Source organism: Malus domestica, chromosome 13 (genome assembly GCF_042453785.1).
Source record: "Malus domestica chromosome 13, GDT2T_hap1".
In the NCBI taxonomy this organism is placed as follows: Eukaryota; Viridiplantae; Streptophyta; class Magnoliopsida; order Rosales; family Rosaceae; genus Malus; species Malus domestica.
Window position 1 is genome coordinate 7,103,861 of NC_091673.1, and position 141,788 is coordinate 7,245,648.

General features: G+C 38.7%; 13 protein-coding genes, 1 long non-coding RNA gene and 2 other non-coding genes across 26 annotated transcripts; 10 read left to right on the top strand and 6 right to left on the bottom strand.

Moving 5' to 3' along the window:
* Positions 1-15,361: 15,361 nt before the first annotated feature.
* LOC103452391 (cytochrome P450 71B26-like) lies at positions 15,362-17,779 on the top strand. The gene is made up of 2 exons (XM_029091127.2): positions 15,362-16,347; positions 16,957-17,779. Exons 1-2 carry the CDS (start codon positions 15,421-15,423, stop codon positions 17,572-17,574), a joined length of 1,545 nt encoding a protein of 514 aa, XP_028946960.1. The 5' UTR covers positions 15,362-15,420; the 3' UTR covers positions 17,575-17,779.
* An 8,169-nt stretch (positions 17,780-25,948) lies between these two features.
* On the bottom strand, positions 25,949-29,686 carry LOC103452046 (uncharacterized protein At3g49055-like). Its single transcript, XM_008391521.4, has 5 exons — positions 27,751-29,686; positions 27,574-27,650; positions 27,293-27,404; positions 27,077-27,193; positions 25,949-26,406 (listed from the first exon to the last, which is right to left on the bottom strand). The coding sequence occupies exons 1-5, from the start codon at positions 29,149-29,151 to the stop codon at positions 26,050-26,052; spliced, it is 2,064 nt and encodes a 687-aa protein (XP_008389743.1). The 5' UTR covers positions 29,152-29,686; the 3' UTR covers positions 25,949-26,049.
* A 12,992-nt stretch (positions 29,687-42,678) lies between these two features.
* On the top strand, positions 42,679-46,233 carry LOC103452047 (E3 ubiquitin-protein ligase RGLG5-like). 2 transcript variants are annotated; one of them, XM_070810383.1, is made up of 12 exons: positions 42,679-42,810; positions 43,153-43,507; positions 43,672-43,756; positions 43,865-44,005; positions 44,087-44,200; positions 44,298-44,395; positions 44,520-44,599; positions 44,682-44,787; positions 44,892-45,019; positions 45,108-45,333; positions 45,570-45,626; positions 45,748-46,233. In XM_070810383.1, the coding sequence occupies exons 2-12, from the start codon at positions 43,250-43,252 to the stop codon at positions 45,826-45,828; spliced, it is 1,374 nt and encodes a 457-aa protein (XP_070666484.1). In that variant the 5' UTR covers positions 42,679-42,810; positions 43,153-43,249; the 3' UTR covers positions 45,829-46,233. The 2 variants fall into 2 exon arrangements, with proteins under 2 accessions (XP_070666484.1, XP_070666483.1); XM_070810382.1 differs by lacking the exon at positions 42,679-42,810 and adding an exon at positions 42,985-43,056.
* Positions 46,234-46,810: 577 nt separating this feature from the next.
* LOC103452048 (mRNA export factor GLE1) lies at positions 46,811-53,794 on the bottom strand. The gene is made up of 15 exons (XM_008391523.4): positions 53,526-53,794; positions 53,270-53,437; positions 52,999-53,163; positions 52,672-52,792; positions 52,242-52,390; positions 51,869-52,040; positions 51,235-51,451; positions 51,000-51,106; positions 50,521-50,591; positions 49,913-49,994; positions 49,553-49,627; positions 49,335-49,412; positions 47,537-47,668; positions 47,337-47,459; positions 46,811-47,251 (listed from the first exon to the last, which is right to left on the bottom strand). Coding segments are annotated over exons 1-15 (1,935 nt in total). The 5' UTR covers positions 53,528-53,794; the 3' UTR covers positions 46,811-46,978.
* A 4,479-nt stretch (positions 53,795-58,273) lies between these two features.
* LOC103452050 (glycosyl hydrolase 5 family protein-like) lies at positions 58,274-62,569 on the top strand. The gene is made up of 4 exons (XM_008391524.4): positions 58,274-58,806; positions 60,485-60,732; positions 61,022-61,542; positions 61,806-62,569. Exons 1-4 carry the CDS (start codon positions 58,402-58,404, stop codon positions 62,288-62,290), a joined length of 1,659 nt encoding a protein of 552 aa, XP_008389746.2. The 5' UTR covers positions 58,274-58,401; the 3' UTR covers positions 62,291-62,569.
* Positions 62,570-67,942: 5,373 nt separating this feature from the next.
* Positions 67,943-71,616, top strand: LOC114819126 (glycosyl hydrolase 5 family protein-like). Its single transcript, XM_008391525.4, has 4 exons — positions 67,943-68,394; positions 69,812-70,059; positions 70,235-70,755; positions 71,021-71,616. The coding sequence occupies exons 1-4, from the start codon at positions 68,002-68,004 to the stop codon at positions 71,494-71,496; spliced, it is 1,638 nt and encodes a 545-aa protein (XP_008389747.2). The 5' UTR covers positions 67,943-68,001; the 3' UTR covers positions 71,497-71,616.
* A 535-nt stretch (positions 71,617-72,151) lies between these two features.
* LOC103452393 (cytochrome P450 86B1) lies at positions 72,152-73,880 on the bottom strand. The gene has a single exon (XM_008391884.4). The coding sequence runs from the start codon at positions 73,835-73,837 to the stop codon at positions 72,272-72,274; it is 1,566 nt and encodes a 521-aa protein (XP_008390106.1). The 5' UTR covers positions 73,838-73,880; the 3' UTR covers positions 72,152-72,271.
* A 5,998-nt stretch (positions 73,881-79,878) lies between these two features.
* On the top strand, positions 79,879-81,120 carry LOC139190686 (uncharacterized). 9 transcript variants are annotated; one of them, XM_070811101.1, is made up of 5 exons: positions 79,879-79,943; positions 80,080-80,177; positions 80,262-80,359; positions 80,448-80,540; positions 80,624-81,120. In XM_070811101.1, the coding sequence occupies exons 1-5, from the start codon at positions 79,918-79,920 to the stop codon at positions 80,696-80,698; spliced, it is 390 nt and encodes a 129-aa protein (XP_070667202.1). In that variant the 5' UTR covers positions 79,879-79,917; the 3' UTR covers positions 80,699-81,120. The 9 variants fall into 9 exon arrangements, 4 of the variants coding, with proteins under 4 accessions (XP_070667202.1, XP_070667201.1, XP_070667204.1 ...); XM_070811100.1 differs by having other exon boundaries at positions 80,716-81,120; XR_011575029.1 differs by having other exon boundaries at positions 79,894-79,948; positions 80,443-80,540; positions 80,716-81,120.
* Positions 81,121-85,843: 4,723 nt separating this feature from the next.
* LOC114820708 (uncharacterized) lies at positions 85,844-88,215 on the top strand. 2 transcript variants are annotated; one of them, XR_003768161.2, is made up of 6 exons: positions 85,844-86,080; positions 86,616-86,727; positions 86,838-87,420; positions 87,611-87,718; positions 87,864-87,957; positions 88,071-88,215. It is a non-coding gene; the product is annotated as an uncharacterized lncRNA (long non-coding RNA). The 2 variants fall into 2 exon arrangements; XR_011574832.1 differs by having other exon boundaries at positions 86,700-86,727.
* A 3,813-nt stretch (positions 88,216-92,028) lies between these two features.
* LOC103452052 (protein SIEVE ELEMENT OCCLUSION B-like) lies at positions 92,029-96,211 on the top strand. Its single transcript, XM_008391526.4, has 7 exons — positions 92,029-92,920; positions 93,058-93,183; positions 93,454-93,905; positions 94,038-94,138; positions 94,229-94,368; positions 94,699-95,190; positions 95,332-96,211. The coding sequence occupies exons 1-7, from the start codon at positions 92,390-92,392 to the stop codon at positions 95,986-95,988; spliced, it is 2,499 nt and encodes an 832-aa protein (XP_008389748.1). The 5' UTR covers positions 92,029-92,389; the 3' UTR covers positions 95,989-96,211.
* Positions 96,212-99,245: 3,034 nt separating this feature from the next.
* On the top strand, positions 99,246-100,345 carry LOC139190767 (uncharacterized). Its single transcript, XM_070811238.1, has 2 exons — positions 99,246-99,608; positions 100,001-100,345. The coding sequence occupies exons 1-2, from the start codon at positions 99,246-99,248 to the stop codon at positions 100,343-100,345; spliced, it is 708 nt and encodes a 235-aa protein (XP_070667339.1).
* A 10,150-nt stretch (positions 100,346-110,495) lies between these two features.
* LOC103414321 (protein SIEVE ELEMENT OCCLUSION A-like) lies at positions 110,496-113,661 on the top strand. The gene is made up of 7 exons (XM_008352718.4): positions 110,496-110,844; positions 110,969-111,097; positions 111,224-111,675; positions 111,756-111,856; positions 111,956-112,095; positions 112,196-112,687; positions 112,817-113,661. The coding sequence occupies exons 1-7, from the start codon at positions 110,569-110,571 to the stop codon at positions 113,459-113,461; spliced, it is 2,235 nt and encodes a 744-aa protein (XP_008350940.3). The 5' UTR covers positions 110,496-110,568; the 3' UTR covers positions 113,462-113,661.
* Positions 113,662-117,495: 3,834 nt separating this feature from the next.
* On the bottom strand, positions 117,496-117,648 carry LOC114820816 (small nucleolar RNA snoR137). Its single transcript, XR_003768294.1, has one exon. It is a non-coding gene; the product is annotated as a small nucleolar RNA snoR137 (small nucleolar RNA).
* A 561-nt stretch (positions 117,649-118,209) lies between these two features.
* On the bottom strand, positions 118,210-118,281 carry TRNAT-UGU (transfer RNA threonine (anticodon UGU)). The gene has a single exon. It is a non-coding gene; the product is annotated as a tRNA-Thr (tRNA).
* A 7,893-nt stretch (positions 118,282-126,174) lies between these two features.
* Positions 126,175-127,840, bottom strand: LOC103452053 (protein JINGUBANG). Its single transcript, XM_008391528.4, has one exon. It carries the CDS (start codon positions 127,724-127,726, stop codon positions 126,413-126,415), a length of 1,314 nt encoding a protein of 437 aa, XP_008389750.2. The 5' UTR covers positions 127,727-127,840; the 3' UTR covers positions 126,175-126,412.
* Positions 127,841-137,756: 9,916 nt separating this feature from the next.
* On the top strand, positions 137,757-140,586 carry LOC103452396 (vignain-like). The gene is made up of 4 exons (XM_008391886.4): positions 137,757-138,201; positions 139,190-139,425; positions 139,517-139,660; positions 140,175-140,586. The coding sequence occupies exons 1-4, from the start codon at positions 137,757-137,759 to the stop codon at positions 140,430-140,432; spliced, it is 1,083 nt and encodes a 360-aa protein (XP_008390108.2). The 3' UTR covers positions 140,433-140,586.
* The last annotated feature ends 1,202 nt before the right edge of the window (positions 140,587-141,788 follow it).

Below are 141,788 nucleotides of genomic sequence, written 5' to 3' on the forward strand. Positions count from 1 at the left end.
ACTGCATTAGGGCTTTAAGCTGTTTTTCGCTATTTAACAAGTTTTGCACTAAATGGTCTGCTGTGAACTCAGAGCGAAATATGGGTATGGCGTCACAAACAACCCCCTCATCCACTGACATGAAGGAGGAAGAACCAATATTGGCTCAGGCTTGGCAATTGCGAAGATCACCCAATCTTGAATTTTTTGTACAAGACTCCAACAAAGGCCCTGAAGACTCCAACATTGCAAGCTCAAACCTAGAGTTAGAGTTAAGGGAGCCCCCATCACTAGGACTTCCAAATTCTGACATCTACAACAAACAGAAACAAACTCTGTCACCACATGAAAGATCGAAACATAAGGAAGTTCCTAGGGCGTGGAGAAAAACTCAATCATTTCATTATATTCTCAACCAAATACATGAACACTCAAACAATTCAACAAGAATGAAAGCATGTGATCTAGTGGAGAAGACTACCAACTTGAAGATGGTGCAAAGCAATGCCGGAATCCCTCTCAACTATAAGAGCACTCTATCTCCAAAAATCATTACAAAATGAGCAAATGAAAACAATGAAAAAAGTGGCAACTTCTGATTCTTATAGGGTTTAACATGGCCAAAGAAATTCAAAATTCAAAATTCAAACCATGAGAAAACCCCACATGGAAAGTCTTTAAACTTCCACACAAGCTAGGGAGTTTTCAAATTTCAAACTTGTAGCATCCCCAAAAAAAAAATCAGAAAAAAAGGGAGGAGGTGAACACATTAGCTTCATCAATTTATGGTACCAACAAGAGCTTCATCAATGGAGGGCAACCACGATTTTGAAAAGCTTCACACTCTTGATCAAGACAGTGTGAAGCAAAACCAATTTATGGTGCCAACAAGAAATTCATCAATGGAGGGCAACCACGATTCTCAAAAGTTTCACACTCTTGATCAAGACAGTGTGAAGCAAAACCAATTTATGGTGCCAACAAGACAGTGTGAAAAGCTTCATCAATTTATGGTACCAACAAGAGCTTCATCAATGGAGGGCAACCACGATTTTGAAAAGCTTCACACTCTTGATCAAGACAGTGTAAAGCAAAACCAATTTATGGTGCCTACAAGAAATTCATCAATGGAGGGCAACCACGATTCTCAAAAGTTTCACACTCTTGATCAAGACAGTGTGAAGCAAAACCAATTTATGATGCCAACAAGAGCTTCATCAAAGGAGTTCAACTACAAATTCTAAAAAGCTTCACACTATCTTGATCAAGATAGTGTGAAGCAAAATCAATTCATGGTACCCAACAAAAGCTTTAACTCCAAAATTTCACCTACAAAGCTTCAACTCCAAAGCTTCACCTACAAAAACTTCAACACAAAAACTTCACCCACAAAAGCTTCAACACAAAAGCTTCAACACAAAAGCTTCATCAACACAAAAGCTTCATCAATGGAGGACAACTACAAATTCTCAAAAGTTTCACACTATCTTGATCAAGATAGTGTGAAGAAAAATCAATTTATGGTACCCAACAAAAACTTCAACTCCAAAGCTTCACCTACAAAAGCTTCAACACAAAAGCTTCACACTATCTTGATCAAGATAGTGTGAAGCAAAATCAATTCATGGTGCCCACAAAAGCTTGACCCATAAAAGTTTCACCTACAAAACTCAACACAAAAGCTTCACCTACAAAACTTCAACACAAAAACTTCACCTACAAAAGCTTCACACTATCTTGATCAAGATAGTGTAAAGCAAAATCAATTCATGGTGTCCAACAAAGCTTCAACCTTAAAGCTTCACCTACAAAGTTTCAACACCAAAACTTCACCTACAAAACTTTAAAAATATATATATATTTATTTTTTCGGAAATTCGAAAATTCAAAAATTCGGAAATTCAAAAATTCGAAATTTCGAAAAGAAAAAAAAAATTGCCTAGGCCTCCTCTTCTTTAGGCCTAACAACTTTCATAACAAATATATATGAAGAAGGAGTTTTAGGTTACCACTTAGAAAGGAAATGTCTTATTCGTCAACTCCATCGACCAAAGACTTGGGGGACTCCTACCATATGCTACTGCACCTTGATACTCGGAAGTCTCACGATTACTCAGTGACTTGGATTTTTCAAGTCTCCAAACGAGAAGTTTTCCTCACTCGAGAAATTAAGGGAGCACTACCTCAACCTACATGCTTCACTCACAAAGCTTCAACATACAAGTTTCAACAAAAGGAAAAATTCAAAGAACTTAGTGAAGAAGGCCTTGGTGTATTTAATACAATACATTGAAATGAAGCAAAACTTGTTTATTGATATTTCTGATAAGTTACAAATATGTACATATACATTAATCAAAATAAAAAAATAAGAGGGAGCCTTTACAAAAGTTGCTCAGGAGAAGTCTCAGCAGTCGGTAGAGCCCCAGAAAGAGGAGGCACCATAGGGTGATTATTCGGAGCCTCAATACTAGGCAGAACCCCAGAAGGAGAAGGTTGATCATTTGGAGCTTCATTACGCGGTACAGCCCCAGAAGATGAAGGCAATAAATGCCTTTGGAACAAACCCCACAAACCTCTAATGATCAAGTAAAATCTGACCATTAGATTCCTGCAGCTAGTCGAGCTTCCTCTTCATATTTGTAGCATAGTCATGTGCGAGTCTGCGCAACTGTTTATTCTCATGCTTAAGCCCTCTGATCTCCTGTTTGAGACTTATCACTTCAGCCGTCAATGATTCAACTTGGCAGGTTCGAGCAAATAGGCGTACTTGGCGGGTTCGAGCAAATAGGCGTTAGGCCATATTAGACACAGAACCTACACACTGAACACTGAGAGCCAGAGAATCCTTAACAGCCAACTCATCAGACCGTTTGGAAAGTAGTATGTTATCTTTGGGAGTGAGAAGGTTCCTGGCCACCACCGCAGCGGTCATATCATTCTTCATCACAGAGTCCCTAACGGTAAGAGGACCAGTAGGGGATAAGAAAGATGGGCGCCATATGTTGTCTTGAGAAGGCATGGCTCCCTCTTCACCAAAGTTCAAGTCAAAACGATGGTCGGATGGGCCAGACATTCTCAGAAATGATGAAGGAGAAATGAGGTGCAATAAATCTCTGAAGTAAGGGGAAAATTCCTACAAGCAATAACTCTCTGAATGTACTCCTTGCACAAAATTGGTGCCCTTATAAAAGAAATGGCAACAGGGTCGTTGGTTCAAAAATCAAAGAGGCACCACTCTCCGAATTCTGAAGATGCACCACTTTTCACACGCAACATCAGCTTCTCGGGTACCACAGATAACTTTGCCAAAGATCTTTGACAAAGGTTAGACACATAAATTTTGAAGGTTCAGCTACCCTACTATTACCCACAAGGGTAAAGGAACAACACCACTGCTTGATAACTAGAAAGTCCCAATGTGTGTCAACCTCCGTGCTCTGTGGCAAGGCAGACTAGCAAAAATATCCAACCTTGACTCACATTCGAGAAAACACTCCCAACAAGATTGCTAGCTCAAAAATCGAAGAGACACCGCTCTCTGAATCTCGAGAGCCAGACTCCCAACAGGACTACGTGCTTAAAAATCGAAGAGGCACCGCCCTTCAAATCTCGAGAGCCAGACTCCCAACAGGATTACTTTCTAAAAATCGAAAAGACACTACCCTTCAAATCTCGAGAGCCAGACTCTCAACATGATTACTTTCTCAAAAATCGAAGAGACACTGCTCTCCGAATCTCAAGAGTCAGACTCCCAACAGGATTGCTTTCTCAAAAATCGAAGAGGCACCGTTTTCTGAATCTCGAGAGCCATATCCCCGACAAGATTGCTTGTTCGAAAACCGAAAAGGCACCGCTCTCCGAACTTCGAGAGCTAGATTTCCTTGGATAAAGCTCATTTGCAATCTTCACATGCAAAATTAGCTTTCCAGATACCACATACCATTTTTTTAAGGTGTTCTGACAAAGTTAAAACACGTGAAGCTTGCAGCTTCTACTACATTGCTATGACCAAGAAGGGTAAAGGAATAGCACTACTACTTGTTGTTAGGGAGACTCCTATATATGTTGACCTCCATCCTCCACAGCCAGGCAGACCTGCAAATAAAAAAAATACTCAACTTTTCTTCACATCCGAGAGGGCACTCTCAGCAGAGTCTCTCGAAATACTCAACTTATTTTCCTCCCGATAATACCTCTGCAAACAAGCCACACTAGAGCAAGAGTATCTCATATCATCAGGGTTAAAAGTAAGAGTATCCCATATCATGCTTTTTCCCTGTCTTTTCATTTGGCTTTGTTCTTATCTGCAAGACAAGGAGAAAGAGAACAATCAATCAGCACTTGGAATCAAGCTTCCAATCAGGAATTGACTGCCTGGAATCCCTTCCCTGATTACTTACCTGGCATTGCTCTCGAGTACTCATCTTCAACATCTTATGCTTTCAGAGAAGATACCACATATGCCTGAGGAACAGATAGGACAAGTGAGAATGATACAAGAAAGCATGTGGAGACAAGCGTAACAGAACACGTGCCGATACATCCACTACTTTGTCAACAGCAAAAGTATCCCATATCATTAAGGTCGAACGTACTCTAGATTTGATAGACTTGTTTTGACCCTCAAATTCTTGAGTCGGCCTTATACTCTGGAAGAAACCAAAAAACCCTCCAGCCCAGTTCAAGAATAAGCCTGTGGAAAGTTACTTCTTCAAAAGAAAAAGTATCTCATATCATCTCTTCTCCATTTGCTTCTCCTTATCCTTGTTGCTGTTTACGACACGAGGAGAAGGAGAACAATCAACCGGAAGCCGAAGTTGAACCTCCGATCCAGGTTGCTTGCTTGGAAGTCTGATTGTTTACCTTGTCTGTTACCTCATTCGTCAAATCTCCTAGCTCGGCGACTTGGGGGACTCTTACTATAGGGTTTGTATCGCACTTGACCAAGCCTGAAACTACAAGTAAAGCTTCAAGTGAAATTGATACATTACCTTGTGCATCTTCATCGGTTAAAGATACCACCCATGGATAGAGGAAAAGTACTTCCAGAGTAGATGTCACATCTACATATGAGACATATAAGGCAAGTAAAAACGATACCACACTTCGGTACTTAGAAGTTTCGTGATTACTCAATGGCTTGAATCTTAGAAGTCCCCAACCGAGGAGCTTCCTTCACTCGGGAATTTAGGGGAGCACTGTTTGTACCATACTTGACCAATCCTAAAACTACTGAGCATCGGTCAACGTTATACCGTCAAGGACCCAGAAGAGTTTCCCTCCAACCAGGAGGCCAATCACAGCACGACACATGTCGACATCAGAAGCCAATCACAACACGACACGTGTCAATGTCAGAATGAAACTAGAAACTATCTTTTATACATAGAGATCATTCTCTCACAATATTTCCTAATGTCATTTGTACTAAATCATTCACTAGTACTCACTAAAGTAGAGCTTGAACCTATGTACTTGTGTAAACCCTTCATAATTAATGAGAACTCCTCTACTCCGTGGATGTAGCCAATCTGGGTGAACCACGTACATCTTGCGTTTGCTTCCCTGTCCCTATCCATTTACATACTTATCCACACTAGTGACCGGAGCAATCTAGCGAAGGTCACAAACTTAACATTTTCTGTTGTACCAAAGTCCTCACTGATTTTGTGCATCAACAAAGAACAAATTTTTAAGTTAAATTTGGCAAATCAAAAGGAAGTGGTTGTTGATAATTAGATTATTACTTAATTACTGATTAACGTGTTTATTTCCTATTGATAACACATCAGTTAATTTACAAATTTAATTTAAAAATCGATCTCTTTAACATTATCCTTTTCATTCCTAAACTTTCTTCGCATGATCGTGCAACAGTCTACACATTTGGTCAATTCATTGGTTGCCATAATAAAGATAATTATAAGAAAATTGACTTGATTTGCAGTAGTAAAGTCCTCTCTCAATTTCATGTCTTTTCATATATTTTATCCGTGTATGTGATACAGACAAATTAGCACTTATCTACATGAATTATTGTGATAAAATCAATGTTCTAAAAGATGTTAGGCGCTAGTTGGACGGCGGGTTAGGGCCTAGCGCCTAGGCGGCTAGGCAGGCACCTAGGCGGATTTAAGTAAATCTATTATATTTCATGTAAATAAGTGTCTATTTATACTTAAAATATATATAATTTCATCATATACTACAAAATAGAATGACATATATATTATGAAATATTTGAACATAATTAAAACATGAGAAATAAGCCTATAATATGTGTGTTCATTTAAGTATTCAACAAGGCTCTTACAATTTATTGAAAAAAATAAAATTGAAAATGAAAGTTATCTATTTTCTATTTAAGTGAGTTGCAACATAAGTGGGTCTAGGCGGGTGCCTTAGCAGGTTTAGGCGCCCTTTTTTAATTTTCAAACGCCTAGGCATTAATTAGAGCGATGACCAGCCGCCTAGCTTCTAGGTGAGGATTTTTAGAACAATGGATAAAATTCATGCACAAGGAAGTCTAAGCATTGTTTTTTTTTTAATCTATAAAAAGGCGGACAATTGGTGGCAAGCCATGGTTATCCACTCCTTATGGGCTCAAAGAGGCCAGAAATTTCATCGTGCATGTGGCTAGTCAAGCAGACTCACCAGCTCGGAACATCGAACCCAGAACCTCCTACACTTTTTGTTTATTGGGGAGCAGCAGTCCGCACTCTTACCACTGGACCACTGGCTGTGATTAAGTTTAAGCATTGTATTAGAAATTATAATTTTTTCCTTAATAATATTTCATGTATTAAGAGCATCTAAGAATCATCATAAGTATTTGGTATTGGGCTCATTGTATGGGATAAATTCGGTTCGTGCATCATATTAATTTGTGCGAAGAGTTCAATGTATGTAATGGGTATCAAGCCTACAAAACACTTGCAAGCCTAGATTTCTCAAGGTGTTTTTGGTGAGAATTTCATTTGTTTTTAATCTGGGTATTCTTAGAATCAATAAACTTTTGAGTCATGTTTATTTGTAACAAGTTGGCATACAATCTACTTTTGTGTCATGTTTATTTGTGCCTATATCTCTTTTTATTTAATTATCTACTTGTACTTTTGTCTGCCACATATAATGGTGGATCAATTATGTTTTTCAGTTTTGAGGACGATATGAAGTCAGCACATTAATTTACTAATTTGCCCTTAGTTCCCAACCAAATGAACTTCATTGAGTTTTGTGAAACATTTTAATTTTCCTCTATCAACAATGTTACAAAAATAAAAAATTAAAAAATTAAAAAATTAAAAATTAAAGACATACTTAACAATCTTATTTGTAGCAATTTAGTTAAGTGGTACAATTGCCTACTCTCACTAATTTTAAAAGTCAATCATATCCAATCTTTTATTATATTTTTTTTCTTTCTTAAAATTGATGTGTTTCTTTTACATGTTAAGCTCAAACAAGCTGAAACCAAGTTGAATGCAATAATTATTAGAGTTTGTCAAGATGATTAAAGACACATCGAATGAAATTTACGTATGATATGAAATATTATATGACCCGATGTTGAACATATGAGTCTCACATTGTAGAATAAAAAACATACAATGCATATATGCTTACTACTTTCCATGTATATTGAAAATAGGTTTTATAGTATAATCTTAACTTCTTATAGTATCAAAGTAAATTGATCTACGTGTAAAGCCTAACAGCCAGACATGTTTACGCCATCCAATATGTCTTAAATTTCCAAAATATCAAAAGACAATCGACAAATAGTTACCAAGTGCTAGGTAGAGTAAAATTTCTTTAGAGTTAGTTTTTAGTCATATTCTTGGTATGGTTGACTATTATTTAGGGTCCGTTTGATGACAATTTTATTTTAATTTTCTTTTGTTTTTGCTAGAGAAGAGGGGAAAATGCACATGGTATACGAAGTGAAAATAATAAATAGCAAATGAAACCTATTTAAAATTGTTTTCAATTTTTCGTTTTAGTTTTAGATGTGTGTATCATTTTATGTTCATTCCTTCCATATCTTGCCACCATCGTTTTTCTTTTCTTATTTTACCGTCATTTCTTTCGTGTATTTTCTTTTTTAATTCTAACAACAATTAAAACGAAACGATTATCAAATGAGTCATAAAATATGAAATCACTTTTTAAAGTTCATATTCTAAGGTTTAGTTCTAATGTTTCAACTTTCGAGCAAAGTCGAAACCTAAGACATAAACCCTAAGCGATCAATGGACATCCATCAATTGACCAGTAAGGGAGAACAAAGATTATAACATCCCAGAGTCTGATATATAGATTAAATGGCATTAGAATGTTGTTTGCTCAGTAGCGAGGCGAGATGTGCTCATAAAAGAAAATGTTTGAGAAATATGTTTTTAGATTATATTTTGTAAATTACGTTATACAGCAGTTGATAGTTTGATTATTTCTATTAATGGTTTAAAAAAATTTAACCATCAACCATCACATTACTTAATGTACAAATATAATTCAAGTAAATGATTTCACTTGTATCACTCCGCTCATAAAGTTACACAAAAGTAAAAAGTTGGTGAGTATGAAAAACGGGAGAGAGGGATGACTTACTTATCTACAAATCATACTTGTTCTCCTGATAAGAAACAACATAGACAAACTAAAAAAGTGATGGCGATGGCATCTCTTCAAGTTGTTTTTGTATGGATTGGGAATAAGCACGCGTTGTTCCCTATTTGAGGCGCAAGCCGTAATATAGTGGGCCCTTTGCTCTTACTTCCAATACCCCCCTTGTACTTACTATACATATATGGTTACGATAGTCAAACCAGTTCCGTGTTTGACCACAAACTGCAAAGAATAAAGCCACTTAACTAACAATAGGGGTGGGCATGGTTTGGTCTGGTGCGGTTTTGAGTGAAACAGAAACCGAAATCGAAATTGTTTGCGGTTCGGTGCGGTGCGGTTTTAAAGTCAAAACCAAAATGAAACCAAACCGTTTGGTTCGGTTCGGTGCGGTTTCAAACGGTTTCGGTTTGGTTTTTAAGAAAAAATGTACAATTTGCAATTTAACATATTAATAAGCATTTCCCAATAGTAATAGGAAAAAAAAACATTTGTTATGTAAACAATTAGCATGTTGCATGTAGTTGTGATGTTAAAACATGTTTGTGCAACAAAAGGGTGTCCCTTACAATGTTTATCATAAAACAAGTTGAATAAATTTGAATTCATTAAACGTGAGTGAAACTTTGATACTAGAATATGTGATATCATGCTTCAAATGAGTGGACTTCATTAGATCATTGTTTGAATCTTGATAACAAGATCAATCCACCCTTGTACATGTATGTGTGTGTGATGGTATAAAATAACAAAGGTCCTTCAAGTTAATGAACAAAAGAAAGTGATGAATGATGATATTCTTGGTTGAGTCCTATACTAAGTGTATGGATTCTAACAAACAACCAATTAAAACATGAAATATAATATGGACATTTAATTAAATGTTTATTAATATTTGCGGCGCGGTTCGGTTTCGGTGCGGTTTTCAAAAGCCAAAACCGAAACCAAACCGTTTTCTATGTTGCGGTTTGGTTTCAAAATCGAAACCGTTTCAAAACCGCGAAACCAAACCATTCGGTGCGATTCGATTTGGTTCGTGTTTCGGTTTCAGTTTTTGGTTCTAAGTGCCCACCCCTAACTAACAACTGACCCAAATTTCATTTTACAACTGCTAAGAAGCAAAAGAAATAATGAAAATAACTTGAAAACTTTGAGTTTTAATCAAAATGATAAAAATATGTTGTAAGTGAATAGTATCATGAGTGATTTTTTAAAGTAAAAATATCAGTTTCGTTAAAAATAACAATACTAGGAATGTTTCGTTAAAACTTCCAAAGAAATAACCATGACAGGAAAAACATACTCACCGACTTCCATTTATGTCATACTTCCCACGCAATTGTAGCACATCAACTTCAATACGGTATTTCTTGATAGTCATGACAACTTTTATAGCTACCATTTCTTTTGCTTCCCTATCCCAGCATTCCAAAACCTGACCAGAAGTTCCTAGACGACGCAAAGAGCAGAAATATGAGAAGACAGATCAAGGGTACAGGAACCCATCTAGACATTGGTCTAAATCCAGTGAAACACCAATTTTTCTGTGGATCTTATCTGCAAGTACAGAAACAATAGTTTAAGCGAGAACTACAAATATTTTACAAACAAAAAATAACAACAAACAACTATGTCTATGTGTGTGTGTTAAATGAAAACAAATATTCTATACTACACAAGCTAAATTATTTTGGCACGCACACTGTTAGGAAAAAAAATGAATAAAAGGAAAAAATTCAACACTTTAGATATATATATTATCTAAAGGGAATTGTTATTGACACTTTAAAAATCTTATTTAACACTTCAAATTTTTTATAATTCGAAAGAAAAATACATTTGAGAAGTGTAGAATAAGATTTATGAATGCATGTTCATGGAGAATAATAAAATGAATTCTGTGAATTCTTTTTCTACAATCAATATAAAAGTCTGAATCCTTCTAATTTTGTGGATTACAACAACTACACTAATATTTGCATCATGCGTTTTAAGTGTTTTTTAAATTTAAAAATATTTTTTTCTAAAAACATTTTCCAAATAAATACTTATTCAACACCATTTTATTCTTATTATCAAAATTCTTATAATGATCAATTTGACTTAAAGAGCCCATATTTGAAAAATAATCATTTACTTTTATGGATGAAATTGTCCATTTGCATTCGAGTGATGTGATATGTTTTTATTAAATAATTAATGATATGTTAAGATTTAATTAGAATAGTGATATTTACACACTTATTTTTATCTTTTACACACCCATCATAATTTTTGGTTATTTGATCAAATGAACTGCAGAAGATAAATGAACAAAAATTAACAAGAAGATGTGAAAAACACTATCCTTTAACTAGTCTAAATCCACACACTGTATGTGAGAGCTGTTTTTTTTTTTTTTTTGCATGGGTTTGTGCAGTTAAGAAGAGAGACGTGAGGTAAAGATAGAGTGAAATTTATTTTAATGCCCATGTGAGGAAAGATAAAAAATAAAAATAAAACTCCTTTTTGTTTGAAATTTATTTTAATGCCCCTGTGTTTTTTTTTATAGTTTTGTTAAATTGTGAATAAAAGATCAAATTGTTTTTTTTATTTTTTTATGATAAAGAGAGTTTTGTTAATAAATACTAATTTATATGCCCACATATAAAGTGCGTGTAAATTTTTTTACTTTTGTTTTAAAATTGAAGGAGATAAGAAGAGATTGAGAGAGAGCGTGGGAGTGGGGAGAGTGGGAGAGAAGTTAGTTTTTTTTATTTTAATTTTTTATTAAATTAGATATGATAAAATCATATGTAGATGAGACTTAAAGTTAAACAAAAAATAGTAAAATTTTTATTTATGAAATTACTGTCTTTAACTTTTTTGTTATGATAGAAGACAAAAATGTATTTTCATTCTCTTTTGATTAACAAAAAAGATTTCATTAATATGTATTTTAAATAGGGGTGTGATATTCACACACCCTATTTTATTTCTCACATATCTTTTTAATTTTCGGTCGTCGGATCGGATGAATTAAAGAAGATCAACAGACAAAAATTATCAAGAGGTGTGTGAAAAGTAAAATAAGGTGTGTGGATAGCACACCCCTTTAAATAATATACATGACAACTAATAATCATACATACTCCATTTTATATTAGTTTAGATAAGAAAAAAAAAGAACTTTAACGAAAAGTTCCTGGTACGGTTCATTTTAACGAAATCAAACTTGATGATGATAAATTTTTCAGTACGTCCAGAATAGGAGGTGGTACGTTATATGTCATTATAAAATTAGAGAATTTTTTTTTTAGGTGTCCTACTGATTATATTTAATAATATGGGGCGTACTGTGCTCAGAGTACATTAAAAATGTTAAAAATGTTCTCCTTGATTACATTTGGTCTGCTTATTTAGCACGAAAAGGATAGAACTTTGTGGAATTTTCTGTGGTATGCTACACGTGTTTAGGACTACGACAAAAACCATTTTTGACGTGAGTCCACCGTTTCAACTTTCTTGCATAATTTTCTTCGACATTTTCTACTCCACTAGGCACTGGTCGGAGTTTTTGGCTTCAAGTTTCATCACTCTGACCATCTAGCGCGATCTAGATAAATAGAGAATTTGTAGTGTGCTAAGAACACGGTTCAACGTATTAAATATTGTAATATAAATAGTTGGATATTTAAATTTTTTTCTTCTAACTATTTGTATTATGAGAGTTAATAATATAGCGAGCTGCTTCTTGGCACACTTCCTAGATAACATTTTCGCAAGGTTTTAAAAGACGCTAAGTGCTAGTCGGGCCACGGACTGGGGCCTAGCGCCTAGGTGGCTAGACGGAGCTTAGGCAAGTGCCTAGGTGGACTATGTGCATTTAAGTAAATCTATTGTATTTCAGGTAAATAAGTGTCTGTTTATACTTAAAATATATATAATTTCATCATAAACTAGAAAATAGAATGACATATATATTATGAAGTAATGGAACATAATGAAAACATGAGGAGCAAACATATAATGTGTGTTTATTTAAGTGTTCATTAAGTCTCTTACAATTTATTGGAAACAATAAAAAAGAAAAGTTATCTATTTTTTATCTAAGTGAGTTGCAACCTAGACAGGTGTCTAGACGGGTCTGGGAGGGCTAGGCGGGTGCATAGGTAGTCTAGGAGGGCGCCTCAGCAGGTTTAGACATCATTTCTTAATTTTTAAACGCATATGCATTAATCAAGGTGGTGACCAGCCACCTAGCCGGCACTAGACGGGAATTTTTAGAATAGTAATTTTCGTAAAGAAAAGGTAAGCAAGGACGTCACGGTGGAACATGACCTGACATCATTTCAACAAAGAGTTTGATGGCTTCCTCATCACCCTTTCCGCTCTGCACATATCCATTGATAATTGCAGTCCATGACATAACATTATGGTTTGGCATCCGACCAAATACCTTCCTTGCATCATTCATCGATCCATCAGCTGCACACTTGGCATACATGTCCACCAAACAACACCCGACACAATGACCTAAAGCCAATCCAGACCGTATAACCCACGAATGCAATTGCTGGCCCAGTGAAAGTGATTCCAACTTTGTACACGCCGATATAACACCACTTAGTGCAAACTGGTCAGGCATGAACCCACTCAACAACATATCCACATACAAACCAATAGCCTCTCTGGGGAAACCCATCTGTGCAAACCTAGTAATCATCAAAGTCCACGTCACCGCATCCGTCTCAGGCATTTCCTCAAACACCTTATACGCTTCACCCAAATCTCCACCACCCTTCGCAAACATATCGATCAATGAACACCCAACACACACATCAGACCCAAGAAACCCACCCTTGATCACCGACCCAAAAATTATCTTCCCAATCCCAATATTCCGGGCATTCGAACACGCCCGAATCACAGATGCAAAGCAATACTCATTCGGGTAAAACCCATGTTCGAGCATGTCAAGAAACGTCGAGATCATGTTCTCGGCAAGAACGTTTCTTTATCGAGAACTGCTAAGGAAACTCTATCATATAAGTTAGTTGAAGCTTAGCAGACTTTCCGCAAGCAATAATGGAATAACCCGCCAGTGGGTTCATAATTTTATTGGCCGACCTAATTACTAACACTATAAAACTCCAAATCTCTCTTTTGTATTATCTGCATGTCACATCTTACATTAATTGGAACCGTTGGATTATAATGTAACTGCCATAATACTGCAGCTGGCACTGGCATGAAGTTTTTGGTTGAATGCTCATATATGATGGATGGGTTTCAACTTTCATTCCATGAAAGCAAAAGGAGTTCTGTTAGCTGCCTGATAAGTTGGCTGGAGATATTTGCGGGAATTTTGCTTCCTGGCCGCGCATGTATAATCCTTATCCATAGTAAACATATTAATAAGAGTAATATTATGAGTTCGTTAAAACAGAATTGATTCAGGGAATTGGAGACACAAAATAGAAAGTTGTTTGTGCCCATTAGCATGCATAATGCTTAACCATCAATTAATCGTTAACAGTACTATCATGAGCTTGTCAAAACAGAATTCTAGTAGACTACAGACATAAATAAATAGTTGTTTGCCCCAGCAGTATGCATAATGCTTATCTATTAACCGATTAAGATATTATTTTGAGTTTGTCAAAAAATGATTGAGTGGAATGGAGACATAAATAAAAAATTGTTTGCGCCAGCAGCACGCTTATCCATCAACCCCTCAATATATAGGAGTATTATCATGAGTTTGTCATAACAAGATTCAATAGAATACAAACATAAATAAAAGGTTGTTTGCACTAGTAACATGCATAATGCATATCTATTAACCGATCAATTTATAAGAGTACTATCATGAGTTTGTCAAAACAAGATTCACTAGACTACAAACATAAATAGAAAGTTGTTTGCACCAGCAGCATGCATAATGCTTATCCATTAACCGATCAATATGAATGCTATAATGAGTTTGTCAAAACAAGATCCAGTAGACTACATACATAAATAAAAAGTTGTTTGCGTCCATATAAAACAATATGGTTGAGAAAGAGGAAGAGAGATGTATCTTGCATCTGTTGTGTTCTATTTTTTTAATTTTTTTTTTGAGATTTCTCCACATGAATCTAATTAATTGAAGGATATGGATTGCTATCCATCCACCGATCGGTACTATCATAAGTTATCCAAAATAAATCTAGAGGGCTACAGACATAACTAAAAAGTTGTTAAGAAATGGCGCCTAGACCTACTAAGGCTCCTATCTAGACTGCCTAGGCACCCACCTAGCCCGTCAGACCCGCCTAAGTTGTTACTCACTTAAACAGAAAATAATAACTTTCATTTTGCATTTTATTTTTTCCAATAAATTGTAAGAGACTTGTTGAATACTTAAATGAACACACATTATATGTTTGTTCCCCATGTTTTCATTATGTTCCGATAGCTCATAATATATTTGTCATTCTATTTTGTAGGTTATGATGAAATTATATATTTTTTAAGTATAAACAGACACTTACTTACACGAAATATAATATATTTAATTAAACCCGTCTAGTTAGCTTAGGCGCCCGCCTAGGCCCTGCCTAGCCATCTAGGCGCTAGGCCCCAGCCCGTCGCCCAACTAGCGCCTAACATCCTTTAGAACCTTGCCTACGACAATCTACATGAGTGATAATTTTCATCGACGTTGAAATACTACTTTGTCGTTTGTTTCCAAAGTTAGCCATATATAGCTAGATATTTAGATCACCAGAGCTTATATATGGTGGACAAAAGCTCCAGAAAAATAATAACATATCATTGATAGAACCTCCAATGGCTATCATCACCTCCTTGTTCATATGCCTTCCATTTCTCCTTCTTCTCCCTCTATTTCTTCTACTCCAAAAGCGGAAAAATGTCTATAAGAACCCACAGCAAAAGACCTTTCCACCAAGCCCCCCCAAGCTCCCCCTCATAGGCAACTTGCACCAACTCGGCACCCCACGTCACAAATCTCTCCACCAACTCTCCATAAAGTACGGACCAGTCATGCTCCTCCACCTCGGCCGTGTCCCCACCCTAGTCATCTCTTCCGCCGAAGCGGCCAAAGACGCATTAAAAACCAACGACCTCCACTGCTGCAGCAGACCCTCCTCGGCCGGAACCCGCAGGCTCACGTACAACTATCTTGACATGGCCTTTTCTCCCTATGGCGATTACTGGAGAGAGATAAGAAAAATATGCGTGCTCGAGCTTTTCAGCGTGAAGAGGGTCCAGTCATATAAATCAATCAGGGAAGAAGAAGTAGATGAAATGGTCAATTCAATCTCTGCCTCTTCATCTTCTGGTGCTCCTGTTAATCTTACGGAAAAGTTGCTTGCTCTCACGGCTAGTATTATTTTTAGGATTGGTTACGGGACAAGTTTCCGAGGGAGTAAATTTGAGCATAAAAATATTGATGAGTTCATTCAGGATACTGAGGTCATGCTCGGAGGGGTGTCCGGGGCTGACTGCTTTCCGTCTTGGATGGGGTGGGTTATCGATATGGTTTCCGGTGCGCACAAGGAGTTCGATAGGATTTCCAAGGAGTTGGATGGTTTTTTCCAGCAGGTGATTGATGATCATCTGAAACCTGGGAGGAGAGTTGACGACGAACGAGCTCATGAAGATATAGTTGACGTTCTGCTTAAGATAGTGAAGGAGCAAAGTGAGTTTGGAGCCTCTCATCTTGGTCACAACAACATCAAGGCAGTCCTCTTGGTAATTATTCTCTTAAAAGAACCTCTTGTGGTTATTAATTTTGTGTTAATTTGTTATTTGTTTGAGAATTATTTTATATGCAGACAAAAGTTTGAACCCCTTTCCCCTTGGTGCCTTTCTATTTTTTGGAACCAACCATATTATCTATAAGGAAGCGAGGAAGTAGGCCGAGTCTCACAATAGACTAGTAATTATTTGATTCAAATTCGGCGTTGGCGATAATTGAATCTAAGACTTTTCATATACAAGTGAAAAAGAATATAACTAAACTTTAGTGTTAAGTGACTCCTTAATTAGTGCCCATTTAGAAAACAGTAAAAGTTATTCTTTTATAACCCCAAAAAATTATTTGTCCAGTTTTGTGAAAAAAGGAAAGGAAAAAATTTAGTTCATGTCCCATTTTGTCGCAAGAATAAAAGAACAAAAGTAAACATGGTATGTTTTCCAATAAAAAATAATAATATAAAAAAAAATAAAAAATAAAAAAGTAAACATGGTATGCACACAGAGAAAAGTAGTGCGAAATTCATCAATTATTTTTTTATGCATCATTTTTCTACTTTATTTTTCAATTATTTTTCTTACTATGATGTTGCAATTGTGAATCAGAATCTATTTTTAGGTGGAATAGACACAGGTACAATAACAATGGGGTGGGCGATGGCAGAGCTAGCTAAGAACCCTAAATTGATGAAGAAAGCACAAGAAGAAGTTAGAAAATGCATCGGAAACAAAGGAAAAATCACAGAAACTGATACAGATCAGCTTCAATACCTCAAGATGGTAATCAAAGAAACCCTAAGACTGCATCCTCCAGCTCCAATGCTCCTTCCAAGAGAAACTATCTCCCATTGCAAAATCCAAGGTTATAATATTGAACCAAAAACAACAATTTATATCAATGATTGGGCAATCGCACGCGACCCTGAGGTTTGGAGGGACCCCGAAAAATTTATTCCAGAACGGTTTGAGGGAAGCTCCGTCGATTACAAAGGACAACATTTTGAGTTTTTACCGTTTGGAACTGGTCGAAGAGTTTGCCCTGGAATATATATGGGAACGACAACAGTGGAGCTTGGACTAGCAAATCTTCTCTACTGGTTCGATTGGAAATTGCCTGATGGAATGAAGGAGGAAGATCTTGACATGGAAGAAGCCAGCGGCTCCCATTCCCTCACCGTTGCTAAGAGAACTCCTCTCAACCTTGTCCCCGTGAAATTTTCTTAAAATTAAGAAAAAAATTAACGGAGGATTGGGGAAGACACCTGTTTCTTGTTCTTATGGTGTAGTTAATTAATAATGTGGCACTTGTATTGTATGTTGTATATCCTTGTGTGAATGTGTACTATTACTCTGTTCTCGTCTTAAATTGAATAAAACACTACAAATCACAAGTTGACATATATTCTAAAGTGATTCGTTTGGTTTGTAATGTCCAAGTGTTCTTTACAAGTAGAGTATTAATTAGTTAAATCTTTTCTAACAAAACAGAAATGATTATGTTTTTAATTAAGATTTGTTATAAGTTGGAACACCACTTAAGTCTCTAACAAAACAGAGTGAGGTTTGGGTGGATTGTTCATATTCTTGTGTTTCTGGATGTTCTTGAATAATACAACTCAAGAGAAACTAAAACAGGATACGAGTAAAGGAAAACATGAACCAACATGGTAAAGAAAGCATGATACAGCAACAGATATATAATCTCCAACTAATTTTCCTTTTTTATTTGAACTTGAGTCGAACTCCGCCGATGTAAGTTTATCTTACATTGCCGGTCCCAAGCCCGGATAAAGGAGGAGGGGGAGGGCGTTAGGTAGTCGACAGCCGGCACTCCACAGTTACGTCGAATCCTTATGACAATGAATCCAGAACGAAATCGCGCTAAAGCTAGGACGTCACCTGTAAGTGGCGCGCTGTGTGGCCCGAGCACAGTGATAAGTGAGCAAGGGTCGCTGTATCTCCATCGGCACCCGGATGCAGTGTTAAATGAGCAAGGGGGCCATAGAAACTTCTTTTCGAACGACTCCACTCAAAGTTGTTTGGGAGCATATGCTCCTATCAACTTTACACAAGACACACAAAAGAAGTACTTTGATCCTATTAGACGGGGGATGGTGAAGAAGCTAGGACAAAAGGGTAGAGTTCAAGAGAGTAGAATGCGTTTAGGAACGTGGAATATAGGAACCTTAACGGGAAAATCTATGGAAGTAGTGGAAGTTATGGTGAGGAGAAGGATAAATATTATGTGCCTACAAGAAACTAAGTGGGTTGGTCTTAAGGCAAAGGATCTAGAAAACTCAGGGTTTAAGCTTTGGTATTCGGGCACAAATAGAACGAGAAACGGTGTTGGCATCATTGTGGACAAGACCTTGACACAAGATGTTGTAGATGTCAAGAGGGTAGGAGATAGAATCATGGCAATCAAGATTGTAATAGGACAAGAACTCATCAATGTGATTAGTGCGTACGCACCTCAAGTAGGGTTGGATACGAGTTCGAAAGAGAAATTTTGGGAAAACCTTGGAGACTTGGTGCAAGGAATTGCTCAGACGGAGAAGTTATTTATAGGAGGAGATTTAAATGGACACGTGGGCAGGGAGACAGGCAACTATGGAGGTTTTCATGGTGGCCATGGTTTTGGGGAGAGAAATGAGGATGGGGAAGCTATCTTGGATTTTGCAATGGCATATGATCTCTTCTTAGCCAACACCTTCTTTAAGAAGAGAGAATAACATGTGATCACCTACAAGAGTGGGTCGTCAAAAACACAAATAGATTTTCCTCTAATGAGGAAAGGGGATCGTATAACTTGTAAGGATTGCAAAGTTATACCGGGGGAGAGCTTGGCTAATCAACATCGCTTGTTGGTGATGGATGTACATATCAAAAGAGTGAGAAAAAAGAACAAGACTTGGAAGTGCCCAAAGACTAGATGGTGGAATCTAAAAGGAGAAAAACAAGTCATTTTCAAAGAGCAAGTAATCACCCAGTGTGTGTGGGATAGAGAGGGGGAAGCTAGCCAAATGTGGGATTCCATGGCTAGCTGTATCCTAAAAGTAGCAAAAGAGGTATTAGGAGAGTCCAAGGGCTTTGCTCCACACCAAAAGGAATCTTGGTGGTGGAATGAGGAGGTACAAACAAAGGTGAAGGCTAAGAAGGAATGTTGTAAAGCCTTATACAAGGATAGGACCGATGAAAATGGTGAAAGGTATAGAAGAGCGAAGCAAGAGGCGAAGAAAGCTGTGAGAGAAGCTAAGTTAGCGGCTTATGACGATATGTATAAGCGACTTGATACCAAAGAATGAGAGTTGGATATCTATAAACTAGCTAGAGCAAGGGAAAAGAAGACAAGGGACCTAAACCAAGTGAGGTGCATCAAGGATGAGGATGGAAAGGTTCTTGCTACAGAGAACGCGGTCAAAGACAGATGGAAAGGTTATTTTCATAATCTTTTCAATGAAGGACATGAAATGAGTACTCCTTTAGGGGAGTTGAGTAACTCAGAAGAGTATAGAAACTACTCCTTTTATCGTCGAATCAGGAAGGAAGAAGTGGTTGTAGCTTTGAAGAAGATGAAGCATAGAAAAGCAGTGGGCCCGGACGATATACCGATTGAAGTGTGGAAAGCCTTGGGAGAGACAGGTATAGCATGGCTCACTGACCTTTTCAATAGGATTTTGAAAACGAAGAAGATGCCAAACGAGTGGCGAAAGAGCACCTTGGTGCCTATTTACAAGAATAAGGGCGACGTACTAAATTGCATGAACTATAGGGGTATTAAGCTAATGAGTCATACAATGAAGCTCTGGGAGAGAGTCATTGAGCATAGATTAAGACAAGAGACACGGGTTTCGGACAACCAATTCAGGTTCATGCCAGGGCGCTCAACCATGGAGGCAATCTATCTCTTACGAAGATTAATGGAAAGATATAGAGATGGGAAAAAGGATTTACACATGGTCTTTATAGATTTGGAAAAAAACGTATGATAGGGTCCCAAGAGACATTCTTTGGAGGATTTTAGAGAAGAAAGGAGTACGAGTAGCATATATCCAAGCTATAAAGGATATGTATGAATGAGCAAAGACTGCCGTAAGAACTCATGAAGGACAAACCGAAAGCTTCCCCATAACTGTAGGATTACATCAAGGCTCATCCTTAAGTCCTTACCTTTTTGCGTTGGTAATGGATGAGTTAACAGGACATATTCAAGATGATATTCCTTGGTGTATGCTTTTCGCAGACGATATAGTGTTGATAGATGAAACTCAGGAATGGGTAAATGCGAAGCTTAACCTTTGGAGAGAAGTGTTGGAATCTAAAGGTCTTCGCCTAAGCCGATCAAAGATAGAATATATGGAGTGCAAGTTCAGTGCAAATAGAGGCCAAAATGAGTTAGGGGTGAGAATCGGAGATCAGGAAATACCAAAGAGCGACCGTTTTCGCTACCTAGGATCTATCTTGCAAAAGAACGGAGAATTAGATGGAGATCTCAACCATAGAATACAAGCTGGATGGATGAAGTGGAAGAGTGCATCCGGCGTGTTGTGTGATCGTCGTATGCCACTGAAACTTAAGGAAAAATTTTATAGGACGGCAATAAGGCCGGCGATGCTGTATGGCACAGAATGTTGGGCGGTGAAGCACCAACACGTACACAAAATGGGTGTAGCGGAGATGAGGATGCTTCGTTGGATGTGTGGGCACACGAGAAAGGATAAGATTAGGAATGAGGATATCCGAGGTAAAGTAGGAGTAGCCGAAATTGAAGGAAAACTGAGAGAAAATCGGTTACGGTGGTTTGGACATGTGCAAAGAAGGCCTACTGACGCTCCGGTTAGAAGATGCGACTACGGGACAGAGGTTCAGGGCCGAAGGGGTAGAGGAAGACCTAGAAAAACTTTGGAAGAGACTCTAAGAAAAGACTTAGAGTACTTGGATCTAACGGAGGACATGACACAGGATCGAGCACAATGGCGTTCTAAGATTCATATAGCCGACCCGACTCAGTGACTTGGATTTTTCAAGTCTCCAATCGAGAAGTTTTCCCTACTCGGGAAATTAAGGGAACAATACCTCAACCTACATGCTCCACTCACAAAGCTTCAACATACAAGCTTAACAAAAGAAAAATTCAAAGAACTTAGTGAAGAAGACTTTGGTGTATTTAACACAATACGTTGAAATGAAACAAAGCTTATTTATTGATATCTCTAAGAAGTTACAAATATGTACATATACACGAGTCAAAATAAAAAAACAAGAGGAAGCCTTCACAAAGGTTGCTTAGGAGAAGTCTCAGCAGTCGGCAGAGCCCCAGAAAGAGAAGGCACCGGAGGGGGATCATTCGGAGCCTCAGTACTGGACAGCACCCTAGAAGGAGGAGGCATCGGAGGTTGATCATTTGGAGCTTCATTACGCGGTACAGCCTCAGAAGACGAAGGCAATAAATGCCTTTGGAACAAACCCACAAACCTCTGATGATCATGTAAAATCTGACCATCAGATTCCTTCATCTGGTCAAGCTTCCTCTTCATGTTTGTAGCATAGTCATGAGCGAGCCGGTGCAACTGTTTATTCTCATGCTTGAGCCCTCTAATCTCCTGTTTGAGACTCATCACTTCAGCCGCCAATAATTCAACTTGGCGGGTTCGAGCAAATAGGCGTTGGGCCATATTAGACACAGAACCTGCACACTGAACACTGAGAGCCAGAGAATCCTTAACAGCCAACTCATCAGACCGTTTGGAAAGTAGTCTGTTATCTTTGGGAGTGAGAAGGTTCATGGCCACCACCGCAGCGGTCATATCATTCTTCATCACGGAATCCCCAACGGTAAGAGGACCAGTAGGGGATAAGAAGGATGGGCGCCATATGTTGTCTGGAGAAGGTGTGGCTGCCTCTTCAACAAGGTTCAAGTCAAAACGACGGTTGGAGGGGCCAGACATTTTCAAAGGTGTTGAAGAGAAAAGAGGTCGGACAAATCAAGATCTTAGAAATGCAAGAAGGGAGCTTCTACTGGTGGAGATTCAAGTGTGCTTTGGAACTTAATACCAGCCTCTATAAAAATCCGCACTCGATGGAGCTTCAGAAATCGAAGAGGCGCCTGCTCAGAAATTGAAAAGGGGTTTGCTTTCTCAAAAGCTGGGCTGCTCAGAGACCACGAGGGCCGATCTCAGGAATCGAAGAGGCGTTTGCTTTCTCAAAAGCTGGGCTGCTCAAAGACCACGAAGGTCGATCGCAGAAATCGAAGAGGCGCTTGCTTTCTCAAAAGCTGGGCTGCTCAGAGACCACGAGGGCCGATCTCAGAAATCGAAGAGGCACCTGCTTTTTCAGCCTTGTCAGAACCTGTCACATGCACACTCAACTTTGCGGAAATTACGGGCATTCTGTCGAAGATTTCTAGTGAAGTAGAAAGCACGTGAATGTTACTGTTCAATCATTCACTTTCCACACGCAACATCAGCTCACGGGTACCACAGATAACTTTGCCAAAAATCTCTGACAAAGTTTAGACACGTGAAGCTTGTAGCTCCCATTACATCGCTATAACCAAGAAGGGTAAAAGAATAGCAAAGAAACAGCACTAACAAAGTTTAGACACATAAATTTTGAAGGTCTAGCTACCATATTATTACCCACAAGGGTAAAGGAACAGGACCATTGCTGGATAATTGGAAAGTCCCTGTGGGTCAACCTCTGTGCTCCGTGGCAAGGTAGACTAGCAAATAGGCCTAACCTTTACTCACATTCGAGAAAACACTCCCAATAAGATTGTTTGCTTCAAGATCGAAAAGGCACCGTCCTCCGAATCTCGAGAGCCAGACTCCCAACATGATTACTTTCTCAAAAAGCGACGAGACACCGCTCTCCGAATCTCGAGAGCCAGACTCCTAGCAGGATTGCTTTCTCAAAAATCGAAGAGGCACCGTTCTCCGAATCTCGAGAGACAGATCCCCGACAGGATTGCTTGTTCGAAAACCGAAGAGCACCGCTTTCTCAACTTCGAGAGCCCCTTAGATAAAGCTTGTCTGTAATCCTCACACCGCTTTCTCAACTTCGAGAGCCAAATCTCCTTGGATAAAGCTTGTCTGTAATCTTCACACGTAACATCAGCTTTCCAGATACCACAGACCACTTTTTCAAAGTGCTCTGACAGAGTTAAAACACGTGAAGCTGGCAGCTCCCACTACCGTGCTATGACCAAGCAGGGTAAAAGAATAGTATTACTCCTTGTTAGGGAGACTCCTATATATGTCGACCTCCATCCTCAACGGACAGGCAGACCTGCAAAAATGCTCAACCCTTCCTCATATCTGAGAGGGCACTCCCAACGAAGCCTCTCGAAATACTCAGCTTTCTTTCCCCCCGAGAATACCTCTGCAAACAAGCTACACTAGAGCAAGAATATCTCATATCATCAGGGTTAAAAGCAAGAGTATCCCATATCATGCTTTTTCCCTGTCTTTTCCTTTGGCCTTGTTCTTACCTGCAAAACAAGGAGAAAGAGAGCAATCAGTCAGCACTTGGAATCAAGCTTCCAGTCCGGAACTGACTGCCTGGAACCCCATTGCTCTCGAGTACTCATCTTCAACATCTTATGCTTCCCGAGAAGATACCACATCTGCTTGAGGAACAAATAGGGCAAGTGAGAAGGATACAAGGAAGCATGTGGAGACAAGCGCAACAGAACATGTGCCGATACATCCACTACTTTGTCAACAGCAAAAGTATCCCATATCAGCAGGGTCGAACGTACTCTAGATTTGATGGACTTGTTTTGACCCTCAAATTCTTCAGTCGGCCTTATACTCTGGCGGAAACAAGAAAACCCTCCAGCCCAGTTCAAGAATAAGCCTGTGGAGAGTTACTTCTTCAAAAGCAAAAGTATCTCATATCCCCTTTTCTCCTTTTCTTCTCTTTATCCTTCATGTTACCTGCAAGATAAGGAAAAGGATAACAATCAGCCGGAACTCGAAATCAAACTTCTAATCTGGGACTGATTGCTTGGAGCTCTGATTGCTTACCTTGTCTGTCACCTCTTTCAGCAGATCCCCTAGCTCGGCGACTTGGGGGACTCCTACTACATGGTTTGTATCGCGCTTGACCAAGCCTGAAACTACAAGTAAACGTCAAGTGAAATTGATACATTACCTTGTGCATCTCCACCAGTTAAAGATACCACCCCTGGAGGGAGGAAGAGTACTTCCAAAGAAGATGTCACATCTACCTATGAGACAGATAAGGCAAGTGAAGACGATACCACACTTCGGTACTTAAAAGTTTCGTGATTACGAGATCATTCTTCCACAATATTTCCTAATGTCATTTGTACTAAATCATTCACTTGTACTCACTAAAGGAGAGCTTGAACCTATATCCTGTGTAAACCCTTCACAATTAATGAGAACTCCTTTACTCCGTGGACGTAGCCAATCTGGGTGAACCACGTACATCTTATGTTTGCTTCCTGTCTCTATCCATTTACATACTTATCCACACTAATGACCGGAGCAATCTAGCGAAGATCACAAACTTAATATTTAAGATGATATTCTTTGGTGTATGCTTTTCGCAAACGATATAGTGTTGATAGATGAAACGTAGGAAGGGGTAAACGCGAAGCTTAACCTTTGGAGAGAAGTGTTGGAATCTAAAGGTCCTCGCCTAAGCTGACCAAAGACAGAATATATGGAGTGCAAGTTCAGTGCAAACGGAGGCCAAAATGAGTTAGGGGTGAGGATCGGAGATCAGGAAATACCAAAGAGCGACCGTTTTCGCTACCTAGGATCTATCTTGCAAAAGAACGGAGAATTTGATGGAGATCTCACCCATAGAATACAAGCTGGATGGATGAAGTGGAAGAGTGCATCCGGCGTGTTGTGTGACCGTCGTAGGCCACTGAAGCTCAAGAGAAAATTTTATAAGACGGCAATAAGGTCGGCAATGCTGTATGGTATAGAATGTTGGGCGGTGAAGCATCAACACGTAGGTGTAGTGGAGATGAGGATGCTTCGTTGGATGTGTGGGCACACAAGAAAGGATAAGATTAGGAATGAGGATATCCGAGGTAAAGTAGGAGTAGCCGAAATTGAAGGAAAGAGGAGAGAAAATCGGTTACAGTGGTTTGGACATGTGCAAAGAAGGCCTACTGACGCTCCGGTTCGAAGATGTGACCACGGAACAGAGGTTCAGGGCCGAAGGGGTAGAGGAAGACCTAGGAAAACTTTGGAAGAGACCCTAAGAAAAGACTTAGAGTACTTGGATCTAACGGAGGACATGACACAAAACCGAGCGCAATGGCGTTCTAGGATTCATATAGCCGACCCCACTTAGTGGGAAAAGGCTTTGTTGTTGTTGTTGTTGTTGTATTTGAACTTGAGTCGCCTTGGTATGAATAATGTAAGTTAGCAGGGATACATAAAGAAAAGAAAAGAAAATTTTCAACTGAAAACTACATCACGGTGAGAAAATTATAGAAACCTCCCCCCAAAGAAGCATGAATACGAAAGGTTACCTTGCGTCTTAAGTAGCTACTTTGCGAAAACAAGCAATTACATGTCCACTGCAAATAAGAGGGCATTGAAGAGGTAGAGAGTTAAAAGAAGCCATTTTTTTACTGTTCTAATTTTGAAATATCACAATAAATACACAAAATAAAACTATAAAGAAAAGGGAAAAGAAAAAAAAAGGTGTGAATCATAGAAGAGGTTCAGAGAGCTCCATTTCATTTGAACTACTCTCTTGTTGTGTGTCGGTGCGACTGACACCTACAAAGTCCAGCCCAAGCCACTGCCACGGCCAGCATACATATCTAGGTCCACCCAGTCCCCTTCTCGTGTCTTCCCGATTTTCAATTTCTTCAAGCTGACGTGTAAGCTCCTCTAATCTATCCCGGAGCCTGGTTGCCCTCAAGTCAGCCAATTTCAATGATTTCTCAGCAGCATCTCTAGCTGCCATGGCAGCATCAGCTGTCTCTTCTTTGAACTTGAGTTTCTTCTCTGATTCCGCAATAGCCTGCTTTGCCTCTTCAAGTTCCTGCTTAAGCGTCGACAACTGCAGGTTCCAACCAGAGTCATTATGAACATGCTAGTTGAACAATGAAGATGGAATATGTAAATACGAAATGAACTTCGTTAACCTTTTTCTGCAAACTATCAAGCCCTGATTGTTACAATAAAACTTTGGGTCCATTTGGAGTGTGAGATTTCAAACTTACAAACTTTAGTTAAAACCCAATGCTTTGTAGCGATCTTGAATGGATATTACCGAAACATAAGTCTTTGTTTGTATGGGAAGAAAGAGAAGAATATATGGATTCCAAATGTTTTGTTATAATACGAAAAATTCCAGGCCACTTTAGGTGTTTGAATCAGTTAAATATTGAAATGATTGTAGTTTGAAGATTATGAATTGTAATGATATTGGTAACTAGATACTTTATCCTGTCACAAGTATCTGTTCCTTTACGATATGGTCCTATATTTCCCTTCACAATCAGGACGCAGCTAGACATGGTAACAATTTGGACCTATAACTCAGCAAAATGCCACCACACTCCCTTTACTCCTGAAAAGAACTGTGGGACAAATCTATCTGCTTTATACAATTATATCAGCTCAGGCCCTAAATATTTATTTCTTCCACTGAGATATATATCATTTGAATGCAAACAACTGGGTAACCAAGCGAAGAAAATGATATCATGCCAAACTTGCAAGATTACCTGTGCCACAAATTCTTGTTCTACACCTGTGCCTGCAGCAGCTTCTTGCTCTGCTGCCGCTTTCCATCTTGCAATTTCTTCTTCAGCAGCAGCAATGTCCATCATTAGCCCTTCAACCTACATGCAGAATGGTTTTACATGAGTCCTCCAATTGGATCATGAAAAGTAAGTGCTGCAATAGATCACTGAAATGTAAATAGAACACAAATAACATACGCTTTCATTTGCTACCCTCTCCTTCTCTTCAAGTTCCCCAATTCTATGCATTCTGTGGTCGAGCTCCTTAGCTTGAGCCTCCACATGCTGTTTGAGTAAACTCAACTCTGCCCTTAATACGGCAAACAGTAAATGTAACATCACAATACCATGTCAGGACAAAGTTAACAGTATAAAAGCAAAAGTATTTCATTAGTACAAACGAAACTTCAAGTTAAGGTGCATATGGCAAACATCAAAATTGATTTGAAGTTTAAATAATTTTGGGCACAAAAGTGTACCTTAATTCTTCCGCAGAATGCTGCAGGTCAATGATTTCAAGCTGAGCTGCCTTAACAATGTTCTCCAAAGCCCCAGCCTGTATATGATATGCCAATTATATCAGCAATGAAAATTGGGTTTGAAACCAAATCGAATTCAAAACAACTCATCACAGATTAACAGTAAGGGTTACTTACTAATTCGTATATTTCATCTTCCTCCGACTCAATATCCACATTTCCATTCCCAGCATGCTTACTAAACTTGAAATCTATTCCTGCCTCTCTTAAACCATTTTCTGCAACTTGAAACAATTCATTTGTCTTAGAAGATGGACTGGATGTGATCCGCTTTGACAATGCGCTCCTCAGTAACGATCCAATTTGTTCTTTCTCGTTAACTAACCGATTCACTGTTTCATCCAAACTCTTAATCTCACGATTCTTTTCCTCAGACAAATCCCTTGTCTTCTCAACAACAACCCTGGTTAATTCATAAATGGATTCCATCCCAGCCAGAGTTGCACGTATGTTCTCCTCCATGTCCGTTTCTTGAGGGACGAACAGGGACTCTGAAAACTCTGACTGATCCAAATTATTGGCATCAACGATTTTGATAATATTATATAGCCGGTCATGAATCTTCGAAACCAAATTCAACTGATCAAAAAGTAAACCCCTCTGTGCTTCTGTTTTCGAGTCCAAATCCGTCAACTTATCATCATACTCTCCAACTAACTGCTTCAACTGTGAAACCTCACTCTCAGCCTTACTCAACTTATCCTCCATCTCCCTCTCAATATCCGACACTTTCCCACTCTTTTCTGCAATGCTCTTCTCCAAATTCTCAACTGCAGATGTCTTCTTCGCTACTTCTTCTCTCAAACTGCCAATCGTGGCTTCCAGCTGAGAAATTTCAATTGCAATTTCATAATTTCTCTGATCCATCTGCTCTCTCGTTTCGTTCCTAGACTTCACCGTAGTATCAATCTGCCTCACAAGCTCTTCCACGATCTCATTCGCCCGCTTAATCACTCCATAGGCAACCACGGGCAATCCCGTGTACTTGCGCGACCTTGGCAATCCCCCGCCTCCAAAATTCTTGAAATTGCTAACTTTCCCCGATATCTTGTCCATTCCAGACATGAGCATATGAGTCGAATTCCCAATCTCAGCCCTCAAACCGTCCCTCTCCTTCACCGCCTCCTCCAACTGTTTCCCAATCTCCTCCCTCTGCTGCAACGCCTCCTCTCTGGCCCTATTCGACTCCGCCAGCTCCGCCGTGACCTTCTCGTTGGTTTTACAAGCTTCTTCCTTTTCACGCAACGCCTCGTCCCTCTGCCTCCCCCACTCGTCCCGCTTCTTTATAGCCTCGTGCGCCAGAGCCTTCAGCCGATTGAACTGAGCCTGCAAATCCGACTTCGAATTCTCCACCGCCTCCCGAGCTTGCCGCTCGCGATCCAGCTCGGCGATCAGCTCGCGAAACCGCTCGGGGGAAATTTCGTCCGACGACGGAGTCTTGATCACGATCGGCACGGGATCGTCGCCCTCCACGTCACTGAGCACCGCATCGTTGTCCTCGTCGCCGGTGCTTGCCATTTAATATATACGCCAATCGCCCAACTCTAGCTATCGCCGATTGTGCAAGGAAAGTATCATTCCGAGTACGATCAAATCGCCGAATGTCACAACAATTCGTAATTCATAAAAAGGAAAAATTTGAAATCCTAGGGATTTGGAAGCCGAATTGGAAAAGGAATTGGAGAGTTTGTGTGATTGGAAAGGTGGGAAATTTGGGCGGTAACTTTGTTGAAGAACGATTACGAAAGTGGGAATTTGCAATTAATTTAATTTAAAGAGATGGATTTGGGAAAGGGATTTCGTAGCTATAAACGAGATGGAGGAAGAGGAGGAGCAGGAGGAGGAGACAGAGAGGGAGAGTGCCAGCGACGGTGCGTAGCAGTGACGACAACGATTACAACCAACCAGTCTCCCTCTGTTTTTTTCCTAAATATTTTTTTAATCTGATGTCGTTTCGTCCGCCCTCCGCCGCAGGTGTACTGTGTATATATGTTGTAACCTTTCGCCTGATTTTTTTTAAATGCTATATTTTTAAACACTAGAGCAATGAATCACTTATAACGTCTCACTTGTTATGTTGTGTCAATTAAATATCACTAAATTGCAACGTTATTAAGTTAACATTGAAAAATAAAATCGTAAATCATTGGAATTTGAGATATGATCATAATTTTATCACGGTTACGGATAATTAGTATTCTCAACTATTATTTAATTTATGGCATGAAAGTTCTTTTTTTTTTCTTTTTTTTTTTTTGAACAAACAATGGTATCTATACTGAGAGGATGTGGGAGTGGGTTAAGACTTACAATGAGTTTGCCCCATAATTATGTGGTTCTACTTCGCCTTTGGCAAAAATCGAGCATCTCACTTACAAGTAAAGAGGAATACTACTAGACCTCTGACTATTGCTGAGTTCAAATCTTGTCTCTCTTATTTAATGTAGATTAATATAGAATGTCGATTTTATTAAAAAAAAGGCTAAATTGGATTAATGGTCCCCGTGGTGAGAGGGTAATCGAAAGATAGCCCATGTGGTGAAAAATTCGGATTTAAACCCTTATGGTGAATTCCATTAGAATTTAAGCCCAAAATTAACATATTCCTTATCTGTCTGTTAACCCATTCAACCTTCATAACCAAAAGAGAAAAAAACTCATTCATCCAGGGCTATGAATTCGTTGATCCATGCTTCGATTCCATTCAAAGATCTTTTGTCCATTAATCAATGAAATCCCTAAATATGCCCATTTGAGAAAAAAATGATTGGCTAAAAAGACAAAATCAGAGAATCGCACGTCGGCCGGCAACGGAAAGGTACAACCTTTCAACAAAAAAAAAACCCCATAAGTTCACCTGCGTCATTGCATGCTACTCTCTTTCTCTTTCTCTCTCTCTCTCTCTCTCTCCACAACTCACACCCTCTACATGCTCTTCTCTCTCTCTCTCTTCTCTCTCTCTCTCTCTCTCTCTCTCGCACTCTCTCTTTGCCATTTCTGCAAAGCAGAACAATTTTCGTCTCTCTTTTTACCAAATGGGTTCTGGTTTTCTACAAATGTATAGAGGAAAGAGAAGCTCGGAGAACAAATCACAGCACTACAGTAGCTCGTTTCACCCTACGGCAAGGTGGAATTGCAAAAACTCAAATCAAGCCACCCAGTTAATTATTTTTTGACAATATTTTTGCAAATTCATCAAAAATATCTGATTTTTTTCTTCTTCTGGGAACTTGGAAAATTGGGTGTGTTGCAGACGGACACGGCATCAGTGTTTCACGAAGCGATGGGATACATCAGATTTCTGCAGGAGCAGGTTCAGGTGCTGTGCTCGCCTTACCTTCAACAACTGGAGTCTCCTTCATTAGCTTTACCTGTAATCCGTGCTTCGATTCCATTCAAAGATTTTTTGTCCATTAATCAGTAATATGCCCATTCAAAGATCTTTTCTTCAATCTCCATAGACGCATCCAATAGAAGAAACCCATTTCCCTGTAAATGAATACCACTACGTATTTTGGATTTTCATCGCCAATTTTCTCCTCCTATTGTTTATAATTGTAATATTCATTTTCGTTTTGTTTTTTGCGAGCAGAGAATCACAATCCTTCTGTAAACTGACAACTGAATGATCTTCTTTGAATTCATTTTTTCTCAAATGGGCATATTTAGGGAATTCACTGATTAATGGACAAAAAATCTTTGAATGGAATCGAAGCATGGATCAACGAATTCATAGCCTTGGATGAATAAGTTTTTTTCTCTTTTAGTTATGAAGGTTGAATGGGTTAATAGATAGATGAGGAAGATGTTAATTTTGGGCTTAAATCCTAACAGAGTTCACCACGGAGGTTTAAATCCAAATTTTTTCACCACGAGGACCATTAATCCAATTTAGCCTTAAAAAAGTGTAAAATTCTATAGATTTTTTTTTTTTAACAAACGATATTATCTACATTAAGGGGGAGGGGGTGGGCTTAGCCTCACAATGAGCTAGCAATAATGTGGTTCAAATTTGCCTTTTACGAGAATTGAACCTAAAACCTCTAACTTATAAGTGAAGAAAAATATCATTAGACTATAGTACTGAGTAGCCTATACAATCTACTTAAATGCTTATGGATGAAGATAATCTACCCAAACGAGTGCATATTTGAATTTGTTGGTTAGGTTATGCTATAATGTACGGCTTAAGACGGACCAATTTGATCATGATGTTAACATTGAACTGGTTATTAAGGTGGGCATTGGGTGGTTTAGTTGGTTGAACTTCAATTTGTTGGCGAACCTAGTAGGTTGGTGTTGGCATTATTAAAACACATTTTCACAAAAATGGGCAAACCCAACCCACCCAAACCATTCTAAGGCGGATTGGGTTGGGCAATTTGCAAGGTCGAGATTATTTACTTTTTTAATTATTCCTAAATGAATATGAGCGACGAGTAATGCAAAATATATGTCATATTAGGCTTAAATCATGTGAGTTTGGCGTTGTAAAATCACTATTTGTTAATTAATATTTAAATTTCGTTAACAGATGTGTTTAATAACTAATAGGCTTTATGTATATGTCTATATAATATACATGTACGTTTAAGAATTATTAATATTCAAACATATCAGTTTTTGTCAGCTAATAATACTTCAACTCAACTCAACCCACCTATTAAACAAGTGGTCGATTTTTTACCTGAAAATAAACTTGGGTTTTTATCACAAATGATTCCTGAAATTGACCATCACCATCAAGATGGTCCCTGAAATTGAAAATCAATAAATGTGGTCCTTGAAAATAAGCGTCGCAAATAAATGTGGTCATTCTATTACAATTATGTTAAAAATTCTGTTAAGTGCTGATGTGACACATAATTGGGTCCCATAAGTCCTTTTTTCACTCACAAATGGTCATTGAAATTGACTCACGATATCAAAATTGGCTCTGAAATTGACCTGCGACATCAAAATGATCCCTGAAATTGAAAATTGATCAATGTAGTCATTCCGTCATAATTCTGTCAAAATTTTTGTCATGTGCTGATGTGACACATAAATGGGTCACACAAGTTTAATTAAATTTAAAAAATTACAAATAGGCTTAATACGTTAATAGTTAATACAAAAATTGTCAACCCAAAAACCCAGTCTTGCAATCACCTCCGATCCCAGTCCACATTTCTCTACCTCATTCGCTCTCTATTCTCTAAAAAAAAAAAAATTACCAATACACGCATCTTTACACACTTCGACACCCTTCACCGAATTGAACTTGGATCAAGATCACCTTTGGTGATGGCTTGGCCCATTGGCAACGACTTCTATGATATCACCGTTAACATTTAGGCGATCAACATCCTCACAACCTTAATCTTAGGGAGCTTGTTCGGCGATTCCCTAGTAGTTTGGTGATGCAAAGAACGACGATGTTTGTCTTAAGAAAATGAGGTTATAACCGAGGTGCGTCTATTGTTGGTTGAAAAATATTTCCACACCCCCTCTTAGGCTTTGGTTAAACCTTGTGCATTTGAGAATTTATGGAATGAATCTCTCTTCGGATTATGCCCTACTATAAGAAAAAAAAAATTCCATTGTGCAAAAAGGTATTTAGACAATTTTTTAATTAATTATTAAACTCACATCAGCACATAACAAATTTTTTTATATAATAGTGGCGGAAGGATCATATTGATATGCAATACCTGTTTTTGATGACTATATTGATTGATTTTTAATTTCAGGGACCATATTGATAGTGTGGGTTAATTTCAGGGATCACTTTGATGGTGTTGGTCAATTTCAGGAATCATTCGTGATAAAAATCCGTAAATCTTGTGGAGCCTTATGTGCCACATCAGCACTTAACAGAATTTTTAACATAATTGTGATAGAAGGATCACATTGATTTGCGACACCTATTTTCAAGGACTACATTGATTGATTTTTAATTTCAGAGACCATCTTGATGGTGAGAGTCAATTTCATAGACCAATTATGATAAAAACCCAATCAACTAGCAACGGGTTGTTCTTGAGACCCAAAATCAAACCAAATATAAATATTGGGCTTAAACAGGGCCTACATATTGGGCCAGCGTGAGTGAGAGTTTCAGTGTAAATGGGCTCAGCAATTACAAGGTCCATATTTCTTGGTCTCTTTTGATTAGGCCCAATATATTCTGTAGATAAACATAGTTAGACCAAGTACTTGTTTGATATTGAGGTGCTTTTATAAAAAATGGATGTAAAAAACATTGAGCTCAAAAATGTGTTTGGTAAACACTTAAAAACAACTTATTTTCACAGTTTTAGATGAAAAAAAGTTGAAAATGTGAAACAGCAAAAATGAGCTTATTTTCACAGCACAATAAAAACTGTTTTTTTTCAAAATTACATCAATATCAAACCAGCTCCAAGTCTTATAAAAAAGAGTTGAATTCGTACCCACGTTTTTTAAGCAGGACCAAGTTTTTCGGCCTTTTGTTTTATTTTATTAAATTTTGAAAGGGAATGGTTGTGACGTGTGAGAAATCTATCAATTTTCAAAACCCTAGTGACCGGAATCCCCAAGTTAATAGAGTTATAAAGGAGTTTGACCCCACGCTTCAACAAACTTCGGACCCCTACAGCCTAACCCTTCACTTGTTCAGATCCCAATTTCATGTTCCCACACTGTTAACTTTTATCTACAACAATAATAATAAATATTTGTACGTTTAGGGTTTAGACCTTCGGACCCCTACAGCCTAACCCTTCACTCGTACAGTATCATTAAATGACTGTCACAACAACAACAACAACAACAAAGCCTTTTCCCACTAAGTGGGGTCGGCTATATGAATCCTAGAACGCCATTGCGCTCGGTTTTGTGTCATGTCCTCCGTTAGATCCAAGTACTCTAAGTCTTTTCTTAGAGTCTCTTCCAAAGTTGTCCTAGGTCTTCCTCTACCCCTTCGGCCCTGAACCTCTGTCCCGTAGTCACATCTTCGAACCGGAGCGTCAGTCGGCCTTCTTTGCACATGTTCAAAATCACCGGAGCCGATTTTCTCTCATATTTCCTACAATTTCGGCTACTCCTACTTTACCTCGGATATCCTCATTCCCAATCTTATCCTTTCTCGTGTGCCCACACATCCCACGAAGCATCCTCATCTCCGCTACACCCATTTTGTGTACGTGTTGATGCTTCACCACCCAACATTCTGTGCCATACAACATCGCTAGCCTTATTGCCGTCCTATAAAATTTTCCCTTGAGCTTCAGTGGCCTACGACGGTCACACAACACGCCGAATGCACTCTTTCCATCCAGCTCGTATTCTATGGTTGAGATCTCCATCTAATTCTCCGTTCTCTTGCAAGATAGATCCTAGGTAGCGAAAACGATCGCTTTTTGTGATCTTCGCTAGATTGCTCCGGTCATTAGTGTGGATAAGTATATAAATGGATAGAGATAGGAAAGCAAACACAAGATGTACGTGGTTCACCCAGATTGGCTACGTCCACGGAATAGAAGAGTTCTCATTAATTGTGAAGGGTTTACACAAGTACATAGGTTCAAGCTCTCATTTAGTGAGTACAAGTGAATGATTTAGTACAAATGACATTAGAAAATATTGTGGGAGAATGATCTCGTAATCACGAAACTTCTAAGTATCGGAGTGTGGTGTCGTCTTGACTTGCCTTATCTGTCTCATAGGTAGATGTGGCATCTTCTCTGGAAGTACTCTTCCTCCATCCAGGGGTGGTATCTTTAACTGGTGGAGATGCACAAGGTAATGTATCAATTTCACTTGAGGCTTACTTGTAGTTTCAGGCTTGGTCAAGCGCGATACAAACCATGTAGTAGGAGTCCCCCAAGTCGCCGAGCTAGGGGGTCTGCTGAAAGAGGTGACAGACAAGGTAAGCAATCAGAGCTCCGACTGATTGTTCACCTTCTCCCCATCTTGCAGCAGCATGAAGGATAAAGAGAAGAAAAATGAGAAGAGATGATATGAGATACTTTTGCTTTTGAAGAAGTAACTTTCCACAGGCTTATTCTTGAACTGAGCTGGAGAGTTTTCTGGTTTCCTCCAGAGTATAAGGCCGACTGAAGAATTTGAGGGTCAAAACAAGTCCATCAAATCTAGAGTACGTTCCACCCTGCTGATATGGGATACTTTTGCTTTTGACAGAGTAATGAATGTATCGGCACGTGTGTTGTTACGCTTGTCTCCACATGCTTCCTTGTATCCTTCGCACTTGCCTTATCTGTTCCTCAAGCAGATGCGGAATCTTCCCTGGAAACATAAGATGTTGAAGATGAGTACTCGAGAGCAATGCCAGGTAAGTAATCAGGTAAGGGGTTCCAGGCAGTCAGTTCCTGGCTGGAAGCTTGATTCCAAGTGCTGACTGATTGCTCTCTTTCTCCTTGTCTTGCAGGTAAAAACAAGGCCAAAAGAAAAGACAGGGAAAAAGCATGATATGGGATACTCTTGCTTTTAACCCTGATGATATGAGATATTCTTGCTCTAGTATAGCTTGTTTGCAGAGGTATTATCGGGGGGAAAGAAAGCTGAATATTTCGAAAGGCTTCGTTGGGAGTGCCCTCTCAGATATGATGAAGGGTTGAGCATTTTTGCAGGTCTGCCTGTCCGTTGGGTATGGAGGTCGACATATATAGGAGTCTCCCTAACAACAAGTAGTAATGCTATTCCTTTACCCTGCTTGGTCATAGCACGGTAGTGGGAGCTGCCAGTTTCACATGTTTTAACTCTGTCAGAGCACTTTGAAAAAGTGGTCTGTGGTATCTGGCTCTCGAGATTCGGAGAACGATGCCTCTTCGATTTTTGAGAAAGCAATCATGCTGGAGGTATGACTCTCGAGATTCGGAAAGCAGTGTCTCTTCGATTTTTGAGGAAGTAATCATGTTGGGAGTCTGGCTCTCGAGATTCGGAGGGCGGTGCCTCTTCGATTTTGGAGCAAGCAATCTTGTTGGGAGTGTTGTCTCGAATGTGAGTAAAGGTTGGGCATGTTTGCTAGTCTACCTTGCCACGAAGCACAAAGGTTGACACACAAGGACTTTCCAATTATCCAGCAATGGTACTGTTCCTTTACCCTCTCTTCGATTTTGAGAAAGTAGTCATGTTGGGAGTCTGGCTCTCGAGATTCGGAGGACGGTGCCTCTTCGATTTTGGAGCAAGCAATCTTATTGGGAGTGTTTTCTCGAATGTGAGTAAAGGTTGGGCATGTTTGCTAGTCTACCTTGCCACGAAGCACAGAGGTTGACACACAGGGACTTTCCAATTATCCAGCAGTGGTACTGTTCCTTTACAGTTGTGGGTAATAATATGGTAGCTAGACCTTCAAAATTTATGTGTCTAAACTTTTGTTAGTGCTGTTTCTTTGCTATTCTTTTACCTTTCTTGGTCAGAGCGATGTAGTGGGAGCTGCAAGCTTCACGTGCTCAACTTTGGCAGAGAACTTTGGCAAAGTTATTTGTGGTACCCATGAGCTATTATTGCGTGTGGGAAGTGGGTGATTGAACAGTAAGATTCATGTGCTTTCTACTTCACCAGAAGTCTTCGACAGAATGCCCATAATTTCTGCAAAGCTGAGTGTGCGTGTGACAGGTGCTGACAAGGCTAGAAAAGTAGGTGCCTCTTCGATTTCTGAGATCGGCCCTCGTGGTCTCTGAGCAGCCCAGCTCTTGAGAAAGCGAGCGCCTCTTCGATTGATTCGGAGAACGATGCCTCATCGATTTTTGAGAAAGCAATCATGCTGGGGGTCTGGCTCTCGAGATTCGGGGAGCAGTGTCTCTTCGATTTTTGAGAAAGTAATCATGTTGGGAGTCTGGCTCTCGAGATTCGGAGGGCGGTGCCTCTTCGATTTTGGAGCAAGCAATCTTGTTGGGAGTGTTTTCTCGAATGTGAGTAAAGGTTGGGCATGTTTGCTAGTCTACCTTGCCACGAAGCACAGAGGTTGACACACAGGGACTTTCCAATTATCCAGCAATGGTACTGTTCCTTTACCCTCTCTTCGATTTTTAAGAAAGTAGTCATGTTGGGAGTCTGGCTCTCGAGATTCGGAGGACGGTGCCTCTTCGATTTTGGAGCAAGCAATCTTATTGGGAGTGTTTTCTCGAATGTGAGTAAAGGTTGGGCATGTTTGCTAGTCTACCTTGCCACGAAGCACAGAGGTTGACACACAGGGACTTTCTAATTATCCAGCAGTGGTACTGTTCCTTTACCCTTGTGGGTAATAATATGGTAGCTAGACCTTCAAAATTTATGGGTCGAAACTTTGTTAGTGCTGTTTCTTTGCTATTCTTTTACCCTTCTTGGTCAGAGCGATGTAGTGGGAGCTGCAAGCTTCACGTGCTCAACTTTGGCAAAGTTATCTGTGGTACCCATGAGCTATTGTTGCGTGTGGGAAGTGGGTGATTGAACAGTAAGATTCATGTGTTTTCTACTTCCCCAGAAGTCTTTGACAGAATGCCCATAATTTCCGCAAAACTGAGTGTGCGTGTGACAGGTGCTGACAAGGCTGGAAAAGTAGGTGCCTCTTCGATTTCTGAGATCGGCCCTCGTGGTCTCTGGGGAGCCCAGCTTTTGAGAAAGCGAGCGCCTCTTCGATTTTTGAGATCGGCCTTCGTGGTCTTTGAGCAGCCCAACTTTTGAGAAAGCAAACGCCTCTTCGATTTCTGAGATCAACCCTCGTGATCTCTAAGCAGCCCAGCTTTTGAGAAAGCAAACGCCTCTTCGATTTCTGAGCAGGCGCCTCTTCGATTTCTGAAGCTTCGTCGAGTGCAGATTTTTATAGGGGCTGGCATTAAGTTCCAAAGCACACTTGAATCTCCACCAGTAGAAGCTTCATTCTTGCACTTCTAAGATCTTGATTTGTCCGACCTCTTCTCTCTTCAACACCTTTGAAAATGTCTGGCCCCTCCGACCGTCGTTTTGACTTGAACCTTGTTGAAGAGGCAGCCCCGCCTTCTCCAGACAACATATGGCGCCCATCCTTCGTCTCCCCTACTGGTCCTCTTACCGTTGGGGATTCCGTGATGAAGAATGATATGACCGCTGCGGTGGTGGCCAGGAACCTTCTCACTCCCAAAGATAACAGACTACTTTCCAAACGGTCTGATGAGTTAGCTGTTAAGGATTCGCTGGCTCTCAGTGTTCAGTGTGCAGGTTCTGTGTCTAATATGGCCCAACGCCTATTTGCTCGAACCCGCCAAGTTGAATCATTGGCGGCTGAAGTGATGAGTCTCAAACAGGAGATTAGAGGGCTCAAGCATGAGAATAAACAGTTGCACCGGCTCGCACATGACTATGCTACAAACATGAAGAGGAAGCTTGACCAGATGAAGGAAACTGATGGTCAGGTTTTACTTGATCATCAGAGATTTGTGGGTTTGTTCCAAAGGCATTTATTGCCTTCGTCTTCTGGGGCTGTACCGCGTAATGAAGCTCCAAATGATCAACCTCTGATGCCTCCTCCTTCTAGGGTTCTGTCCAGTACTGAGGCTCCAAATGATCCCCCTCCGGTGCCTTCTCTTTCTGGGGCTCTACCGACTGCTGAGACTTCTCCTAAGCAACCTTTGTGAAGGCTCCCTCTTGTGTGCTTATTTTGACTCATGTATATGTACATATTTGTAGCTTATCGGGGATATCAATAAATAAGCTTTCCTTCATTTCAACGTATTGTGTTAAATACCCCAAAGCCTTCTTCGCTAAGTTCTTTGAATTTTCTTTTGTTAAAGTTTGTATGTTGAAGCTTTCTGAGTGGAGCATGTAGGTTGGGGTAGTGTTCCCTTAATTTCCCGAGTGAGGAAAACTTCTCGGTTGGAGACTTGGAAAATCCAAGTCACTGAGTGGGATCGGCTATATGAATCTTAGAACGCCATTGTGCTCGATCCTGTGTCATGTCCTTCGTTAGATCCAAGTACTCTAAGTCTTTTCTTAGAGTCTCTTCCAAAGTTTTCCTAGGTCTTCCTCTACCCCTTCGGCCCTGAACCTCTGTCCCATAGTCGCATCTTCTAATCGGAACGTCAGTAGGCCTTCTTTGCACATGTCCAAACCACCGTAACCGATTTTCTCTCATCTTTCCTTCAATTTCGGCTACTCCTACTTTACCCCGGATATCCTCATTCCTAATCTTATCCTTTCTCGTGTGCCCACACATCCAACGAAGCATCCTCATCTCCGCTACACCCATTTTGTGTACGTGTTGATGTTTCACCGCCCAACATTCTGTGCCATACAGCATCGCCGGCCTTATTGCTGTCCTATAAAATTTTCCCTTGAGCTTCAGTGGCATACGGCGGTCACACAACACGCCGGATGCACTCTTCCACTTCATCCATCCAGCTTGTATTCTATGGTTGAGATCTCCATCTAATTCTCCGTTCTTTTGCAAGATAGATCCTAGGTAACGAAAACGGTCGCTCTTTGGTATTTCTTGATCTCCGATCCTCACCCCTAACTCGTTTTGGCCTCCATTTGCACTGAACTTGCACTCCATATATTCTGTCTTTGATCGGCTTAGGCGAAGACCTTTAGATTCCAACACTTCTCTCCAAAGGTTAAGCTTTGCATTTACCCCTTCCTGAGTTTCATCTATCAACACTATATCGTCTGCGAAAAGCATACACCAAGGAATATCATCTTGAATATGTCGTGTTAACTCATCCATTACCAACGCAAAAAGGTAAGGACTTAAGGATGAGCCTTGATGTAATCCTACAGTTATGGGAAAGCTTTCGGTTTGTCCTTCATGAGTTCTTACGGCAGTCTTTGCTCCTTCATACATATCCTTTATAGCTTGGATATATGCTACTCGTACTCCTTTCTTCTCTAAAATCCTCCAAAGAATGTCTCTTGGGACCCTATCATACGCTTTTTCCAAATCTATAAAGACCATGTGTAAATCCTTTTTCCCATCTCTATATCTTTCCATCAATCTTCGTAAGAGATAGATTGCCTCCATGGTTGAGCGCCCTGGCATGAACCCGAATTGGTTGTCCGAAACCCGTGTCTCTTGCCTCAATCTATGCTCAATGACTCTCTCCCAGAGCTTCATTGTATGACTCATTAGCTTAATACCCCTATAGTTCATGCAATTTTGTACGTCGCCCTTATTCTTGTAGATAGGCACCAAAGTGCTCATTCGCCACTCATTTGGCATCTTCTTCGTTTTCAAAATCCTATTGAAAAGGTCAGTGAGCCATGTTATACCTGTCTCTCCCAAAAGTTTCCACACTTCGATTGGTATATCGTCTGGGCCTATTGCTTTTTTATGCTTCATCTTCTTCAAAGCTACAACCACTTCTTCCTTCCGGATTCGACGATAAAAAGAGTAGTTTCTACACTCTTCTGAGTTACTCAACTCCCCTAAAGAAGCACTCATTTCATGTCCTTCATTGAAAAGATTATGAAAATAACCTCTCCATCTGTCTTTAACCGCGTTCTCTGTAGCAAGAACCTTTCCATCCTCATCCTTGATGCACCTCACTTGGTTTAGGTCCCTTGTCTTCTTTTCCCTTGCTCTAGATAGTTTATAGATATCCAACTCTCCTTCTTTGGTATCTAGTCGTTTATACATATCGTCGTAAGCCGCTAACTTAGCTTCTCTGACAGCTTTCTTCGCCTCTTGCTTCGCTTTTCTATACCTTTCACCATTTTCATCAGTCCTCTCCTTGTATAAGGCTTTACAACATTCCTTCTTAGCCTTCACCTTTGTTTGTACCTCCTCATTCCACCACCAAGATTCCTTTTGGTGTGGGGCAAAGCCCTTGGACTCTCCTAATACCTCTTTTGCTACTTTTCGGATACAACTAGCCATGGAATCCCACATTTGGCTAGCTTCCCCCTCTCTATCCCACACACATTGGGTGATTACCTTCTCTTTGAAAATGGCTTGTTTTTCTTCTTTTAGATTCCACCATCTAGTCCTTGGGCACTTCCAAGTCTTGTTCACATCGTTATATAATATATTTAGTTTACGTAATATAATATAAATAAATAGTATAACTGTATATGTACATTTAGTAATAATAATATCACGTAAAAGTGTAATAACCGTAAAATTACGTGTTTGTTTCGTGTCCTCCTTCCTAAGAAAAAACGAAAAATTTAATGTAAATGCCCTTTCACACAAGAGAATAAGGCCGCCACATTGCGTGCTAGAATCAATCAGTCTTTTATTTTATTTATTGTGTCAATGTGGTAGAATCAAATTATCAATCATAACCTGAAGAAACACATTCTGATTCGTTATACAATTACACAAGGTTTAGAATTCATCATCCAAATTAGGTTTAGGTGAAACTGATTAGTTCCAGTAAATTTTCTAATACAATGGTATGACTGGAAACATATTTGATTTCCAAAAGCACTTGCATTTTTATTAAGTATTGGTTACAAAAATATTTTTATCAAAAGCATTTTCAGCTATTCTAGAAGCATTTCCAAACAATCTCTTTATTAGATTAATTACAGTATCCAACCACCATACACAGTAGCAAATTTGAATAAGTTAGAATATCACTTTGTCTAACCAAAGAAAAAAAGTTATGCATGATTGTTTTCTGCGAAGCGCCATTTGCATTGGATTGAAGGGTGGTTTAGGAGTGAGGTGCTTAAAAAAAAAACACCCATGAAAAAAAGCTGTGAGGGTTTTAGGTGTTTGGTAAACTGAAAAAAAAAAAGCTTATTTTGGAAGCTGCTGTGAGAATAAGCTGTAATCAAAGGAAAAAGCTGAAGCTGCTATTTGTAGCTTTGGAAAACTGACTTTTTTTCAAAGCACATGGAGCTACAGTGCTCCTTTAATGAAAATACCAACTATCAGACAGCTTTTTTTTTTCAAAAGCACTTTTACAAAAAAGTTTACCAAACACTCTGCTGATTTTTTTCACAGCCGCTTATTCTCACAACAGCTTTTTTTCAAAGCACAGCAATACCAAACCAGCCCTCATCGGGACTCTAATTATATATATAGATTTATATATATATATATATATATATATATATATATATATAGAGAGAGAGAGAGAGAGAGAGAGAGAGAGAGAGAGAGAGAGAGAGAGAGAGTTTATCTATCAGAAGTCAGAACCTTGGTTTTCATTTAAACTTCCATCAATTGCCTCGGAGTTTCTTGATGTGCTTGCTGCAGCTAACTTGACTCTAAGTTTTGGTGGAAAATTAAAAGTAAACGAGGATGCTTCTTTCAATTAATTTTTTGTTTGAATAAGTCCTCCCCTTCCGTTGCCTAAATGTTCTTGGTCTTTATTTATTTTTTATGACTATTTTCCACGGGGATTTTCGCGCTACATTCTCGTCCTTATTTATAGTTGATAATATTGTGGAGTTTTAAGTAATACTCAGTTTTCAGAAAAAAAACAAAAAACAAAAAAAAATAGAAGAGAGGAATAGCAGCTTTACATATGATTTTTGGTGAAATAGCAGCCTTTATTATTATTTTTTAATGAAACTATAATATTGATGTGAAGGTCCGCAAGGTGTTTTATTCATATAGCTATATATATGCAGGTTGACATTTGAACTGATTCAGCTTTGGAGCAAGAAAGAAGAACACAGCGTTTTGCTGCATTATTCAGAAGGGTTCGTCTGCAGATTCTACTTCCTGATGGGAGGAAAAAGCTCGAAAGATTCAAGTGTGAGACAGTGTTCGCACAGAGGATCAACTGCAACCTCTTCATGGAATCAGCATGGCTACTCTGAGCCATCACACCCTCCACACAACCCGTATTATACACCGCAGCATCGCTACACTCCTTCGCCATCTTTTAACCGTGTGTCTCAGCCAGTTACAGCTCCCCAGCATCGAAGGACTTTGCATAAAAGTTACTCAAGGATTGCTGATAATTATCGTTCTTTGGATGAGGTCAGAACTTTATATATATACATGTAGCATGTTTTTGTTCTGCCCTGCTTTAAGCACATGTTGTATATAAACTACGGTTTAGTATCCCTTCAGTTATGTTTTTTATTAAAACTTTGTAACCAGTTCTATTTGCTGTTAATTTCCCGAATATTAATTGACCACAGGTTACTACTGCTCTTGCACAAGCTGGCCTAGAGTCGTCTAATCTGATAGTTGGTATTGATTTCACAAAGAGCAATGAGTGGACAGGTTTAGTCTTATCTTAATTCTAAGAATTTCTTTGGTCACAGAATGTCATTTGAAGGAATAATGCAATATGCTTGAGCTTTGTTTCCACTTTTCCTTCGGGTTGAACAGGTTCGAGGTCATTTCACCGGAAAAGCTTGCATCACATTGGAAATGCTCAAAATCCTTATGAACAAGCGATCTCAATTATCGGGAAAACAATATCTGTCTTTGATGAAGATAACCTGATTCCGTGCTTTGGATTTGGAGATGGTAAACAAAGCTTTGTCTTCTGCATTATTTCTACTACTATTTGGATCATGTGAATCACAACTTTCATGTGTATTCTTGTAGCATCTACACATGACCAAGACGTCTTCAGTTTCTACGAGGACGACATACACTGTAATGGGTTCGAGGAAGTATTGACGCGATATAGAGAGATCGTTCCCCATCTTCGACTTGCAGGTGCAGCCTCTAGTCATTACACTAAGGTTGCCAAAATGTTACTATTGCTACATAATCAATATTTGGTTAATCTGTAATTTTTCGTCCCTTGTTGCAGGACCTACATCTTTTGCACCCATTATTGAGATGGCCATGACTATTGTCGAGGAAAGCGGAGGCCAGTACCATGTCTTACTGATCATTGCCGATGGGCAGGTAATTCGATTTTAACCTACTTTATTTCAACATGAATCACCCAAAAATTTGAGCAAGATGATCTGAAGCAACAATCTGCAGCATCTTTCTTTGTTCAAGTATTGAATTGGTTTTTCAATCCTAGGTGACAAGAAGTGTTGATACGCATCATGGTCATCTCAGCTCACAAGAACAAAAGACAGTTGATGCAATTGTAAAAGCAAGGTAAACTTTCACAGAAACACATTATTTTAGTGCGAATATTTTGTAGTTTGGTTTTTTCGGTTTCTGACCTGTTTGTTTGCAGCGAGTACCCATTGTCTATAGTCTTAGTGGGAATCGGAGATGGCCCTTGGGACATGATGAGGGAATTCGACGACAATATTCCTGCTCGAGCATTTGATAATTTTCAGGTGATTAGACACATTCTAACATCAATTAGTTCTCAAAAACATGGTTGACTCCTAGAAGTTTGCTTACTTGATTCTGAAGGAACCGTTGTTCTTTGTCTACGCAGTTTGTGAATTTTACCGAAATCATGTCAAGGAATGTGGATCTATCCAGGAAACGGACAGAGTTTGCTCTTGCAGCCTTGATGGAAATACCTTCTCAGTACAAAGCAACCCTAGAGCTTGGAATATTGGGGTAAAAACTTGCAGCTTAATATATAAACTTTTACCAGTTTTATGCGAGCATGTTAACAACATGAAAATGATTTGCCTTGAAAAACCAGAGCGCGCAACGGGAATTGTCCAAACAAGGTTCCCCTCCCTCCACCCCATGACGGTGCAGTCTCAGCAGGCAGCAACTCAAGACGGTTCAGCTCGAGCGATAGTTTTCAGCAGAGATCAGCTCCTTATGCTGGATATAACTCAGGAGCCAGCACACCTTCTCATCCAGGATATGCTGGATATAATGCAGGAGCCAGCGCACCATCTTATACGGATTATGATAGTCAGGTATTCAAATATTTACGTGAAATCAAGTTCGAGTTTGGTAATGTATATGTAGGAAACACTACTGCTCATAAGCCGTTCTATTGGGAGTTTTTTTGTTAAAGGCACGACAAAACTTTTGTTGAAAATTCAAGTGCTTTCTGAGCGCTTTCCGAAAAAGCACCTACTCTTTAACTTCTGCAATTTGTTTACTTTCTCCTCTATATGCATTCAACTTGATCTCATTTTTGTTTATACAGGTTTGCCCTATTTGTCTTACTAATCCAAAAGACATGGCCTTTGGATGTGGGCACCAGGTATACCATTTTCTTTGCGAAAGAGAAATCTTTTCATAACCTCTGATTTATGCAAGCAAGTTACAAGTAAAGAGCTTTTTTCTCCTTTGTCCTAAGATGTGCCTTCGTTTTTGTGTGGCAGACTTGTTGCGACTGCGGAGAAGACCTTCAATCGTGCCCGATTTGCCGGAGCGGAATCCAAACTAGAATAAGACTCTACTAGTCATGCGTGTTTTATGCACATCTTTAAAAAAATTTGCCATGAAAGCTGGATCAAATGGTTTACAATGCTGTATAGACTCGGGCCGCGGAAAGGTCATCCATCAAAGAGTTTTTGTAATGTGTATATTTGCTTAGAACTGGAAACTTATGTGACGTGCAGGAGCAGACGATCTTAGTTGGTGCGTGTTCTTGCACTTTGGAAGCCTCTGTCTCAAGTATGAACCGCCTGATTCGTCGTGCTTGATGACCTTGTTTATCAATTTATGTAAGGAATTTCAGGTTTTCTAGTGTGACAGTAGTTTTGAGATTCGAAAGAGAGTGAGTTTTTGATACTTGATGTTGAATCAGTGCAATTTTTTTCCTAATTAATGATTAAATGACAGTGGTGAGATACCATTCATGTTCAGAGACGGTTTTCTAGTATGTATTGGTGTATAGTACAACCGGGATGCTTTGATATTATTGTGCTTTGAAAAAAAACTGCTTCTGCTGTGTTGTAAGAATAAGTAGCTGTGAAATAAAGCAACATAGTGTTTGATAAACATTTTTGTAAAAGTGCTTTTGAAAAAAAAAATCAATATTATAGTGTTTGATAAACCTTTATGTAAAACAGATGTGAAAAATAGCTGGTTTTTCAAAGCTGGGTTTTGCAGCTTTGTGTTTTTGGCTTTTATTCATCCAAAACTGTGGAAAAAAACTGAAGCTGAATGTTTACCAGCTTTTTTGATAGCCACTTTTTTCAGAACTCGGTACCAAACCAGGACTTGGTCACACACCCAACCCCCGTGCATTCACGCAACTGGGTTGCTCTTTTAGTGCAGGCATGAAATGCTATGGTCAGCATCATCCTGGCATTTCCGGGATGTGGAGAAGGCTGGCTTGGCTTATTTGTTCTTGGCTCAGAACAAGATGGGGATGCCATCAGTACAGAATCAATTCGGAAACACCCTAATTCAAATCCCTGATCGGATTCCTGTTCAAAATTCGCAGAATGTTGCGGCAGATTATGCTTTCCTTCATCAAAATTCACGTATCCTTACAATGTTCGTAACTACCAAGAATACAAATTGCTTGACTAACAATAACGGCAAAACATTCTTCACCAGATCCTCCGGGAATCGCAGAAGACAGTATAGTACATACAAATACAATCAGTAGCGGTACCCGCCATACGAATACTGATTTGAATGTTGGTAATCAACTTCAGGAACATAGGCATCTGATTCCAAAGAGCCCAACAGGGTCCTTCCCTCAGGCTCACGATGGAATTCGTTGTCCTTTATGAACGCCTCGATTTCTGCAATGACCGAGTTCAGATTTGAATCTCGTCGTTCCTTTAGTGCCTTCAGGAAGTTGTCTGAGATGATATTCAGCATCTTCCTGAATTGGGATTTGTACTTTTTGAAGAGAGAGTACCCTGCCGTCTGTTAAAGCATTGAGCCATTTAGCATAAGGATATTTGTCCTATTTTTTCTCTAGGAAGAATATTTAACTTCTGTAACAACTTACATATAGGAATGCTTTAAGCGCAACAGCAGTGTATCTGTTGGCAGGGAGAGCATTTAAAAACCTCGCCATCCATGCCCAACCTTCTCTCAGGCCATGTGCATTTTCGACCCTAGAAATTTCCGTCTGCAAAAAAATACCGAGTAACTTAAAGATGCCAAGAAAACATTAAAAATCCAAGCAGCAAGATAGTAGAGTCAAACCTGAACCAGTGCCCCATACAGTTTCATATAGGACTCCAATCGTGCCAAATAATTGTCAACATTTTCAATCTTTCCTTCGTCTTCTTTGAATCCAATTGCTTTATAATAGGCCTCTTGTGATTGGAATGCTGACTGTAGTAAAAGAAATGTCAAGAGATGCATTTCCAGAAAAATTAATTTCCCACCTAGATAAAGAAAAACAGACATGACATCCTAAGGGTTGTAGGGTTGTAGGGTTGTAGGGTGTAGGGTGGGGGTGGGGTTTAGGGGTTAGGGATTTAGGCCTCGTTTGACAGCTCGGACTGTACTGACTATTTCTATCGGATATGATAAATAACCACCGGATAGTACTGACTAAATTAATCGGGTGTTTGGTGCAGTATCGGACTAATAATCGTATTATTTGTACTGTGTTTGGTACTGAACCGGATAAGAAAAGGGAAGAAAAAAAAATCAAATCTTTTTTTTTGTTTGATGAACTTTTCTCTCTCCCCTCCCCAGATTGCCGATCTTCTCCCCAGATTTCCGATCGTTTCCCCAGATTTCAGATCTCCTCCCCTCACTCCCTCCTCCTTTTTTGTTTGATGAACTTTTCTCTCTCCCCTCCCCAGATTGCCGATCTTGTCCCCAGATTTCAGATCTCCTCCCCTCACTCCCTCCTCCTCCATCACTCCCTCACTCACTCCCAAATGAAAAACAATTTTCATATTAGTTTAAAAAAAATCTATAAATAGAATGAAGAATAAAAAGGAAAAAAAATTGAAGAACGTGACCAGAAATCTTGAATTCGAGCACCATAATTGAAAATCCAGAAGCAAAAAGATGGAGAAGATGAAAACCCAGAAGCAAAAAATTAAAAACCCATAATTGAAAACCTGGGTTTCGTCTGCCTAGCAACCTTTTCTTCCTTCTTGGGTTCCTCCGTCGCCGGAGCCTCTGCTGGCATTTGGGAAGGAGGGAGAGACAGAGCAGCAATACCTTGGTGGAGTTCGCGTTGGGCAGGAGCAGAGAGGGTCGGAGAGAAGAGCATACGGGAGCGCGAACCCAACTAATTATACCAACCTATTGGAGAGGATAGCTAAGCGGGTGCGGATTGTATTAAAATGGTGGGCCCGGATTATTTAATCCGGTGCCTATTTAATCCAAACAGCTACCAAACACCGTACACCGTATTATTAGTACTATCCGGTGCCTTATACGATGTGCCAAACAGGGCCTTAGTGGTTTAGGGGTTTTGGAGTTTTGGGGGTTGGGGTTTGTGGTTTTGGGATTTTGGAGTTGGGGTTTTGGGGGTTGGGGGTTGGGTTTGGGTCAAATCCGGTTCGGCTTGACCCGGTTCTGCCCGACCCTGCTCAGTCAGCCCAGTTCAACCCAATCCAATTTGGTCGGACCGGTTTGGTCCGGCCGGTTTGGTTTGACCCAATTCGTTCGATCCAGTTTTATTTGACCCGGTTCAGTTGGACCCAGTTCACTTAACCGGAATCAGATAGTCCAGTTTCCAGGGCCCAATAGACTCCAAACCCCATCTCCCGCACGATTTGATCTCTCTCCCATTTCCTGAGAGGAGGCTGTGAGCCCGATTATTTTAAAAAGATTGAAAACTGCCGGATCTCCTCTTTAAATGGACAAAGAAAAGGGTGAAAATTTAATTTTGATTATACAGAAAATCATAGAAACTGGAGAGAAGGCAAACTTCTGCTATTCTGATCCAGATGGGGTAAGGATCATTCAGGAACCACCCCACACCCTTTTTCTCCCCTTCTTAAAAGAAAGGAATGAGACTTAAGATTTGAATCACCTGCGAGTAGTGTTTTGGAACTGTATAGATGCAAGCTCTGTGTAACTCGGCAAGGATAAGATCCATCACCTGCGGAACCTGATTCAAATGTACAAAAATATCATACTAAAGAAAAGAAAAGGACGATTCATTCTGGGACATGAAACTGATGCATACTACGAAAGGAAATGGAAGTATCTTTCATTAACCCCCCCCCCCGCCCTATTATCGTGCTGTACCTTTGAAGTAACAAGAACAATGACATAACCACATGCAAAAGCAGCATTACGCGGGGTTTCACAATTGGAGACAACCTGTAATTAATTTCCAAATAAGCAAACCATTGAACATAAACATTAGTGTCAGTTCCATAAGAGGAAATATATTGTTAAAAAAACATAAAGGATGCAGTCCACATGTAAAATGACTAAGAATAAAATATTTGTAGAATGATAGAGCTTCTCAAAATTGGCTCCACCTGGTCTCCAAGAAATACCCTAGAAAAAAGAAATTCTGAAGCTTTCCATCATATAGAGAATTCTGATATTCTAGATAGTAAACTCTACATTTTGTCACTGAACTCAAAAAGGTGACATTACCTTCTTTGCAAACGCTGCGATGCTGATAGATTGGGGGCAACGAGCATCATTAAAGATATTGAATAGTTCATCTGCTTTTTGTCTGAAAAAGGTACATCTTAGAATGTAAAAAATCTCATTGCATTATGAGCAGAATTTCAACAATAATCAATTAAAGTATCTCGACATATAAAAAATCTCAGTTTTACAACAACACTACTTCAGTTATAGTTATTTTTTGAAAGAAAAGAAGATAATTGGGAAAGTTACAATAGCATGTGAACTGGATGAAGCTATTGCTCCAGATAGTACATATGCAAGACTAGGGTTTAGCAGCTGATCCCGCATAGGCTCAGTTGTCACCATGGGAGAAGAGAAAACATATGAAGGAAGAATGGTTCATTTGCCTATAAATATCCCAACTTGTAGCAAACATCAAGCCAGAACAGATTTTAATGAGCCTTATGGAGAAATTTCACAAGCATAATGTACATTCCAAGTCCTCTACCAGTGAAAGTAGCTACCTCATGTGCAGCAATGCTCAATACAGTACAGCAGAATAAATATAAGATCAAAAAAATGTAAACAAGCCATGTTATATAATTGAAGGCATCCCTCATCCACCTTACCTGACACTATCTTTTGTTCCCGTAATTTGGCGTATCAACTTAGAAATTTGCCTCTCAATCTTCGCAAAATCCTAACAAAAAGAAAAGACATGACATGACAAACTAGTATAATGGACCCATAGGAACGTATAAAAAATAAAGTTCAAATAACATGGCTTTATCCAAACATTGGATGCAATACAATCATAAAGACAAAAAAGTAACACAGCAATAATCATTGTTGATAATAGGTAATATTACAAGAGTAACAATATAAACAAGAGAATGATATATTAAGGAACAAGGGAATAGAATAAATGGAAATATACATTAACATTGATCTCCACAAGTCAAGGTTCAAACAAAACATATTATAATTATATAAATTCTATTCGATGTCAGTAAGCGGTAGACAAATAGCAAATACAGAAGCAAAAATAATTGGTTCACGAAAAAAAAAATAGAATAAAGACTTCAAAGCTCAATGTGTGCCAGCAGACCTGGTTGGAACGTAATGTCAATGCCTGGTTTTCTTCTTCTAACTGTTTAAGCATTTGTAGTCTTTGCTGCTCTAACTTTAGAGCACTTTCTGCTGCCTTTATCTTACCTGCCATGACGTAGCCCAGTTAATGCATCATATGAAGGAAGATTCTTGAAAGAACCAATTGAAAGGGCAATAGACAAAACATGGGTGTCACAAAGTTTTTTCTTTCCAATCAATGTACATCATAATACCTGCTGCTGATAGTTTTCCACTGGACTGAGCAGTTAAAGGTCCCAAATTGGCATTTATTTGAGGCCTGTTAGTTTCTTCTTGTGCCGCTCCAGAATCAGCCTTCTTCGAGATTTCAGAAGCTTCTCTTTCTGCAGCTTCTTTAGCTGCTCTGCTCTGAGCTTCCAAAGCAGCTCTTTTAGCATCCTCGTCTCTTTTTGCTTGCTCCACTCTTTTTGCCTGTAGTGAGAACATTATCTTATTATGAACTTAGTATAAATATACCTACAGAGTGCTGCCTAGAGAAATTAGAGAATGAATAGAGGCAAAGAAAAAAAAATAACTTTGCAGATGAGTGGTATTAGCGAACCAAGATTGACTAAGATAGCTTAGCTCAGTTAATAGTTGTACATGCAAGATAATGTTCTTATACAAAAAGCATGGTGAGCCAGTTAGTGTGGAACTCTAGCTTTGAACCAATTTCCCTAAAGTTCACTGAAACGGTTCTTACATGAAATGAAAACCTAAAATAAGTGACATAATCTCAACGCATCAAAATAAAAATGGTTATGTAATGCAGTAACATAATGGGGCCATTGTTTACACAAATTAACCAGCAAAACCATAAGGATATAAAAAAGGCGAAATAAAAAAAACCTCAGCTTCAGCTTTAGCTCGTTCTTGTCTAAGTTTTTCTTCTTGGAGAGCCTTTTCCTTTCTTTTAGCTTCTTCATAAGCTGCATCATTTCTTATTTTTCTTTCTTCTATTTGAGATTTGATTTCAAGGTCCCGCTGGATAGCATTCAAGTGATTATCAAGTGCTTCTGCTCTACAGATGATCATAGTAAACTGTTAAAAATGATATATTGTGGCTAATACCAAAAAGAAATGAATAACACTTTTAATAACAATACAAACACACACACACATATATATCTCGACCAAGACTAGCAGAATAGATGGTCCATGAACAGAAATTTTGGAGTACCATATTAAGACGCGCTTAAAAAAATGAAATGTGCAAGCTTACATCTGGCGTTGATTTTGAGTATCAAGATTTCTTTCCATTTCCCATCGGTCTTCTCTGTACTTTTGAACCCGAACAAGTGCAGAAATAGACTTTTCCTTTTCTGTTTTCAGATCTGCCTCTAGTGCTGATATTTGGTTTCTAATAACTTCCTGTAAATTAATGAATTACAATTCTCAGCTGTAACACAAAACTTAAATCACATTATACCTTCTTCCATAAGTTTTATTAATCAAAACTGTTTGGAGACAAGGGGAAGTGGCGTTAGAAATGAGGGGCAACCATTTTAAAATCACAATGGACGCACAAATTTGTCAATTACACTCGAGAGCCACATATCTCAATCTATTGAGTAGACAATAATTTTCAAAAACTAGAATAAATCAAACATAAGTGAAACAACACAGACATCACCAGCTACATAGCTACAGACCTTCACTCTGAACTGATGTTCACGGGATAGCTCGAACAAACTACTTTCCCCCGGTTCAACCTTCTCCATCAGGTAAGGTTGGGCTTCAAGAGAAGACTCGTCCCTAGAGTCATCGCTATCACTGGAAGATAAAGCGAAACCACATATCAGCCTATCGTTTAATATGGGAGATGAGAATGTAATATCACTATACGACATTTGAGGCAAAAGCTTCAATAGAAATCCACAAAGACGGGAAAATAACAGGATATCTTCACAATAGAGAAGCGAAACAATGAAATATAGGCATTGTATGAAAGAATACAAATGGGTAATTTAATTGCGTACCTGAGATAGAGGTCATCGAAATTAAACCGTTTGGCACCAACAGAATTTCGATCGATAACCTCCTCATCTTCATCATCGTCAGTGCTGTCCATCTCATCCTCGAGGACGCGCATAACAAACGGGCTAGCAGAAGTTCTCCCATTACTCTTCGAGTTCGAGAAATCTCTAAACAAGGGCGCAGACCCCAAGAAAAAAATCTCAGACCAAGCGAAGAACACCGCCATTCGCGGCGGACGAATCACAGAAACACTCAAATTAAATGCGCACTCACCGCGGTTTTTCCTTCGTAAATGACCCCGAAACCTTGGAAGAGCTACTGATCTTTTGTTCCAATGCGTCTAGCTCCGACAGAAGAGATTCGAAGCTCCAATCAGGCTTAGGATCAACTGAAATTCCATCGACTGTCTGGGGACAACGAAGCTCCAGCTTCAAAGCTCCCCTAAATTCATATATACCCACAAAAATTCGTAAAAAAATAAAAATAAAAACATATATTCAAAAGATTAAAAGAAATGAACAGAACTTACATCGTCTAATACTCCAATTCAGAGCTTCGACGGCGAAAAACCCTAATCGGCGATATATGTGGAAATTTGAACTGAACCGCCTATTGGAGAAATCGGAACCGGTGGGTCCGAGATTTCGGGGAAGGGGTTAGAAACCGCGAATTGAACTTTCGGATTTGGGATTTACAGAGTCGGCCCCTTCGCCTTTGGGTTAGGAATCGGACCGTTGGCGAGAGAATGGACGAACGACCGATTTTTCACACTGCAGTTAATATTGACCCCTTGACTTACACGAAAATATCAATTGAGAAATTTTATTGAGTAAATTGTACAAATGGTCCCTAAATTTTAATCAAATTGGAGCAATGGTCCCTCAACTAAAAATCCATTACCATTGGTCCCTTAACTTATCAAAATGTGTAGCTATAGTCCTTTTCATCAATTTTGTCAAAATTTTGTCCAAATAAGCTATATTGGAATGACCATTTATATAATTAGGGTCCCTTAACTCATCAAAGTATATTATTATGGTTCTTTTCGTCAACTATGTCAAAAAATTTGTCAAAACGAGTTATATTGGAAGGACCATTGTTACAATTGAGTTAAAGTTAAAGGACCATTTCTCCACTTGAATTAAAGTTCAGGGACCAATGGTAATGGATTTTTAGTTGAGGGACCATAACTGCACGTTTTGATAAGTTGAGGGACCAAAGGTAATGGATTTTTAGTTGAGGGACCATTGCTCCAATTTGATTAAAGTTGAGGGACCATTTGTACAATTTACTCAATTTTATTTGAATCCATGTAATCTCTTTCTACACTTAATTTATTCTCTACACCCATATTATTTGCAATTAAATAATTAATATATCTTTAAACCTAAATTTATTACTTAAACTATCATTCCAAACCCAATTCAAATGTAAAATTATCTTTACATCCATTTATAAAATAAAATCTCAAATTAAATTGGATCTAACAGAAGAAGAAAAAACCCCTTATAGCTAACTAGCTTGAATTTGGGTACATACAAAAATGTTCCATATACTATTGGCTTATTGAATGTTAATAATTTGAAAAACTAATCAGTTTTTCACTTGAACTGTTCCAAAATTTTTATTGAAAGTTCCCTTCCCCACAATTAGAAGCTCCAGAGGCCGGATCAAATTGCTTCTCCTCGAGATCACAGAGCCATGATCCAAAAATGTTGCATCCATTTCTCTACAACATTCACTAAGAACTCTCTCTTCAACTTCTCCTTTGATCTCCCTGTACAATTTGTAGTGGCCTGGTTTTGGGACATCAAATCTGCATGGCTCTCGATCAGCTCGGCTTTCGACTTGCTCAATAGTTCAGATCCTTTATGGACCACCATTTGAAGGTTCTTTTCAGTGTTTTTGTCTATGTTTACTGTCAATATTGATAGTGTTTTGTAAAAATGGTGATAGGGTTTGATCATTAGGGGTGGGTTTATTGATAAATTTTAGTTTTAATGTTAATTTCATCTTGTACTTGATGGTAATTATGCAATACGGTAAAAAAAGATATTTTTCATTTATAATTTAAATTAGGTGTAGAAAGAGGTTATGTGGGTTCGAATAAAATTTCTCATGTCAATTTCTCCCGTATATTTTAATGCTTCTGCAATGCACCCCAGCTCTATGGGCCTATAACTGGGCCGTTGGTGTAATTACATTGGGTGTTATAGGGTCTGATCCGTACGATATTTGTGGGCTTGACTATTGTCTGTCTATGCAAACACCTAACATCCCACATCTTGTAGTAAATACAGATTGTTTATCTCATACATTAACAACTCAGTAACATTTTTGTATCCTTATCGCTCGTTACTTCTCGCATTCCAAGCAAGTGAGTATGGCTGAATAAACAATAATGCATTTGTACAACATTTCACTTATAGCATTGCATACCATTCAGTGGCGGATTCAGGATTCGAATCTTGGGTAGTCCTAGTTTTAAATGTTAAGTTTTTTAAATAGAAACAAAACGCAACCAAAAAAAAAAAATCATCAAACCCTTGATGAGTGATTTTGAGAGAATTTGTCGAGTTTTGTCTACACAACCTGTTGAAATATGCCTAGTAGGTATTATATCAAACATGTTGTAGATACAAAGAGACTTATACAAAACACTCAGATGATCTTCATAAGTCAAGAAATTCCAAGATAATACATTCGAGAATTTGATATCTTGAAAGGAAAGGAATATTTAAGCATTATGTGTGGAATGCCTTTCAAGTGTGTCAAAGACCAAAAAGGGTTTGTTGGTCTTGTTACATGTTCTTGGCGTTGCTTTTGCTTCGTTAATACTTGCTCGTACGTGAACACTTCCCATGACTTGCCGTGTTTCCAATTCCAACGTCAACGGAGCCCATAACGCATCAAACATTATCTCCTTATGGCAAATAACATATTTATAACATGAATAAATTTTATATTATTAACATATTAATCACAATTTTTCTTCAAATATAACATGAATAAATTTTATATATTAACTTATTAACCACAATTTTTCTTCAATTATACTTGGCATAATAAAATATATGAGGCCTTTTAGACCTATCCCAACTCTTGTAGTAAAACTCAACTTTTAGATTTTAAACTCACTCAAACTGACTCCAATCCTTGGGCCAAATATGAGTTTCAACTAAAAACTTATTTTTGGGACAAATTTCAGCCAAGATACCACACTGAATTAGTGAGCTGGCCCACCACCTGCGAATGGACGTGCCTATCTGAAAGCCAGATGGGGAACTTCAAGCGCCCCAACACCATTACTAGCACAAGACCCACTCACGTGGGCTTGTCGACCACAGTAATGAGCCCAACGACTCTTGGGTTCAATCGGATGACACATATTCAAATAGACATTTGGTCACATTCAAATTTATTTAATTTTTAGTTTTATATTTATAAATTCATTAAATTCAACGGCTGAGATCTAATATGATCAAATTTAATGGTAAAAAAAGATCCAATGGCCCAAAATTAAATCCAATGGCTAAAACAATTTAAAATTTTGTTTCATATTCTTTCATAATGTTCCATAAGTTTTATGGTCTCAGTTTAGTGATTTTTCAATATTAATTAAAATCTAAATATTTTTAAGTTAAAATGTTCATAAGATAAATTAAGATAGTCTACATAACTTTCTTTTTTTTTTTTTAAATAAATGACTTTTAAAAAATAGCCTAAATTTATTCTTTAATAATCTTGAGCTAAAAATTTAACCTAGAAGGGTTGGAGCAGAAAAATGTTTATGGGTTAAATTTTTTTAATCCAATGGTTGAAGATGGTTTAAGGGACGAAATCTCAGTATTATTATTTTTAAATAGGGATTAGTTGTGGTTGTAGGCACATATCACATCGAAATTTAACAATCCGAACCGTTTATATTTCAAGTTGGACCTCACATATTGTTCTTGCAAAATATTAGCTAAATTGGAAATATTTGAAACATTAAATTGAGTTTAAAGAAACTGACGAACGTTTTGATCTATAAGAAACAATGAAATTTTATCATGATAATTAAATAAGCAAATGGTTTAGATTGAATTTTTATAAAAAAATAATCTATGAATCGAAACTTATAAAATAGATAGTTCGGATCGTTGAAATTCGATGTGAAATGACCTCAACTAATCCATATTTTTGAATAAAATGAGATTCTTTCCCTTATAAGTCCTGATAATATATATATATACACACACACACAGATTGCTTAAAGGGAGGGATTCCTATTTTTTCAAAAAAATTGGAACACGCTCCCCACCGTTAGATTGGTTTTAATGAAATTGTGTGGTTGAGATTAAAACACAGATCACATAATTTCATTAAAATTAAATCTAACGGTAGGTATCGTATCCCCATTTTTTTAGACAAATGGGAAACCTCCACTTAGACCATCTCCAACCCTGGGCTAAAAGCCAAATTACCCCCCAAACACTCTCCAACTCATGCTAAAATTTTAGGCTAAATGCCAAATGCTATTTTTGGGCCAAATACCCCCCAGCTTTCCCCCCGGGCTAAATGCAAAATGTTTATCGGAATTTAATTTTTTTTAGATTAAAATGTTCATAAAATTAATTTACAATAATCTACATATTTATTTTTAAAAAATTGATTTAAGAAAAAAATTTAGGCTAATTTCATTCTTTAATAATTCCGGGCTAAAATTTTAGGGTAGAAGGGTTGGAGCAGAAAAGATTTTTCTGGGCTAAAAGCTAAATTTTCCGGGCTAAAAAATTTGGCTTTTAGCCCAAGGGTTGGAGATGGTCTTAGACCATCTCCAATCCTGGGCTAAAAGCCAAATTACCCCCCCAAACACTCTCAAACCCATGCTAAAATTTTAGGCTAAATGCCAAATGCTATTTCTGGGCCAAATACCCCCCAGCTTTCCCCCCGGGCTAAATGCGAAATGTTTATCGGAATTTAAATTTTTTTAGATCAAAATGTTCATAAAATTAATTTACAATAATCTACATATTTATTTAAAAAAAAAATTGATTTAAGAAAAAAATTTAGGCTAATTTCATTCTTTAATAATTCCGGGCTAAAATTTTAGGGTAGAAGGATTGGAGCAGAAAAGATGTTTCTGGGCTAAAAGCTAAACTTTCCGGGCTAAAAAATTTGGCTTTTAGCATAAGGGTTGGAGGTCTTAAGCAATCTGATATAAATAAATAAATAAATAAATATAAATATATAAATATATAAATAAATAAATATATATATATATATAAAGCCTTGTCATAATTGATTATCTTTCTTAAATTTGTGCTACATGAGTTTGGTGGGCCTTTGAATATCATCATAGTATATAAATTGAAGATTGAGTTCCCATATATTCTCAACAATCCTCCTTCCAAGTTCCAACCATGGCAAAGCCAGTCATCTCACTCTTCTCCTTCCTCTCTATCATTTCCCTTCTCACACTCGCGCCTGCAGCCTCGGCTCTCCCACTCTCCACCTCCTCCCGATGGATCGTCGACGAGAGCGGGCAGCGCGTGAAGCTGGCGTGCGTGAACTGGGTGTCGCATCTCGACGCCGTCGTCGCCGAAGGCCTCAGCAAGCAGCCGGTGGATGCAATCGCCAAGCGAATCGCGTCGCTGGGATTCAACTGCGTCAGGCTGACGTGGCCGCTTCTCCTGGCCACGAATGAAACGCTGGCAGCTGTCACTGTTCGGCAGTCGTTTCAGAGCCTCGGCCTTCTCGAATCCATTTCCGGTATCCAGTCCAACAATCCCGCCCTCGTCGATCTCCCCCTCTTGAAAGCTTACCAGGTACGCTGTGATTTTCCCGGGAAACAAACAGAAAAAAAAAAAAAGGGAAAAGAAAACATGCTGGTTATTTTACTTGCTTAATTATGATATTCTGCATGGACCCCACAACCATGCGTAGGATTAGGTTTTCTCTAAGTTAATTTCATGGATTGGTTTAAAGCTAAAGCCACGAGGATAACTTTCCAGTGAAGACACGTGAATCATGATCATCATACTTTAATGAATTTTTTTGTCAACATGATCGACGGCTTATATTGTTTACACGTAAGAGTATCGTGTGATAAATATTTGGTGTGTATGGAATACCTATCGATGTCAGTCCGTCCCTACCCAGGTACCAAATTTTCAACTCTGGTTTCAATTATTATTGTTTTAGTCCATGGCGGCAATATCAAGAGTGATTTTTGTTTTACTAAATCAAATTAAATTACACAGTAATTTGGTTGATAGTGACCCTAATTATACACCGCCATTGCACCTGCCATTTAGTGAATGCATAATTCAATTTTGTTTTTGCTGGAGCTCAACAGAGGATTGCCCGGAGATTTTTTTTTGTTTAACTATCGACATATTACGTGAGGTTACTAATTAATGTGTAAAATATTATATTTTAGAATATACTTAATACAACTAAAGTATGATTTTATGTCCTTTTAGTTTGGGATAAGATGCACTTTAGTAAAGGAGAAAATTTCTCTCATTATATATCACATATGCTAATTTTGTCAAATAAGGGATGGATGTGTTTTTAAAATAACTGAAACTGTTTTTGATAAAAATGTTTTTAGAACCAATTTTTAATAAAGATGTAAATAAATTCTGGAGAAGCACTTAAAGTTCTAGCACATAACAGGTGCTTCTTGCAGAAAGCATTATAAGTGTTTTTGAAGTTCAAAAATATTTTCTCTAAAAACTCTTTCGGTTACTTGAAAAGCACATCTAAACGAGTCCTAAATTGGTAATTAAGTTGTTGTCCTTAAATTGCAAGAATTGATACACCACAAAGACTTCAGTCGTGAAAATTGAAATTACAAGGACTAAAGTGGAGTTCTTCCTAAATTACAAGCATGAAAACCATGCCGGCATGTTATGAACCGAAATTTTTCTCAGCCATGCGAAATACGATCAGGTCCCATGGTGGGCTGGATAGAATTGGGCGTTAGAGACGACATTGGATTGGTAGATGTTGCGAGTTATATATTAGTTAAAGTGTAAATAGTAGTTTATTGTCCCACATTGGTGAAGTACATATCTAATACCAATTGTAACTCCTACATATACTCTACTTTGGAGATTAATGAATATATAAGAAATTCCCAAATATTATCATATATATTTTTGGTATTTACCATGTTTAGTTTAATATGGCATCAGAGCAGTTCGCTCTTGGTGACTTGGAAGACATAACTTGTAACTCATGTATGAGGATAGGTTACTGTATTATGGATTCATAACCCATCATGTGCACTCTTGTCCATCTTACATTTTGGCACAACAAACACAGACTGGACTCAAAATCTATTTTAATTGATCACAACCTACCACATCCAGTTTAGGGGCCTTAGGTTTTAGATGACATGGTTTTATAAGTTTTTAGAGTGACAATAAGGACTCCCTCATAATTTACTATTTCTAATATTCACAAAAGATAATGACTGGTTTATTTTCATATGTTTAGGCAGTAGTTTCTAGTCTTGGGAGCAACAATGTGATGGTTATACTTGATAATCACTTAAGCACTCCTGGGTGGTGTTGCAATAACAACGACGACAATGGTTTCTTTGGTGACAAGTATTTCAACCCGGACCTTTGGATCACTGGCCTAACTCGAATGGCCACATTGTTCAAAGGCGTCAGTAATGTGGTGGGCATGAGCTTGAGGAATGAGCTGCGAGGCCCCAAACAGAATGTTGACGACTGGTACAAGTAAGTGCGTCATTTCATTTCCAGCTGAAAATGAATTCACGTATTATAACATAAGTGATTCAGTTATCCCACATGGTTCACAAGGCATTTTTGTAACATCAATACATAACCTAGGGCTATATCTATCTTACCTGGATTATTTTGGCTAACCTATTTGGTTTATATTTAATAGTGTAGATAGTGGGTTTTTCGTTGTACAGCATAATTGATGTCTTTCTTTATGCATACGACTGATCAAAACGAATTAATGGTAATTACTTGTAACTTGTATGAAATATCCGTTGTATAGGTACATGCAAAGAGGAGCTGAGGCGGTGCACTCGGCAAACGCAGACGTGCTTGTCATTCTCTCTGGCTTGAGTTTTGACACGGACTTATCTTTCCTCGCCAAACGACCCGTGAGCCTCACATTTGCCGGGAAAACAGTATTTGAAGTGCACTGGTATGGATTTTCAGATGGGCAGGCGTGGAAGAACGGCAATCCCAACCAAGTGTGCGGCCAAGTATACAATAACGTGAAGAGAAAGTCAGGATTTTTGCTTGACAATGGGTTGCCATTGTTTGTGAGTGAGTTTGGGGTGGACCACAGGGGCACCAATGTAAATGACAACAGGTACTTAAACTGCTTCATGGCTGCTGCAGCTGAATTTGATGTGGATTTTGCTCTCTGGACCCTGGTTGGGAGTTATTATTTAAGGCAAGGGGTGGTGGGTATGGAAGAGTATTATGGAATCTTGAACTGGGATTGGAGCGATATCAGGAATTCAAGCCTAACTCAGAGGCTCTCTGTCCTCCAATCTCCTTTGCAAGGTAACACCGTGTTTCATTTTCATCGATTAATGTTGCTAGGGTCAGACGCTTCCGCTTGCAAGTGATTTCTGACGGTTAATTAGATGTGGACCTTGCTCGCCCACATAGGCCACTGGTGCAGCACATAATCTTTGTTTCATTGAAGAGATTTGAATCATATATTTCATTTTTTGGAGGGTTGACGCTAATTTGCTTGTGGCAAACATGGGTGTAGAATATCGCTTGTGTCAGAAAGGTTTATTATGTGTTTGTGTTGTTTGCAGGGCCAGGCTTAGCTCAATCCAGGATGCATAAAATCATTTTCCATCCAGCCACAGGCCTCTGCCTCCTAAAAGTCGGATTCCTTGGCCCTTTGAAGTTAGGTCCATGCTCCCAGTCTGGAGCCTGGGCCTATTCATCGAGGAAGGTCCTAACGCTGAAAGGAACGTATTTCTGCATACAAGCTGACAAACTGAATAAGCCGGCAGCAGTGGGGATACTTTGCACGACCAGGAATTCGCAATGGGATATCATTTCGGATTCTAAGTTGCACCTCCAATCTAAGACCATGGATGGTACCGAAGTTTGCCTTGACGTAGACTCCAGCAATACCGTTGTCACAAATTCCTGCAACTGCTTGAGCAGAGATAGTTCGTGCGACCCCGGAAACCAGTGGTTCAAACTTGTTGACAGCACAATAAATTCGTCGCCTAAAAGCCCCATGCTCGAGCTCCAGTCAGTCGTGCATATGATTGAGGCAACTATCTAATGGCTGAAGGTACTGAACAAGGGACTGGAAATCATGGGAAAGAAAGTGTAGGCTCCTTAATATTTCTATACAATATCAAATGACGCAAATATATATATGTATGTGTGTGTAAAGAAATAACTATTTGGTCATGGCAGATTAAGAAATTAAGTACATAGTAGGGTTGATCAAGTAATCAAGGCTGCTTTGTAAAATTATGTGATCCATTATTAGTTGATGTAAAATCATGATTGGAAAGTGATGTAATTCTAAAGTCAGGGTTTGCTTTTGGATATCAAAGATCATGCTTGCTAGAGAAGTAAGAAGTAAAATATATAACGATGATTGTAATTTGTTTTGTCAATTTTACGACGTGAGATTGTCAAAGCATAGATAATATTTGCATTCACTCCGTGTGTGGAGCAACATGTCCACCCTTTTTGAATAAGGTATTTTCAATGTAAACTTTCATAATCAAAATCATTGAATTTCTTAAGCATCGTTTAAAAATCATTGCTATAAAAATCATTCAAATCAGAATTTTTTTGGTCATCTAACAGAAATTGTTCATGGAATAATTACAAGCTAGGGTTTGATCATGTAAAATTGGTGATTTGAAAGTAATTAGAAAAAATCATTTTCCAACTGCAATTCATGCTTTATTAGGACGAGCAGCTGAGAATAAAATTCTAATAATCATGCTTTATTTTGTCTTCTCAATTGTGTAACAATCACGCTCTAATACTATATTTGCTACAGAAGTGGTCACCTAAAGTCCAAATACAGACAAATGCGGATTTAACCTATTTAACCAATAATTCATGTCTCTTAGTGACGAATTGGGCCTGCTTTTTTGGCCTAGAATCTGCTTTTTAAAAAGTTTTAGGTTGCTAGATTGTTTGGTAAAATTCCCACTTTTTTACTTATTTTGAAAGTTAGCGGTGGTAAAAAGCAAACTTAACACTTACGCTTGAAGAGCAGCTGCTTTTCTTCCAACTTTTGCAACTTTTGCTCAAATCCAATTTGGAAGATGTAGAAATTGTGTTTGGCTCAACTTATTTTTCATTCATCCTTAAATGTACAGTATATAGTAAATACAAGTACATTAAAAATGAAAACCTAATAAGAGGCCTAATAATGATATTTTATTCTTTGTATAAAGAGAAATTCTTTAGTCCGACCGTTGTACCACATATCCGAATTAATGCTAAGAGCCGTGGTGCAAACGTTCTCGAAAGTAAACTGAAGAAGCACTTCTAGGAGATCAACGCCGCCATGTTTAGAATTCACCAATTCTTAATCAACTTCGACTCCTAGAAGCCCCATTCTCCAGATCATCATTATCCAGATATACGTAGTTACTCAAATCACTGAGGCAACTAACTTAATGACCCTTGTATAAAAACTTCTGCTACAAAGCTAAATTATATGACTATAGTTGTATTAATAAGGACTATTTAGAATAAAGTAGGCATAACCTAACCAAACCAAAATCATAAAAGTCCGCTTTTGCATATGGATGTCATGTTTCTCTTATTCAGAACCTAGAAATTTTCCGAGTACGAAGTTTTTTACCACAAACCAAGTTAATAGATACGTTTATGATATCATATTTTCAGGGGACCAGCTCCTTAATATGTCTTGCACAATATCAAATGACACAAACATGTAGTTGCAAAGAAATTACCGGCTATTTGGTCATGGCAGATTAAGAAATTAGTTACATACTAGGGTTGATCAAGTAAGGTTGCTCTGTAAAATTATGTAACTCATTAGTTGATGTAAAATTGGTGATTTGGAAATTAATTCAAGGTTCGTTTTACATACTAAAGATCATGTTTGTTAATCATCATTTAAAGATACTTTTTGAATTCAAATGATAGATTTTTAGTCATTTAATTGTATCAAATACTTGGACAGTTTATCATAAATATGTTATTTGGTACATACATTGTCAACTTGCTTCATACATTTGGATGACTAAACGATCTTTTGATTCTAATGATATTTTAGAGGGATCATCCTCAGATAAAAAATAAGAAATTAAACAATTCCGTTTATGATATTTGTACAATAATAATATTTTTTTTTGTTGCAAGAGTTGAATATATACATCAAAGTTAGGTGCAAAGTATTATTCATAAATGTATATTGATGGGATTTTTACCACCTAAAAAAGTAGGGATAAAAATACCTAAAATACTTACAAGAGTAACAAGGTTATCGCAGATAGTAACAAGGTTATCGCAGTATAGTCGGCTCAAGTAAGGTCGTTCTCCACAGAATTCTTAAAACAATTTCTATTTAAAACCAATTGTTAATTAATTATTTAAAACAAAGTTTCGAAAAAATTGATGTTATGTCTTAAAATTATAAAAATGAGTTTAATAAAAACAATTTAAAAGGTTTGGCAAGAGGAAAATAACTAAAAGAAAACAGTTTTGAAAATCAATTTAAAAATACACTAGGGTTCCGCCATCACATTAATAATTCTATGCAGTTCCTCCCAATTACTTATGCATTACCCATCTATATTTTGAAGGTTAGGTTTTCCTACAGTAAGCTCTACTTAGACCTCCAATCTGTAATGTATATCAAACATGCAATCCGTCCGGAGGTTCGAATGAAATGTGAACATGAAAGACTTATTAAGCTTTATGAAAACTCTTTGAAAAACCATGCAACCTTGAAGACATGGTGTTCACCCGAACACCATGTTTGGATGAAGAATTTCTAAATTATCACTGAATTTTAAATGATGGGAATTACAAATGATAGTAATTAAATTCTCGTTAATTGAAATTTCATCGTTTGGATGTTGGATACATAGAAATTACAAAATGACAGGAATTCCAAATTTCATTGTTTGGATATTCTCTAGAATTTGTATTATATAGAGGAATACAAATTTGAATAAAAACGTTAAACTGGTTATAAATCATCAGGGTTAAAGTCATCAAACAAAAATGAGACATTAGTTATAAAATCATCAGTTTGATTCAAAATGATACATCAGCAACACATTGGTTAGTTAAAACCAAATTTTCAACAATTAACAGCTGCAATAATATGATAAAGTTGATTGAAGTAGGAAAAATCCCAGTAAAGCACACTTGCAAATGTCAATGAACTTTCATGACATGCAAAGCTTTTATTTTAACTAATATCTTACTGAAAAAAACTAAAATGGGAAATATAATGAAAACAATCCTATGCGCCTCGTGAAGTAAACAATAATACCATTTTTTTTTTCTTCTCAACTGGAAGTGTCTTCAACATGAGAAATTGCTTGTCATTTTTTATCAACCAAGCACATGTTTTGATTTGTTCTTCACTGAGATTTGGTATTGCATTTACTTCATGATATACCTCTGTTGGATCAAGCTTCTTTGTGTTTGCACAAATATAGTCTTGAAAGGATGATGTCATCCATCTTGGCAGGTGAATCTGCAATCATATCTTTAGGGGTGGTTGGTTTTCTCTTTGTATGAGGCACATCAACGAAATTTGTTGGCTTTCTCTTGCTTTGAGTCTTCTGACCATTGGCTGAAATAGTATCATTAATGATTTCAATATATTCTAAACCTTGCGTATCACCATCCAAATCAATACGATTAGGTTAATTATGCTTAGGAGTCATAATCTCAACAGCTTCCACACTTGTTTCAGCACCCTCACCCGTGACTCTATCTTTGCCACACAAATCCACTATATCATCCCAATTTGGAATGACCTTCCAACAAAAACTTTCAACACCACTATGTGACTACCCATCAAAATATAAAAATAAAAAAGCAAACCATAAGTATAAGAAGAGTTAAAAGAATATCACACACACAAAAGAAAAACAATGAATTTGTCATACCTTCACGTACTTTTGCTAGACAGAGTCTTAATCTACACTTATCATCTTTTTGGTTGCATCCCAATTAAATCCACTTTGACTTAGTATATCACTCACTATTGAGAAGAACACTCCAACTATACCAATGCATGACAATGACAATAACATATATAATTGTACCGACAATAATTTTTTTTTCTTCCTATTTTCCTCTTCATTTATAGCACGCTTTCGCTTTAACCTCGTTAGCATGTCTACAGCATTAGTATTTTCCATACTTGTTTGAATATATGAACAAAGATATATTGTGATATGCAACAATAGTTATGGGATATGCAACTTTCTGTTTTAACCAAAAGTTGTAGATATACATGTAGTAGACGCACAAGGTTTTTGAGGCAAGAAATTAAGAGTGAGGCTATGCAATCAAAAAACAAATGAGGCAAAAGTGAACAAAAAAGAATGAGTAGCCATGCAAGTTACATTCAAATCAACAATTGGTTCGTAAAGATAGAACAATCTAGCATTAGTATCATGAGAGTAATTCATTCTTTCAATTACTGCTTCGGTGGCTTAACAAAATCATCATATTCAATCTTGGCTATTGTTAACCTTTAAAAGAACATCTGTAACAAGGAACTTCTGAACATACCAAAGGCCATCAAAAACTAAAAATGGAGGACTGCTAGACTATGTTTTTTTTTTCTTCTAGTGAAGGAAACAATTCAAGGGAAGAGCCAATAATGTGTATCCCCCTACCCACCACCACCAAAAACCTTCCCTTTTTCCCCGACAACGTTACATACCCAAAAACATTCCCCCTTTCCCAGATAAGGTTACATACCCAATACACAATTTAATCGGGGAAAAAAACCTAATAAGCACACCAAGAGTATGACTATCAGCAAAATTTACAATTGCTATAAAGAGAATACCCAAAAAGCTTAAAATAATTCAAGAAAGAAAAGAGAAGAGGTTGACCTAGAACGAAGGAAAAAGATGAAGCACGAGCGAGAATCCCTTCGAAGATTGGAGAGTTAACAGAGTGAAGATGCAACCCTTTTATTGTGAACTTTGGCGCTAATCATCCCAGTTTGGCGTCCTAATCATGATATTTCAAATTTGGTGGTGCAAGATTTCTAGCCGATGAATTTGGGATTCTCGTTGTTGTTGGAATTGTGAAATTCCACCTATTTAGACGGAAATTAAACTCGAAAATCTTCATCCCCAATTTCCCTTTTTTTTCCCGTAGAAATTGGCTATTCTCGCGCTACAAGTTCCCAAATGAGGGAAAATTGCTTTCCCATCCCAAATTTTGTATTTTAAATGAAATTATGTTTTATTTTACTGTATCCAAACAGAGTGTAAGTGAACTTACAATTATTAACCACAAGAAACCATAGCCAATTTTAAAGAACCTTCCGACCAAAATTGCATCAAAGTATTTTTTTAAACATCCTAATGGTGGCCAATCATCACGACTATTAGATAGTTTCAAACACGGAGATTAATAATTCAAAACATACATGCATAATATCATAAGTAACCCGATCCAGTTGGAATTATTAAAAAATTCCACTGATTGATCATTTTATACCATAAATAAGTTTGCATGTCCTACATTAAGTATACCAAAAATACATAATAAAACATCAAAAATATATAAATAAAGTCGCCTCATCGTGTATTTAGTAAAAAACCTTGTAATAATTTACACAATCCGAAGCATAATAAATGTGTACCGGGTAAAAAGCCTTGTAAATTGCAAATTATTTTATCTTATTGTTTTCTCAAGTGCATGGAGTGAACTGCATGGAGTGTGGTGGGCCTATCAATCAGCAGTATATAGATTAAGAGCTCCCATAAATCCTCAACTAACTTCCTAGCCATGTCAAGGTCGATCATCTCACTCTTCTCCTTTCTCTCCATCCTTTCTCTCATCGCAGTCTCAGCCCTCCCACTCTCCACCCACAAGCGGTGGATCGTCGACGAGAATGGGAGGCGCGTGAAGCTGGCCTGCGTGAATTGGGTGTCGCATCTCGACACCGTCCTCGCCGAAGGCCTCAGCAAGCAGCCGGTGAACGCAATCATCAAGCGCATCACGTCGCTGGGGTTCAACTGCGTCAGGCTGACGTGGCCGCTTTTCTTGGCCACCAATTCGACGCTGGCAGAAGTCACTGTTCGGCAGTCGTTTCAGAGCCTTGGGCTGCTCGGTTCCATTTCTGGTCTCCAGTCCAACAATCCCGGCTTCCTCGATCTCTCCCTTATAAAAGCTTTCCAGGTACAAGTTCTCTGATTTTCACAGAAAAAATAATGTAGGTACTTTTTTTGGGGTTGCTAAGGTGATTAAATTTGAAGACTAAATTTGCAAACTAAATGATGCGTCATCAATAAGAATAAATACGTTTATCAATGTTTAAGTAATAAACCAATCATCAACTTCTATGCCATTTAATTTTCAAAACTTTGTCTACAAACTTAATCTTCCTAGCATTACTGGTTGCTATATTATCGCTTCAAAAATGTTATTCTACGTGTCAAATATTGAGTGATATAAGATTTTATTTTCGTTTGCTTAACTATGAGACTCTATATGAACCCCACAAACATTTGTATGAGATATTTTTCAATGTACCAAGAATACAGCTCGTTGCACTAAGTGTTATGGTATGCGTGGGGAGTAATTTTTTTTTTTTTCAAATGTCCATCTACAATACTATTGTGATATTAATGTTCCAGGTCACATTTCTACACTGAAAAATCTCTGTCGGTAAGATTAGTCTTTCTCCAAGAGACCGTATGCTAACTGAAAACTTATTTGGTAAAGTTCTTTAATTTCGAAAATTGAAAGCCAAAGTTTGAAAATTCATAAAAGTGACTTTCCGATTAGTTTTCATTACCAAACAAGTCAAGGACAACTTCAAATGAAGAGCTACAGTCTTACAAAATCCAGAATAGACTGGCTCATAGCATGAAACGAATGAATCCAATGACTAAAGATAATCGTTATGTATGTCGGTCCATGCTATCATGATATTTACAAATCTCTTTTCTATAAATCCGTAGCTGACAATGTTAGCACTTGCATCATGCAGAATAAATAACCGAATAAATTGTTGTGCACCATCGGACATTAACACTGCAACCTGGTATTACTAATCCATTATTGTACCATTGATAAATGGCAGGTTCTATTATACATGTGTTTTAACACTGAGTGTAAATTAAAAAATTTCTTGATCATAAGAAATAAAAGTTCGGAGTTGTTTGATAACCATTTCGTTTTCAGTTTTCATTTTTTTGAAAACTGAAATTATTTTTGGTAACTTCTTTTAGTTTTGAAAACTAAAAACTAAAATGTGAACATCCGAGGCCAATTTTTGAAAACTCAAGAAAGTAATTTTCAGTTTTTTGGCAAAAAAAAAAAAAAAAGAAAACTGAAAGTAATTATCAAATAAGATTTCAATTTTCAGATTTAAAAAATAAAAAATAAAAAATAAAAAATAAAAGTAAAAAGTAAAAACGAATTGGTTATTAAACGGACAATTTCATATGACATGGTTTTAAATTTAGGGGTAGCTGGTTACCTGCAGAACAGACTAGAGAGGTGAAGATCGAGAGTCTACATGTTCCAATTTTACTTTACAGGTTTATTAGTTTAAGCAAGGTTAATAACTGATTATTATGTTCACATGTAGGCGGTGGTTTCTAGCCTTGGGAAAAACAATGTGATGGTTGTACTGGACAATCACTTAAGCAAGCCTGGGTGGTGTTGCAGCAACACTGACGGCAATGGTTTCTTCGGCGACGAGTATTTCAACCCTGACAATTGGATCGTTGGCCTAACTCGAATGGCAGCGTTGTTCCATGGCGTGCGCAATGTGGTGGGCATGAGCTTGAGGAATGAGCTGCGAGGCCCCAAACAGAATGTTAACGATTGGTACACGTAAGTGCGTCATTTCATTTCAAGTGAACTCACGTATTATAACATAAGTGAATTGGTTATCCCAAGTGGCGATATCTAAGTACATCACAATGATTTCTTTGTGATATGCATATACCACTGATAAAAACGAATTAATGGTAATTAACTATACTATTATGAACTATGCATGGTATAGGTACATGCAAAGAGGAGCTGAGGCAGTCCACAAGGCAAACCCAGTTGTGCTTGTCATTCTCTCTGGCCTGAAGTTTGACACAGACTTGTCTTTCCTCGCCAATCGACCAGTGAAGCTCACATTTTCTGGGAAAACGGTATATGAGGTTCACTGGTATGGATTTACAGACGGGCAGGAGTGGAAGAGTGGCAACTCCAATCAAGTGTGCGGTCATGTGTACAATAACGTGAAGGGAAGGTCAGGTTTTTTGCTTGACAGAGGATTTCCGTTGTTTGTGAGCGAGTTTGGTGTGGACCAGAGGGGCACCAATGTAATTGACAACAGGTACTTAAACTGCTTCATGGCTGCTGCTGTTGAACTTGATGTGGATTTTGCGCAGTGGAGCCTGGTTGGGAGTTATTATCTCAGGCAAGGGGTGAAGGGTATGAAAGAGTATTATGGAATCTTGAACTCGGATTGGAGTGGTATTAGGAATTCAAGCCTAACTCAAAAAATATCTGTCCTCCAAACTTCTATCAAAGGTATAGTGTGTTCGATTTCTTGGTTCGATTTTTCTAAGGTCAGTCTCCCAGACATGCATGCTAGTGATTTTTTACTCAAAAATTCCTGCACGTTCATGGGAGACTGATACAGCCAATATGTTATTTTAAACTAATATAAATTATTGGGATGGAAATTTAAACTCGGGTTGATAGGGGAGACCACATCCGCTCTAGCTAATGTGTGCCACGCCCACGTCCGCTCAAATTTACATACTTAAGATTAATGTACTTGTGGTGTTTGCAGGGGCAGGTTTACATACACCCAGGTTGCATAAAATCATATTCCATCCAGCCACAGGCCTCTGCCTCCTAAAGGTTGGAACCCGTGGCCCTTTGAAGTTAGGTCCATGCTCTCAGACTCAAGGCTGGACCTATTCATCCACAAAGGTCCTATTGCTGAATAAAAATGAATTCTGCATACAAGCTGATCAACTGAATAAGCCGGCAGTATTGGGAATACCGTGCACCACCCCAAATTCGCGATGGGAGACCATTTCGGATTCCCAAATGCACCTTCAATCTAAGACCACGGATGGTACTGAAGTTTGCCTGGATGTAGACTCAGACAAAACCATTGTCACAAATGCCTGCAAATGCTTAAGCGGAGACAGTTCGTGCGACCCCGCAAGCCAGTGGTTCAAAGTCGTGGACAGCTTGATAAATTCGACGCCATCGAAGGAAGGTCTGGTGAGCGTAAGAAATAAAAAATTAGGCAACTAATGACCGAAGCTACCAAAGGAGGGTCTTGTACTTTATGTCTAAAGACGCAAATATGTGCTTGTAAAATAAAAATGTGGTCACGGCAGATTGAGATGGAAAGTAATTCAGGTTCGCTTTGCATATCAACGATCTTTTTTTTTTGTTTTTTTGTTAAAAGCCTATATACCGAAGTGGTTGCCTAAAGGAGTAGAAAAAAATTCGAACTGTAATTCATGTCTCTTAAGACGAGCAAACAAGAATGAAATCCTAATTATTATGTTTTATTCTGTCTTCACATTTGCCAAATAATCATGCTCTGATACCATGTAAGAAGTAGTAGAATCAGAATTGCATATAACCAATATAATTAATGGTCAAGACTTCATATAAACTAGAGACTTGCACACGAATCAGAAAATCATATTTGAGTATTTACTTTCCAATATTAGGCTTGGAGGCGATAGATGACCGATTGGTGCACTACTGATTGTATAGTGTTATCGTTATCACCACGTCTTTTGTTTGGCCACACTCAAATAGAGTGGGTCCAATGCAGATGAATCCCACTCTTTGTGAGTGTGGCTGGAAAGACGTGGTCCACTGCCAGATCCATTAACTGCCAATATGTCACATTATTCTAATTTCTAGCTGCTAGGATAACAAAGAAAGCTTGTACTGCCTGTGGTTTTACCATATCAAGTTTATTCCATGGACCAGTTGCCCAAGAAGAACATAGAATAGCAGCCTAGGACTTCCATAAATAGTTAAAAAATAACTGCTCGACAATTCCTCACACTCACACAGTTGTAAGAAACCTAGGCTTGAGAGTCACAAGCAACCCATTCTGCATGTATAGTGTGGTCGTCAACTTTGGAACAACATTATGTTCTTCAACAACTTTAACCTCATACCTCAACAGAATGGCAGCAGCCACCATTTTCATCTGCATGTAGGCAAACTTCTTCCCCAAGCACAACCTCGGACCAGCGTTAAACACCGGATACTTGAACTGATTCTCGCTCACAAACGCCCCGTCTTTAATCCATCTTTCAGGCTTAAACTCCAAGCAATCTCGTCCCCATATGGACTCGATTCGCGCCATGGAGAAAATCGAGTACAGAACCCGGCCTCCCTTTTTCACCATGATGCCGTCAGGGAATACATCGTCTTCAACAACCTCTTTGATGTCAATTGGCACTGCTGGGTAAAGCCTCAGTGATTCTGACAATGCTGCTTGTAGATACACCATTTTCTTTAGTTCTTCCACTGTAAAAATTGGATTTTTCTGACCGTATTCGCGTCCGCCTAAAATGTCGTTGACTTCTTTGAGGATTTTGTTTTCCACTTTTGGGTTTTTTTGCACCAACCAAAAGAACCATGCTAAGGCCACAGAGCTTGTGTCCCTCCCAGCTAAAATAAAACTTATGCAGAAATCTATTAGGAACTTATCCGAAAAGCGCTTCTGTTTTCCTTGTCCTTGTGGGTTTTGATCAGTGTACTCCATAAGCCTAGACAGGAGATCAGACCGATCTTTTAACCCGCTGAGCTTAATTAATTCGTTCCATCGTTCTGTCACTACCTTCCCGGCAAAGTCATGCACAATTCCAATTGATTCTTTGAGCCTTCTCTCGTACCCCATTTCGAAGAACTTCATAACCTTCCACACAAAAGGTGGAACCATGAACCTGAAGAGAGTCAGTTCAGTGGCTTCTTCGAAAGCTTTCGCGAAAGGAATTTCAGGCAAGTCAAAAGCCAAGCAACCTGGATCAATACCAAGAGCCGTGGTGCAAATGTTGTCGAAAGTAAACCGAAGAAGCACTTCTTGGAGATCAACAACACCATTTTTAGAACTCACCACATTCTCCATCAACTTCAATAGCTTGTCGTGCACCAAAACTTGCATGGAAAGAAACGAGTGGTCCGAAAACCGGCTCGAATGCATCTCCGAAGTTGCAATTCTTCTCTGTTCCTTCCACATTTCGCTGTCCGCATTAAAAATCCCATCCCCGAGCAAATCACGAAACCTCTCCCTGTAGTACTGGCCTTTTGGGAAGTTGATAAATCTTGTTTTGAGCATGTACTCGATTTTCGAAGGATCGATGGTCACAATCCCGTGGGCCCCGCCGAACCACATTCCCCTGAAGCGAAAGGTTCCTCCGGCCCTGATCAGAGCTGGGGTTGCCCAATCGTAGATGTTGGATATGTTGAGAAAAAGTGAGGGTGTGATCCCCACTACTGGCCATAGCATTGGACCCTTGTTGGTAAAATTTTCTAGCAAGCAAGTGAATATGAAAAGACCAAACAGGGCAAGAGCTGCATCCCAGAAACCTACCAAGTTTATAATTTCGGAGAGAAAAAACATGTTTGTCAATTATTCTTTTGTGAGCTTAGTACTTGAGAAATGAAGTTTTTAAGGTTGCTAGTTTCATATGAAATGTGCCGCCTGCTTTTTTGACCCAAGTAGAGGATAAATTTTTCATTGGGCTCAAAATAGGGATGGTACATCACGTGCCATTGAATAAGCGGAGGGAAATTTTATTTTTCAAGTTGTTAATTTTTTAACATAAGTATCTCATCACTTGCTTTACAAAAAAATATCATCACTTGTATAGTGACACGTGATGTTCTACTCTATGTTCGGGCACAGTGAAATATCCCTCCACATGGAGGGATTAAATTAGAGATTCTTTGGCCGCATGAGGAATTTTTCTAAATGTCATGTAGTCAAGCGGGTATTCCACGTGTCATAAAATAAGTGAAGAGATGAGAAAAAATATATCATTTTTCACTTGTATTATGACATATATGTAGAGAACCGCTTGAATACTCGGCACTTGGAAAAATCTCTCCGGGCATATACTATGTATTGAGAGATTTTTCAGTGTAATTCTTGTTGAGAATAGATCTCATTTGATGGGAGGAGTGTCCTTAATTACGCTTTCATTATGGTTGTACAAAACAACAATGACTTAAAATACGTTCGTATCACCTCAAGGGTTTATAGGTCGGCTCCATAATGGCAATTAATTCTATAGTGTATCCCCAATTTTCTTTAACTCTCTCCACATACATTATGACAGGTGATGTATTGGCTTGTGTTTTGCGTATATGAAAAAATCTCTCATACTTTACTGTGCTTATTTCGTTTTGAATAAAGCATGTTCTCCGAGGAAAGAGAATCAAATTAGCGAGAGAATAAAGTGGGAAGGAGTTGAAGTAATAAAGGAGATCAATAAGTTGGGTGGCAATTAAGTAGATGTGGTTAGCATGTTAATCCGTCGAACTAGATGTGTTTAAAATGTTAACGTAAATATCAAAAGCTATGCTTGACCAACTTTAATTATAAACTTCTCAACTATAATTTTTTGCTTAAGTAAACATTTTTGGAAATCCCTTAAATAAAAGCGATACAGGAGAAAAGGAAAGACAACTACTCGTTTATCAAGCAATGGTAGTGGTTGGGCATTAACCTTAAACAACGCAACAGAAAACGAAGAGTAATGCTAGGGAGTCAAAATTTATAAACTAAATTTTGTAAACCAAATGATGTGGACGTTGATTATTGAACTATTACTTAAGTATTGATTAATGTGTTTATTTCTTATTGGTGAAACATCATTTGGTTTAAAAATTTGGTCTCCCTAACATTACTCGGAAAAAAACACAACTACTCATTTATCATTTCGAATAGCTAAATAAAAATCCTATAAAGTGAATTAGAATCAAATTCAATTGACGATGGATGAAGAACCTCATTATATGCTACATTATCATTTTAAATAATCAAAGTTTAATTGTCTAATAAATTATGATAGTTGTTATTCGCTCTCTAAAAATGTTATATACACTCTAAATATATAACTCACAAATAAAAGTTTGTATAGCTAAAAAGAGTGTACGATGACAATCTTTTTTTAAACCAAATTGTAAACCGAACGATGTGTTACCGATAAAAAACAAGCACGTTAATCGACATTTAATTAATAATTAATTATCTACAACCACATCATTTGATCTTTGCAAATTTAGTTTAAAATATTTCATCTCCCTATCATTCCACTATTTTTAATTATTAATAACATAACCCCAAATTTTTTATCTAATTCTACCGGGGATATCCTTCTACCAGACTGCCATTTAACAATTCGCATCTCCAAATTAATTTGTATTTTGCCGAAGAGATAGGATGCATCGTTTTGGGGGGTAATCTAAAGTTGTAATGACCTAGGGATAATCTCATACTCTCCTTATAAAAAAGGGTATCTCAGACTCTCACTTAAGTTTCTGAAGGCATATTAAAATAGAATTTCTCTGCAAGAAGGGTATTCTGTATGAAAATGTATGTTACTGATCCAAATGTGTTGAGGTTGCACTTAAGAACAAAATTTAACAAGAAATTATATTACTATAACGTTTAGTCGTAGACGTGGATACAGATCATTATATACTTTGTTGTACTCAACTTTAAATTGACGCTACATATGTTTGTTGATTAAAAGAAAAAAAAGGACGACATCTTTGTAAGATGACACAAATGAGCCCCATCAAAGAGTTTTATTTCTGTTGATGCACAAAATCAGCGAAGACTTTGGTACAACAGAAAGTGTCAGGTTTTGTGACCTTCGCTTGGTTGCTTCCGTCACTAGTGAGGATAAGTACGTAAATGAATAGAGACAGAGAAGCAAACACAGGATGTACGTGGTTCACCCAGATTGGCTACGTCCACGGAGTAGAGGAGTTCTTATTAGTAGTGAAGGGCTTACACAAGTACAAAGGATCAAGCTCTCAATTTAGTGAGTTCTTGTGAATGATTTAACACAAAATGGCATTAGGCAATATTGTGGGGGAATGACCCCTATTTATAGAAAAACTTGTAGCTTTGTCACATTGACATGTGTCATGTTATGATTGGTTCTTGATGTTGACACGTGCTGCGCTCTGATTGGCTTCTAATCTTGACACGTGTCGAGTAGTGATTGGCCTCCTGGTCGGAGGGGAACTCTTCTGGGTCCTTGACAGTATAGCGTTGGCCGGTGCTCGGTAGTTTCGGGATTGGTCAAGTATGGTACAAACAGTGCTCCCCTAAGTTCCCGAGTGAGGGAAACTCCTCGGTTGGGGACTTGCAAGATCCAATCCCTTGAGTAATCACAAAACTTCTAAGTACCGAAGTGTGGTCTGATCTTCATCTGCCCTTCTCTGGAAGTACCTTTCCTCCATCCGGGAATGGTGTACTTAGCTGATGTTGACGCACAAGGTAATGTATCAATTTCACTTAAAGCTTAGTTGTAGTTTCGGGCTTAGTCAAGTGTGATACAAACCCTATAGTAGGAGTCCCCCAAGTCGCCGAGCTAGGAGATCTGCCGAAAGAGGTGACAGACAAGGTAAGCAGTCAAACTTCCAAGTAAGCAACCCAGGATCAGAGGTTTGACTTCGGCTTCCGGTTGATTGTTCTCCTTCTCCTTGTCTCTCATTCAACTGCCAGGATAAGGAGAAGCAAATGGATAAGAGATGATATGAGATACTTTTGCTTTTGAAGAAGTAACTTTCCACAGGCTTATTCTTGAACTGTGCTGGAGGGTTTTCTGGTGCCCTTCAGAGTATAAGGCCGACTCAAAAATTTGAGGGTCAAAACAAGTCCATCAAATCTAGAGTACGTTCAACCTTGATGATATGGGATACTTTTGCTGTTGACGGAATAATGAATGTGGTATGGAAAGGTGTCGTGCTGTAGTGATCTGTTTCAGCTCACCGTTGAACCTTCTGCTTCAATCTTTTGCATGGCAGAAGTGGTGTGCAACCTTTGCATTTTAATGGTCCTTCAGAACATTCCTTCATAGTGACTCATCCACGCTTGGCAGCTTCAGTGTAAAGAGCCAATATCTGATCAACTGTCATGAGGTATTTGCCGGTGGAATTCGTGACCTTGACAGCAGTTGAGGATGAGTACTCGAGAGCAATGCTAAGTAAGCAACCAGGCAAAGGCTCCAGGCAGTCAGTTCCAAATTGGAGGTTTGATTTCAGGTTCCGACTGACTGCTCTCTTTCTCCTTGTCCTGCAGGTGTGGACAAGGACAAAGACAAAGATAGGGAGAAAGCATGATATGGGATACTCTTGCTTTCGACCCTGATGATATGAGATACTCTTGTTCTTGGTGTGGCTTATTTGCTGAGGTATTATCGGGGGGAAATAAAGCTGAGTATTTCGAGAGGTTATGTTGAGGGTGCCTTTTCGAATGCGAGAAAAGGTTGAGCATTTTTGCAGGTTTGCCTGTCCGTTGAGGAGGGAGGTCAATGTATATAGGGATTTCCCAATAACAAGTAGTAATGCTATTCCTTTACCCTTCTTGGTCACAGCAATGTAGTGGGAGCTGCCAGCTTCACGTGTTTTAATTTTGTCAGAGCACTTTGAAAAAGTGGTATGTGGTATCTGGAAAGCTGATGTTACGTGTGAAGATTACAGACAAGCTTTATCTAAGGAAATCTGGCTCTCGAAGTTCTGAGAGTTGTGCCTCTTCGGTTTTCGAACAAGCAATCCCGTCGAGGATCTGACTCTCGAGATTCGGAAAGCGGTGCTACTCCGGTTTTTGAGAAAGTAATTATGTTGGGAGTCTTTTCTCGAATGTGAGTAAAGGTTGGACGTTCTTGCCAACCTGTCTTGCCGCAAAACACGGAGGTCGACACACATAGGGACTTTCCAGTTGTCAAGCAGTGGTGCTGTTCCTTTACCCTTATGGGTAATAGTAGGGTAGCTGGAACTTCGAAATTCTCGTGCCTAAACTTTGTCAGAGATCTTTGATAAAGTTATATGTGGTACCCGAGGAGTTGATGGTGCATATGGAGAGCGGTGATTGAACAGTAAGATTCACGTGCTTTCTACTTCACCAGAAATCTTCGACAGATTGCCCGTAATTTCCGCAAAGCTGAGTGTGCATGTGACAGGTGCTGAAGAGGCTGAAAAAGCAGGTGCTTCTTCGATTTCTGAGATCGGCCCTCGTGGTCTCTGAGCAGCCCAGCTTTTGAGAAAACAAACGCCTCTTCGATTTCTGAAGCTCCGTCGAGTGCAGATTTTTATAGAGGCTGGCATTAAGTTCCACAGCACACTTGAATCTCTACCAGTAGAAGCTCATTTCTTGCACTTCTAAGATCTTGATTTGTCTGACCTCTTCCCTCTTCAACACATTTGAAAATGTCTGGACCCTCCGACCGTCGTTTTGACTTGAACCTTGGAGAAGAGACAGCCACGCCTTCTCCAGACAACATATGGCGCCCATCCTTCATATCCCCTACTGGTCCTCTTACCGTTGGGGATTCTGTGATGAAGAATGATATGACCGCTGCAGTGGTGGCCAGGAACCTTCTCACTCCCAAAGATAACAGACTACTTTCCAAACGGTCTGATGAGTTGGCTGTTAAGGACTCTCTGGCTCTTAGTGTTCAGTGTGCAGGTTCTGTGTCTAATATGGCCCAACGCCTATTTGCTAGAACCCGCCAAGTTGAATCATTGGCTGCTGAAGTGATGAGTCTCAAACAGGAGATTAGAGGGCTCAAGCATGAGAATAAGCAGTTGCACCGGCTCGCCCATGACTATGCTACAAACATGAAGAGGAAGCTTGACCAGATGAAGGAATCTGATGGTAAGGTTTTACTTGATCATCAGCGGTTTGTGGGTTTGTTCCAAAGGCATTTATTGCCTTCGTCCTCTGGGGCTGTACCTGGTAATGAAGCTTCAAATGATGAACCTCCAATGCCTCCTCCTTCTGGGGTTTTGTCAAGTACTGAGGCTCCGGATAACCACCCTCCAGTGCTTTCTCTTTCTGGGGCTCTACCGACTGCTGAGACTTCCCCTAAGCAACCTTTGTGAAGGCTCCCTTTTGTTTGTTTATTTTGACTCATGTATATGTACATATTTGTGGCTTATCGAAAATATTAATAAATAAGCTTTGCTTCATTTCAACATATTGTGTTAAATACACCAAAGCCTTCTTCATAAAGTTCTTTGAATTTTTGCTTTTGTTGAAACCTGTATTGTTGAAGCTTTGTGAGTGAAGCATGTAGTTTGAGGTAGTGTTCCCTTAATTTCCCGAGTGAGGAAAACTTCTCGGTTGGAGACTTAAAAAATCCAAGTCACTGAGTGGTTGTGAGACTGCCGAGTATCAAGGTGCAGTAGCATATGGTGGGAGTCCCCCAAGTCTTCAGGCGAAGAGAGTTGCCGAATGAGGTGTCTAGCTAGTAGTCAATGTCATGAGTAGGAAAACTTCACTTGTTTCTTTTCGAAGTGGTAACCCAGGGCTCTTTCTTCATATATTGTTTTTTGTTATGAAGATGTGTTAGGCCCAAAGAAGTGGAGGCCTAGGCCCTTTTTTTTTTTTTTTTACTCCCTCCCTTTTTCTTTGGAATGTTTATACAGATATCTATAATGTGGCCTTTGTCATGATTTTGGAGGATGGGTGTATTCGAATCCAATGAGGGGTAGGGTATGACTCATTATCATGTGCCATGATTTTGTCTTCCTTTAGCTTTTTTTTTTACTTTGCTTTACCATTTTTGCTTTCCTTTAGTCTTCCTTTAGCTTTTCTTCAATATAACACCATTTTCTGTGGCTCAGATCGCAAAACCATCTTCATGAAAGTTGTTCCTTAGCTCGTGAACTACAACATATCCGAATTGGAGATCCATCGGAGCAGTACAACTCCAGAAATTCAGGTATGATGAGTGATTGTTCGTCATTTGTATATCAACGCGTCAGACTTGTTGTGAGCTTCAAAAACTCCATTTTCTCTTGCTCAGATCAACATACTTTCTTCATTGAAGTTGTTCCTCAGCTTGTGAACTACAACATATCCAAATTTGAGATCCCTCGGAGCAGTATAACTCCAGAAATCCAGGTATGATGAATGACTGGTTATTATTTTTCTGTCAACCCGTCAGATTTGTTGTGAGCTTTGAAACTCTATTTTCTCTTGCTCAGATCAGCATGCTTTCTTCATTGAAGTTGTTCCTCAGCTTGTGAACTACAACATATCCAAATTTGAGATCCCTCGGAGCAGTATAACTCCAGAAATCCAGGTATGATGAATGACTGGTTATTATTTTTCTGTCAACCCGTCAGATTTGTTGTGAGCTTTGAAACTCTATTTTCTCTTGTTCAGATCGGTATGCTTTCTTCATTGAAGTTGTTCCTCATCGTCTCTTTCATAACATATCAAAAATTCAGAATGAACTAATGGTTAAATATTTCCAGATCTTCGAAACATCACAGCAGCTTCGAAATCTGCAAGAATCCGACTGTCATGTTTGGAGCTTCAACACTTTAATTTCCGTCGCTCAAACAGAAATGGTTCCTTCTTGAAAGTTGTTCATATGCTCAAGAACTATAGGGCGTCCAAAATTCAGCTCCATTGGAGAAGAGCAGAGGTTGCAGAAATTTGATAGATGAAAGGAGGCGGAAGAGGGAGAGAGAGAAAAAGTCTCTTGGGTTGGATTTCTATTTTGGGGCAGATTCCAATTTTTGTAGCACCTTCATTATTGATGAATTGCTTGTACTTTTGTCCATTATGAAACTTGGGACTTTGGCTTGTTGTTGGATCTATTATAATATGTTTGGGAACATATATAAGTGAATAAATAAGAAGGAAAATTTTGGGCCCTTATGGGTGTAAAACAAAAAATGTTTATGTTTACCCAAGTGTTTTTGTACAAGTTCAAGGGCATCTTGGGTTTTGTGAACAAAATTTGTTTATTTGGAGCAAGGTTTTGTGTTGAAGCTTTGTAGGTGAAGCTTTGGTGTTGAAGCTTTCTAGGTGAAGCTTTGATGGTGAAGCTTTGTAGATGAAGCTTTGTAGATGAAGCTTTCTAGGTGAAGCTTTGATGGTGAAGCTTTGATGGTGAAAGTATGTAGAGGGAGCTTTCTAGGTGAAGCTTTTTTAGGTGAAGCTGTGTAGGTGAAGCTTTTTTAAGTGAAGCTTTTTGGGTGAAGCTTTGTGGGTGAAGCTTTTTAGGTGAAGCTTTGTGGGTGAAGCTTTTTTAGGTGAAGCTGTTTGGGTGAAGCTTTTTGGAGGTGAAGTTTTTTTTTTTTTGGGTGAAGCTTTTTTAGGTGAAGCTTTTTGGGTGAAACTTTTTGGATGAAGCTTTGATGGTGAAGCTTTGTAGATGAAGCTTTGTAGATGAAGCTTTCTAGGTGAAGCTTTGATGGTGAAGCTTTGATGGTGAAAGTATGTAGAGGGAGCTTTCTAGGTGAAGCTTTTTTAGGTGAAGCTGTGTAGGTGAAGCTTTTTTAAGTGAAGCTTTTCGGGTGAAGTTTTTTGGGTGAAGCTTTGTGGGTGAAGCTTTTTAGGTGAAGCTTTGTGGGTGAAGCTTTTTTAGGTGAAGCTGTTTGGGTGAAGCTTTTTGGAGGTGAAGTTTTTTTTTTTTTTTGGGTGAAGCTTTTTTAGGTGAAGCTTTTTGGGTGAAACTTTTTGGATGAAGCTTTTTGGGTGAAGTTTTGGAGGTGAAGCTTTTCGGGTGAAGCTTTTTGGATGAAGCTGTTTGGAAAGTCGAGGTCTTCTCATTTAGGTGAGTCTGGCTTCCACCTCCCACTTGTTGATAAAGGATGGTTGTAGGGGGTTTCTCCTGATATGTCTTTGCTTCGGCGGAGGCATGGTTATAAGCCTGCGCCATCACCTCAGAGTAAGTCTTCCAAGTATTGGCATTGATCATGTATTTAAAGAAACAATCACGTAGGCCTGCCGTGAAGGCTTTGAGGGCAGTCTTGTCGTCTGCCTCGGCACACCGGGAGTATTCATGGCTGAAGCGGCCAGCATACATACGTAATGACTCGTCTGGCTTCTGGCGGATAGTGTACAGGTCATCAATTTAGAGCTCCACCAGAGAGGGTGGAGGGGAAGAGAAGACATCGCTCTTCGTCGGTGTGCATCCGGTATGCCATGGTGGACTCAAAGAGGTTAAGGTGCTCAATCGAGTCCTCTTTCCCAGTATAAAGTTGCAAGCCAAGCTTCTGCTTTGTCTTTGCTTGAAGGGGGGTGTTGAGGATCCTCCTTGTAAGAGGGCCAGGCCTGGGTTGGTTCCAGTCAGGTATTTCAGCCTGACGTTCAGCCTTCAACTTGTTTACTTCCTCAAGAAGTTGTAGGACAAGGGGGTCCTGAGCGGAGTTATGTGCCACTGGAGCTTTCTTTCGTAAATCTCCATCTCCTCTTGGAATTAGGAAGGTTTGATCAAGGGCATGTGATTTTTCCCTGGACTCGCTGTACTGGCTTCCAGGGTATGTCTGTCGGAACACCTCTGAGTCCCATGTACCCTCATGTCTCTCTAGGACTTGTTGCCCCTTCCCCAAGTTGGTGGCCGGCTCGGGCCGTGGCAGGGGACCGAGTCTCTCAGAAATCCTTGGGTCATTGATCTTTGAGCTTATATGGATGGAATTCTCTCGACGTTGCTTCAGGAAATCCCGACAATCGCGAAAGACGGCTTTCGATCCTTCTGCCCCTTCAGCAAAGAGGTGTCTCCCTCCGCTTCTCATGGTTCGGGTCGAAGCAACTGGGTTAAGAGAAGCCTCATGTTGATTATCAAGTCGAGGGGTAATCTGTTCCCTATCAGGGATATCTATGTCGAATGCATGTGACCCTCCATGTTGGAGGGCACCCAGTTGATGGTTGACTTCCACGGGGGCAACAAGCTCGCGTGTCTGAGCTTGCCTAGCTTCGTGGAGTGTCTCGAAGAGCTTCTCATATTGCTCCTGGAGGACCTCATTCCTCATTGCTATCTTGTTGTTCTGAGCTTCCAACTCATCGACTTTAGCTTGAAGAAGAACTCGTTTTCCTTCCTTCTTTCGTTGTTTCGCACTATGTGCAAGGGGGGTGTCATTCTGTGTGCTGTGGCTTCCTTCGCTTCCCATGTTGGAGAGGGATGCCTGGTCAAAAGAAAGTGTACGAATGATAGAAACCAGCTTGACACAGCTGAAGAGAGTAGGAATAAGTGTCGTTTCCCACAGACGGCGCCAAATGTTGATGCACAAAATCAGCGAAGACTTTGGTACAACAGAAAGTGTCAGGTTTTGTGACCTTCGCTTGGTTGCTTCCGTCACTAGTGAGGATAAGTACGTAAATGAATAGAGACAGAGAAGCAAACACAGGATGTACGTGGTTCACCCAGATTGGCTACGTCCACGGAGTAGAGGAGTTCTTATTAGTAGTGAAGGGCTTACACAAGTACAAAGGATCAAACTCTCAATTTAGTGAGTTCTTGTGAATGATTTAACACAAAATGGCATTAGGCAATATTGTGGGGGAATGACCCCTATTTATAGAAAAACTTGTAGCTTTGTCACATTGACATGTGTCATGTTATGATTGGTTCTTGATGTTGACACGTGCTGCGCTCTGATTGGCTTCTAATCTTGACACGTGTCGAGTAGTGATTGGCCTCCTGGTCGGAGGGGAACTCTTCTGGGTCCTTGACAGTATAGCGTTGGCCGGTGCTCGGTAGTTTCGGGATTGGTCAAGTATGGTACAAACAATTTCAAAGACTGGGAACAAAATCTCTTCATTAGATTTGTGTGATGGGTAAAACGGCCTCCAGCATTGGATATCAGGATTGCACGAATTTCGGTCCCCAGTTCAACCTGAAAATCAATACTAATCTGCCATAATACATGATCTAAGCTCCAAGGTAATGAAAATCAAATTAAGTGCATTCAATCGCATATTGGTCAAAGTCAAGAAATATTCTCCAACTTTGCCTCTATAAAATGGCAACTTCTATTCCGTTTAAAAGGTTAACTATCATTACTACTTAAATACTATATTAACGCTAAATTCGTCCTCGTGGCGCCTTCAACATACTTTGTTAACTTAAGCATCGGAGGCTCTTAGGCTGCTACCACACCGTTTTCTTTTGATGCTTATTCTATCTTCCTTGCATGTTGCTTCGTCTGCCCACCCTTGATCGGAGCGCACTCGCGAAGGTCTCCACACACTTTACGTTGACTCAAGGTCCACTAAATTTCGTACATCAGCAGAGTGTGTGAGATGCTAAAAAAGTGTATGTATATCATTTCTCATTATCAAACTTCACTTTTATATGCATCTTTCAAGATACGCATAAACAAAAAAAAACCCAGCAACCAACCAAATTTTATAAAGTTGTGGTAAAAACTGCTTCGAAAAAAATATTGTCCCAAAAAATTGAGACAAAAGGAACGAGAAGAATAGTGTCAAACTGAGCAGCTAGCGAAAGCCACCCATGCTATGCAAACTCATAGCCAAAGCTAAAGTCAAGGCCACTCCACTGGTGATTGGGCTATATTTAAAGTTTGAGTCGAGCCGGATAAGCAAAGAAAGATAACACGAGCGGGCATGTACTTGGTTCTTTTTCTTCAAATATAGAGTTTGTTAGTTTAGTGGTTGCAGAAATATTAGTTTTCATTGAGGCGGTTCGTATTGCTTGGATTCGAGATTGAAAGCTTATTTGGATTGAAACTGATTCTACATTGGTTATTCATTATCTTTATAGTTCTCCTAAATCAGTTCCTTGGTTTCTCTTGGTTGATTAGAACAATTGTTTATGGTGAGTATTTTTTGTACCAACATTTATCGGGAGGGTAATCAAGTTGCTGATGCACTGGCTTCTCTTAATTAGCATGGTTGGTAGTGCTTATTATTGGTGGTCCACTGTTCCAAATTCTGCCGTTGCCTCCCATGCTCGTAACCTTGAGTTTTGTCATGTTTTTCGTTTTTGTTGGTGTTTTCTTTGTTTTTCTCTTCTCAAGTTTTGGTTCCATCCCCCGCTTCTGTTCTTTTATTTTCACTTTTCTTTATTTAATAAATTTCGAAGATAGGGGGCGGATGGGCCATTCTATCAGGGAGATCCCTTTCTAATCGCTCTGAGAGGGAAGAAATTTGCCTACTTGTAGTTGATGGCTAATCCTAGGGTCTTGGTTCTTTCTTTCTGCCTTGTGCGGGTTTAGAGAGTAAGATTTCTATTATTATAATCCGACGACCAAGCCTTCTGTGTAGCTCACCTAATCCGACGACCAAGCCTTCTGTGTAGCACACTACTAGAAAATATTATTTTGCCGACAAATTCTAAGCCGACAAAGTAAAATTTTGCCTCCACAAGACTCATTCGCCGACGAAAATTTTAATTTGTAGGCTCATAATTGTTGAACTTGTGCCGACAATATTTTTGTCGGCGAAAAATATTTATGCCGACAAATAAAATAACACTCGGGAAAGCATGCAGGTTTGTCGACAATCAGAAGATGGGAACGGACTAATTTATTCTCGCGCCTTTTGTTTTTTGGTCTTTTTGATTCACCCGCTTCTTCTTTTTATCGAAAAATTCCCCCTATAAAAATCATTGTATTTTCATTGAACCCTAATCTTAATTGTCGATAGCCCACCCCTCCCCTTCTATTTGAAATCGTAACTTTCTGTCTTCCAATCGAGCTCCATCGACATCGCCGTCGCTCCGTATGCCCGACATCGCCGTCGCTTCGTGTGCTCGACATCGCTGTCGATTCGTCTGCTCGCGTCACCGTCGAAGTGCCCGACCATTCTAGCTTTGAAATTTCTAATGCCGGGTGCTTCTCTGCATTTCGTTCTCTAAAACTTTGGGTAAGTTCTCAATCTCTATCTACCCTATTCTTTCTCCGTAGCTTTTTGGTTAGTTTCAATTTTATGGTGCTTTTCTTAGATTTGTTCTACCACTGTAATTTTGAGGGATTTTAGGTAATGAATTTGGTTGAGAATCTAAGTTAGGTTTGTAATTTCTTTCTGGGCTGCCTGGGTTTGAGGATGATTAGTCTACTTTTTGAATTTTAATTACTTTTAACTTTTATTTCTGAGAAACTGCAATCAAAATGCAGTTATGGTTTTATAGTCATAATCAATTGTGAGTCTTTGCACCACATCAATCAATTCCTATGTTTAATCAATTGAAATTAGGGTCATGTTACTAATGAAGTTGTCGGGTTAAGGTTATATGATATTTTGCTTCTAGGATTTGTGTTTTTGTTTTTTAATCTTTTTCATTTTCTGTCTATTATTAATTCCTAAACGAGAACATCAATTTGGGAATGCTTCTGTGGTATTAATTTATCTTCTATCTTCATTTTATATAATTTGCTTCTGATTTATGCGTGTTATTTAGATTATTGATCAAATCAACTGTGTTGGAGGCTAGGATCTCAAATAAGTGAGTAAAAAAAATCTGAATTGTCCCTCTATTGTGCAGAACACTATGAGCAATGAGCTTTCTGCAGGTAAGTTTGATTGTGATGAGAATATATTTTTATATTTTGTTTTCCTCTGCCTTATGTTTTTCCTAAATACATTGATGACATCCCTTGCATTTTCTTGCATGTCGGAGTAGTTTGATTATGTCTAATGCTAGACATGAGCAAGAAGCATACTGGAACAATGAGCACAGATTGGCCTATACCTCTGAGATCTGCACCGCCTCTGAGGGTGACCGCTATGAGAAATCGGTCATTTTCCCATTACTCTCCCTGGTTTTTATTGCTTTTAAAGTTCCAATATTTAATCAAATTAATATTCTAGTAGTAGATATCTCTACAACTAGGCTGTATATTTCATGAAAAATTTGATATGTGGTCCAATTCTTCTGTTGCAATCCTTTATTGTTCTCGGGGTATATTTTTCTCGTTGTTTTGACAACCACCAGTCATTTGGTACATGATTCATTTTCAAGTCAATAATGTTTAGTAACTATTTAACTTTCTTTCATCATTAACTGGTTAGATTTTAATCCCAGCCTGTGTAGAAATGTTTAGTAACGGCACACATTCAGTTTGGTGATTTGGATTCATTTTTCACTGGTGTTTCTTTGGCATTATTTAATCTTCCATAAAAATAGTACTTGTACAGAAAGAGCTTGGGAGGCAAACAATGCCTGCTCTATGCGAAGAAGCACAAGATCAAAGAAGCTCTAGAAGGTTCGTTATCTCTCTAGTCTATAACGTATATATGATCAGTTATATATGAAAGTTACTTTTTTTCTTTTGTTTATAATGTATCACTGTCGTAAAGTCTTGTGTAATCTGGTGATAATTTGAACATGTAATTGTTTAGTTTTTCATTAAGTTATGCTGTTGATTCTTCATGGCTTTCATTTCTGAATCTCAGTCCCAAGGTCACATTAACAATACGTATACAAACGCATCTCAAAGAGACCCGAAAATTTTGATGACTACAACCTGGGACCCGAGTGCTCCACTAATACAATTTGCAAAGGTTGGCCTAGCCTTTTTCCTTACTTATCACATTATTCAAATCAGTTTTGCTGCACTCTTGTGTTCATTTTGGTGGTATCATGCTGTGTTGGTTATTGATTGTCGTTTTTGTTGCACGCGTGTCCATTTTGGTGATATTATACAAGGCGGGTGTTGATTATTGATTGTCGTTGAATCACACTGGCACAAGAACTGAAACTCTTTTTTCCCATTGCGCTACAAATGAATCGTGGTGGCCAGGTTGGTGCACATTTTCAATGAGCCTTCTAACTATTTGGTTATTGTTTGTGTTTTGTAACATTTATTTTGCACCTATTTGGTTATGTTTGTGTTTTGTAACGTTTATTTTGCAGGTGCAGGATGTTTTGTGATGCTACATGGCAGCCAATTTTGAGGAATGACAGTAGGATAATATTATTGTGTAACATATGCTTTCGTATAAGCACTCTAGATGTACATTAAAAATTTATCAATCAATAAAGTATTATTTCTTAACAACTGTGTATTGTATTTTGATATGTTTATGTAGTTGTTGAGCATTAAAGTAATTATTAATTTTTTTTTATAAATTAAATGTCCTTCCCGACGAAACCAGTTTTGTCAAGACAGAGAAGACTATGCCGACGAAATATCCATGGTGACAAACATATTTTGTTGGCTTAAAAGTACTATTGGTCGGCTAAAATGCCTTTTACCGACGAAAATATTTGTCGGGACATATGGAAATGCCGACAAAAAACTGTTTGTCGGTAAAATTTGAACCTTAGCCGACAAAATACCAAAATTTGTAGGGAAAACTCTTAGGCGACATGCTTTGCGAGACAAAATGGCCGACAAATTTTTTCGTTGGAAAAGACTCTTTGCCGACAAATTTTGGCCTTTGCCGACAAAGTAGTTTTGTAGGTAAAGTCAAAATTTGTAGTAGTGGCATTATCATCCTTTAAGAAAAATATATATAAATTAAGCATATTGCTGATTTTATGTACTGGTTTGGTATTGAGGTGTTTTTTTATAGAAAAGTGGGTATAAAAAAAAGCTAAGCTCAAAAAGGTGATTGGTAAACACTTAAAAACAGCTTATTTTCACAGTTTTGGGTTAAAAAGCTGAAAACGCGAAGTAGCAAAAATGAGCTTATTCTCACAACACAACAGAAGCAGTTTTTCTTTTCTTTTTCAAAGCACAGTAATACCAAACCAGCCCTACATGTCCACATTTTAAAACTAAAACTTTCACTCAAGGAATACCATAAGAAATTTAATCAAAGGAGAAATTAGGTTCTCATCATTCTTTTTTCTTTTCTATTGATCAAAACCTTATTTCTTTGTAATTTATTAGGCCTAATTTGATAAATGGTCCATGTGGTAATACGATAGTTAGAAGGTAGCCCTCGTGATAAAAAAATTCGGATTTAAGCCCTCGTGTTGAAGTCTGTTAGAAATTAAACCCAAAAACAATATTTCCGTTAATTCTCTGTTATTGTAAGAACCAGCCCATCCTGCAACTGGTATAACTTTCCTTCCGTTCTTCCATGCCTTCTTTTACATGAGGTAGAGGTAGTCAATTTATTGTAGACTGATTGAACAGTTTCTGCTATTTCACTTTTCATGCCATCACTTAACCCATCAGATATGGGGCTCATTACTTGGTCCCCAACCTCCTGATAAATGTCATCGGAAAGATGTCTGGGTTTCATATTCTCAGCCCCTTCACGATTAAGCGTGGCCGATTGCTTCACAAAAGAAGTAACAACCAAGCTATCTGGGTTGCCTCCATGTCTTGCACTTGGGATGCTAACGGCTGGAGGGAAACACATGATGAAAAGAATTCATCGGAAAGATGTCTGGGTTTCATACTCTCATATAGGATTGTTGGATTCGAGCTTGTTCTTAGTTAGATTGAGCTAGTAAGTTTTTGGAACAACATTGATGAAAAATTTGTCGAAGAGGTTGCATTATCTAACCCAACTATTTAAAAAAAAAAAAACAAAGAAAAAAAAAAAGAAAAGAAGCAGCAAAAGAGAAGCTTACCGGAGAAACTAACCAAAATTTCGATTGTGGGTTTAAATCCTAATGGACTTCATCACAAAGGTTTAAATCCGAATTTTTTTACCACAAGGGCTATTTTCCGAATACCCTATCACCATGAGGACCATTTATCCAATTATGCCTTTTTTATCAAGGTCTTTAGGTTTTAATGAATGTCATTATTTCAATATACAACATAATTACATTACATTTGTAAAATATTCATTTAGTGTGAGAAAAATTATTTATAATGTATTAATTTGCAACATAATTACATAATTACATTAATTTGCAACCCTTTTTTTTCAAATTTGTACTATTTTCTTTCTAGTTTTAATTTGCACCCATGTATTAATTTATTTTTGTGCCCATATTTTTTAAAATTTCATTTGTACTCATAACTTTTTAATCTTTTATTTATACCCTAATTTATTTATAATGTACTCATTCTTCTTTATTAATGTACCACTTTGTTATGTGTAAAATGTACTAATTTTTTAACACTATGGATACATTCTTTTGCCATTTATTATTTCATATTGTTACATAGCTTTAATCCATTTAATCAATCAAAATGTTTGATTTTTTTTTATTGTAGCCGTTTCTAGTAGTATTATTTGAGGGATTTTAAATTTGTAAGATTATAAATCTCATAAGATATTAAACAATTAATGTCAAGACTATAGAAATATAAACATTAATAGTAATATAATGAGGTGTACAAAGTCAAGAAACTTTGATCAAACTTCGAATACCATTAAGGTTTTAATAAAAAAAAAAATATTAGAGACTAAAGACCGTATTTAAAGTATCCCTTTATCAAAACTTGTATCTGAAGATCAATTTTATGGGTGGGTGATGTGTATAATGTTTTCTAATTTGTGTGGGTTATGCGCCCAACTTGCTTGACCTTTGGCTCTTCTGAGTATCGAAATACTGTGGCCCCTATTAGAGATCTTGAACAATAGTAATATTCCCCTTTTACCTTGGATTTCTTGAGGCTTTTCCCTGTTTCTTTCATATTTTTGTCTTTTCCAGCTGATAAAAACAAAAGATTTATATTTATCCTTTCCGAGCATATTAGGCGAGATTTTTTTTTCAAGTAAAGCGGTACGCTATGTGTCTTAATACAAAGGAACAGTTCGATAGTAAGCATGTGTTGGTGAGTCAATTGATTTGGAGTCTTATGAATGAAATCCAAGCTACTCAACAAAATGATATATTTTCTCTTATTCTTCCATTTATTATATGACATGTGAAGTACCTGATTAAGTACCGGACACTTTAAAAAAAAAATATCGCATATTAGGCTATTTTATGTTCGTATCTTGTCATATATATCAACACTTACTCCCTTTTGTTTCCGACTTCCTACCATATGTCAAGCAATCCCCTGGTCCCTCATGACCATGGCCAAAGTTTTGGAATCTTATCTATATAAAAGAAAAGAAAAGCAATGTTAGGACGCATCCCAAACGCATATAGGTATATTCGTTTTCTTTTCCTTCCAATGTTCTATTATTCAGTTGGCCGCTAGCTTAAATTTATATGCTTTTCTCGATTGGTGAAAGATTTCAATAGCTTATTATACTTTGAGTACAAAAGGCACCAAACAATTTGAGTGAAGCATCAAATTATTGGTGGGATGAAGAAGGCAATGAACTTTCTAATTGATTTTTCTTGGTTCCGTACGTTATACTGTCTCCTTGGTTCCTCACTTTCGCTTCTGGGAAAAGTAAAAAAAAGCCAGTGATACTAGCTGGAGTATTAAGACTGAATTAACAAAATTATTATATGATAGTACCTCGTATTATATTTATACAGACTGGAAAATTCTAGACCTATAATATTATGAAATTGTTACACCAGTTTGATAGAATTGCAAGACCCTCTTGGTTTTGCATGCTAGTCTAGATGATTTAAAGCAGAAGGAAAACTTACTTGCAACTTAAATGTTAAATTGACAGAGCTCAAACTTATTACGGACTCTCAAGTGTTTTAATTTTCTTACATAACTTTGCATAATTCATTTTGATAATATTACCATATTGGCGTCCTAGTTGCAAAGTAAGTTATTCTCGTAAAAGTACCAATCATGTACGAGTACGTATGATTCTATATGAATACTGAACGTCTAAACACAAAGAAAGTCATGAATATAATAATTCTAATACTCATTTAAGTAAACTTATTTGATGTATGCATGAAATTAATTAGTAACAAAGATAATCAAGTTATAATAAACAAACACTATGTAACATGCACGAATCATGTCTCAGGGCAAACTATGCATGAATAACAAATATTCCTAGAGTAAGAATATCAAGATAGCTAGGTAACCCTTCGTGAAGAAGGATTTCGAATGCAACCAGATACATGAATAGACCCTTGTCTCTAAAGAGTAAAAATATCAAATATTATAATCTCTACTCTCTCTCCTGGCACTTTTTGGAGCAAACCCTAATGGAAGCAAGGTAGCTGCTACCACATATTGTTTTTGCACTTCTTTTTCTCTCCATTTTAATTGCATGCATCAACTATATAAACCCTAGCTAGCTAGCTGGAACTGAAACCAACAAACATCGAAGCCATTTCTCTCTTCTCTCCCATCCCCTCACAGCCAAGCTAACAGCCTCAACCTTTCGAAAATGGCCCTTGTTCCTCAGAATTTCCCTAAGGCCCCTGCACCTGCTCAGAATTATAATAACCCCCCTCTACCGGCTGCTCAGAATTATAACAACCCCCCTGCTGCACCTGCTGCTCGGAATTATGATCAGGCCCCTGTACCAGCTGCTCAGAATTATACCCAGACCCCCATCCCAGCTGCTCAGAATTACAATCCGGCTCTTGTACCGGCTGCTCAGAATTATACTGCACCCGATGCCCCAGGTGCTCAGAATTACAATGCGCCCCGTGCACCAGCTGGTCAGTATTACAATAATCCCACCGCCGGAGGACGCAGAGGCGGAGACCACTACAACCGCCCTCTGCTCAAAACTGGGCGTCGCCAATCTTCAATAACTTCTGATGACAGTATGCTGACCAACCAAATTCTGGCTAGTGACAAGTCTCATGCCCGTCCCTATGATGTCACTCTTCTTTCTTTGAAACACATTCTTCAAACCGTCGACGTCATCCTGTCCCACGTTACCCAACCTGACATCCACGGCATTTTCACTGTAAGTTTGGTTCTAACGAGATAAAGACGATAAAATCACAATCGCATAAAAATCCACTACGTTGAAATTTTATAAATGATTTAGTTTATTTATGATACTTTGTTGCTCATAATGTGACATTGTTTGTGTATAATTAGGGAGCACCAGTGCCAGGTGCACATGCCGATGCTTTGGAGCATGATAAGGCTCTTTATGCTACCATGAGTGGCGTCCATGACAACTACGATGTTCCAACCAGCCTGTTTAATGAAATTTCCTGCGAGGTTTATGATATACATACTATAGTTTATAACTAGTTGTGGCGTTCATGTGATAGATACATAAATGTGAACGTGTATCACACGTTCAAACAATAATTAATTTGATTAATGGTCTAGATTCACAGTCGGTAACATAAAAAAAATCCTTTCTTACTATAGATAATTAGCACTATTGCAAAACAATCAGCATTATGATTAATTTGTCCCTTTAATTAAATTTACAAAATAAGTGCCCTATTAATTGTCTTGGCACTCTATATATGTGTGTGACAGATGTTCTGCAAGTGGCAGTCCGGGGAAGATGCCAACAAGATAACCATGGACATATTAGACATTGTGCAACACTACGACTGGGATGAGAAGGTTGTTCTTGCTTTGGGAGCTTTTGCTGTGAAAGATGGTGAATATTGGCTTGTGGCTCAACTTTACACCGCCAACCCTCTTGCAAAAGCGGTTGGGCAGCTTAAGCAAGTGCAAGAGATACTGGAACGTGCCGGAACTAGCTTGAAGACCAAGTTTGACGCCTACAACAATCTGGTTAGGGCCGTGCTCAACGTGACCAAGTGCATTGTTCAGCTACATGACCTCCACCGCGATCCCCACTTGACAACTGAAGCAAAGTCAGCGGCTAACACTGCTCTTATCCCCACAGCTGTTTACTGGACGGTTCGGAGTATTGTAGTTGCTGGATCACAACTTTTGGGGATCACTGGCATGGGTCCTGAGTAAGTACTCGTTCTTCTGGATGCATGTGTGTGGTTTATATTCAGTCTGACAACATTAATTAACATTTTTTGACAAGCAAGAAAACGCTATGTTAAAGTTATTATGTTTTCCGTTTATTTGGCTTTTATTAGGTATGTGACAGAGACATGGGAACTATCATCCTTGGCCCATAAGCTCGAAAACATACACAGCCACCTCAAGGACAATCTCGACAGATTACAAGATATCATCCGTGAGTAACGAGTAGAGCTAGCTTATAATTAATTACCCTATATGTCTATGCAAATGCCTATCTAGAGACTAATGGTCTGATGGGATGCAGAGAGGAAGAAGGATGATGAAGCCTTAGCTGCAATTGCTTACATCTTGGAAACACCACACATTGATAACACCAAGCCTTTGAGGGTCTTGTTTTACAAGGACGATCTGCCTGCACTCTATGATTGCTACACCAAGAAGAGGGTTCGCTCTGAAATCTCACTTCTCTTCTATCCCCACAATATATATAATCAAATAGAATTGATCAACCAAGATCATTTTCAATATCATCAGGTCAACTAACCTTGATTGAAAAAATTAATAAGGAAATAGAAGTGCTGAATGATTTCATCAAGTACTTAATTATTTTTAATCAAGTGAATTCTAACAAGCTCTAATAGATGATCTTTAATTAAGCCATGCATTTAACTTGCATTAAACACATACTTGGAAGGAAAATTAATGTTAGAGTTATGATTTCAATGTTTAATTAACCAATTTAACGCCCTCATACCCAATGGATATATCAAACAGGTTGACATTGATGTGCTGAAGAGGAAGGTTGTGATACTGTTCCTTTCGGACCTAGACGTTGTCCACGAAAACGAGTACATTATTGTGCAACAAATGTACATGGAAAAACGGCATAACCCAACTAGGCCAGAGAGCCAGTACGAGGTTGTGTGGGTTCCTATTGTGGACATGTGGACCGACGCCAAGTACCAGCAGTTTGAGGAAGTTAGAAGGAACATGGAATGGTTCACAGTGTTCCACCCTTCGGTTGTCTCTCCGACTGTCATCAGGTACATCAGGAAGCAGGATAAATGGAACTACGTCAAGAAGCCTCTGCTTGTGGTGATGGACCCTCAAGGAAAAATAGTGCACACCAATGCGGTTCACATGATGTGTGTTTTTGGAAGCGCTGCCTTCCCTTTCACTAGCAACAGAGAGAAGTTGCTCTGGGACGAGGAGACATGGAGGATGGAGCTTTTGGCAGACTCCCTCGATCAAAACCTAATTACCTGGGTACATCCCTATATATTCACTTTATGATATTTAGCATGCTATGTTGTCAGACTGTTAATTAGTGTCCGGAATATTACAGTTTGATAGCATAACATGTCACTTAATGTAACAAATACTAATTCTTGAAATGACCGATTTCAGATCACAGAAGGGAAATACATTTGCTTGTATGGTGGGGAAGACATAGATTGGATCAGAAACTTCACAAAGTCAGCAAAAAAAATGGCTCAAGAAGCTGGGATCCAGTTGGAATTGCTTTATGTGGGGAGGAGCAAGCCTAAGGAGAAAGTGGTCCGGAACATCATGAACATCATCCAAGCTGAGAAGCTAAGCCACACTCTTGAGTGGAACCTCATCTGGTTCTTCTGGTTGCGTCTCGAGAGCATGTGGCAGTCCAAGGGACAACAGATTCAGTCCGAGGCTTTTCGGTCAGGTCAATTTAGGACCGACAACATAAAGAATGATGCAGTGATGCAGGGGATCATATCGATGCTGAGCTTTGGTTCAAGTGACCGCGGGTGGGCTGTGATTGGCGCCGGTTCATCAGATATGTCTAAGGCTAATGGGGAGCACATGCATAGAAGTTTGAGGGAGTTTAACTTGTGGAATAGAAGGGTGAGTGAGATAGGGTTTGTGCCCGCACTGAATGAGTACCTGGCTGGGGTTTATAAAGAAGCTCCACATCACTGCACCAGTCTCATATTGCCTGCCACTGGACTCATGCCAGAGACTGTGGCCTGCGCTGAATGCGGCCGCCTCATGGAGCGGTTCACCATGTTCCGCTGCTGCACTGATTGATGAGCTTATGTTGCACCAGACCACAAGTGTGATTTTTATGATACGTTGAGTTTCCCTTGCTGATTACAGGCTTCTGCTGCTTTTCACTACTCGAAGTTTGCTATATTATGTATGACAATAAATGTGACATCTAAATTATGCTGGTGCATTAGGTGCCGCCTACAGTGTGTTTTCATATTATGATCCAATATTATCGCTATCAATAAATTTCAATTATTTTTAATATGGGTTCATTTTAGTACGTTATTAGAGTACTAGCTATTCGCATATCAAACACTTTCACCAAATGATGCGGTAGTATTTGATTGGTTAAACTTGGATCCACTTTGAATATTATTAGTTATTAACAGATAAGATAATTACACACACTCTAACACATTATTTGGCAAACAAAATAGTAAATAAATTTTGTGAATTTAACATTATTCATGTTACCGTTGTCATTTTCGTCTCCTAATTTGTTAACATTGCCTCTGATGGCATGCGTGGCTGCCTGTTAAGATTAATATATATAGAGATGATGAAATATAGTTAATGAACTAAAGTAGTTCGTTTATTAAAGGGTAAATCATATAATACCTTCTCAGGTTTGAAGTCTATTACAATCCTATACAACATCTTTAAAACATTTCACTTTCATACATCTCATTACCATTTTATTTCAAAATAATACATCTGTTAGATTTTCTATCCATTGGTTGTTAAATGCTGACGTGGCATTAGTGGATCCCGTTACACATCAGTCCACTCCCTCCAAAACTTGCACACGTGGAATTTTATAGTCCACGTCGAACCACGTGGACTGACAACATGGCAAATTTAAAATTAAAATGTTTCTTGAATCTCTAACCCACTATTCCCATCCCAGTAACCAACACAACCCCACTATCATCGAGCACACCACCATTCCCAAACCCAAAATCGAGAAGGATGAAGTTCTGGTAACCCTAGCCCCGGCAGTGAAACCTTACTTCCGTTGCAAAACCTTATTTTCATCACTCTCTACCCGTCGATTTCCTATCGGCGTCGTACCCACTACCCATAACAGCCCTTAACTTGTGACCTGCAACCCACAATCCACAACCCAGAACCAGCTCCCAATTGCAACGATAAGCAAGTGCTTCAAAGTGAAGGATTCGAAGTCGAAGGCTGAAAATGACTTGGGAAAGGAGGGATGATCCGTTAGATCCATTCCCAACATACGATTAGTGCTTTTTGGTTTCTTTATTTTGTGTTGTTCGATAATGCTTGGACTGTTCGAAAATGGTTGAAGTATTCAAAAATGTTGAGGATCTGAAATTGTGTGTACTTTGTAATTTTGGATCTATATTTCCTAATTTTAAATTGCTTTGTTCGAAAATGGTGGGGAACGAAAAGTTGTTTGGTGTTGTCGGTTAATGGAGGACTTTTGTCCTTGTTTAATCATGTTGGAAAAAAGCTTGTGGGTTATGTATGTTTGGCAGTGCTTTGTTTATACCTTTATTTGTACCTTGTGTGTATGATGCTTTATTTATGCTTTTATCTATGCCTTTAGTTGTGCCTTTATTTGGGACGCCACATTGTCATTTATGGTGTGTCTTTATCTGTGAATTGTTTTGTGGTCCTGGGTCTTGAATTTTAGGTTTCATCACTTTAAAATAGGAATTTTCATGCAGAAATTGGGGTTTCATCAGTTTATAATAGGGTTTTTTATGTTGCAATTTCAGGGAACAATGAACTATTCACAATCAAAATGTATCACGGTTGACAACTTAGTGAAGACTTCTATGTTGGAGGGAAGGTGGATTTCTTTGACTAATGTGACAAAGATTTCATGTCATTGCTCGAGGTTGACAATATGGTTGAGGAATTGGGATATGCGAATGTCTTCATGAGTTACCAGTATAGGATCCCAGTGATGGAAATTCGAAATAGGTTGAAGCCTTTAATGATAGATTCAGATGTTATCAACATGTGCAAATTTGTGCCAAACCACACTCTAATTGATGTGTATATTGAAAAGATAACACCCGAAGAATGTCTCTCAAGAGATGAAGTTTATGAAGTCATTTGAACCGGTTGCTCAGAGTAGGGTGATTACTGAAGAACTTGATGGTGGTAAGGATGACCAGTGCAATTTGATAGAGGAAATGCCAATGCAAGTGAATAGAGGAAAGGCCAAGCTAGCCATAGAATATCCAATTAGTGGCCTTAGTGGTGGATGTAGTGTGCCTTCCCAATGTGTAACTCAAGCTGTTGAAGAAGTGCCTGATGAAATGGGTGATAGAGTAGTTGGTGATGGAGTAATGGGTGAATGAGTGCCTGATGAAAGGGTAGCTGATGAAGAAGTGGCTGATGAAGGGGTGAAGGATGAAGGAGTGGCCGATGAAGGGGTTAAGGATGAAGGAGTGGCTGAAGTGGGTGATGAAGAATTGGAAGAAGAAGATGATGAGAATGACAGTGACTCCATAGAAGAAGAATTTCCTACTGATGAAAATCATTTACAGTTTATGAAGTTTGTAGATGATCATGTGGATGCACAGGAGGATGCAGTGTTGGCTAGCATTAAGGAACAAAATAAACCACAATATGGGAGGGATCTCGACAACAAAGGGAAAAATTTGAAGAAGAAATTGATGTAGATCTTGTTGGTGAGCCGGATTACAATTCGGATGGCCTTCACAGTGTACATGAAGATAAAGACGGTGGTCTAAGCAACATTGAGCATTATCCTGAGTTTAATTAGAAGACTGACATAAAGAACCCTCACTTGTCCTTAGGGTTGATATTTAGGGATGTCGCACAGTTCAAAAAGGCAGTAGTTAGGCACTTTATCATAAATGGGTATGGGGATGTCAATTTTCCACGAAATGAGAAGTTCAAGGTTGATGCAGCATGCAAAGAAGGTTGTCTGTGGCTTATCAAGTGCGGGAAGATGTGCAATTCAAATAAAATGCAGATAAAGAAGATTTTGGATCACCACATATGTGGTAGATTATGGATGAATAGGAATATGAAATAGTCTTAGCTTACTGAGCAATACTTGGAAATGATATAACTTAATCCAACATGGTCTGTTGAGTCTTTTATGGATACCATTGAAGCTAAATGGAAATACGGTTGCTCTAAGATGAAAGCTTATAGGGCTATGGTTGCTGTTATGAAGATTATAGAGCGTAAACATCTACACAAGATTGTGAGATTTTGCCGAGGAAATTAAAAAGACAAACCCGGGGAGCACTATGAAGATAAAGTTGGATGAATGAAGGTTTCAAATGATGTATGTGTGTTTGGGTGCATGCAAGGAAGGTTTCAAGTATGGTTGCAGACCCTTGATTGGTTTAGATGGTTGTCATTTGAAGTCTCAGCATGGGGGTCAATTGTTAGTTGTTGTAGGGATAGATCCCAATGATGAAACTTGGGTGATAGCTTATGCAGTTGTTGAGATGGAGAACAAAGATTTCGGGATTTGGTTCTTGGAGATTCTGGCCGAGGATATTGGGATTATAAATCAGCATTATTGGACATTCATTAATGACAAGCAGAAGGGTTTAATTCTTACATTCTTAACGGTTCTTCCTGATTTTCACCACAGGTTTTGTGTGCGGCATTTGTACACAAACTATAGAGAACGGTTTAAGGTAAGACGTTGAAAGATGCTTTATGGGTTGTTGCCAAGACCACTACAATTCTACACTTTAGAAGATCTGTGAATGAGCTTAGATTATTGAGTTAAGATGCATATGATTGGCTCATGAAGAGACCTGCCATTCACTGGAGTAGGTCCCATTTTCAAACGTATACCAAGTGTGAAATGTTGCTGAACAACTTGTGTGAAAGTTTCAATGTAGTGATAGTGAAGGCAAGGTCGAAACCAATTGTTACCATGCTTCATATTATTCATACCATGTTGATGAGAAGGATTTAAATGAGAAGAGACATTATGCCGAGACAACCTAGAGATTTGTGCCTTAAGATTAAGAAGAAGTTGGAGGTTGCAAAAATAGAGAGTGGTCAATGCATTGCTCAATAGTCTGGTGGGACTAAATTCCAAGTAGATGCTGGAGGAGGTGACCAATTTGTTGTTGACTTGACTGAACGTACATGTTCATGTCGGGGATTTAACCTCACTAGTCTTCCATGCAGCCATGCCATTGCTGCCATTAATTACAAGAGGGATAAGCCAGAATACTATGTGGATGTTTGTTATTCCAAGGTCATGTACTTGGAAATATATGGACACTTGATCCAGCCAATGAATGGGATGTCAATGTGGGAGGTCACTGAAAATCCACCTATCCAACCTCCTCTATATACTAAACAACCTGGAAGACCCAAGAAGAAGAGAAACAAAGAGGCTGCAGAAAATGAGAAATAAGCTAATCCTACACAAAATGAGGCCATTAACAGAAGTGGAGATATTCCACAGCCACAACATCTCTCAAAGAAAGGTCCATGGACCGTCAAATGTGGAATATGTAAAAAAAAAGGCCACAATACCAGGACTCATCACATGCATCTTCCTACAAGACAATAGGTGACATATAACCTTGTACAAAGTTATATGATTTCTAAGTTGATTTAAGACTTTATTAATCCTTGTTAGTACCATATTATATTGGACCTCGTTACTTGGGCTTCCAGACATTGAGCCCATGATTTATATAAAAGGGGAGAAGCCCTTAGTTTATAAAAAGGACTCCTCACCCTCACAATCCTCAAGCCTCACATCCCCGAGCAGAGACTTTCATATTTAGAGTAAAGCTCTCTCAAACTCTCTCTTTCTGTGGGGGACTCCCCCTCACATTTGTAATCCATACATACAGTTACAGAGAAATACAATCAACATCAGTGTGGACGTAGCCCAAACATTGGGGCGAACCACGATACATCTTGTGTTCTTTACTTTCTTGTAGATTCACAATCGGATTTACGTTGTTCCAAGACCTCCCGGTTTTGTGCATCAACATTTGGCGCCGTCTGTGGGAATCGACATGAACAGCTATGTCGGCTCTCTTTCATTTTTTCATCTCACCACCGTGAGATCTTACCACACTCCACCGTGAATATGCAGAAACCAAAGAACCAAACACCTGCACAGTCACTATAAGACCCACGTATCCCGCTCCAGCTCCCGGTCACGGCGGCAGCGATGGAAACACAATCACAGCATCTCTCTCTCTCTCTCTCTCTTACTCCATGCTTATGTAATGCGGGTGGTCTCTCATTACAAAATGACTACCAGGAAGAACAGACAATGATGTCAAAATCTACTGGAACACCAAGCTCAAAAAGAAGATTTCCAAGATGGGAACTGACCTTGTCACCCACAAACTCTACTCTCAGATCCTCTCCGACTACAGAAACATCAGACCCTGTAGAGCTGAACCTCGTAGTAATCAACGCAGAACAGAGATAAAGAGAGTTGAATCTCGTCCAGAGTCCAAACTCTTTTGACCATATCTGAGTCACTGAGTCGACTCAGAATAGGGCGGACGCAGACCCTCTTCGACTACAGAAACATCAGACCCTGTAGAGTTGAACCTCGTAATAATCAACGCAGAACAGAGACAGAGAGAGCTGAACCTCGTCCCGAGTCCAGACTCTTCTGACCATGTCCGAGTCGCTGAGTCGACTCAGAATAGGGCGGACGCAAACCCTGTAGAGCCTCTTGTAGCCGCCGAGGGCAACGATGACGGGTTTCACGGATGGAAGAAAGGGGAGATGAGACGTGGCTGAAGTATAGATGCTCCTAGAGGGAGTTGTTGCGGGCTACGGTGGCCTGATCACTAAGCTTATTCGACTTTCATGTGTTCGTCGTCGAACCCATCCACGCCTTCTGATTATAACAGCATCAATGACGATGAGAAAGAAACGCAAGGGATTAATAAGCATCAACAGATCAATAAGCAGCTAAAGAATGAATCTGAAGAGGGGGAAAACCAATGCGAACTACGAACCACATTCAATGGTAGGAAAATTGATCCTAAAAGAGTCAAGAGATGATGCTTCACTTTCTCCAAAAAGCAACGGGAAAAGCCACGGAGAACTGGCTTGCAAAAAATCCACGAGCATTCGGAGCTCGCTTTCGAGGAGTTCGAGAGCATAGGAAATGGCTTTTCTGAAAAAAGCCAGGAAGATAAGAGTCCCACAGCATCACTACTATTGCAAAACGTTTGATTTTCTAACAGTAACGTGGAGCTTGCTGTCTTCAGTATTCACAAAATGAAAAGCATCAAAGTGTGCCAGAAGATGCCCATCAACAATGAAACTTTCATCATGAAAAGGCTTTTCTGAAAAAGCCACGGGAACAATAACAAGATAAGATTCTTTCTTTTATTATTTTATTACTTTATTATTATTTTGATAAGATATTTTTGCTTTACATCTGTGTGTATATTTTTTAACATAAGGCCACATCATTTCTATCACATTTATATTTTAGTGCACAGTTAGCTATATATTATTTGCTTTCATGATATGTGTGCATATAATGCGGCACCTCACGATAAATATATGTATATACATACATACATATATATATATATATATATATGATCTGATAGTGCGGTGATGAAACCTTCATCATGAAGGGACAAAAGGAAAAAGAAAAAGAAAAAGAGTTTTACTTTTCACATCATTATGTTTTCTCAATATCATTATTTATTTAATATCTTATTATTTTATTTGTGTGATGATGACTAATTATAAAATAATAATTTTATTATTTTTATGTCATGATGACTTATGATTAAATAATATAATTATTATTTCTGATATCACATGATTATTACCACGTTATTGATTTATACAACGTGTGATTTATCAAACAACTGAATAAATCATTTATTCATGATTACATATATATACACACATATTTAGGCAATACCTAATATATTGTTGATTTATGCAACATGTCATTTATCACACAACAGAATAAATCATTTATTCACAAAAGGCACATAATACAATATTTTGTCTTGACAAACTTTGTCAATTTGATTTATTCATTATACGGTCTACTCATACTGTCATTTATTGTCAGAAATTATTGAGCAACTAGATCCATTGATCAACATTGTTGCTGATTAAAGAAGTCTACCAACTTATAGAATGATAAGCCACATGCTCATGGTGATCTCTTGTCTGACCAGACACTCACTTGCTTATCACCAACCAGGTGATCAAAAGTACGTCCAGTACTCCAAATTTATTCGGCACCCTGCCGCTATTATCACCAACCAGATGATCAAAAGTACATCCAGTACTCAAAAATTATTCGGCACGCTGCCGCTATTATCACCAACCAGGTGATCAAAAGTACGTCCAGTACTTTAAAATTATTCGGCATCCTGCCGCTATTATCACCAACCATGTGATCAAAAGTACGTCCAGTACTCCAAAATTATTCGGCAGCCTGCCGCTATTATCACCAACTAGGTGATCAAAAGTACGTCCAGTACTCCAAAATTATACATGAGCATCACTCATGTCAATCATACATAAACATTCATGAGCATCACTCATGTCAATCATACATAAACATTCATAAACATTCATGAGCATCACTCATGTCAACATTCATGAGCATCACTCATGTCAACATCCATGAGCATCACTCATGTCAATCAACATAAACATTCATGAGCATCACTCATGTCAATCAGCTTCGAAAGCTTCATTTACAGAGTTCCAGCTTCGAAAGCTTCATTTACAGAGATCCAGCTTCGAAAGCTTCATTTACAAGAACTCAAACTTCGAAAGCTTCATTTACAAAGCTCCGACTTCAAAAGCTTCATTTACAAAAGCTCTAGCTTCAAAGTTTCACCTACAAAGCTTCAGTGCATGGTATACAAATACCGTCTCTGAACAACCGTCACTTCGGCCCATACATGGATTGAATTTGAAGTCTCCAGCCAACAGACTATATTGACTGAAGACTTGGGGGACTACACTATGTACCATATATTGGGCTTCCGCAACTGGGCCTCATGAAAGTTACTTGGGGGACTTAGCCCATTATTTATGTATTAAGGAACGAACCCTTATTCTATAAAAGGGACCCCCTCACTCATTAAAGAGCGCCCATTATTCATGTATTGAGGAGCGAACCCTTATTTTATAAAATGGACTCTCTCACCTTCATTAGAGAGCATTGCTGCCAGCTGAGCAACTGCCTCGCCGCGAGCATCACTCCTAACCCATCACTTATGTATTGAGGAGCGAGCCCTTATTATATAAAAGAGACTCTCTAGCCATCATTAGAGAGCATCCATTATTCATGTATTGAGGAGCGAACCCTTATTTTATAAAAGGGACTCCCTCACCTTCATTAGAGAACATCGCCGCCAGCTGAGCAACCACTTCGCCCGAGCATTACTTTTAGCCCATCACTTATGTATTGAGGAGCGAACCCTTATTTTATAAAAATGACTCCCTCACATTCATTAGAGAGCATCACCGCCTACTGAGCAACCGATTCGCCGCGAACATCACTCCTAACCCATCACTTATGTATTGAGGAGCGAGCCCTTATTCTATAAAAGGGACTCCCTCACCATCATTAGAGAGCATCAACTCTAGCCCATCATTCATATATTGAGGAGCGAGCCCTTATTCTATAAAAGGGACTCTCTCACCTTCAAACGCCACAAGCTAAGCCAACCAAGGCAACATAAGCCACAAGCCGAGCAGCCTCGCAACATATGCTACTTCTAGTTGAGCATCATTTCACATTGAACACGCCTCATATCGAGTATCAGTTCTAGACGACATCTAGTTACTTCAGCTCATACATGGACTGAATTTCAAAGTCTCCAGCCAAAAGACTCTCTTGACTGAAGACTTGGGGGACTACTATTAGTACCATATTATATTGGGTCTCGTTACTTGGGCTTCCAAACATTGAGCTCATGATCTATGTAAAAGGGGAGGAGCCCTTAGTCTATAAATGGGACTCCTCACCCTCACAATTCTCAAGTCTCACATCCCCAAACAGAGGCTCTCATATTCAGAGCAAAGCTCTCTCAAACTCTATCTTTCTGTGGGGGGACTCCCCCTCACACTTGTAATCCATACATACAGTTACAGAGAAATACAATCAACATCAGTGTGGACGTAGCCCAAATATTGGGGTGAATCACGATACATCTTGTGTTCTTTACTTTCTTGCAGATTCACGGTCAGATTTACGTTGTTCCAAGACCTCCCGGTTTTGTGCATCAACAATCCTGAAATCCTTTAATTTGTTTTAGGCATCAAGTTCTGCACATGGAGCATCTAGTAATCTAGGTGGTGTACCAAGGAAGAGGGGAAGGAAACTCAAGGTAAGCACTGGTTCACTTGTTTTATTTAGTTAGCGTTTGTAAATGAATTTGTGGCCTATATTGTGATAACTTAGGGATTCTTTTGTATGCAGTGGATGTGGATATTCTTTTGTGATAACTTGTGGCTTATATTGTTGTTGATTTGGATATTGTTGTACTGAACATTGGATGTAGGCATCAAGCACATCTGGAAGAGGTAATTCAGAGGTTCAAACAGATGAAGGAGTGAAGAAGAGAAAGACAAGGCAACCAAGAAAGTGAAAAGTGTTGCCATACAAGAACAAACTAGGTTTTTTTATGTTGGAATTTTTGCTAGTGGCTGGAATTTTTTGTGAATGTTGGCAACAGCTAGGAACTATTTTTTTGCTTAGCTAGGAACTGTTATTTTGCTCCCAATTGGATTTGTAAGTTATTAGGAACTGTTATTTTGCTATTGGCTGGATATCCTTTTGGGAACATGCTAGCTTGTTAGGGTTTTTTTATTGTTATTTCCAGTTGAACTCCTAGATGTTAGCTTTGGTTGCCAATATATGGAACATGCTTGTTATTTGGTTACCAAGAAAGTGAAATATATTGCTACTTTAGTTGCCTATTTGGATATTGGAATACATTTTTGCCTATTCATTGATTACTAGGTTCAATTATGTGGGGATATGCATTTTTACATTTTGGATTGCATCTGATGCAATTGTTCATAATTTAGCCGCCAAAACCCATAAAGAAATAAGAATTCAAAAAAAAAAAAAAATTGGCAGGAAAGTTTTGAAATTTGAAATTTTTGCCACGTGACACTTTTTGCTAGTTGGCATGACGTGGCAGATGGATATCCATGTGTGCAAGTTTTGGAGGGAGTGGGCTGACGTGTAACAGGGTCCACTAATGCCACGTCAACATTTAACAGATCAATGGATGGAAAATCTAACGGAACTATTATTTTGAAATAAAATAGTACGTGAGGTATGAAAGTGAAATGTTTTAAAGATGTTGTATGAGGTTGTAATAGACCTTAAACTTGAATGAGTACCATGTAATTTACCCTTTATTAAAGAATTATAAGAGAGATTATCTTAATTATTTAATTTACTGGGTACCATTTGACTTGAAAATAAGTTTAGTGCCTAGCTTTTTAAAGTCTGCCATTAAAGTTATAGATTTTTTGGCCCTAATTATCGAATAACGTCACTTAGTACTACAGTTTAGTTTAATGATATTCTTCTTCATTTGTAAGTGAGAGGTTTTAGGTTCGATTCTCGCTAAAGTCGAATTTAAACCATATTATTGTTAGACCATTGTGAGGCTAAACCTCTTTCATTTAATGTAAATACTACTATTTGTTCAAAAAAAATAAACAAAAATTATCGCACAACGCATAAACTACAATATATTTGTTTTCTAAATTATAATGGTTGGCTGAAGAAGTTTTGTTTAATATATATTCAACGATAAATTATCCTTTGATGCATTTTACCTTTCCACTTCAAGTTCTTTGATTTGGTTCCGGTTGATTCGTAAGAAAACTTATGTCTTGATCAGTACTTCTGATTGAGAACTTAATCTGCTCACAGGCTTCATGAGTCGAGAGCAAGGAAGAAAATATCGGTAATATCGGTAGTCCGAAAACACGGAAATATCGGAATAATATCGATATCGATAAAAATTATATGGAAACCACGGAAATTGTAAGAAAAACTTGGAAATTTTTATTGAAACTTTGCAGGATATTTATTTAGTTAATTATCTATTCATTTATCACAAAAAATTGGAAGGAAATGCATTGCATGATGGATTTAACATTATCAAGTTGATTATATAGCGAGCTGACAAACATTGTGAGTGTAGAAAATATGTAGTAATTAATGAAAGAAGTCTAAACACACCATAATCATTTATATATAAAGAAGAAAAAGGACAAAGATCACCTGGATTCGAACTAAAAACCTGGTGCTATTGAAGAGAAACACGGCCCAACACGTCCAAGTTCACACTTGTGTCAAAGTGCAGCGACAACTACAATATATGCTGATGCAGCAGCTTCCTGTTTGAATTGAAAAACCCTAGCAGCTGCTACATCTTTTGCCCTTGCCTCGAGCCCAGAGCCTCAAAAGGCTCTCTATCTCTCCGTAGCAGATCATCCCTTTCAACAGACAAGGCTGGCCACATGCCATGCATCCATGTAGTGAATTTCTTAGGATTCTAAATCAAAGGCTAAAATAAATCCCAATTTGCCCATCTCTCTCTAGAAAATCTGAAAAGGCTTTTAATCTCTCCATTGTTTCTCAGTTTCGCACCCCTTTTCAACCAAGAGCCAAGCAACATAGATACCATGTGGCTCTACCTCAAATCGGTCATCCCCATCAGCGCTCTCTACTTCCTTTCCCTCTGCTCCTCCCTCGCCTTCCTCCTCGTTGAGCCCGTCACCATGTCCCGCGACCTCTACCTCTCCTCCGTCGTCCCCATCGGCGCTCTCTACTCCCTCTCCCTCTGGCTCTCCAACTCCGCCTACATCTTCCTCTTCGTCTCCTTCATCCAGATGCTCAAGGCCCTCATGCTCGTCGCCGTCTACTCCATCGGCGTCGCCTTCAAGCAATGTCGCGATAATATCGCTAATATCGCAATATTATCGATATTATCTCGATATTTTGACGAAAACCTATCGGATATGTGTAGAAATATCGGACTCCCCAAAAAACGATAATATCGGCGAAATATCGCCGATATTATCGATTTTTTATACCTTGGTCGAGAGATCATTCTTTAATCATTGAAGAATGTATGAATTTATTTAACAAAAAATAAAATAAGGACTCTAATACTAATTATACCGAGGCTTTGTAATGCGAATGAGGATCCTCTTCAGATCCTCATATCATGTCCGTTCATCGTATATCGTGTGGTCAGAAATTATTTTAAATTAAATATGAATAGTAGCTGACAAAAATTGGCCGCACGATATACAATGAACGGATACGATTTGAGGATCCCAGATCTTCGGGATGATGATCCACAGATCTTTTGTAATAATCGTACGATGTATGATGAATGGAAACGATTCACAGATCTTCGGGATCCTCAAAAAGAGGATCAGGTGATGATCGAGATTCGTAATACAACTCAACACTGAAGTGCTAGTATGTGATTAAAAGCAAGTTACTGATAGCATCACTTAATTAGTGGTTTGTACTACGTAATTATTGTCCAAATTTCTTTTGGTGGGGACTATCTGGCTGAATAAACTTCCGTACTAAGAGCAAGCTATCCACCCATTTTAAGAGGGTAAAGTTAAGGCAGGGCTAGGGCAGTGAATTGTCCTTACTATTCACTATGAACAATCCATACCATTTATGAAGGGCAAGAGCTCCATTCACAAATATAATTTTTATGCTTTGTAAGCTTGCCCTATGAAAACAAAACAATTGTCTAATTTCAATAATTTATTTCAAATGCAAGGCAAAAGTATAGTATTACAACCCGCCAAAGATATTGAAATATTACTATTCTTAGTAGTTCGGAATGTGCTTCACAACGAATGGCACTATTTTGTATTTCGGAGTATGTTTTCACAACGTTTCAACATTCATGCTTTATGAAATTTGTTGTTGTCAAAATTGAACCGCGTTTGTTCTTGTAGTTGCTGAAAAAAGAATTGTGAAACATTTGAAATATACTAAAAATGAAATGTAATTACCTCATTTGATAGATTATTGCCACTTCGATAAATTGCTTCCTATTTTGTGACAGCTTCTTGCTAAGATTTCAACTTCTTATGTAGATCTTTGTACCTACGTAATAGAGATTGCTTGGTCCTGAATGTGCCTTGAATTTGCTTGACAAATTGTGCATGAATCTTCATCCATATTTGTTGCACCATCATCTCATTTCTTGTGACGGGGTCATGAGCAACACACACCCAACACTTAAGCAAAGTTGCATCTTTCCCGATTGACCAATTTGCTGTCTTACTCATTTTTTGTAGTAACAAAAGGATTTGGGAAGCAGAAACAAATATATGAGATTTTAGTATTGAGTTGTGGTGTGGGGAAAGAAGAAAATGTTTGGGTATTTATAGAAAAAAATTGAGTGTTTTTTTGGAGTTTTTTACCGTTAGAATAATTCTGACAATTGGTTTTCAAAATTAGTACCGTTGGATGCCCTTGATTGCACCACATGGCATCTGCATTATTTATTTATTTTGCAAATTTTAAAAGGAAAACTAATGAAAATGGCTTGAAAACTTTAAGTTTTAACGATAAGAACAAAATAAAGGGTAAGGTGAATAGTACCAAGATTGACTTTTTAGTGTAAAATGTGGTTTTTCGTTAAAGTGAACAGTACCAGGAGCTTTTCGTTAAAGTCCCAAAAAAAAAACCATAGAAAATTCCCCAGATCCATTCTCTCCAAAAGATCTTTCACTCTTGCTCTCTTATTTTCTCTCCACCCGTGTTCAACCCTCTTAATGTTTTCTAACTCATCAAGCTTATGCATGCCTTTACTTCTATAAACAGAAGCCTTGAGTAAGTCACCTTTCATATCCACCAAGCAGACATGCATTTACTGCATACTGAAGACTTGCTTCAACACACAGCCACTTCACTATTACGTACATAGCTGTGATAGTAAATCTATGTCATGTATTCACACAGGTAAGTCAAACATAGCTGCTGCCTTCTCCTTGTAGCAATCCAATCTTGTCGTTACTTTGAAGACTTGCACCGTTACGCGCCATAACACCAACACAAGTTGGTCTTCAATTGTTGTAACACATGACACATGATATATGCGCCAATCCCAGCACAAATTGAAGCCCAACTGTCAAAGTAAAGAACAACAAAGCTCAAAATCACACGACAGCACCAGTAAAAAGGAAACTGAAAGAAAAAATAAATCAGAGAAAATATTTGAAACTTGATGCAGACTCTGAATGCAACAGTGAGCACAGTAAAATGTGCGTCATGATGCCAGTAACTAATGCCGGTAACTAAAAACATATTCCTGGAGTAAGAATATTTAGAATGTGTAGAAACTGACAGAGCCAAAGCACTTTATCCAAACATCTATATCTATATATTCTCTCAAGTACAGATGACACTTTTTAGTTTAAACCCTAATGCAAGCAAGGTAGCAGCTGCACACTCCCTTTTTTTTCTTTCCCCATTTTATTACGTCAAGTAATTACTATATAAACCCTATCTAGCAAATACCAAATGCAACCAACACATTGAAGCCATTGCCGGTCTTCTTCCATCCCCTCATCGCTTAGAAATCCCGACCTTCGGTAATGGCACTGATACCTCTCAATAAGGGTGTCAACCCAACAAGCAGAGACGGCGGCCGTAATCGCGCTCCTCTGCTTCAAGATGGGCGCGACGGACATCGTCAGTATTCGACAACAGCTGATGATAATGCATTGATCAACCAAATTATGCTGACTGATAAATCTCATGACCATCCCTACGAAGTGCCTTCTCTTGCAGTCACACAAATTCTTCAAACCATTGAGGCCATTCTTTCACGCTTCACGAAACCTGACATCCATGATGGCACTCTAGTCCCGGTCTGTCCATGCTTAATTTTGTCACTGAATTATTATGTACAGAGAATCTTTAGCTGCTGCTAATTTAGTTTCTTTACTGTGTTGCTCATCGATTATTTTGTTTCGATGTTTGTGTGTGAATTAGGGAGCATTAGTACCAGCAGCTATACATGCGGATTCTTTGGAGCATGAGAAGGCCCTCCATGCTAACCTGAGTACCCTCCACGACAGCTTCGATGTTCCAAACACCGTGTTCAATGCAATTCAATGCGAGGTTTGCCTCTACATGTATACTTATTTTCCAATTGTGACGCAACATTATTCGTAAGTGCTATTTAAACCGACAGTTTAATAATATAACGAACTTGTCAACTTTGTTGATTGATGTAATGGGAGACAGTTAATGTCCAAATCGCTGCAAAGGGAAGATGCAAACAAGACCGCAATGGACATACTAGACATTGTGCAACACTACGATTGGGATGAAAAGGTGGTGCTTGCCTTGGGAGCATTTGCGATCAAAGATGGCGAGTTTTGGCTCCTGGCTCAGCAATACACCACCAACCCACTCGCCAAAGCAGTTGGACAGCTTAAGCAACTGCACGAGATCTTGGAACGTGCGGGGACTAGTTTGAAACCGAAGTTTGATGCATACAACAATCTGGTTAGGGTCATATTCAAAGTGACCAGGACCATTGTTCACTTACAGGAGATTCACAACGACCCCCATTTGAGCCCCGAAGTCAAAGCTACAGCTGCCACTGCTCATATCCCAACAGCTGTTTACTGGACAATTCGGGCTATTATAGTTGCTGCATCACAACTTCTGGGCATCACAGGCTCCGAGCCAGAGTAAGTTGTTTTGTGGTTTGCTCTAATTTTTCAAGTAGAAAACTGTGTCTACCTTCTCAAGTAACTATATGCTGTATCAGGTACGTGACAGAGGCGTGGGAACTATCATCGCTGGCCCATAAGCTCGAAAACATATTCAATCACCTTGAAGAGATCCTCGACAGATTACATCAACTTATCCGTGCGTCTTAACCTAAAATAGATAGAGAGTACTAATACTGATCAGGCTTCTCCTGTATAACTTGTTTATGTATAACTAAATAATGGTTATGTGATGCAGAGAAGAACAAAGACGAGGATGCTTTCAATGCAATTGCACGCATCTTGGAAACACCACACATTGATAACTCGAAGCCTCTGAAGGTTTTGTTTTACAAGGATGATCAGCCTGCACTCTATGATTGCTACAACAAGAAGAGGGTTGGCTTTAAAATCTCACTTTCTTTTCTCTTCTAGGAGCCACTATGTTTTGAATGTCTGACTCCCCCAATTAATTGAAATTTTTTTTTCTGATATACAGGTTGACATTGATGTGCTAAAAAGGAAAGTAGTGATTTTGTTCATCACAGACCTAGACGTTATCCACGAAAACGAGTACATGATTGTCCAACAAATGTACTTGGAAAAACAACACAACCCTACAAGGCCGGAGAGCCAGTACGAGGTTGTGTGGCTTCCAATTACAGATGTGTGGACTGACGCCAAGTACCAGCAATTCGAGATGCTAAGAAATAACATAGAATGGTACACCGTGTTCCACCCTTCGGTGGTGTCTCCGATTATGGTGAGGTACATCAGGGACCCGAGGAAGTGGAATTTTGCCAAGAAGCCTCTGCTTGTTGTGATGGATCCTCAAGGCAAAATTGTGCACAAGAATGCTGTTCACATGATGTGCATTTGGGGAAGCATTGCCTTCCCTTTCACTAGCCAGAAAGAGAGAATGCTTTGGGAAGAAGAAACATGGAGGATTGAGCTTTTGGCTGATGCCCTAGATCAAAACTTATATACTTGGGTACGCACTATTCTATCGTATTTGCATCTTATATTGCCAAACTGTGAATATGAACCCGTTGTTTAAGATATTTCTTTTTAGAATGTGCTATCGAGATTCTTAAATGTGTGATTTTTGCATGAATTTCAGATCACGGATAGGAAGTACATTTGTTTGTATGGCGGAGAAGACATCGAGTGGATCCGAAACTTCACAAAGGCAGCGAGAAATGTGGCTCGTGAAGCCGGGATTCAGTTGGAATTGCTTTATGTGGGGAAGAGCAAGGCTAAGGAGAAAGTGGTGAAGAACATCATCAGCATCATTCAAGCTGAGAAGCTAAGCCACACCCTTGAGGTGAACCTCATTTGGTTCTTCTGGATTCGTCTCGAGAGCATGTGGCAGTCCAAAGGACAAATCCTAAGCGAGCAAAGCAGAACCCAAACTGATCATTTGAAAAGCGATCGTATAATGCAGGGGATCATATCGATGCTGAGCTTTGGCTCGAGCGACCGCGGATGGGCAGTGATCGCCCTTGGCTCAGCAGACATGTCCAAGGCCAACGGGGAGCACATGTTGAGAAGCTTGAGGGAGTACAACAACTGGAAAATAAGGCCAACTGAAATAGGGTTTACACCGGCACTGAATGAATACCTAGAAGGGGTGCATAAACAGGCTCCACACCACTGCACTAATCTTATTTTGCCTGCAACCGGAATCATGCCTGAGACAGTTGCCTGCGCTGAGTGCGGCCGTCTCATGGAGAGGTTCTCCATGTTCCGCTGCTGCACCGATTGAGCTTGAGCTCGACAGGCACCCGTCAGATTTTTATATACATTTGAATTTCGTAATTATATGCTGCTGCTACTTCGACACTATGAAAATAAATGTGACATCAAAAGGTCCATATCATCTATGGTCATTAGGGAGCCTTGTTGATGTGAATCTGGAACTTGTTACTATGCAATAAAGCAATATCTGCATCTTCCCTTTTGATAGTTTTGTTTTTGGTATTGTACGCCGATTATCACACTCCCGTTATTTCTCTTGTTCGAAAACTTCCGTGGCATTAATCCACTTAAAATTCTAGATATTTTTGCTTTTCTCTCCCAGGGTTCTCTCCCCCAGCAAGCCAGATTTGAAACCCTTCCAGCCGCCGCCCCTTAGGCTCGGCGGCAGCCCGACTCCCACCTTCTTCTAGCCCTCTTTCCCTCTCCCCTTTCCTTTTCCACCCTCTGAATATTCCCTCTTCCTCCTTGATAAACTCAAAATCCTATCCTATCTCAACCTTGGCAGTGGAGCTATGTAGGATAGAGCGAGATGTAGAAGAAGAAGCAAAAGCCTCGGGTGTATATTTTTTTCTTAATAAAATGATATTACCTTTGCAAAAGCAAGAGAGCTATTGCTCTTAAGGAGAAATTTTTAATTGTGACGGAAACCTAAGTAGTATATCATGTGTTTTAATAGGAGTGATGGGCAATTTTATTTTTTAAGTTATTAACTTTTTAGTACACATATCCCACCATTTGTATAGTGACATGTGGTGTACCACTCCATGTACCGGTCACACTGAAAAATCTCTCATATTTAAGCCTTCAGCACACAAAAAGTGCGAGCTGGACAATCCACTAAGACCATCTTCAAAGAAGATGTCAAATTTTAAATAAAAATTTTAAATTTGATAGCTTATATCGCACTTTGACATTTTAAAATTTTTTTTTTCTCCACCCGACATGTGAAATTAAATTATTATTTTATTACATTATTTTCTTTTCTTTATTTTTGTTTTATATATATATATATGGGTATTTTTATTAGCACCTCACATATTGTTAAATACACCTCACATAAAAATTTATTATTAAATGACATATACTTCTATATGAAATGACTATCTAGCCCACGAAAACCAAATTAGTTAAAGTAGTAGAACAATCAAATTAGTTGAGCCAATAAATTTCAAGAAACAAGTTGCCAGGAGCTCGTTGAATTCAAGTGGTTTAGCAGGCGGAGCAAACATGAAGTTTAACATTGTGAATCCCACCATTAGGTGCCAGAAGAAGCTTGAGATCGACGACGACACCAAACTACGTGAATTATGGGACAAGAGGATCTCTCAAGAAGTCAATGGTGATGCATTGAGCGATGACGTTAGGAGGTATGTCAAAACCTACCGCAGAACATTCACAAACAAAAAAATAAAAAAATAAAATAAATTTCAGCTTTAAAAAGTAATACTTTCACAATAATTCGAATCAAAACCAATCCATGGTACAACCCTTTGGAACGTTTGATGTTTGCTTTTAATTTGGGTCTTAGAGATATTGTTCTCGAGCTCAACGCGAAGGGAGTGGTGGTGGCTGATATTACATCTATGGAGGATTGTCTGGGTCCAGAGGGTTACCATGGAGAATATACAAATGTTGGGAAAAAGTTTTGAATTTTTTTTTGTCAATGGAAGAACAGAGCTTGTTGTGGCTCATGAACTAGCTCAGTATGCAGTTCGTGCTAATGATTTTAAATCTGGTATTGAAAAGGAGCCTAGTTGGCTCTCTCCTCTTGTACTGTTTTTTCATTCCTCATGTTAATGAAAGTCATATTTTCATAAAAAAAATGAAATAAAAATCTATAAACATAACTAAATGTGCAAAAAATTGATTGAAGACTAAACCCGCTAAATGTGCAGAAAACTGAATAGAGAATACAAAAAGAAATCTTAAATTTCACAAAGAGTGTGGGTGTAAGGGTAGTATTGAAAAGTATGTGAGGTGTATTAAGTATATGAGGTGTAGTCAACAAAATGCGAGGTGTGTACAAAACAACCCTATATATATATATTGGTGAAGATCTGTTTTATATTTTAAAGAAACATTAAATTAATAGAAAAATAGTAGTTTGAAGCAAAAGGAACACCTTCTGCAGAAATAATAGCAACATGGCCTTCTGCTTCAGTGGGCATTTCACCGGAGCAAATCTTGAGCAAAAACTCTTCAAGTTTTTGTGCAAGATCAACTTCCCAATTGGATTCTAGGTCACGCTCTGGTTGCACTCTATGAAATCCGCCTCCACTACTGTCGTTGCTTCCACCCGGATACTCTTCGAGTTTTTGTGAAAGATTGAGTTCCCAATTGGATTTTAGGTCACACTCTGCTTGCACTCTATGAAATCCGCCTCTACCATCGCCGATGTTGCTTTCACCTGATTCGTCTCTGGCATAAGTCATCTTCTGTGAGTTGGATTATGCATTGGCGCATTGTGGAGGTGTTGGATTCACATTTGGTGGAGACTAGGGTTTTTCAATTTGGGGGTTTTCGAAAGTGATGATTTTTTAGTCGAAATTGGTCCACATAGTGTGTGATAGATGGAAAATCAAAGATTTTCTTTGTAATTGCAATTCGTGAGCTTGGTCTTGGTTCAACAGGAAGATGGGTAGATCGAGAGAGGGCAAAAAAAAATTAATAAGTAATTAATTAAAAATTATTTGAAGCTACCGTCAAATTTGACATCAACCTTTCCTGCTGCCTTTCCATGTCATGCCATGTAGGATTTGACATTTCGGTTGGAAAATTATAGTGCTGTTTTTTGTTACTATTATTGATGATGTGGACATTTTAACATCTCATTTGAAGATGCTCTAATAGCTAACCACTGAAAAAAAAATAGTTATAACATAAATTTAAACTTCTAAACTCAGTGATTAAGCTGCTATTTAGTACTACAATTTGGTAAGCATTTGTCTTCATTTATAAATGAGAGATCGTAGGTTCGATTCTTGCCAAAGACGAATTTGAACCACATTATTGCTAGTCCATTGTAAGACCAAGCCCGCCCCCTCTCCCTTAATGTGGATAATATTGTTTGTTCAAAAAAATAAAATAAAACCTCAGTGATTAAGCTGAAAAAAAACCCCACAATTAACAGATTTTATCACTCCATCCTTCCCACTCAAAAGTTTAGTTTCTGCTGTCTTTCTCTCTTTTGGCCTTTTGTTTTGGCTTTCCTTAAGCTTTGTCCCTTGAACTTTGTCTCAATTTCCTTGAGCTTGCTCTGTTGCTACTTTCCTTTACACGTCCTCAACCACCGATCTCCGCTACTCGACCTGTGTGCCTCCCCTCAAGTGTTAGGTGGTTGTTAAAGTGTGCTTAGTACTATTTGGTAGGATTATATGAGCGCTCACTGCCGGTTTCTATTGATCCAATTGTTTTGTTAGTTGTTTCGTTGTTTCGTTGGTTCGTTTCTTGTCCAACCATTCACCGTCAAAGTAAATCAAAATCCAAAAGTCACGTGCCATTACAATTAGGATTAAACAAAAGAAACTTTAACAAAAAATTCCTTATATTGTTTACTTTAACAAAAAATCACATTTTTACATTAAAAAAATCAATTATGATATTATTCACTTTACTCTTTATTTTATCTTTATTAAAATTCAAAAATTTTAAACCCTTTTCGTTAATTTTCTTTAAACAAAACCAGGCTAGACAAGAAGAAGCCAGAAGAGTGTTCAAACAGCCAAGGGTTGGTAATCAACTTCTGGTTTGTTAAACACGATAAAATGCTTCATCAATGCACAAAGTTAAACACGATTAAGACAGACCCAAATCCAAATTAGCAACAAAAAAACAGGAACACAAACGAATCAAAAACCTTAAAAACAAAAAAAAAATTAAGGATTGAAATGAGCTCAGACACATCCCTTAATAATCAGCTTCTGGTTCTACTAATTACCAGATCAGAACTACAGCCAAGGGTTTGTTTCATCGTCATTGCTCAATCATTTTCAAATTTCATACAAAAAACATTATTAAAAAAAAAGAATAATAATAATAATAATTTGTACCAGGAGACAGGTAACACGGTGCAAAAGCAAAAAGCAGACACGGTGCTGTTTAGTGCTGGTAATTCTTAATTTTAATCTACGCTCCGGAAACTAGAACATCCCCAACACAATCGAAATTTACAGGGCGTTCACCATATGAAGCAACTACGACAATTTCGAAGAAAACACCGACAGTGATTTGTAAGACAACGTCTCGACTCCGGCCCAAAACCAGACAACAACCTACGACCATTTCGAAAAATGCGTAGCTGTTTTTGATGAATTTGGGATGGAAACCGAAGCTGATTTACGCTTCCGTTGACACGTCCTTCTGGAATTACAAAGCAGCCGATGAACGTAACGCCTATCAGAAGCGACCCCCAAACCCTAAATTAGAATACTTGTAAGTGCTAGTCGGAGTAAAAAAATGGAGTTGCAAACCGAGAGGAGCGGCGGCTACCGAAGTTAGGGTTGGGGGATGGCAGGGACGCGGGTTTATATCGAAGAGTGCGGCGGGTTGGACGTACACCAGAAACCCTTGGTTTTTGTGGTATAACGATAATGCCATTAGGGCCGCGGAAGGAAGCTTTTGTAGTTTGCGGGTCTGGGCTTAGTTGTAGTCTTGGTTGGGTTGGGCCTGAGCCCGTTTGTTTAAGATCCAGGCTTCAATCGCGCAACTTTGTGAGGAACTCAAGCAAGAAGAAATAAAAACGAAAGTATAAAAAAATGCCCCCATGCAGGATCGAACTACAGACCTTCAGTTTACAAGACTGACGCTCTACCACTGAGCTATAGGGGCTTCTTGATACAATTCTCGAAAATTTCATATAATTAATCCTGCTTACACCTTCAGAGCCCACTTGGTTTTTCTTTTTTTTTTTTTATTTTAATTTTTGTTTTTAATTTTTTATCAAGAGCCCACTTAGTTTTGAAGTAAGAGGCTTAGCTTTTGGGTCCCTGAATTATGAATTATCGGCAGGGACAAGCACAAGCACTAGTTCTACATTGATCAACTTTTAAGCTGATATATAAATATAAGGGTTTTTATCATAAATAGTGTTTGAAATTGACACATTCTATGAAGATAGTCCAAACAATTGAAAATCAATCAATCTAGTCCTTGAAAATGGATGCTGCAAATCAATATGGTCATTCCGTTACTATTCTGTCAAAAAATCTATTATATGCTGATGTGACACTATATAGATTAAAAATGCTTAAATAATAAAAAACAATTTTTTAAATAAAATTAAAAACGAAAAAACAAGAAGTTGAACAGAGTGCGGTAACAAAACCCACACAAGAACTTTGACCAAAAAAATAAAAAAATAAAATAAAAAACCCAACACATAAACCAATTAATTAATTTTAATCCCATAGTTACCACTACGGAAAACCCTTATCCTGCTCCAGCTTCTCCATTGTTGGAGCCTGCAAGCTAATCTCCACATCAATGCTCCTCCTGCCGCGCTTCCCCCGGTACAAATACACCATCCCGTCGAGCTGATTGTTCGACCCGCTTCTCATCCCCTTGGGTTTTCCCCATCCAAAATCCACCTCATAGACCTGGAATCTTGGCCAACTCCCCACCGCCACACATTTCACTTCCGCGTCCTTCAACTCGAAAAGCTTCTGCGAGCTCTTCCACTTCGTGTTCCTCTAATCGATCCTTTCGCATTGTGCCCCTCGATTGCCTTCTGGATGATCGATTCTTTCGCGTTTTTAATTATATTAAAATAAATTTTGTTTTTTATTATTTAAATACTTTTAATTTATGTGATAAATATTTAATTATATTTGTGAAACCCAATTATGCGCTACCTCAGTACATAACAGATTTTTTTACGAAATGGTAATAAAAGAACCACATTAATTGACGACACTCATTTTTTCAGACTATATTTATTGATTTTCAATTTTAAAGTTGCGATAAAAATCCTAAATATAATTGTTAGTGACACTTGTGGGCCAATCACTTTTACAGCTAATTGAAATTTGTCACTCGGACTCGGACGTCTGTCCGTTTCAGACATGTCAAATTCTAAAGTTGCGTGCCATTGCATTTGATTTGAGTATAAAATTCCATGGCTTTTCGTTATTTTCTGGTCAACTCTGAAGAAACTGAAACAAAAGCGCAGAAAACAACCAGGAGTACAGAAATGTGAAATCCATGCCCACCCACCCCACTCGGCCGTCTATGTTCTAACCAGCAAAAGTCTTCTGCCTATGTTTGGCCGACCCTAGAATATTCTTGGCTCGGATGTTTAAACCTTAATCAACAAGAGCAACTTCCGTATTACAATAACGTCACTATACCGATATCTCAAGTTATCATACATTATTACGTAGAAAAATTAAAATACATAACAATATATAATTGTATCAATAACATTCACTATATATGTAAATTTCAGATGTCTGAAAATACTAGTTTGAACTTTGATCAATGTTTTAAGTTGTTGTGAAGTTGAGATTCTACAATAAAATTAAGGGTAAATTACATAGTAACTCCACATGTTTGAGATCTATTACAACCTCATACAACATCTTTAAAACATTTCACTTTCATACCCCACGTACTATTTTATTTCAAAATAATACATCCATTATATTTTTCATTCATTGATCTGTTAAATGCTGACGTGACTACCAAATGTGTGCCACGTGACAAAAATAATAATAATTATTATTATTTTTTTAAACTTGAATCTTCTAAAAATAAAAATAAAATTAAAATCCTTAGAAAACGCAGAACCCACCCCCACAACATCTCCCCCCCCTTCTTCTCCCTCCCAAGCCTTCCAACCTCCTCCCTTTCCTACACTCTCTTCACCTCCCCTCCCATCCAAAAACCCACCCCGCCCCCACCTTCCCCGAGCCCTCTCTCCTCTTCACCCCCACCCCTTCCCCCCCCCCCCCGACACCCACCCTCGCACCCGCACCCACCCACCCTCTTCCCTCCTCTACACACCCCACTCCTTAAATCCACATTCATTCCTCCTATTTTCACCTCACGAACCCGGCAATGGCGGCGTAAACGGGTTATGGGTTTTTTTTTCTTTTTTTCTTTTTTCTAGGTTGCAGGTAGGGGGGTCGGGGGAAGAAGATGAAGATGGGGGAGAAGATAAGGGATGAGGAGGGGGAAAGACAAACTAAAGGGGTTTTTTTTTTTTTTTTGGTGGGTTGCAAGGGGAAGAAGATGAAGATGGGGGAGAAGGGAGGGGAGGAAGAGGGGGAAGACGAACTGAAAGGGTTTTTTTTTTTGTGGGTTGTAGGGGGAAGAAGATGAAGATGGGGGAGAAGAGAGGAGGAGGAGGGGGGGAAGACGAATTGAAGGGTTTTTTTTTTTTTCTGGGTTGCAAGGGTAAGAAGATGAAGATGGGGGAGAAGAGAGGAGCAGGGGGGAGGGAGGTGCGTCTACGTGGGTCGTGGGGGGATAAGGTTTCTGGGTTTGGGGGTTGCGGGGAGGTGTGTTTCAGCTTTTGTTTTTGGTTTTTTTATTTTTTATTTTTTTTATATAAATTTAGAAGATTCAAGTTTTTTTTTTTAATTATTATTTTTACCATGTGGCAGCCACATCAGCATTTAACGGATCAATGGATGAAAAATCTAACAGATGTATTATTTTGAAATAAAATAGTACGTGAGGTATGAAAGTGAAATATTTTAAAGATGTTGTATGGGGTTGTAATAGACCTCAAACCTGAGGGGTTACTATGTAATTTACCCTAAAATCAATTAGTAATATAAGAATTAGTCCAACCTCTTATAAGCATGTGCATAGTTGGTCCCTCACAGATGTGGGACTTTATCTTCACATTCTCACACACATCTTTGTGTGTGGCGAATTTTTAAGCCTAACACATGGACAACAAGCACGGGAGGTAAGGAGTGACATAGAACACGTGTGGTCGTTGAGTTTCACATGTGGAAGAATCTGCTCTCATACCGTGAAAAAAGTTGAGGCACCATATATTAAACTAATTGGCAATATGAAGAGTAGTAAGCAATGTGAGATTCATTCTCAACACGTCTCTAATGTGTGACGAATTTTCAAGACTAACACGTAAATAACATAATTTAAGTAATATGAAACACGTGTGAGAGTTGGACTTCATATTAAATGGATTGTTGTAGACAGCCATATACTATAGTTTCATCACATATGATATGAGAGAGGTTGGTTGAAACTCGAAAGAGACAGTGACCTTGTTTGCTTGCATGCAACAACTTTCAGAAAAACTGGGACATAAAGAATAATAAGGCCACTAGCTACTTGAATTGTTTGTGGATAAGAGTTTTAAAAGGAAAAGATTTTCTGATCATCTGCAGTGCCAATGCCATAGTGGAGAACAATGCTCCCATCATGTTTTTGGATTTCTTTCTTTCTTTCCAGTGTCCTGAAGAGGAGCACGTACGTCTACAATAACATTAATACATAAAATTTATAAAAAAAAATTATATATATGCGCAAACAACTGGTAGATATTTGATGGAACAGTAAGGAAAAGATAAAATGGATGAGATTTGTAGGCCAGCAAGTTGGCAACTTGAGCCAGAAAGTAGCTACATATATATATATTGTGATGCGAATTGGTCAATGACTCAAATGTAGAGGAATATTACTCATGGTGCATATCCTCACTTAACTACAAACAAAATAATATGATACAACGAATGACATCTTACACTCAAAGAGCTATTTCTTTTTGCATTTGTAAATTATAGTCTCACACGTTTTTCACATCGACAAAATGACAGAGAGAAAAAAAGTTTAAATAACTCCAACTATTGCCGAAGCTTTTTATGATAAAATTTCACATCAATCAGACTCTCCAGGTGGCACTTAACAAGTTGGAGACAACGGTGTCACTAAAAAGATATTTGATCTGTGTCTCTTTGATAATTTGACATGACTATGATGGCAACTCACAAAAATCACAATATATAAGAAAGCATACATGTTCTGTAGAGAGGTCAACGACTCAAACGCTAGTGAATTAGTAAGAGGCTTTCGATTCATACTGAATCCAAAAATGCGTTATTAATCACTAGGGTTTGTCTCCTGTCTGAAGGTAGCCATCGGTCGATAATAATTTAGAATGGTTGTCCTTCTTGTTGCAGATTAATCCACGCAATATGTTCAAGGAGGAAGATTTAATTAATTGAGAGATTTATTGTCTTAAGAGATGTACCCAATGGCTACTTATCCAAGCTCCAAACCACAAAATCCAAACAAGGGTTCAACACTATTATTTCTTGATATTATTTCGTCAGGAGATTATTTCTCAATTTATTTTCATTCCAAATTGAGTTTAATTGAATAGAAAATTAGAAATCAATTGGTTATATTTAAATCAAAAAATTTCTCATTGTGACCGAAATACGGAACGGTATGCCACATGTTATCTTATAATTTGTGGAATTTTTTTTTTATGTGCCCCTCCAATTATATAATTACCTATGGTGTACCATTTCGCGACTGCACACTAAAAAATCTATCATCTAAATCGCCTTCAGTTACAAAAAGACAATGAGGAGACAGCTTGGTATTAATTAATCTTAAGCTTTTGAAGTTGTCTACTAATTATATCCAAACAAGCCGAAACTGAGATTGATGAACCACTAAACCACCATCTAATTAAGCCTCAAATGTTTAATACATCTGTGTGGATTTGCGTGTAAAACAAAACTAATATATATACTCATTATTCCATAAAGCACCCAGAGTTTCAGAAGTACCTCACCAATTAATAATGAGTAATTTCGTGCAAGACTACTAACTTAATCTTAATTAAGTGATCCTAATTAATTAAGGTACTTGGAACAAATTAAGGCGCAATGCAAGGGGAGACGCAAAGGGTGCTTTGTGATATGGAATGCATTGTACATCTAATTTCCCAATCGATATATGCATGAACACAATTACGTGAGATTTTTCAATGTAATCGGAACATGAGATGGTACACCATATATCATTATACAAATAGTGAGATATGTGTGTTAAAAAGTTAATAACTTAAAAAATAAAATTTCTAACCATTTATATAAAAACACGTAATGCACCACCCGTGGTCCGATCACAATGAAAAATTTATCCACAATTACAAGTTAAAGTTAATTAAAATATTAGTAACAAGTTTTTTTAGACATTGATTGGTCGATTAATCACGTCCTTGGAGGGTGTTATGTAGTAAAGGATAAATTTTAATTGTAATAGGAACACAAATGGTACACCACGTGTTTTAATAAAAGTGTTGGAATTTTTTTTTTTTAAGTTATTAACTTTTTAGCACACATATACCACCATTTGTATAATGACATGTGATGTACCACTCCGTGTACCGATCACATTGAAAAATCTCTTCCAATATAACACATGGATTAACAAAGTGTTTTTTGTCTTCATCTGCTGAGGTCTAGTACTCTTATTCCAGGTCTTCAATATATTATTCTTCCAAATCAAGGTAATTGAAAAGGGCTGTAGATTAAAACATTTAATTATTTCTGCAATTTTCTTTTAGGGTAAAGAACTCCCTTGACTGTGTAAAAGAGTAATGTTAATGCATGTTACATGCGTATATATTTCTTTGGAATGCACGTCATATTTTCTATACCACATTTGTACTACATTTTTAATCAAGGTAGAACTCACCAATACATAAAATCTCATCTCTATTAGAGAGACGGTACATATGTGGTATGAAAAATATGTAAGAGTTGCATTTTTGTGGATTATTAGTGAAGTTTACGTTTAGGATAAAGGTAATGGACTAAATTTGTAAGCAAAATTTATAAACCAAATGATATGTCACCAACAGAAAATGAGCATGCTTATTAACGCTTAAGTAATAATCTAGTCATCAACTTCTATGTCACTTAGTTTGCAATATTTTGTCTACAAATTTAGTCTTCCTAACATTACCCTTAGGTTTATGAGTTATTTTGAAGGAAATGGATCATCTATAGATCCCTTTCACCTAATCATCCTCATCAAATAATCTGGACCATTAAAATTTGATCCAACGACTAAAGTTATTATAACTTTTAAAGTGGGCCCATATTTTTAGCTGTTAGATCAAATTTCAAGAATCTGAATTGTTTGATGAGGATGATTAGATGGAAATGATTCGGAGATGATCCCTTTCCTATTTTGAAATATTAGTCGTTTTGAGTTTTATGGGTTTCGCTAAAAAATTTGGTGACGTGGGGTTTATAAAAAAAAAGAATTAGGGAATTTTTATTTGATAGGAATCATTAAACGATTAAATAGTGATTGATTTTGCAAATTATTTTGTACTGCCCTTGATTGAAACGTTAAAAAATTTATATGATTTTGGATCCCATTTGAGGAAGTGTCTTAACTATGTGGTCGTATAAATAAATAAAATGATGACATCTTGATTAGATTGATCACTAAAAACTCACATAAACAAACGTTAATTAGAGCGGAAAATATCTAACAAGCCATGCAACTAATTAATAGTATTTTTAAGATTATATATTTACCCACAATCACACAAGTCATCGTCTGCTTCATCCATACAATACAGAAAAACTATTCTATATATAACAAGAGTAATGTTAAGGAGACTAAATATATAAACTAAAGATTGTAAACTAAATGATATGGAAGTTGATAATTAGATTATTAGTTAAACGTTGTAAATCATGCTCATTTTTTATTGATGACACATCATTTAATTTATAAATTTAATCATAGCATTATTAATATAACAATGAAAAAATTACACTGGTGGGTCCCAAAATAATGATAAAGTTTATAAGAAAATGATGTAAGTGTTTTGTCCTCTTAAATGATATCTTTTCGTTTGATTAGATGTAGTTATGTGAGTTTGTAAACATGGAATTGTTTTTCTGATGAGTAGTGTTGTTCGTTTTATTTTAGACCAAATCGGATTAATGGTCTCAGCTGATAAGGTTTTCGAAAGATAATTTATTTAGTAAAAAATTACAATTTCAAACCTTGTGTTAAAGATTATTAACAAATTTAACCAAAAAGGAGATTTCGGTTAATTGTCAGTTAAAAGGGGTTATAAATATCCGACCATACTCTTTCGCCTGCTTCTCTCTCTCTCTCTCTCTCTCTCTGTGTAATTGTACCTCCTCTCAGCCATCTCTCCAGGCTCACACATTTATTCAGTCTACATACAAATGCATCCTCTACACATCTCTCAAAAACCCTAACCCTAAACCCAAAGATTTTTAAGGACTCCGAATTTGGGGGAAGTGGTTGGGAAGGGAAGCCTATGATTTAATGGAAATTGGAAGCGAAAGGTATGGGGGGAAGAAGGTGAACGGGATAAGGGGTGGCGAGTAGGTGAAGATGGGAGGCCTAAGGATAGAGACAAGTAGATGGGAGGGGGGGTTGTGTTCGGTGGTGGAGGAACAGGGACGGCATCGTCTTCGGCTGTCTTGTGGGGAGAAGATGGTGTGGGGAAGCCTTTTGGGTGTCACCCTCCAATGTCTTTTTCTTCCTTGTTTTTTTTTTTCATTGTTTTTTCCACTAAGAAATTAGGTAAATGTTTGTAAATGTTTCTTCTAAGATGGAAAACGTTATGAGTCTACGGTGGAGGAGGAGATGACGGTGGAGGAGAAGAGGCCGCGGGAGGGGAGGTATAATTACACAGACAGAAAGAGAGGAAGAGAGAGGAAGTTGGAGCTGCTGCAATCACATTGCTAATCAATCTATTTTTTTTTAATAGTTGCTAATCAATCTTTTAATCAACGTACCAAAACACGTCTGAAAGACATAAACAAACCAAAAGATTGCGGTATTTGCGTAACATGCAACAATTATCTAACAAATCACATCTCTATCAAAAATTAAAAAATACAAATCACATCCATAAAACCAGATTATGATCGCAGTAAGCTTTACGTAAATTGTAATTAATTAATCTAATCAATTACATTTTCAACTGAGACAGTGGGCCCGGCGTACTGTTCACATTCGAAACCGAGACGTGCCACACCTTCACTTCTCCATCCAAGCTCCCACTGTAAACCGTAACGACGCCGTTCGACTGCTCCTCTTTAACCGCCACTAACGACTTCACCGGCTTCACGTGCCCCTCCAAAACCGCCAAACAACAAAAACTCCCGTCCTCGCCGCGTTGCCACACCCTCACCGTCCGATCAGCCGACCCACTGAACAACAAATCCCCGACGTTGATCATACACAGTATAGCCTTCCGGTGACCTCTCAGCGCCCCCGTCACCGCCATATGGTTGGCGCTGTCCTCCCTCTCCCACACCAGGATTGAACGGTCGCAAGCCCCCGAAAACAGCACCGATCCGTCGTCGTTTATGGCCAAAGCGTTCACTGCCGACTTGTGCTTCTCCAGCGTCGCCACCAACACGTGGCGCTTCTCCCCGAACGGTTTGGACCACACCCGGATCCGACAATCCGCCGACCCGGTGTACACCGTCCCGTCGTTCGACACCACCACTGCGTTCACGGCGTCCTCGTGCGCCTTGACTGACTCGACGCAGCGGAGATCCGAGTCCCGCCAAATCTTCAGGCTCTTGTCCCAGGATACTGAGTAAATCAGGCCGTTGTTGACGGCGATGCCGGTGACGGCGTCAGCGTGTTGGATCCAGAGGCATTTCTTGTGGCGGCGGACGGTCACGTAGTTCTTGGGGAGGACGAAGCGGCGCAAACGGTCGTTGACGGTGGGGAGGGAGTTGAAAAGCTTGTGCTGTTTTCCCGCCGTCAACTGCCAGACTCGGATTTTGGAGTCCTGGTGCGAAGTGAAGATATTACCGTCGGAAAAATTAACGGACTTAACGGATCCCGAGGAGGCATCGTGGGCGTTGAATGAATCGAGAAGCGTGTGGTCCGTACGATCGTAGACGTTGATCTCGTGGCCCGATGCGGCGTAGAGGAGGTTGTGGTGGACGGCGAGGCATGTGATTGGGAGGGAGGGACGGCGGGGCGGGAGAGTGGCGAAGCAGAGGTGGGAGACGGAGAGGTCGAGGGGGTCTAGAGGGGAGAGTTTCTGGAGGGAGAGGACAGATGGCAGCGTCTGGAGGGAGAGGTTGCTTTGGAGGCTGCTACTGCCGTTGTCGCTTGCGCTGGTACTAGTGCTGGGAGTATCGGAGGAGCTGCTGGTATCGGAGGGTTTGAGTTTCGCCCGAGACGGTGACGTCTCAGGGTTGGAGAATGGGACGGTGGAGTGGCGGGTGGTGGAGGAGATGGCTAGCCAGGATCGGAACCTCATGGCGGCGTCGGTGATATAAAAGCTGAGTGAAACTTCGTGTGTTTTTCATATATAGATAAAGAAGATTTTGGACTGTAGGAGTGTGAGGGTAACGCGTGGAGGAGAGATTTTTCGGTACCAAATAAGTACATCATATATGTCATTATATAAATTGTGAAATATATATTATTACAAAATTAATAACTTAAAAAATAAAATTTCTGACTATTTACATAAAAACACTACTCGTCTTTCCGTTACAATAAAAAGGTAAGGGTACGGTTGGTACGAGACTCGGATGTTTCATAAAGGACGAGTTTTGCTGGTAGGGTTAGTTTGGTAATATGGGGGTGTGGATGGAGTGGGGTCCATGTAGGGTAGCTCAGCCAATTGGGGGTTACCAGGTAATACGCGTCAGGTACATCATGTGTCATTATACAAAAGATGACATATGTGTATTAAAAAGTTAATAACTTAAAAAATAAAATTTTTCACTACTTCTATAAAAACATATGATGTTCCATCCGTGCTTCCGTGGTAAAGAAAAATTTCTTGAGAAGAAGGAAGAGGGCGGCTTTGGCAATTGGCATTTGCTTTTGGGATTTAAACAAGAGGAAGATGCTAAAGCCGTAAAGCGATATTGGAATTTGGAGGTCAAAACTCTGGGCTGCTTGTTCCACCAAGTTGGCTTTGGTCTAATTCTTATCCGTGTCTGAGCTGTGACCAGTAGGATGAGACTGTATTATTAGGATAGTTTCTTCGTGGAGTGTGACCAGGGCATGATTCGGGTGACTTCAAGATATGAGAAGGTATCCTGTTTTTGGTGAATGTTGTTTTATGGATGACGAAATATAAATTTGAATTTTTCTTCTTAATTAGGGAGAGGCGGTTGTATTTTATGGCATTTTTCGTGGAGTGAGGCCAGAACATGATTTAGATGATATCAAAATATAAGAAAGTATCTTGTTTTGGTGAGAGTTGTTTTATGAATGACGTGACCGAAGCATAAATTTGAACTTTCTTCCTCAATTAGGGAGAGGCGGTTGTTTTATGGTTGACCTTGGTTGCGATTGTAGGACGTATGATATGCGGTAGTTTTCATGGATGTTTGAAACTTTAGGTTGAATGAAAGTCATCCTACTTTTTTCGGAATGCTGCTAAGTAAGGTATGAAGATTCAAAGTTGATATTAGTTTCTTAATCACGTTTCTACAACTATGAGCTTCTGAAAATAGGGTTGAATACTTCTTTTTGTTACCACTATCTCTCAAGGTCAACACTACGTCGACACTATTCTTTTAATCAAATAAGGACAAATTCCTTAGCTGGGATTTCGTTGTTCAGTAAGCGAGATATCATATATCATCATACGCGTATAATGACCGTGTATTGACATATGTCTATATTTGTGTGTTTTTGTCCTTTTTTGGCTCTATGGTATGAGGGGTGCTATGTAGGCAATATACGGTCACTATACAAACAAGACGAAGGTATTATTGATCCAGCTTTAGGGAATAGTGGAGCGGAGTTCCTCTTAAGATGAGGCTCGTGTGTGCAAACATTGAAACACACAATGTTTATACCAGATTTAGGGCCTCGTATTTAGACCTCTTATAAATACTTGGGGGAGACTTAAATGTGATTATGTAATAAAAGAAGGGGCAAATATGTAATAAATGAGGAGTCCTTATTCTATAAAAGGACCCCTCACCCTCACAATTGGGGGATGCTCATTCTCACCATGGGAGGCCATTTTCTGGAGCCTTCTCACCCCTCTCATATTCAGAGGTTCTCTCCCTCACCTCTCAGATAAATACATAATCAGTGTGGACGTAGCCCAAACCTTGGGGTGAACCACGATACATCTTGTGTTATTTACATTTCATGCAGATTCACGGTAAGATTTATGTTGTTCCAAGACCTCCGGTTTTGTGCATCAACATTTGGCGCCGTCTGTGAAAACGACACGAAAAGCTATGTCGGTCCTCTCTCAATTTTTCACCTCCGTCGTGGATCTGCAAAACCAAAACTCTCTCTGTCGTGCAAGCAAAACAACTTTCACTTTTTTATTGTTCTCTTTTCTTTGGGCCTCTTTCTCTATCTTGTTTTTTGGGTTGAGTGCTTCTTAGTCATTGAGATCTGCATCAAGATGGGTGGTCCGGTTGTGGTCATTGGCTTGTCCTGTTTTCTCCCACCTTGCCAGAAAAACAGCAAAACAAAAAGAAATCAAAACAAAAAGATGGGGTCTCTCTTGGTCAGTCATACAAAGAAAACAAAAAGATGGGGTCTTTCTCCTCTCTCAGTCAGTCCCCCGGGTGCTGCGAAAAGACTCCATGGAAGTTGAGCTCCGCCGATGCTGAAAGAGGAGCTAACGCTGCAGACCCGCATCCCAAAGTGACATTCCTTCGCCACCGGGAAGGAGAACTAGTTCTCGCCTTCAGGACAAAAAGAAACCCTAGAAGGAAATCCCGGTCCGCAAAAGAGTTGCATTACTCGATAAGCACATAAACAGAGACCGAGACCAAGACCAAGACGTTTTTGGTTGCGCTGCTTGTCGTTTTGACTACTTAGACATTGGGGTTCGGGTGAGCCTGGATGTTCCGGCTGTACTTGGTGAAAACCCGCCACTATGGGGTGGCCTCAAAATCTCGTTCGAGTTTTCAGAAAAGTTTCAGCATGGATTGCTTGTCCACGATAAAATCGTCAACCTCTTTATCTTCCCCATCTAAATTCCGTAAAATCTCGTTCAGGAACCCTCAGAGCGAAGGTTACTACAGCAGTGTGTATTTTGTCAGCAAGAAAGCGGACCTCTCGGAAGGTGTCATCGTCCAACCACCTGACAAGGTCAAGGTCTGTGTCAAAAAAAACAACAAACCTCATCGGCTCATCTCTCTCTCTCTCTCTCAGTTTCCTTCACAGACAGTATAGAACTCAAATAGTGCTGGACCACGGCACCGTATGCATGAGAGTTGAACTTGGAGCTGGGAAGCTCTAGGTGGAAGGTAAAGTGTTGTGGGACCTGTTGGGCAGAGAACCCACATCATGAAAGGGTTATCACGGCATGTGCGCCAGTCCACTATGCCTCCACCTTTCCGAGACCTACGATGACGTTATCCAGCAGTCGGTAGATCTGAAGCGCCGGGTAAACAGCACCGTTTTGCATATAGGTTTTATGGTGAAGGAAGATTGCATGAATGTGCTGGAGACGTGGGAGGGCGTGAAGGGTTGGGTCATGCCCGAGAGGAAGCAAGTTGAGGTTATTCAATACGTGGCAACCCTCATTACACAGCATCTCAGAGGCTGCAAGTCGAGATATCAATGGCTCCTAATTTTCCCACATGACGCGTAAGCAACTCAGTGGATGAGTAGTGGATCAATCAGTACTCCACATGCTTTAGCTGAATTCGTTGCCACTTTCATTATTGTCTTTGCCGAGAAGACTCTGCTTTTGCTCTTGGGAAGATCAGCAAGGATTTTCTATTATTAACTATGTTATTATTGCCTACCATTTTCTAAAAGAAAGCGAAAGCAAAGCGGAAAGTGAAAAGAAAAAAAAAAGGATACATGTGAGTATGTCTGCAGGTGAAAAGAAAAAGCATGCATTTATCCCTCAGACAGCTCAACCACTCCCACAAAAGCAAAAGCAAAGCAGAAAGTGAAAAGAAAAAAAAAATGATGCATGTGAGTATGTCTGCAGTGAAAAGAAAAAGCATGCATTTATCCCTTAGACAGCTCAACCACTCCCACAAAAGCAAAAGCAAAGCAGAAAGCAAAAGAAGATAAAAAGAAGCAGGCATAATTACGGTGGTGATGGCATACGGAAAAGAGAATTATGGGCATGACCCGTTGAGCAGATGGTCGGATTTATTTCTGAATGATGTAATTTATTATCTTTCAGAGACATCTGTATAAACCTCATCAGAGGGTAATAATAAAATAAAAAAGGGCAAAGCCCAAAATAAATGGGCTGGCATGTTGTGGAGAGCGAAGGCCCATAAGCCCAAAATAGCACCAACCAGGTCATCAAAAGTACGCCCAGTACTCCACAATTATTCGGTAACCCGTCGGTATTACCACCAACTAGGTGACCAAAAGTACGCCCAGTACTCCACAATTATTCGGCAACCCGCCTCTATTACCACCAACCAGGTGACCAAAAGTACGCCCAGTACTCCACAATTATTCGGCAACCCGCCTCTATTACCACCAACCAGGTGACCAAAAGTACGCCCAGTACTCCAAAATTATTCGGCAACCCGCCGCTATTACCACCAACCAGGTGATGAAATGTACAACCCGTACTCTAATATCATTTGGCAACTAAGCATTCATGCCACCAACTAGGTGATGAGATGTACAACCCGTACTCTAATTTGGCAACTAGCAATTCATGCCACCAACTAGGTGATGAAATGTACAACCTGTACTCCCCTTCATGCCACCAACTAGGTGATCAAAAGTACGCCTAGTACTCCAAATTATACATGAGCATTACTCATGTCATTCATACATAAACATTCATGAACATCACTCATGACAATCATACATAAACATTCATGACCATCATTCATGTCAACATTCATAAGCACCACTCATGTTAACATTCATGAGCATCACTCATATCAATCAGCTTCAAAAGCTTCATTTACAAAAGTTCCAGCTTCGAAAGCTTCATTTACAGAGCTTTAGCTTCAAAGCTTCACTTGCAAAGCTTCACCTACAAAGCTTCAGTGCAAGATATACAAATACCGCATCCGAACAACCGCCACTTCGGCCCATACATGGATTCAATTTGAAGTCTCCAGCCAACAGACTCTATTGACCGAAGACTTAGGGGACTACACTATACACCATATATTAGGCCTCAACTGGGCCTCATGAAAAATACTTGGGGGACTCTAGCCCATCATTTATGTATTGAGAAGCGAGCCCTTATTTTATAAAAGGGACTCATTCACCATCATTAGAGCAGCATCAACTCTAGCCTATTATTCATGTACTAAGGAGTGAGCCCTTATTTTATAAAATGGACTCCCTCACCTTCATTAGAGAGCAACGTCGCCAGCTGAGCAACCACCTCGTCGCGAGCATCATTTATGTATTGAAGAATAAGCCCTTATTCTATAAAAGGGACTCTCTCATCTTCATTAGAGCGCAACGCCGCCAGCTGAGCAACCGCCTCGCCGTGAGCATCACTCATAACCCATCACTTATGTATTGAGGAGCGAGCCCTTATTCTATAAAAGGGACTCCCTCACCACCATTAGAGAGCATCGCCGCTTACTAAGCAACCGCCTCGCCGCGAGCATCAACTCTAGCCCATAATTTATGTATTGAGGAGTGAGCCTTTATTCTATAAAAGGGACCCCTTCACCTTCAAGCGCCACAAGTCGAGCCACCAAGGCAACATTAGCCACGAGCCGAGCGACCTCGCAGCATGTGCTACTTCTAGTTGAGCATCATTTCAGATTGAGCACCGCCTCATACCGAGCATCAATTCAAGACAATATCTAGTTACTTCGGCCCACACATGGACTGAATTTCAAGTCTCTAGCCAAAAGACTCTCTTGACTGAAGACTTGGGGGACTACTGTTTATACCATATTTAGGGCTCGTATTTAGACCTTGTATAAATACTCGGGGGACTTAAATGTAATTATGTAATAAAGGAAGGGGCAAATATGTAATAAGTGAGGAGTCCTTATTCTATAAAAGGACCCATCACCCTCACAATTGGGGGAGGCTCATTCTCACCATGGGAGGCCATTTTCTGGAGCCTTCTCACCCCTCTCATATTCAGAGGTTCTCTCCCTCACCTCTCAGATAAATACATAATCAGTGTGGACGTAGCCCAAACCTTGGGGTGAACCACGATACATCTTGTGTTATTTACATTTCATGCAGATTCACGGTCGGATTTACGTTATTCCAAGACCTCCGGTTTTGTGCATCAACACACAAAATTATGGTAGTTGGTATAATTGGTAACATATATTTTTATCTAGTGATTTGGCCATGGAAGACTGTAAAGCTGTGAACTGATATCTGTTCTAGCAAAGTGGAATCCCTTTATTGTCTTAAACACTAATAATATAATCCGCAAGATTACAAACCTTAATGTCTACTAACATGACGTTTAGTTCATTTTTAGATACACATATGTAGAGCGATAACTTTAAATAAAGGATTTGGAATCAAACTTGAATTGTCACCCTCAAGTGGTAGTTTTTGTTGCAGAATTAAAGCTTAATTAATCAATCTAGTTAATATAATTTTTTACAACTTAATTAAGAAAATTATCTGGCTTTTAGCCTATGACAACTCATGGAGTGTAAGCTTACCGTATGGGGTTAAAAGGTGGCATTGCAGCTTATGATGTGACCAGCATTACCAAGAAATCAGATGTCAACTGGTAACTATCAACACAGAAATCGAGTTCAGATAAACTTATCTCCTCCTTTTTAACTATAAAAAAATTGATGCAATTTCTCTAATAGTTAGGATCTTTCTCTTCAATACTCTGTGTTCCAGAATCAAATTATCCTTCCCTTATAGTATAAATTAGTGTAGAACATCACTTGTTTCCAAAAGAAGTTTTTGCAAGACGTTCTGACTATGATACATCAAGATCAAACTCGACATTCGAAATCCTGAATAAATTTTGAGAAGAATTGGAATGCATCTTAAAATGTCGAATTCGGATATATTGAGAAGCTTGAACTACTCTTACGTTGTTATCTGTTGAAATGAATAGATTTAATGACCACGCAGAGATGGTCTCAGTTGTTCTAAGAGCAAGTTGGTACAATCTTTGATTATTGACATAATTAACCTTAATTTGTTTCATCAATACATTGAACTTGAACATTGTCTGCATGTTCCAGTAGTTCATGTAGATTAATATCTGTTTGTCTTTTTTTTTTTTCCATATGTTTTGTCTGTGTGGGGACTGATTGCTTTGTAGTTTTTATCAGAGAAGGGTTGGCACCTCCAATGGCAAGCAGCTCAGAGTGTGATCCTTTTTCTGCAACCTTCCCATTAACTATCACAGCGATGGAGTCTGCTTTCTTAATTGTGGTCAGCCTGTGAGCTACAACTACTCATGTTCTACCGACCATCATCTTCTCCCATGCTTCTTGGACTAAGTTTACCGACATGCTGTCAAGAGCGCTGGTTGCTTCATCCAACAGATGAATTGTTGGGTTCTTTAGGATTGCTCGAGCAAGTGCTATTCTCTGCTTCTCGCCTCTGGATAGCTGCACTCCTTTTTCTCCACAGTAAGTCTCGTATCCCTCTGATGTTTATTATTTAAGGCAACTTATGTAGTTGTATTTGTCACTTTATCTTTGTACTAGTAAAACTTAGTATTTAAACTCTCTGGTTTTTTATTTTTTTTTTCCCTGATGGATTCCGGAATACTGATGAATTAGAATTTATGTTTTTAGATTTAGGCTTTTGTCAATCCTATCTATCCTGTTTCTTGCTACGTCAACAACTGTTTATGAAAGTGTATGTGTTGTAAATGGAGTAAATAAATTGTAGCCATAGCTTATAAATTCATGAGCATTGGCAAGTTTTGCAGCCTTCCTTACTTAAGTTACTGTTGCATTTTCTTTACTATACACAATGTTTTCGTGGATGGTTCCTCCGTACAGAATAGGCTCCTGGCTTACCAAAACAATTTGTGACCTCAGTTTCCTCAAATTATAGAGCTTGATGTTGCATCCATCTATCGATATTGATCCATTTAGCGGGTCATAAATTCTTTTGATCAAGCCAATGACAGTGGATTATCCGGAACCACTCTTTCCCACTAGTGCTATTATATTTCCAGTTTCTATTTTCGGATTCAGCCCCTTGAGCTCATCTGGTCCGCCCTCACTGGGTAAGCGAATACAACATATTTTAGTTCTATGTGACCCTTGAAACTCTTCTTTTATCCCTTCAGGCTCTTTGCCACCACACATGTTCTTCCGACCATCATCTTGTCGAGCCTTTGTTGGAATAGTCTCCGACACACTGTCGAGGGCACTTGTTGGACTATTCTCCAACACACCATCATCTTGTTGGGTTTTTCAGAATTGCTTGAGCAAGCACTATCGTCTGCTTTTGGCCCCCGGATAGCTTTACTCCTCTTTCTCCACAGTAGGTTTGATATCCATCTTTCGTAGCACTGCATAGAAAGGTGCCTTCTCAGAAAGTAACAAATGTTATGTGTCTCAGTTTTAATGAGAAGCTAGAGAGATGTATAATGTATGTGTACCTTATAAATTCAGATTCTCTATAATTCTCTCTAATGTAAACTACGTTGCCATGGATTGTTCCTGGGAAAAGCCTTGGCTCCTAAGTCACTACTCACCACCGCGATATGTGACCTCAGCTGCCTCAGGTTGTAGTTCTTGATGTTGTTTTGATCTATGTACACCGATCCCTTTACTGGTTCGCAAAGTCTTTCAATTAATCCGATGACAGTGGATTTACATGAAAATCATCTCTTCTGGCCTTACCGGGTGAGCCAAAACCACATTCGTCAGTTCTATACATGCAGTGATGGTTCTGTAATTGAGTAGAGTAGCCTAGTGCTGCATGTTAAAAACTTAACAGTAGCCACAAACAAGTTGCATTTTCTCTTCTGTCTCTTACTTTGTTGTTCACAGAATATAAAGGAAACGGTAAATATTTACCAACCATACTAACATGGTTATTGAACAGGCGCAGGCCAAGTCCACACCCTTAGTTTGATATTCTTCATTCTTCACAGGTATAAAGGTTACGCTACTATTAAATTTCATCCAATGATCAAAGGTGCTTAGTCAAATTATCCACAATCCAATCCACCCTTGCATTTAGATTTAGTACAAAAAATTAATTTTTAATGTAGGAAGAACAAAGTTACAATCATAATGGAGAGGTTGAAGTTTACAAATAGAAACCTAATACTATGTTTGGACGAGGAATTTAGGCCAAATTAGTCAGAAATGTCCTACAAAAGATAAGTGGAGGGATTTGAAGAGTAGATATAACAAACTAAGGGGTTGAAGAATGCCTATTTGATGTGAGTAATTTATACATAAATCTCTTATTTAAATTTTTGGAATGATCATGTAGTGCATTTTACATTCCTCCATTTAATGTTTTGATAGAATGACTTTTTTTTTTAAAATAAAAAGACCAACTAGTGACTTCGCCACCGTAGTCCATCCTTCTAGGGGCCGAGAATGAAGACTCACAAAGGCATTTTAGCCTCCCCAGGCCACCATCATGATGAGCCGTGTAGAATACGGATTTGAATTTCGTCTCCAACTACTAGATCACTTTTGATAGAATGATGATATCAGTTTAGCAAAAAAGTATTCTACAAGTCTGATAACATTATCATATGTTTGTTGTATCCAAAAGTAATCTTCTGATCATGAAAAAGATAACAATGGACAAAATGCAAAGATAGAGAATCACGCAAGTTTCACTTCAAATTATCAACCTTTTGGAAAAGTTTTCGGTTTCATGCCAAGACAGGCAAGTCCTAAGCGCCGTACTGCACCCGTAGATAGGCTTGCAAGAAATCGTGCCCTAAAGCTCAGCAACAATGCATAACCGATTTGTCACCATCTACAAACAAGTTAAACTAGGTCGCGTGTTTGGCATGTAGGCACAAGATTTAAACCAATAAAATACATATTCCGCCTCCAAAAATAGAAAAGCTTTTTATAAGATGTATCATTTTACACGATATATTATGTGTAGACGACATGATTGATATGTCTCACTTCTTAAATATATTAAAAAAAACACATTAATTAAAGTGTGAGAAAATATAATAGCATCACGTAACAGTATTTAGATGAACTTCTGAAAAAGACGACCACCTTTTCTCCATATTTTCTCTCTACAGCTAATAAAGTTGGTACGTACTCATAGTGCTTATCCCACTCGAAAAATGTATATAAGATCGATATGCTGCCATTGCTAGTGCAGATCAAACACCTCCGTCTCCCATAATTCTCAAAACCCTAAATTTCATATTTTCTTGATTACAATATTATTATAGAGTGATGAACTTGGGGAAGTTTATTTTGGTTGCCCTAGCTCTAGCTCTGGTCCTTGTCCTGGTTGAGAGCTTTGAATTTCAGGAGAAGGACTTGGCTTCTGAAGAGAGTATGTGGGATTTGTATGAGAGGTGGAGGAGCCACCACACAATCTCCCACGACCTTGGCGAGAAGCGAAAGCGCTTCAATGTTTTCAAGGGGAACGTGAAGCATGTGCACAAGGTGAACCAGATGAGCAAACCCTACAAGCTCAAGCTGAACAAGTTTGCAGACATGACGAACCATGAGTTTGCGAGCTCCTATGCTGGCTCGAAGGTTAGCCACTATAGATCACTGCATGGCAGCAGAAGGGCTACTGGCTTCACACATGGGATGACCGACGATCTTCCGGCAAGTGTTGATTGGAGGAAGAGTGGAGCTGTCACTGGAGTTAAAGACCAAGGCAAATGTGGTAAGTCTCTTATAATTGAGCAAAATAAGGGGACGTTGGGAAATCCCTCAATTAGAATACTTTTGTTCATAAGTGCTTTTTTACAGGTGAGTCGATTGTTTTTTATAAATATCCATGTTCTTAGAAAGTAACTTCTAAGTGTTTTTGTTACACATAGCCGCTTTTTAATATTTTCTACCAACCATTATTAGAAACACTTTTAGTTATCTGAACAGCATTCCAATAATAAATAGTACTTCTACTTTTATATTTAAAATTGACCCTAAAAAGGTTTTTGAAGTGCACATATGAGTAATGTTAAGAAAACTATATTTTGCAAACTAAAAGATATGTAAGTTGATGATTGGTTTATTACTTAATAATTGATAAACGTGCATATTTCTACTGGTGACACATCATTTAGTTTGCAATTTTAATCTCTAAATTTAGGGGGTGTAGTCAAACTAAGATTTTAAAGGATTTTAAATGATTTTAAAAGTAATAGATTTGATAGGATTTAAGAGGATTAAAGACTCCTACAAAATTCATATGGATTTTAAAGAATTTGAATGGATTGTGATGGATTGTGGTGGAAGGATTTGAAATCCTAGGGGGTGAGGTTTGATTTTTTTTAGTCTTGGTTATATATATTTTTTGCTCTCAAATCTCACAAAATCCACAACTTATTGAAATCCTCCAAAATCTTAATTTTTTTAACACACTTAGGTTTGGATGGATTTTAAAATCCTTTAAAATCTTTTAATTGACTACACCTAGATTTGATTGGATTCTAAAATCCTTTAAAATCTTTTAATTGACTACACTAAGATTTTAAAGTCTTTTAAAATCCTCTCAAATCCGAGTTTGACTAGTCTTCTTAGCATTACTCGCACATATTTACAAACTTTCAGCGGGAAATTGGCAGTTGAGCATGGATGATTATCAATATATTATGCGGTTAAAATCAAGAGCTGAATAAAATTCACCGCATGGTAATTTGATGTTATAGGTAGCTGCTGGGCATTTTCAACTGTAGTTGCAGTGGAGGGCATCAATCAGATCAAAACAAAGCAGCTAGTTTCTCTGTCTGAGCAAGAGCTGGTTGATTGCAACAGAGATCCAAACGAAGGGTGCGAAGGTGGATTGATGGAAAAAGCATTTGAGTTCATCAAGAAAAATTGTGGAATAACAACGGAGCAAAACTACCCTTACAGAGCCAGTGATAATCCTTGTGACTCATCCAAGGTGAAAAATTAATTACCCATTTCAATATTTATGTTATTCGTATGAGTACTACACTATACTCTTCTTACTTAACTTCGTGTTAAATTTGCAGATGATGAATTCTCCTCTGGTGCAAATCGATGGTTATGAAAACGTACCTGAAAACGATGAGAATGCCTTGATGAAAGCTGTTGCAAACCAACCTGTGTCAGTTGCACTTGATGCTGGTGGTAAAGACTTCCAATTCTACGCGGAGGTAAACTAGCTTCTAATAAACCAACTAGGCACCAATAAAGTTGATATTTCATAAGTTCCTATCCACACTCCTAGTAATATATAGCATCTAGTACAGTAAACAATCTGAATAAAAAGAAATTATTAGATACGGTCGTGCGTGTCACGTCACTTATTTACTGAAGACACATAAAAATGAGACCTTATCATTGAAGTCCACCAAAGTGTGCACATGTGGAGTCCGAATGCAATGTGAGAAGTCATCATTTTGCTTTTTTGGACAAATAGATAACATGACACATACGATTGTACCCAATAATCTCTCCCTAACAAGTCAATCACAGGAATTAAACTATTATATCTGAAGCATATAAATTCTTTTCAAAAGCATGGACATGTTTTAGTTTCCAACTTTACCCATTCTGGTACAATGCTCCTCGAATAAGTGCAGAATGACAAAGTAGGAGTGTAACAAAGCATCGTCGAACATGTATTTATGTAGTGTCAAATGAGTCGTTAATGTTTTAAATTTGCAGGGTGTGATGAATGGAGACTGTGGAACAGAACTGAATCATGGAGTGGCAGTAGTGGGATATGGAGAGACTCAAGATGGAACCAAGTACTGGATTGTGAAGAATTCATGGGGAGTTGAATGGGGAGAGAAAGGTTACTTGAGGATTCAACGAGGAGTTGATAAAGAAGGAGGGATGTGTGGAATTGCTTTGGAGCCCTCTTACCCTATGAAATCATCACCAAACAACACCAGAAGAAGCTCATTCAAGGATGAATTTTGATGATGCCAGTATATATATACGTACACACGCATATCTATATAATATATATAGTTTAATTGGTAATTTTAAATTTCATTGCCAGTTTAGTAGGCTTTGTCATAAATAAAAAAAAATAAAAAATAAAAAAAATAAAAAGAGAGGTATAAAATCTTATAAGATATGTTATAGTGTGTGCGTTTGTGTTGTACTGTATTTACCTTTTATTTAGATGAAAATAAATGTTTGTTGATGCTGAAAAATGAAATGAAATAAAGAGTTGAAATCAGTTATCATATAAGGTTATGTCAATTCAATTTTAAGGCAAGTAGTGGATTACCCTTGTAGTTTTGATATTTCTCTTGAATCATCTGCTTTTATAAGCTCCGCTTTCTTTTTAGTTTACCTTAGATTAGTAACATTGATTGTAATAAAAAATAAAAAATATTTTTATTCAAAAACTGAACACAAAGAGGATCCTCATCCGAAATAAAGGGTGGCAGCAGCCTGACAATTAACAAGATGGCCACAACAACTACAAGACATGACACTGAAACAGGGTAGTGGAGGAGAAATGTCTGATGGTCCGGTGCAAGGAACAAAATGCCAATAATATCGGCGATATTTCGCCGGTATTATCGGTTTTTCACGGTACTGATATTTTAATAGGTATCCAACTAGTCAAAATATCGCGATATTTTGGAACTGTGCTACTCAGAGAAGAACGCCGGAGCTTCTACTGCTCCGGCCAATTACAAACGCAAACCTTAGACTCCGATCTAATTACCAACGTGAAGAGGAAAGAGAGAGGAGTAAGTTTATACACTTGGTTCGTCGTGAAATGGCCGAAGGTGTTCGGAAAGCTCCTCAACAGTCACGGGTTCGCCGGAGTTGGGTGAGCTTTCCCCCGACCTGATCTCGTTCCATAACACGCACTCAAGCTTACCTCACTGGAGAAAATGAAGAAAACTCGCCGGAGGTTTCTGGGTTTCGTCGATCTTGCAGAGACAAGAGGAAGAGAGAGAAAGACGAGGTTTTGATGGTGATGCCGTCTACGGAACGATGGTGTGGGTGCCGTGTACTAGGGTAATCACGGGAGAAAGAGTGAGAGTGATGAGAGGGTTTCGAGAGAGAAGAGAGTGTGCAGAGAAGGAAAGAAAGAGAAGAAGAAAGAAAGGGGGTCTCGAGTAGGATCTGGTTGATCTCGGTGACGATGGTGACAAAGCCGGAGGAGGGGAGGCGGCGGAGGGAGAAGGAGTAGGAGGAAACGAAGAGGGTTTTGCAGGGTCGGAGATTGCGAAGAGGGAGAGGAGGGCGATGAGGAGGAAGAGGGATCGTTGACTCGTTCTCTCTGTCTTCTCTTCTTTCTCGTTTCAATTG

Coding starts and splice junctions, on each gene's coding strand:
- LOC103452048 (XM_008391523.4), bottom strand. Junction 49,995..50,520: donor GGAACAAAAGATAGTGTCAG/GTAAGGTGGATG, acceptor TACCTTTTTCAG/ACAAAAAGCAGATGAACTAT. Junction 47,669..49,334: donor TTCCAAAACACTACTCGCAG/GTGATTCAAATC, acceptor CTTTTACTACAG/TCAGCATTCCAATCACAAGA.
- LOC114819126 (XM_008391525.4), top strand. CDS start 68,002: ATGTCAAGGTCGATCATCTCACTCTTCTCCTTTCTCTCCATCCTTTCT. Junction 68,395..69,811: donor CCCTTATAAAAGCTTTCCAG/GTACAAGTTCTC, acceptor GTTCACATGTAG/GCGGTGGTTTCTAGCCTTGG. Junction 70,756..71,020: donor CCTCCAAACTTCTATCAAAG/GTATAGTGTGTT, acceptor TGGTGTTTGCAG/GGGCAGGTTTACATACACCC.
- LOC103452046 (XM_008391521.4), bottom strand. CDS start 29,151: ATGGCAAGCACCGGCGACGAGGACAACGATGCGGTGCTCAGTGACGTG. Junction 27,405..27,573: donor CATTCTGCGGAAGAATTAAG/GTACACTTTTGT, acceptor TGCCGTATTAAG/GGCAGAGTTGAGTTTACTCA. Junction 26,407..27,076: donor AACAAGAATTTGTGGCACAG/GTAATCTTGCAA, acceptor TGGAACCTGCAG/TTGTCGACGCTTAAGCAGGA.
- LOC139190767 (XM_070811238.1), top strand. CDS start 99,246: ATGTATGTGTGTTTGGGTGCATGCAAGGAAGGTTTCAAGTATGGTTGC. Junction 99,609..100,000: donor ACTATAGAGAACGGTTTAAG/GTAAGACGTTGA, acceptor ATTGCTCAATAG/TCTGGTGGGACTAAATTCCA.
- LOC103452052 (XM_008391526.4), top strand. CDS start 92,390: ATGGCCCTTGTTCCTCAGAATTTCCCTAAGGCCCCTGCACCTGCTCAG. Junction 93,184..93,453: donor TTAATGAAATTTCCTGCGAG/GTTTATGATATA, acceptor TGTGTGTGACAG/ATGTTCTGCAAGTGGCAGTC. Junction 94,139..94,228: donor CAGATTACAAGATATCATCC/GTGAGTAACGAG, acceptor GATGGGATGCAG/AGAGGAAGAAGGATGATGAA.
- LOC103414321 (XM_008352718.4), top strand. CDS start 110,569: ATGGCACTGATACCTCTCAATAAGGGTGTCAACCCAACAAGCAGAGAC. Junction 111,098..111,223: donor TCAATGCAATTCAATGCGAG/GTTTGCCTCTAC, acceptor AATGGGAGACAG/TTAATGTCCAAATCGCTGCA. Junction 112,688..112,816: donor ATCAAAACTTATATACTTGG/GTACGCACTATT, acceptor CATGAATTTCAG/ATCACGGATAGGAAGTACAT.
- LOC103452393 (XM_008391884.4), bottom strand. CDS start 73,837: ATGTTTTTTCTCTCCGAAATTATAAACTTGGTAGGTTTCTGGGATGCA.
- LOC139190686 (XM_070811100.1), top strand. CDS start 79,918: ATGGGTGTATTCGAATCCAATGAGGG. Junction 79,944..80,079: donor GTATTCGAATCCAATGAGGG/GTAGGGTATGAC, acceptor TCTGTGGCTCAG/ATCGCAAAACCATCTTCATG. Junction 80,178..80,261: donor GTACAACTCCAGAAATTCAG/GTATGATGAGTG, acceptor TCTCTTGCTCAG/ATCAACATACTTTCTTCATT.
- LOC103452391 (XM_029091127.2), top strand. CDS start 15,421: ATGGCTATCATCACCTCCTTGTTCATATGCCTTCCATTTCTCCTTCTT. Junction 16,348..16,956: donor ACATCAAGGCAGTCCTCTTG/GTAATTATTCTC, acceptor ATTGTGAATCAG/AATCTATTTTTAGGTGGAAT.
- LOC103452396 (XM_008391886.4), top strand. CDS start 137,757: ATGAACTTGGGGAAGTTTATTTTGGTTGCCCTAGCTCTAGCTCTGGTC. Junction 139,426..139,516: donor ATCCTTGTGACTCATCCAAG/GTGAAAAATTAA, acceptor TTAAATTTGCAG/ATGATGAATTCTCCTCTGGT. Junction 139,661..140,174: donor ACTTCCAATTCTACGCGGAG/GTAAACTAGCTT, acceptor TTAAATTTGCAG/GGTGTGATGAATGGAGACTG.
- LOC103452047 (XM_070810383.1), top strand. CDS start 43,250: ATGGGAGGAAAAAGCTCGAAAGATTCAAGTGTGAGACAGTGTTCGCAC. Junction 43,508..43,671: donor ATTATCGTTCTTTGGATGAG/GTCAGAACTTTA, acceptor AATTGACCACAG/GTTACTACTGCTCTTGCACA. Junction 44,201..44,297: donor TCCCCATCTTCGACTTGCAG/GTGCAGCCTCTA, acceptor CCCTTGTTGCAG/GACCTACATCTTTTGCACCC.
- LOC103452053 (XM_008391528.4), bottom strand. CDS start 127,726: ATGAGGTTCCGATCCTGGCTAGCCATCTCCTCCACCACCCGCCACTCC.
- LOC103452050 (XM_008391524.4), top strand. CDS start 58,402: ATGGCAAAGCCAGTCATCTCACTCTTCTCCTTCCTCTCTATCATTTCC. Junction 60,733..61,021: donor AATGTTGACGACTGGTACAA/GTAAGTGCGTCA, acceptor TCCGTTGTATAG/GTACATGCAAAGAGGAGCTG. Junction 61,543..61,805: donor CCTCCAATCTCCTTTGCAAG/GTAACACCGTGT, acceptor TGTTGTTTGCAG/GGCCAGGCTTAGCTCAATCC.